At 48.2% G+C, this 113,318-nt stretch overlaps 1 protein-coding gene across 1 annotated transcript; it reads right to left on the bottom strand.

The window, feature by feature from the left end:
* Positions 1 to 35,130: 35,130 nt before the first annotated feature.
* Positions 35,131 to 91,006, bottom strand: LOC119452589 (uncharacterized). The gene is made up of 9 exons (XM_037714638.2): positions 90,950 to 91,006; positions 80,576 to 80,657; positions 68,268 to 68,323; positions 62,766 to 62,909; positions 59,178 to 59,209; positions 51,501 to 51,562; positions 50,700 to 50,789; positions 48,752 to 48,796; positions 35,131 to 35,346 (listed from the first exon to the last, which is right to left on the bottom strand). Exons 2-9 carry the CDS (start codon positions 80,637 to 80,639, stop codon positions 35,195 to 35,197), a joined length of 645 nt encoding a protein of 214 aa, XP_037570566.2. The 5' UTR covers positions 80,640 to 80,657; positions 90,950 to 91,006; the 3' UTR covers positions 35,131 to 35,194.
* Between the last annotated feature and the right edge of the window lie 22,312 nt (positions 91,007 to 113,318).

Consider the following 113,318-nt stretch of genomic DNA (forward strand, 5'->3'; position numbering starts at 1 on the left):
TGCGCAGGCGACGTTTTTGTTAGCTGTGCTTTTACTTTATTTCCTTAAAAAACAAGTTGGAGGAGTATTACACAAGTTATTCGCACTCGCACGACTGGTGCATCGATGCAAGGTGCTTCGTTGCACGTGCGAGAGAGGGCGCGTGCATCGCCCACCCTCGCTAGCGAAATACGGCAGCAACGCTCCCCGCTCCGCTTAGGCAGCTTGTAAGCGGAACGTGATTCTCGCTCCGCTAGCCCGCTTGCGGCTAAGCGGAGAGCTCATGCGCATTCGTGCTTCCGCTCCGCTCAGAAGCTAAGCGGAGCGTAACGCTAAACTAAAACTGTCGAATCTCAAAGGATACGAGCGTTATGCTCACCGGGATTACCCTCATGTGGCCACATTTGCAAAGGAGGATGTCGCGAATAGCCTACATTATATATATATATATATATATATATATATATATATATATGTGGGGGGGGCTATTCAGCGTCAGATAATAACGGTTTTGCCGTAGAAAAGAGGCAAACCAAAAACAAATATTGTCAATATTTGCAGTCTCCCAGAGAGAAACAGGTGGATTTCAAAACGTAGGGGCCTACGACATACGTCTCGCTCATCGTAGGGATACATTAATATTGATAGGAGACTTTAGCGCACAACACTCACACTGGGGCTACAGCACCGACAATCCCAAGGGCATCTTGTTAGCGGACGTCGTAGAGCGCTACGGATCTCCCAACGCGAATCGGGAACAGCGTGTCCAAGGGCACCTCCCCGAACCTCACGTTCACTAACAACAAAAGTGACACGCGATGAATGAACCTAGGTGAGAACCTAGAAAGCGATCACTCTTTTTAAACATATCAGTTAATGCAGCCAGGATTCGAAGAGCTATTGGCAAGTCAAGGATATCCGACTGGACCAAATTCCGTGAAAAACAAAAGACGATTGAAAACATAAACATAACAAACATAACAAACATGATAGAGTGTGCTGATTGGATCCTAGTTGTCCACGCTGGGGTCATGAAAACGATTGAAACGAAAACAGAGGCTCCAGCCGTGGATGGTCACCTCTTTTATTTATAGGACGCCCGGTAAGGCCTCACAAAAACTTGTAAAAGGCAGAAGCTTTATCAGAAACATAAAATTCGCATAGGCCAGCTAACACAAGAACTAACGAATACGAGCGTAAGTTAAGTGACAGAATTTGGCGTCAGTTTAGCAACTCGCTTAGAGGCCCGTTGATTACAAATAAAACATGGCACATTCTTAGATGTCCGAAAACGCAGGAGGGACAAGAACAGTCACGAACCGAACACCCAAGCTGCTGGAAAACGGCTGTTAAAGCGGGGAAGCCGACATGATAGAAACAATTAAACAGATATACGTACGAATGGCCCCGACCGTGTAATCCACTAAAACCATTTACGAAGGTCAGGATGAACCGGAACTGGACGCCCCCATAACCTTTGAGGAGGTTTACACAGCGGCTAATTCCTTTACAGAAAACACCTCTCCATTGGTAGATAAGGTTGGGAAAGCAATGATTCTTAATCGAAGTGAAAACGCGCTAAGGAGCTTGACCGAATTCTATAACAACACGGTCTGGACAGAGGAGGGCATCCTTCCCAAAAATGGAAGGAAGCCAAAGTTATCTTTATTCCGAAACCGGGTAAGCCCCGTAACATCAACAACCTTAGACCCATATCCCTAACGTCATGCGCAGGAAAACTATTTGAAAAGGTTGTGCAGATCCGGCTCTCGAACCACAAAGAATTGAACATGTTCCCCTCCAATATGTTCGGTTTCCCACCCCACGATCCGGCGCAGGACGTTTTTCTAGTACTAATGTACAAGGTACGGCACCGCAACAGAGTGTCGGACGATAAATTTGTATTGGCACTGCATATAAAAAGGCCTTCGAGACCGTCTCCCACCCCACTATTTTGGAGGGACTGGAAGCGGTAAACAACGGAGCACGAATTTATAACTACGTCCGCTCGATCCTCAACGACTGCACAGCTACAATTGTACTAGGCTCTCCGAGTTCCGACACATTCAGCTGTCCCGACAGAGGCGCCCCTCGGAAAGCTATACTATCTTTACTGCTATTTAATGTGGGGATGAGAAAGTAGCCCTAGAGCTAGATAAACACCCGAATCTCGGCTGTGTCATATATGCGATGACATCACGCTTTGAGCTCACCGATGGTCCTATGGGGACAAGCAAGATACTCTTCAAAAGGCTATATGCGCTGTCGTGGAATACACGAGGGTGGCGGACATGGCGTGCGCACTCCTCGCGCACAGCACGGCCTCTCATTGGTCGCCTACTCCGCCCACTCTGCGCCCTCTCATTCGTCGCCTCCTCCCTCAGCACGCCTCTCCTCCTCCTCTGGTCACGTGACCTGATGGTCACGTGACCAGATCTCTCCCGGCGCGGCTCTGATCCTCTCCTGATCATGTGACCTGCGTGACGCCGAACAGCTGGCGAAGGGCTCTCTAAGAACATCTCCGCTGTTTAAAAAATGCCTCTAAGGACTTTACAATATCGTACCATACACTTTACTCGATGCACATCTTTGTGGCGTTAGCAACTTTTTAAAAAGGCTTTCCAGTATTACGTCGCTGTCACCGTCTCTTTACTAGGCTATACTTGTTCTCCAAAATTTATCACGGTGTACTCAACCAGGCACCGTATATTTACTACCACCATAAATTCCATCCCCACTGCCATACATACCTTCTCGCAAGAGTGATTAAATAAACTTAGCTCAACTTCACACTGATATAATCGCGACCGGGTGACGTGGGTCGTCACCGCAGGAATCAGGAGACGACGATGAAGGCGGCCATCGTGATGATGAAAAATAGAAAAGATTCTATTCACTTCATCGGTACATGGTTTTGACTCTATCCGAGTCTTGAGCGGTTCTGATTAACACGGGGGCCAGGACGGCCTTAAATAACCCCTCGTGGTCTTGTGGTAGCCGATGTCTCCTTCGGGAAACTTGTGGAAGTGTCAGTCCTCTGTTGGGTGGTCAAGTTGACGACCTCCTCTCCCTCGAGTCCTCTTTCTTGGTAGCTCGCCTTTTTCGTCTGCTCAGGTCGTAGAGGTGTGACGCTTTCTCGGGGATTAAGGGGATTATCTCGTCACGGGAAAGGCGCTCGGGCATGTTTCCCACATTTGAGAGGTAGTTTCCAGGAAGATCACCACCGCCTCTTGGGGATGTAGATAATTGCCCCGACACGGGAACGTGCCCGGTACTGGTTTCCCCCATTGACCTGCCCAATTCCTTGCCGATCATAACAACACGCACACTTTCTTCGAACAGTGACTAGTATAACTACTTATCAGGTACCCCTGCGGAGGAACACAATGTAACAAAGACAAAAGCATAACAAAGGTATAACAAAGGCATAACACAATGACAGTTATGACTGTTAGCATAACACAATGACAGACAAAAGCAACTAATAATTTCATAATGTTAATTGCATCTTTTATCTAATAGAAACTCGATAGCCTTAATTTTTAAACTGAAAGCGAAAAGAAAACGATTTCAGCAGTGGCGTATTTTATTTTTATAATCGATTGCAGCAGTCAAACAGTGCACAATATTGAACTCCGTATTATTGCAGAAAATTACTGCAAGCTCTTAGCACGAAAATATAGACTATCTAAGTGACAATGGTAGATTACAAGAAGAGGACATAAAGAACACCTCTGAAAAAGATGTGGTCAATGTCTAGGACACGTGTAAGCAGGCCGCAAAAACTTGAGGCATTAAAGAGAACGCGAACATTCGTTTCGAAGCACTGCACAATACTCAGAAACGCACAACTCTCGTTCTGTCTAATACTTGGGATAGTCAAATTGTCCAAACATAAAAAAAAGTTTTTATTACCACTGCACTTTGATCGGCTTCATGACACCGTAACCTTTTTGCGACCAGACCTCCGTAATTTCAACGCATTTTATTCTAGGCGACGTTTGGCCTATGAAGTTTAGGAAAAGTTACACCATTTCGATTATCCATTTATACGCTTTACCCTATGGATGAAGCTCAGACAACTTGGTAACATGACTTCTAGCCTACAAACTCCGGCGTAACATAATGCAGCTTATTAAACAACCATTGAATCAAGGTCAGAACATTTTGTAATGTGCCATTGGTGATGCATAGATAGGTCACTTAGTTGGCTAACATAAAACTCTTGCAGTGATCCCTGTGACATTATCTCGAAGCCAGTTCGCTGTCCGAATGATTTCGCTTATTTAGGGAAGAAATGCAACTTGTTATTGAGATCTGACTGTCACTTAGGCAGTGTGCAGAGAATGCCTAAAGAAAATAAGTTCTTCGTCGTTCCTAGCGCAACGATCCAAGATGACCTATGGAGCAATGTATATGGCACCTGGAATGGCTTGCTTCCGGACATTTTCAATTATTGCTTGGTAGTGATAAACATAAATATTGCTAAGCTGCTCATATTTGATATATAAGCTGGAACAAAATCATTCCAGCTTGCATTGATATAAGGTCAGCTTTCATAATAGTCTTCTTTCCGGCTGCGCAGCGTAAAGGTGAACGATGGTGAAAAAGAAAGGGCAGGCGTGCAGAGAATGACCTGCAGATTCCCGGCTTCAGCTGGAGAAGTGCCCTATCTAGGATAACGTTGTACCCTCTTCCTGGTAACAACGGCAAAGTATGACTTGTGCTGCTCTGTGCTAAGTAATATACCGAGCCTGAAACTATGACTGTATCCCAAGAGTTGATTTGCGCTCTGCTTCTATAACCGCGATCTGCATCTTACGTGTTGGCGCCATGAAGCCTGTCAAGTGCCATGACTCTTCTGACACCCTTTTCCTTATAGTCCTCATAGTTATCGTTCACTTGGAATAGCGAATGGCAATGTTCAGAACATTTGAAACGCTCTTAAGTCATCTTCAGGGCGTTACTGATGCCTGATGTTGGTTTTAGGAGACGGATGCAACCCGAAGGCGACATTACAGGATGCTGGACTAGCAAGTAAACCTTTATTCACACACCTGTCTCAGTAAAAATTATTGCGAAAGCGTGGAACGACCCATTCCGCTAAAACGCGGGCGTCTGTCGTCTGGAGCAGGGAAATGGCACCTCAATTACCATTGGCTGCGACGCCACGTCACGAGCGCGCTTCGACGGAATAGAGCGGGCGAAAGGGAACACCTGCTCCAGCGATAGCGCTGCATGTGTTGCGTGAGCGGAGACGGCATCGATGCGACATCACTTCACCCTCGCTCGCGGAAGGCTGTCTTATCCTCACTTTCGTTGTCCAGTCAAACTCGCGCCTGCGTTCTAAGTGCACCTCGGTAAGGCCAAATCAAAACGTTCCAGGCCGCTCCACGCGCTCGCTTGCCCGCGAGGAGTTCATAACTTGAAGGATCGCTCGGCGTCATTCAAGTGGACACTAATGACTTCATATTCAGAACCCATAAGAAGTGCGTAGGTGTCCTCGGATTTTCTAGCGGCAGCTACATTACGCCAGTTTTTCACCTCTTCGCCGTCGCCGCACTTTGATCCGTGGCCGCACTGTGACGTCACACCACGGCCCTCGATTCTCCAGCACCTTCGGCTCGTCACGGTCATCGCGCGACCACCGCTCCTACCATTGGTAGGAGCGGTGGCCGCGGGATGACCGCGACGAGTCCCTTAATAAATTCCAAAGTATCGGCAGGCTTTCATGAAGCCGATTGTGCCGGCGACAGACTGATCTGTGACATGTGACATGTGACCTAGCCCCGCCCCCTTTCCGCCGTGAAAGTTCCCGTGGCCCGGGAGGAGAGCGCTCGCTTCGCCTGTTCCGCTATGCACCCTACTACGGTGATTTCGTTCCGGAAGGTCCGATATGCCTTGTTGCTGTGCGGTTGGGTGCCGAAACCGGACGGAGGACGGCATGAAGTTATTTTGCATCCCCCGGGGCAAACAAAACCTAACCAGAAGAAAAGTGCGGTTGCACAGAATTGGACGGAAAGACTTTGAACCGTCTGCGACTGCACGACTATGCGAGGTAAGTAACGCGACACAAAGGCGCAAGAAAAAGCATCCGCGTGCAGGTGCCGAGCTGCGATAGTATTTCGTTCGTGCGCGCTGGTTTTGATAGCCCACATTTGTAAAGATTTATTCATTTAGTCCGTTATGAACCCGCTGACGTAGGTCATGCAGTACGAGCCTAGCATGCAAGTAAACAGAGCGACGGAAGCGCATTAACTCGCTGACAAATATCCGCATTGTGTTGCATGCGTGTGTCCGCCGCCGTGTTATGGTAGTTACTGTGGTTACGGTGCTCGGCTGCTGACCGGTTGCGTTTGCAACACGAACAAATTCGAGAATCGGCGATGACACGATCAATAACGCCGCTTTGGAATGTCACGACAGTGGCGCTGCCTCGTAGCACAGAATAGCAAAACACACGCAAGTGGTCGGGAAATCGCCGCACGCAGTGACAAGAAGACTATTGGTGCACTCGTTTTCACTAAATTTAATTTCCACACACGTGCGCAGGATGTTTACTTTCAGAGGGGATGTTTACTTTCAGTCGGTCCGGATGGTTGTTTTTCGGTCCGGATGGTTGTCAGCTTTCTTTTTTTATGCATTCTTCGACCGAAGTAACTGTTATATGCACGCAGTACACTTACGAGCAAGAAAGCCACATAGCAAACGGCTTAGGCGCACGCAGTCCCAAGGTACGGCCAGTACAGCGACCAAGTCTAGCTCGAATAAACTCGCCTCGCGTTGCCTTCGGTTCCGGCTTGTTTACCTTCAAGGGCTTTCAGTATCTTGTGAAATGAAAGCGAATCAACACGCCTCCCTTTTTATTAATTATATGCAGCTAATTTAGGTTTCAAAATGCAATGTAATCCGAGCGCGAACGAACGAGATGTAAACATGCCGAAACGAGACGATCAAACATTCTTTCAGCTCTCTTGTGCGCTTTTCGTTCCTTGCTCATTTGAAATTAAAGGCACAGTTTTAGCATTTTGCGCCCTTCTTTCGGTCTTCTTTACAGTCAGGCATCAGTAGCTTTTATTTCCTAGCATGTGCAGATATTTTTCCACCTGCTGAATGCCGCGCTTTAACCTGGGCGTCGTCTGCTACAGGGATTTTTTAGGTGGCGCGCGCGAACCGTTGGGCGCTAGCCGCGCCCTCTGTGTGACGTCACACCAGGGGCCTCGATTCTCCGGCGACTCGGCTCGTCGCGGTCGCCATGCGGCTACTGCTCCTACAGGCGCGCGGCCGCCGTTGCCTGGCAACCGCCACAGCTGGCGCGCTCGCCGCGCCCTCTGTGTGACGTCATACCACGGGCCTTGATTCTCCGGCAACTCGCCTCGTCGCGGTCGCCGCGCGGCCACCGTTACTGCCGTTGGTTAGCCGTTGGGAACTCGCTGCGCCCTCTCTATGACGTCACACCCCACGCTGCGCAGCTGTGATAATCGGGAACATAGAAGGGGAGAGCTCGCGTCGCTGCAGCCATAGTTGAGGCCGCAGTATGGATGGCCGGAAGTTGGTCAGCCTGAAGGAGGCCAGGGATCGCCGTAGAAATTAAGTGAAGAGGAGACAGCGTGCTGAAGAGATTCAAGAGGAGCGTGCGGAACGGTTGGCCAAACGCCGTGAAAGCAATGCCGCTAGCCCGGCTCGCTTAGCCATGTCTTCACTACAAGCGAAGCCTAAGCGCACCCGGGGGTCTGTAGCTATCGTTACTCGACTAGGTTTAACCAGAGCAAAACCACAGCCAATTTCTTGACAACGCTACCCAAATAAAAATATTGCCGCGGTTGAACGCGGTTAAACCAAGTTTGTCGAGCGATCGCACGGTTTTTCTTGCTTTGGCAAAGGACACAGACACTGCTCGGCGCCATCAGCAACTACTGCATCTACAATTGCACAACAAGACAACACACAGACGCTGCTCGGCTTGGCAGCAGCAGCGAGCGAATTGACCCTCATGCTGCGTCTCGCTTCAACGCGAACTAATCGTCGAAAGCACAGTGGATACGAAGCTACCAGCACTCGGCGCACTTTGTACACATCGCAGATTGCTTTCAAAATATGGGCGCCCACGCGGCGTACGCAAAAGCCACTGGTGGGGGCAGGCTAATTCGCAATTTGACCTTGGCTGAAATTGAAGGTCACATTTACGGAACTAGGCGATCTCTGGCTTTGTAGCTGGAGTAGTAGAGCAATCGCTCTAATGTAAAAAACAAGTTTGAGAAAATATTACATGGCACTACAATTTAGCACGTGGAGATTTATATGTGTGCAATGCATGGAGTTCTCAAAGTATTAGAGAAGCTTCTCTTACCATTCCTTTTCAATTTCGCATCCTTTTGTGTCGCTGTCGTCTCGTTTCCATATCCCATAGCGCTGTTATCGGTTCCTCGCAAACTAATAAGTCCAACGTGATGTACTCATCATCATCATCATCATCCTCATGGTGAGTCTGTATTTATGCCCACTGCAGGCCGAAGGCCTCTCCCTGCGATCTGCAATTACCCCTGTTTTGCGCTAGCTGATTCCAATTTGCGCCTGAAAAAATTCCTAACTTCATCACCCCGCCTAGTTTTATGCCGTCGTCGACTGCGCTTCCGTTCTCTTGGTATCCATTCTGTAACTCTAATGGTCCACCGGTTATCCAACCTACGCATTAAATGGCCTGCCCAGCTTCATTTTTTCCTCTTAATGTCAACAAGAATATCGGCTATCCCCTACTATGTGCTAGCAGAACCTAATAGAATATTAGAATATCGGCAAACATTCACAACGGAGCATTGGGGGAACCGGCCCGCCTGCGTGGAGAACTAGGCCCAAGTGGCGCTCCTCGAACAAGGACAGTGGACTGCTGAGGTTAATGGAACCTTGGACTAAGGGCCCCACCCACCGTCTTCCCCAACCTCTCCTTTTACAATGAACGCTCTTCAGATGAACTTATTATTAGGCCATACACAATTGCGCATACCTAAAGACCCAGATTGTCAGGAAAGAGGTTCATTGGAGACAGGCACACATCCATTGAGCCAAGTTAGTCCGAAGGCTGGTTTCTAATGCTGTTCTTTCAGCAGCAGCACCGGTGCTGTAACCTTTAGGCTGTAAACGACTGATATTGGCGGCAAAAAGGTTAGAGCCTAAGCTAGAGAGTCGGACGGTCCTCTTAACGTGCGTGGAATTTCCGAAGAATGCCAATCACATTAAAGAGTGTGGTAGTTTCGCCCGAAAGGTGCAGCATCAATTACGATAGAAAATTAGTTGACAACTATACGAACTAAGCATAGTAGTCTTATCGACCGTAAAAGCTTGTAAACATCTGCCTACTAACTAAATTACCAAGCACGATATCACGCGTGCGCAGGTAAACATGAACACAGCTCGCTCGATAAGTGCGGAAACTTGCACTCAAAACGCTGGATTGAGGAGCCGCAGCAGCAACAGCGAGCGAATCGACCTTCGTGCCGCCTCTCGCTTCAACGCGAGCTTCGAAGGCACAGCGCATACGAAGCTACCGGCACTAGTTGAACTTTTTCGACGTCGCAAATGGCTTTGAAGATATCCCGCCCGCGCGGCTGCAGCCGGAGTAACCCTCTTCCCCTCCCCTTTCTCTCCCCCGTGCATCGAGCGCGACAGAAGCGCGCTTCCGCCCCGCCTTTCTCCTGTGTGCGCGCCATGGAGCCGCAACCGCCGGTTGACGCTCGCAACCTTTCACTCGCGCATGCATCGTACGGTGCGCGGCGACGATGTTACCGTGCTTGGAATTCATACGAACCCCATAGCGACGCCCACGGCCACGACGACAGCAGAAATGCGCTTTGTGTCTCCATCTAATTGCTGTTATAATAAAATTCAGCTAGAACCTTCCAAGCGACAAGCACATTAGAGATTAACAGTTATCTGTATCTCATGGCTGTAGTTATCATCTCATGGCTGTAAGTTTTTAAACAATGATGTCAAAGTAGCATTTGAAAAAAACGATGGCCGATACTTGAAACGCACAGCATAGCCGTCTTTAAAGCAATTTTTGTTGCCCGCACCGTGCTTCAAGATCTTTATTTAAAAAAAAAAAGCGCACTGTTTACAAATAACAAATTCGCGCTCTTTAAATGGCCGCAACACATTTGGTGCCATTTGCTTCAATTCAAGAAGAAACCTTCGTTACAAAGACTTCTGAAACAGACAGTCTCGGAGAGTTTAGAAACCTCGAAAAAATATACAACAAATAGAAATACAATTTTCAAGTTGAGCACACGACGACGATGGAAATGTTTTTACCGTGGAACGTCTTTTTTTAAAGCATTACATTTGGGTTCTTTTCTTTCTCGGTTTGAAATTTTTTTCAAATTTGGGGGGTAGCAATTGGGTCGGACTTTTAAAGCGGCCATCAGGGGAAAAATGGGATGCTCTGTGTCGCGCACGAAAAAAGCGAGCGACAAACCTATTTTGTAGCGTGAGCTACACTGGCCGAGGTTGAGCAGTTTCGCGTGGCTCCTGGAGAGCCGTGCTTGACATGTGCGAGGAGCAGTGACGTCACTTGGCGCACAGCTGGCGCTCCGGGCTTTTGCCCGGCGTTTGCGCTGGGCGTTTGATCGTTTGCGCTGGGCGTTTGCCAGTGTGGTATAGCCATGGAGAAGGAGAGCGAAATTGCTGCTCAGCGGCGCAGAAGGGCGGAGCTTAACTCATCGGATCCCGAAGCAGTTACCTGGCAATTAGCGGTTGAACGTAGGAGCAACGAACAGAAGAAGGCTAAACGTGCTGCGGAGACACCGGAGCAAAGCGGCGTCGCCGAGAGGCTGAGCAACGTGCCCGGCCATCTCAGCAGCAGCAACTACAAGACGCCGTCGATGACGTCAAGGCTCGCCGATTGACTGACTATACGGTGAAACTTAGCGAAAGCGCCAGTGTGACTCGGACCTTCGAGGCGGACTTCGTAAACAATTCGTTTGAATATGTGTGCGACGTGTGTGAAAGACTGTGGCACATGAAAGGCTTGACGTCGGTAAGTATTGCCATGCTTGAAACGTTGAGTTTAGCGGCGCCGCCTGAATGGGGTGAAACCGTGGCGCTGGTTTGTAAAACGTGCAAGAACTTTCTCGTTGAGCACAAGATTTCACTCTTTAGCGTTACCAATGGGTATCGTTACCGCCCATGCCACCAGGTCTACCGGTTCTGAAAGATGTGGCCGACTTAGCTCACGCTACGTGTATCCTGGCATAGCCGAGCTAAGCCACTGCTATTTTCTTTTATACATGGCCCTTTGGCAATCAAAGAAAAAACCTAAACTTTTAGCAGAGGATAAATCACAATTTTATGCGGACTAGTTTCGATTTTAGTATGTTGTTTGTTCATCGTACAGGAAAACTCCATGTCACACACCTCGTGAACAAGGCGCCAACGCCGGTGCAAATTCCAAAGCCGGCTTATCAGCTTCCGAAAATAACCCCACGAAAGCAAGGCCAATTAATAAGGTGCCCTCTGGGGCGCCAGCGAACGCCGGTTGTGGTCCAAAGACCGAGTCACAGCCCAGAGTTGTTAAAACACGAGAAAAATATATTATGCAAATAAAGCAGTTACATACACACATGTACACTTCGGTTAGGCACATCACAATACAGTTCAGATGAATGTTAACGAAACGCGGGCAAATAATTAACGACACGCACTAAGAATTCAACACGTACAGTACAGAACGAATAGGAACACAAAGTGTCCACTCGTATTCACCCATGTTGGTCTTGAGCCGGACGATCATGGCGTAGCTCGAGGCAAAGCTCGAAGAAGGAACTTCTTCCGGAAATACACAGATGCTCCACGAACTCGTCGACTAGCTTGCCGGGGAATCCCCGTCTTCCGCAGACGCTCGGTCTTCACATCACATCTCTCCACCGGCACGGTCTGACCCCCCCCCCCCCCCCCCCTTTACTGGTCCCCGCACGGCGCTTCATTGCCTTCGTCGGTGTTTCGCGAACCTTCTGACGGAGTCGTGCTCCCATAAAATGAACAACGCCTGGGAATCTTCTAGACATTTCTGGCGTTTTCGGCCGCGGCCGCCGAAGTCTTCGAGGAGGATGGCAACTACTCCGTTCGCGCACGCTCGGGGTTTCGCCCTCTTCCTCTCTCTCTCTGCTGGCCGTGTGTCGGGGTCTGAGAGGGTGTTTCGGCGCGCGCCCTCTCTCTGCGTTGACAACTTCTACTCAGAGTCTCCCTAACAACTCAGTCTCCCTAACAACAAGGAATGGCATAATTTAATTTTTTAATACAAGTTCTGTGTGTTCGGCAAATCCAGATAAGGAAATAATTTGGAGCGCTCTTTTCTGCAGCTGGATCACCGGATCTAGCTAAAACGAATACGCATGCCCCCATGTCTCAATACCGATAGGCAAATGACTATAAAAATACTAAAGTAAATCATTGGTAGTTTACATGCGGGGAAATGCTGACGCGCCTGATATCAAGTAACACATGCATCACTGAGCCGGCTGCAAACATTTGATATTTGAGCCCTGTAATAAAAGTTTGATCTAGATTGTACCAAAATATTGATATTCTTGAGCTTCTGTAATTGTTGTCGGCGGCATCTTCAAAGTTATTGGTGGTATTTCAACTCTATTGGATGAAAATGTAATGTACTTTGTTTTAGATGTACTTACTGTTAATTTGTTGTCCATAAAGCAGTTTCTTATTTTTTCTAGTTCGCTATTATCAGTATTTTTAAAGTGACAGATTTATTTTCCTGAGATGAATTATAGGTATCATTATGGTATCATCAGCATGCATTATTGCATCACCGTTATCAAGCCTTTTGGGCAGATCGTTCATGTATATTGAAAATAGTATCGGAGCCAAAACTGACCCCTGCGATACGCACGTGTGTAATAGGTAGAAAGTCAGATGGGACACTACGTGTACGCTCTGGGGAGGTATTCTAACTGTCCACCTAGTGTAAATGTCCATTTCGTCTGCTGCTGAAGTGCTGATTGGCTGTGGCGCCTGGCACTGGCGGCCGCCCACCCAGCCCAGCCAACTAGAACTTCAACAGCAGACGAAATGGACATGTCCACTAGGTGGACCCTCACAGACACCTCCAACTGGTATCTTTCGTCTAGGTAATTCTAAAGTAATATAAACGCTCGCCTCGAAATCCATGAGATTGCAACTTTTTACGAGAATGTGATGGTCGACGGTGTTCAACGTCTGATGTCCAGGAATATGCCAATTACTATTTCGTTCTTATTCAGACAGGTGTTTATATAGCTTGGTACATAAGTAACTGGTGCTGGTTGACTTGTTTGGGCAAAATCCGTGGTAAATGCGGTGTTATTATATGTATTTTAACAAAAGCTCATTCACTTGATTATAAGCTTCTCGAACACTGTTAACGGTCAAGAGTATTGAAATGGGACAGTAGTTTTCGAGCGCTAGGTCATACAGCATACAGCGCGCGGCGGCAATGTTGTCGCCCTTGGACTTTATACGGAACATCACGGCGACTGCGACGCCGATGGCAGAAGTGCGCGTGGAGTGGCCATATAATTGATATCGCAATAAAATCGAGCATATAGTGGGCAAGCAGAGCGAAAATCAAGCGCTGTTTGCTCATTAATTTAGCCGCACTCCCTCCGAATCAGACGGGTCAGTGTTAGTCTGAGTGAGTCTCAGTGATCTCAGTGAATCTTAGCTTGGCCACTACCAATCATAAAAAATCACAGCATATCCACGGGGTGAATGATGATGAGTGGGCGAAGCTCCGGAGGGAATCATCGGATCTCCCGCTTAAGGGGACGCTAGCACAAACGCGTTAGAAACGTGCAGTACTCTCTAGTAAGGGGGAACGGCCACAGCGTCTTACGCAGCCATTTACACATGCCGGAACGTGCACCGCGTTTGCCGACGCCATCACATGACTGCCGAGAGAGTATACCCCCCGTATTCATAAACGCTCCTGGACTTGAACTTGACTTGCCACCGCTTTGGGCAGCGCGTTCGAAACGCGTTGAAGGTAAGGCGGAGAGGCCACAGCGTCTTACACCAGCTTCTTACACGGGCCGTAACGCGCTAGCACAAACGCGTTAGAAACGCGCTAGAAACGCGGCCTTTCGTTAATGTTGGGTATTTATTGCCATCGTGGTGCGTGTGTCCATGTCCGCTTCGTGGCGTAGTGGGCTAACGCCGCGCGCTCGGAAGCGAGGGGTCCCTGGTTCGATTCCGCGCTACGGACAGAACTTCGGAATTTTTTTTCTCATTTTTCTCAGACTGGTTACACACTACTACTACGACGACGACGACGGGGACGAACGGGTGCCGCTATAAGGAGCTTCGCCCCTAAAAAGTGTCCTGAGCTACCACGCTAGATTGCTAGAATGCTATTGGAATTAACAACGACGGTTCTCGAGAAGTCAGGTATGCCGAAGCTTTGGAGTTTTTTAGCTTTTTTTGCCGCATCGTTTCTCGCTCACAGTTAGGCATATGGCTTATGGCATTTAAGAATTTTGTCTTTTTGGATAATGTATTTTTCAAGTAAAGATGGCAATCAAGTTGAAACACTTTGTTTGACGCACCTGCATGAGTGGACAAGAATTACTTCGTAAGTGCCATCAACGTGCCTAAGTAACCCATAGAAACAAGCCTTCGCTGTGTGTCATCCATACCGTTACCTCCGTTAATTTAGTACCTCAATTCGTTCGCCCAGGACACGGTGTTCTCGCTGCATGTTTATCATAGCGAATTTGTACAGGGAAGTCTGGATTGTAAATAGTTTTTTTTATTTTTTATTTAGCGCTTAACTAAGCCATACATTTTCATCACTGCCCACGCATCATCACCAGCTGCCCCCCTTAATTCCTTAATTACGGAAATTAAGGGGCATAAGCTGGTGATTTGAGTGGTCGAGTAATTACACTCGGTACGGTATAAAGACTTCCCAGGAATCATTAAACGGATGCCTAAAACGTCTTTGAGTGCTTGTAATGATACGAACAGCTTCACTGTAATATCCAGCTGCACCAGCTCCGTTGACCACTGAGTGCAGTATACATTGACGATCGCCTTTAAATGTGCGTTGGTTCAATAAATTAAAATAGCCTAGCTACATCCAAACATGGCTAACCATTCATGGAGCCAGCGCCCTTCAACTTGAGGTAGATATTGCCACTTGCATGGGACGTTGGAACATATTACTTTGTCAGCTAGTGCCTCATAAGCGCAATAAAATTGGAGGACGCTTAAGCTTCGCCTTTAAGAGTGGAACGCGATAGCGTTATCGAGCCCCGTTCGAATCGCATTTTCTTTTATGAGTAGGCTTCACTGCAACACAGAACGTGAGGAAGCCAACTTACAAAGACCACGCTTACAGCGGTCCCCTTAATGTCGGCTTCACTTTTAAACAGAAATGCATTGCTGGGACGACGTTTTTCCAGGGCAATATAAGTCGTCTTATATTAAACTGTAAAGGCCTTAGCACCTTTTCTTATTTTATTAATTGTTTGCTATTGTCCCGACGCGCGCGCGTGTTCAAAACGCATTAGGCAGGTCCCAATTTGACCTAAAGCCCCTTGATCTTGAAAGTAGCGACACTCTCCTCCGCGCGCGCGCTTTCCTCCTCGATTCTCCTCGCCCGCCGGCTGCGCGCGCTGCGCACGGCACGCTATTGCGCCTGGGCTCCCGCGGACGGGCCGAAGAATTCGATGGAGGCGCATTATTTTGGGCCAGTTGCGCGCCCCATTGGCGTAGAATATTTTGAAAAATGGTGATAACAGCATGGAGAATGCTGAAGGCAACGTTTATGATGAGGTTGGTTTCATCTTAAAGCCGTATGAATGACACACACTGATGTAAAAGGAGCTTTGAGGCGAGTTCTATACTCCAGTTATTTTTTCTGCCACATGATACGCTGCTTTACTTTTTGCATCTGATCTAGTATTGCTTGTGGCAGATCGCTCTTTGTTTGGCAGTTTTTTCTTGTATGTGCACGCATGTGCACCGCAGGTATTATATTCAGTGTGCCTTCTTATAATGAATTACTGGCGAGAGCATCGTCCGTCCATGTGTTTGTCTCAATGTCAAAGTAGCTTTTGCGCTGTGGTCTGCATTAATTAGGACCGTTGCACAATTTCAGTGCGATGAAGCGGTGCCGGCAGCCACTCATCACCCACAATAACAGAATCTGAGGAAAGGTATTTACAGATTATTCTTTAGGCGTCGGTGTCAATGAAGCTTAAAAAAATACTCGGTATACCTATGGGAGAAGGCACTCTATATTTCTAGGCCAAAGAAACGCCTCTGGAAAAGGTATTTTGATAGTTCACACCAACATAACGTTAAATTATGTATATAGGATAGTTAAAATTGTGATTTTGGTTAGCGGGGGGCCCTATTGCCGACGTATTGTAGATTGCGGGCAAGCATGCGGTGGCGACAGGCTCTGCATAAAGGATCATAGTTTCGTTGGCTGCGTCGTTAAGCGACCGAGATCAATATTGCTGAAGTTATTAGAGGTGGGACAAGGAGCAAGCAGCAGCAATCACTTACTACTGTCAGTTCGAGGTTCATGCCGCTGTCGAGGGGGCTTTCTGTGCTTCGCAACAGGTCGGTGGGAAAAAATTGTTGGAACTGCGTTGGGCTTCAGCTTTTTTTTTCCAAGTTCTTGTAGTATGCGTGGCTCAAATTGGTCTTCAGTGAAATGTAGCTAGAACATTTATCGAAGAGTTAATCACTCAGGCAGGATGAATAAAACGCCCTTTATACAAGTACAAGTGCCTAATACACTGCAGTGGTAACCATTATTGCCTACATATTTCCTGCATTGCTACATCATAACCATAATCATTAGTTATTGCTCAACTTCGTAATCAAAGCGCATTGATACAATGACATCGGCTCGAGTTACATGGATGGAAAAGGTTTACCCACAGAACAAAACCGAAGAAAGGTGATTTAACGCATTCGCTATTAAAGCAAAGATTCCCGGCCTCCGCCTAGAAGTCGATATCAACAGCAAGGGTGCGCGATCATGTGAACACCTCCTGCACATTGCCTGTATCCGTGAGACAACCAGATAATAATCTTCACCCACTGACGCATGCATGGCAGCCCAGTTCAAAGCAAATTCAAGAACTGAAAAAGATCACCAGGTGTCCTTAGCTATCGCCTAAGAGACTCGAATGCGAGTCTTGTAAAATCTACTGTAATTCACCTCAATCCACACTAATCCACCTTCACGCACCTCATTCGACCTTAACCCACTCTAACCCTCCTTAATACACCTGGATAGAACTTAATCCACCTCAATGCACCCTAATCATCCTTAATCCACATTATTCAACCTTAAACCACCCTAATCCTCCTTAATACACTTTAATTGACCTTAATCCATCTTAATCTTCTTTCATGCACGTTAATCGGCGTTAATTCACCCTAATCCTCCTTATTATATCTTGATCCACCCTAAACCACCCTAATCCAGCTTAATCCTCCTTAATCGACCCTAGCCCTCCTTATTTAAGCTTAATCCCCCTTAATCAACTTTAAACACCTTAATACAATCGTTAATCAGTCATGAATTTACTTTGCTAATCATTAATAATTTATTATACACGGCTGGACATGAGTTGACTCGCTTCTGGCCTTCTTAGGTCACGTTACTTTCTGTACCTCAAACGCTCACCTTGAAACATGTCCAACTAAGGGTCTCGTCTTAAAATGTGGACTAGCTGGCGCTCATCACCTGCAATACCACGGGTATACTTGCCACTATTTTTTTGGGGCCCTGCATTCATTGCAGGGTACACACATCGAAGTAAGCTGTAAATAGCTCCTCTACAAGCTGCTATTTCGATTTTCAGTAAAACAGGCAACGGATCCTAACAATCACGAAAAGTGCGATCGAGAGGCTGTATCTTCGGGTATATCTGTTCAATGGAAAGCGGAATCTATAGTGCTGCATTTCCGATTGAATAAGAGTTGACGACGTGCGAGGTGATGGAGTCCCAGCAAAATATTCAGCACTCTGAGGAGAACCCCATTTTTATGCAACGTACAAATTGCCGCAGCAAAAACGCGAATGAGCAGGCCGGAAGAATTGAAAGAATGCAGCATTAGGGGATGCTTTGATACGAGCAATAAGAAAGGCGCCTTACCTCGCAAACAACACTGTTCCTTGTCGGGACAAAGTTCTTCCGGCCAATGTTGTGCAGCCACTGCTTCTTGCGCAAGCCATCACGCTTTCCTTGCGGTATCGTAAAAACTGCATAGCCATCATCACGCTTCTTGCTGCAGTTATATGCGCAGCAGCACGGCATAGCGCCAGCAGGCAGTGCTCGAAACAGAGTGCAATGTTAGCGCACGACGTTCTCTATACGCCGAGCCAGCCGACCTGAGGCGCAAAATGGCGCGAACGAAAAAGCAAAACACAAGCAAAACGCAAGCTCCGCTCGTTTCCAAGCGCAACGGCAGGGAGACCAATCATCGTGCAGGAAAACGCGCCCAAGGCCGTCTGTCGCGGAGTGGACTCGCGAAGGGCGCGGAGGAGGCGAGGAGGTCGCGCGCCAGCGGCAAAGTACAAAGAGTGGCGGTACTTTCCTACATCAAGGGACTTTAACCTGCTCCGGATGCGAACGCCATCTGTATGTGATTTTCGCAAGTACCCTACCCGAGCGCGCCCATGTTGGTATGGTGGAAATGCTGAAATGGGGGTTTGTGTTGAGTTTCCTCGTAACAGAATTGTTTCCTCGTAGATTCAAATTGCATTCCGACGCCACCATGTCTGTAGGTTGTGGTTAAGTCGCACTTTACCATTTTATTGCGATAGCAATTATATGGACACTCCAACGCAGATTTCTGCCGTCGGCGTCGCCGTCGCCGTGAGGTTCCGTATGACGTCAATGGAGATGAAATCGTCGCCGCGCGCCGCCGAACGCTGTATGTGCGAGTGAAAGGGCGCGAGGGAGGCGCGCTTTCACGGGGAGTGAACCCACGGCGGAGAACAAACGCGCGTTCTGCGCCGCGCTCCCTTAAGGGCTGCAGAAGTAGGCGTCTCTTTCCTCCATTGCAATCACCATATATGTAGAGCAAACGCGCCTTCTTCCGACGGGCGAAAGGCCGTGGGGTTGGGGCGAGGGGGAGGGAAGGGAGGCGACGTTTAGCTGCGGCACCAAGTGCCTATTTAGATCAGAGGCTCCGGCAACAGTCACCAACGCCGCACGCATTTTGTGCGAACGCGGGCAAAACGCTGACGGCGTCGACAAGTTCTGCGTGTGGCCGGTGCTGCTGCATGTCCAAGTTGATACAGCTGATAAAGCTACTATCATTACTCCGTATAGCTCTCTGCAAATTTGGTATCGAAATTTATGCTTCGCCTTTCAGGTGAAACTGGACAACTTTTTGATGACATTTCACTGTGAGTAATTTCATTTTTGTTCCCTAACACCTTGCGCCACGCGGAGTGCCAGCGTCGTCGGGGTGGTTGGGGATTATTTTCTCCGCCATGGACGTGGAAATCTACGCCGACACCGACGCCGACGCCGGATTGGGTGTGACATGGGGCCCTTAACGCTGTCGCGTTAATATTTCGGCACCGGTGATACCAATAAGCCCGGTCAGCCGTCGTCGAATTCGATGATGGGGCAATTTTGCTCTCTCTAGGCGGTAGAGGCAATAAAGCCGTCGCCGTACAATTTGCACGTGTGCGCAAAACTTGCAACATCGGGGCGTTCGTGCGTTTCGAGTATTTTATATCTTTAAAAAAAGAAACCAAGCATTTCTGTGATCGAGACTTAAAGCACTTGAACCGCACGAACACCCTAATATTACGGGCGACTGAACGAAAAATCGTTATGCGTAACTGTAAGAAACAGGAACACAGTGGCCTGGATCAGAGAGCAAAAGGTTGTACGCGATATTCTAACGACTATGACGAAAATTATTCCTTCCAGCTGCACTTTAACCTTCGCATGGCCTTAATATTGTGCCATCGCCCGCCGCTGAGATCTCAGACCACCACATTTCAGTTACTGCAGTTCAACATTGAAAAAGTTGAGTTAGTGTAAGTTTTTGTGACACCCACTGGGATTGCCCAGTCTCTATGACCTTGCGCTGCTGGGCTCGCGGTCGCGCAATGAATGCCAGCTTCGGTGGCCGCATTCCAATGCGGGCGGCATGCAAATACGTTAGTGTACCGTTCATTAGATGCAGGTTACAGAACTCCAGATTCCAAGCGAGCTTTATCGTAGTGCTCTCCTCTTCGGAGGGACTCATGCATAATCAGATCGTGATTTCCTAACGCAAAGCACCAGAATTACTCCACAGAACAGAGCTCCGTTCAAGTTGCAAGAACACAGAACACAAAAAGAGAGAAGCCGCAGCTTGAACAATACCTACTTCAAGGAGTATACACAGGCGCGCTGGAGGTTCCAGTATCACAATGCATTATGAGGCAGACACTCGTACAGCGCCTATTCTACTGTGAAAACACAAAGCGAAAGAACAGGAAAGAACAGGTGCATGATGACCTCCGAGGATACATGGACACGATTGTTGCAGAATAGCACGCTGCTTTATGGTGAGATGCTTTTAGACTAGAACAGCAGTGGTTTAAAAAGAATAGTTGTTTGCACTTTTATTTTACCGTCTGTCTATTTAAAAGGTGTAATTTAGCATATAATTCTACCTATTGATTGCAATGTTTTTCTGCTCGATAATTAGCGTAGTTGAGTAATATTGTAACCTCTGGTAAAATTTATAACAGAAGCGAGGCTAAATGCTGAGACACAGTGTTTATACCTATTTAAAAATAATCGCACCGCAGCAATCACCTAATCAAGTGATGTCGTCCTTTCTCACCTGAGGATAAGACCTGCAAACGGTACTAAATCTTACCTGTTGACTGGTAGTGAGCCTCATATTTGTGCTAGATGCGACGAGAGACGTACTGCTCTCAATGTGTATTAGAAAGCCGTGTAGGAACAATTCAGAGAAAAAACTCACTTGCCATTAACACACTAACAACAGATCGATTTCCACCCTCCGCTACATCTCACCGCACAAAAGCCCAATGACAGCAGGTTTGTCGTACACTTATCCACTCAGGTGATTCGTAGAAAGGCTTTCCATTCGACGGTATTGCTTCGACAACGTCACTATTAGTCCAAGCCTTGATCAACACCGTGAACATCGGTAGCAGAAGTAAATTACTGAAAGATTCTTATGTTCTTATATAATATTGCTACGCGAGAGACATTCATCCTAGGGCAGACGACGAAGAAGACGGTTCTCTCTGGTGCTGGTGGCTGTCCACTATCTTGGCTACTGTGTCTCTCTTATACTGTAAATACAGTGTAAATAGTCCCGCCTTGTGCCGTTTTACGTAACATCTTTTTGGTGGAAGTGCTGGGTAGTTCCCTGTTTCGATCACGGAGCTCCGCAACGGCCGCCTCATCACGCTTGCGACCATGTCAGTCGGTGCGGGCACATCGTCTTCACCCCCTGCCCCTCCCGTCGCTCCGACCTACATCGTTCTGCCTCCTGCTCGTGATCCTGGCGTATTTTCCGGCCAGGATGGGGTTGACGTCGACAAATGGCTCAACCTTTACGAACGGATCAGCGCCGGCTACAGGTGGGACCCGACCCTTATGCTCGCCAACGTGCTTTTTTACCTCGATGGCCCACCGCGGGTGTGGTTCGAGACGCACGAGGCGGAAATTACCAGCTGGGACTCTTTCAAAGAGAAGATCCGTGACCTTTTCGGTGACAGCACTGGTCGGCAGCTTGCTGCGCGGAATGAACTTGCAACTCGTGCACAAACATCCTCCGAGTCATACGTCTCGTACATTCAGGACGTTATTGCTCTTTGCCGCCAGGTTTACGAGCACATGTCTGAGTCCGAGAGGGTTTCTCATGTGCTCAAAGGTATCGCCGACGATGCTTTTAACCTGCTCGTCTATACCAACGTTGATACCGTCGACACAATCATCAAATAGTGCCGGCGGTTTGAACACGCGAAGAGCCGCCGTATTACCCAGAAATTCACCCGGCTGCCCAATACGGCTGCAACTTCATCGTGTGATGCCGTTCGCCTGCCGCCCACCTGTGACCACGTTACTCGCATTGTTCGTTGCGAGATTGAAGCCGCCTGTCCTGCACCTATTCAACCCCCTGTGTTTACAACCCACGCCAGTGACCCATCGCAGCCATCGGTGTCCCTCATCCAAGCTGTCGTCAGGCAGGAGTTTGCTAATCTTGGCCTTCCATCAGCGTGCCCACTGACTCGTCCTGACGCTCGGCCTTATTCCTCTGGACCCACTCGACGCTCCTACACGTCTCCCGGCTCCTTCTGCAATCCTGCGGAATGGAGAACGCCCGACGATCAGCCCATCTGCTTCTCCTGCCATCAGGCCGGGCACATTGCTCGTTATTGCCGTCGCCGTTGGACCTACGTATCTCGCCAGACCTCCATGTACCCTACTCCTTTCAGACGTCCAGCCGCTGGTTCCCCTACTTACTACTCGTAGTTCTCCCACGAGCCTCTTCCATCTGACGCCACCGCTCCTGTTCGCCGCTTCTCCCGCTCCCCGTCGCCGCAACGCCGCCAATCCCGCTCTCCGCAGCCTCGCCGCTTTTCCTCGCCGTCCTTCACTGGACGATCGCCGCAGGAAAACTAGATAGTGCAGCTTATGGAGGTGAAGCTGCAATGCCATCGTCCACTGCAAATGCTCTACTGACGCTCCCCACTCACCATAGCCTTCTTGAAGTCAAAGTCGACAATGTTCCTGTGACCGCCCTCATCGACACTGGCGCACACTTGTCTATTATGAGCGCCCCTTTACGCCGCCGCCTGCAGAAGATTATGACGCCGTCTACGACACAGACAATACGTGTTGCCGATGGTGGTGCTGTTCAAGTGATCGGAATGTGCACCGCCCGTGTCAGCATTGCCGGTCGTCACACTGTTGTCCTTTTTGCCGTCCTTGCTCACTGCCCCCATGCCCTTATCCTTGGCCTTGACTTCCTTTCGGCACACTCGGCCTTAATTGATTGTTCTTCTGAAACGCTCTGCCTCGATCTTCCTCTTGTATCAGATGCCTGCGATACGCCCGTCAGCCGCTTAAGCCCCACCGATTTTGTTCGCCTACCACCGCGAGCCGTCACGTACGTGTGTTTGTCATCGACCCCTCCCGTTCCTGACGGCGACTATATCGTCTCTCCGATTACAGACGTCCGCCTGGCGCGCAATATTACTGTGCCACATACCATCGCCACATTAGTTGATAACTGTGTGTTCCTCCCGCTACTAAACTTTGGTCTGACCCCCCAAGTGTTGCCCCAGAAGATGTCGCTTGCCCACCTCACCGCGGTAACAGACTATGACGTCGAGGTTGTCGCCATAACTGCACCTGCGGAAGCTGCAGTTTCCCCGTCACCAAGTTCCGACGACAGCATTTTTCGCAACATGATTGGATCAGACCTTTCGCCTGACCAAGCCGCCGCTCTTTGCCGGGTTTTGGCCTCATACGACATTTTCGACATTCGTGATCGACCCCTGAGCCAGACTAAGATTGTCGCCCACCGTATCAACACTGGCGACTCTTTGCCCATTCGCCGTCGACCTTACCGTGTGTCCGCATCAGAGCGCGAAGTGATTCAAAAAGAAGTGGCTGAAATGCTTGCGAAGGACATCATCGAACCATCTTCTAGTCCTTGGGCCTCTCCCGTCGTATTAGTAAAGAAGAAAGACGGTTCCTGGCGTTTCTGCATTGATTATCGGCACCTCAACAAAATCACCAAGAAGGACGTGTACCCTCTTCCACGTATTGACGACGCCCTCGACTGTCTCCATGGTGCCACCTTCTTTTCATCCCTGGACCTTCGATCTGGCTACTGGCAAATTGCTGTAGACGACCTGGATCGCGAGAAGACCGCCTTCGTGACCCCTGACGGCCTTTACCAATTCAAGGTCATGCCTTTCGGTCTCTGCAACGCACCAGCCACGTTTGAGAGAATGATGGGCACACTGCTTCAAGGATTTAAATGGTCGACCTGTTTATGTTACCTGGACGACGTGATAATTTTCTCCCCCACTTTCGCAACACACCTTGAGCGGCTTTCGACCATTCTAGCAATCTTCCGACGAGCTGGCCTCCAGCTAAATTCCTCGAAGTGCCACTTCGCCCTTCGTCAAATTACTGTCCTGGGCCACCTCGTTGACGCTTCCGGTGTCCGACCGGACCCAGCAAAGATACGCGCTGTCACGAACTTCCCCGTTCCACGGTCTGTCCATGACGTTCGTAGCTTCGTGGGGCTTTGTTCCTACTTTCGCCGTTTTGTGAAAAACTTTGCGGCGCTCGCACGTCCACTCACTGACCTACTCAAACAAGACGTCCCGTTTTGTTGGGGTCCTCTACAAGCTGACGCCTTCTCTGAGCTCATCGCCGCCCTGACGACTCCACCTATTCTTGCCTATTTTGACCCAGCTGCTCCCACGGAAGTGCGCACAGATGCTAGTGGTCACGGCATCGGTGCAGTTTTAGCCCAAAACCAACAAGGCGTTGACCGTGTTATTGCGTACGCAAGTCGTCTCCTAACGAAATCTGAACGCAATTACTCTATTACGGAACGGGAATGTCTTGCCCTTGTCTGGGCGGTTTCGAAATTCCGTCCTTACTTGTATGGCCACCCTTTCCGTGTTGTCACCGATCATCACGCTCTCTGTTGGCTTTCTTCACTGAAGGACCCTACTGGACGACTTGGTCGTTGGGCGCTGCGCCTTCAGGAGTACTCTTACTCAGTTACCTACAAGTCTGGCCGCCTCCATTTGGACGCGGACTGCTTGTCCCGCTACCCTGTTGACCAACCAGAGGGACCGGACATCGAACCTAACCCCTGCGTTATGTCTATGTCTCAGTTTCTCCAGATTGGTGAAGAACAACGCCGTGATGATGCTTTGCGATCGCTCATTGATCGGCTGGAATCCGCACCTAACGACGCCTCACTGCGCATGTTCGCCCTCGTGAATGGCACACTTTACCGTCGTAACTTCCAATCAGATGGCCCTGAGCTGCTTCTCGTTGTGCCTAAACAGCTGCGTTCAACGGTACTGCGTGAGCTTCACGACGAACCAACTGCTGGTCACCTTGGTGTGTCCTGCACGTACGATCGTGTCCGGCGCCGCTTCTTTTGGAGCGGTCTCGCCCGGTCTGTTCGACGTTACGTGACCTCCTGCGACAAATGCCAACGTCGGAAACGTCCTGCCGCACCCTCGGCTGGACTGCTTCAGCCGCTCTCCATCCCGACCGAACCATTCTTCCGGGTTGGTTTGGACCTTCTCGGTCCTTTTCCTGAGTCACGATCCGGCAACAAGTGGGTCGCCGTTGCTATCGATTATGCGACCAGGTATGCAATCACTCGAGCGCTCCCCACCAGCACTGCTACTGACGTTGCCGATTTCTTGCTCCACGATGTTATTCTGCACCATGGCGCCCCTAGCCAATTGCTCACAGATCGAGGCCGCGCATTCTTATCACGAGTAATCGACGATCTCTTGCGCTCCTCCTCAACGCAGCACAAGTTGACCACTGCCTACCATCCCCAAACAAATGGCCTTACCGAGAGACTAAATCGCACCCTCACGGACATGCTCTCAATGTATGTTTCATCTGACCACCGTGACTGGGACCTGGCGTTACCTTACGTGACTTTCGCGTACAATTCCTCGCGTCACGATACCGCCGGTTATTCACCCTTTTATATGCTCTTTGGCCGTGAACCAACGTTACCGATGGACACCATACTACCGGTTGCTGCCGCGCCGCCTAGCGAATATGCACGTGATGCCATCGCTCGTGCCGATCACGCTCGTCAGATCGCCCGCTCTAGGCTGTTGGCCTCGCAAGCGACCCAGAAGCGCCTCTATGACAGCCGGCATCGCGGCGTTCGCTTCTCACCCGGTGCCTTAGTTCTCCTGTGGTGTCCATTCCGCCGTGTTGGCTTATCCGAAAAGTTGCTATCTCGATACACGGGTCCTTACCGAATCGTCCGCCAGGTCACGGACGTCACCTACGAGATTGTTCCCGTCTCTCCGACTTTACCGCCGGCGATCGCTCCCAGTGACATAGTTCACGTTAGCAGACTGAAAGCCTACCGCCTTCCTCCTAACGACAATGTGTGAAGTGCGCCGAGACGGCGCTTGCACCGCCGGGGGTAATGCTACGCGAGAGACATTCATCCTGGGGCAGACGACGAAGAAGACGGTTCTCTCTGGTGCTGGTGGCTGTCCACCATCTTGGCTACTGTGTCTCTCTTATACTGTAAATACAGTGTAAATAGTCCCGCCTTGGGCCGTTTTACGTAACAATATGGTCCCTCGGGAAGTGCTTATGAGAGACATATTTGCTTTCTCAAATTGCACCCCCTTAAAAAATCGATTCGCCATTTCGCGGAAGACCACGTTTAAATAAAATTTTATTACATGGACGATGGTTGAATCCAACATTGGTCCCACAGCACAAGGCCCGATTATTTAACTATTGTGCCGTAGCATTGTTTTCTATATTGTCATTAAGCCACAGCCACAAGAATACTTCTGTAGTGCCAACGCCAACTAGCTCTCTCAGATGTTCGCCTCGTGTGTCATATTGTGTAGCACGGGCGCGCGACAGCATAAGCGCGTGCGCCAGTTTCCTTTACGCTAAATGTTACATATAATAAGTTACAATGACATTTCACTTCGTGAACGCAGGTAGCGCGCAAGCGTATGGGTGTTTAGCACACAAGAAGCTATCGGCCCGCGGTGCGCATCTACGCCTAGAGTGTCCGCATCGCAGATCGCTTTCAAAATAGGGCTCGCGCAGCCGCGCCATAAGCAGCAGCCGCTGGAGCTACGCCTCCCCCCCCCCCCAAATGGTGGGAAAACGGCACGGTTTCTGCCAGCTTTCCTCCCTTTGGCGCTCGAAATTGAGCCGTCATCGTTGGCTCCCCACCGTCGCACGCTTTCACTCGCAAATACAGCATACCGCGCGATCGCGAGACGCAACCGGTACGTCCATTCCGCGCACTGCACCCGTAGCACCTGTCAGAGGAGGTCAACCCAGCGTGCCTCCGGCTGTCCTCCTTCTCGACGAAGCTTGGCCTCTTTTCTCCTTCCCCGCTTCACTCAACGCCACCTAGATTTCCTCTAGGTTGCGGTGCTTTGCCGCGCGCTGAGCGCGCTCCTTCGTCCTTTCCCCGGCGCGCGATTCTTTTCTCCACGTCCAGTCGCCTTCCACCCCCGCTTCCTTTGCAGCTTCACACTACTCATCGCCGACAGAGGGCAGCAGCGGAGGCCGCCCTCGAGCTACAGCAGCAGAACTACGACGAACAGTTCCCACCTGCTTGCCGCTCCCGTTCTCGAGGACGGACGCGTTCTCGCTCGGCAGAGGGGACTGGATCCCGCCCGCAGAACCGATCCCGGAGCCGGGAGCGCAGGAAAACTCCCGGACTGAGCGGTGGTCGTTCGATCTCGCGGCGTCCAGAGCAAGCCGGCCGCCTGGACCTGGACCTACCTGCAGAGGCGTACCAACTATTCTCGAGTGGGAGGGGGGGGGGGGGGAGGGGCAAACCGCAGATCCGACTCTCTCTCTCTCTCTCCATATATATATTGATTTACTAGTATAATAAGTGAAAAAGCCTGGAAATGCACCTGTCAGGTATTTTTATTTGTAACAATAGACCTATTTCTCAATAACACATGGTGAACCATCGAGGCCCGAAAAATTATTTGAATTTCCATTTATTTCTGGTCGCTATAAAATCTATATGTGATGCAGGGACAAATGGCATTGAGTGCCCAGAGGTCCCTGATCCAACCCAGTAGCAGCAGTGCAGCTCACAAAAAAATGAGCATTTGTTGCATCAATTTTACTAATTAAAAATTTTACTTGGTGTCTACAGCATAAATGTATCGCTAGTTAGGGTAATAGTACTGTCGAAGTTATACAGAACGAAGTACAATCAACATAAATTACTCTCAATACTAAAAAGAAAAAGACGGCACAGGTGTGCGAACTTGGTGAATTACAACCCGATTTTTAGTGAAGCTGTTTTTTTTTTCGAACAGTTGCACTACATGTTTCAGTTTCCTGTAATTACATCGCATACATTGAAAAGTTACCCGTATATTAGTGTTCCCTTTTAAACCTTATCCTCGTGTAATGCTTTGAAGCACTTCTTGCTGAAAACTTTAAAAAACTGTAATTCATCAATACACATCTTACTTGGTCAGAAAATTTCATTATCCCCAGATATAAACAAGATGCCTTGTTTAGCTCACCGAGGACACCGGAGAAACAATCTATGCGCATCACGTATGGTGCACGGGAACAAATGGAAAAACAAGGGTTTAGTAATTATCTGCAACACTTGCATTTAAACCAGAAAAGTGGCATTTTCGCAACGCATTGCGCTTAAAATTCTCCCTATTTTCATGGAAATTCAAGTCCATATCTCATGCAATTGTTTTAATAGTCGGGGAAAGCGGCGGTATGGCACCCTGGAACACTTCAATATGTAACTTTCTACAAAGGCTTGCAATAAACCAATGAACAGAAAAAACATTTATCGCTCGTCACTCGGGATATTGTTTCGTACTTCGAATAAATATTAGCACCGTGTCCCGCATAGTTTACTGGGGATACCGGGATCACAACTAAATGCCATGTATAAAGCATAAAAAAAGAGCGAAGAGGCACGGCCTCTCTGATCCGACATGGGACTAGCCAACGGCTAGCAGGCCGCCCTGCCTAGCTTCTCAGGACCTAAATAAAGTGTTTACTACTACTACTACTGGGGGAAAGCGAGTATTGAGTAGCGGTTTTTCGAGTACGTAAGCAACCACCGCCGTTCAAATTTTCGGAACACGTCACAATAAGGTGGTCATCATTTCTTCAAAATATAAAATATCTGCTGTTCTTGCTCCTGCCGGGAAACAAGCAGTAGGGTAGCCCTTATTCAGAAACCGCCTGAAAATGAAATCGATAAAAGCAGAAGCGATACAGGCCTTTAGAAAAAAATTAGTTAATCTATTGCCACTGAAATGGCTCTGCACGTTCGACCGAGGTCACTTTCACGAACATATCACCTCGCAGACCCTCATGTAATGTCCAGTTCTTGGACCTTTGAGGTATCATGAATAAATGAACTTGCATATAAAACCCTAATCCCTCCTAAACTAGAACCACCAGGTTAATATGATTAATTCCCGTGAATAGGTTCAGAACCGTGCTGCCAGGTTCATTCTTTCTGACTACTCCTATAATACAAGTGTCTCAGGCTTAAAATCCCGGTTGTGACTTCCCTCGCTCACCTCCCGCCGCAAAAGCGCTCGTCTTTTCTTTTAATTTTTAGGTTCTCTTATTCGCTGCCCACGGGAAACCAAATCATCATTCCAGCGTAACGTTTCGCCCGCCATACGCACCTCAATGCTGTGTATCTACCACGCGCCCAATCCACCACCTATCAGCGTTCTTTCTTTTTGCACACAGCCCGAGAATGGAATACCCTTCCTTCTGGCATCGCCCTCATCACCGACATTTCCCGTTTAAAAACTGATATTGAAGGCCATCTTTCAAGTCACGCCACCTAACCTGTCCCGTCATTTTTCTACGCGCCCACCCCGCATGTAATGTCCCGTTCTGGGACCTTTGAGGTATCATGAATAAATTAATGAATAAATAAATAAATAAGTATACGGTAAGTCGTGATTACACAAAGAAATTCGGCAGTTACACCTGTAAGTGGTTTGATTAGATTTTTGATGGTGATAAGATGTATGTTTATACTGCAACGCCACGTAGACTATTTCTGGACGGAGATTCAATGGTTCCAGCATTTGATAATCCAACTATTTCATGCAGTAAGGCACATCCATCGTTGGGCGCGGCTGAATAAAATACTTTATCCGGACCTCTCCCCTCGCACGAAGGTTAAATATATTGAGCCGATTGTTTTGTTTTTTCAAGTATGCTTAGGCGGTAATGTGTAACTGCAGTAACTGTCCAGTGCCAGGACTTCTGCAAGCGTGTATGGCGAATCTCGCGCGTCGCCCGCTACAGCGCATCACGAGGAGGCACAATACTCGCTGCCGAAACCGGGGATACGTAGTAAAAAAAGCAGTATTAACGTGGTGACTGTTTTCAGAAATAAAATTTAGCTTCAGCTGTAGTTTTGTTGGACTTTCCAGTGTGTAGCCGAAAGTGCCCGCTCCCGCTTTCAAAAGTGTGGGGGGGGGGGGGCAGATGGCAAGCTTTGCCCCCCCACGTTTGACAGTGAAGGGGCAAGTGCTCCCCTGCCCCCCCCCCCCCCCGGTAGATACGCCTATGCCTACCTGACAAGATGATCTGGGCAGATGCGGTTGAGGGCTCGCTGAGACGTGGGGCTCAGGGAGCTACTGCCTTAGAGCCTAGCAATAAGAGGGACCCTAGAGATGTGGCATTAGAAGCAGTACAGCGCGAAAATGCCCAGTTATGCACAAACATGCAACAGTTAACCCAAGAAATCCGTGAGATTAAACAGTCGATGGCGCAGCCATCTATACCTAAACCAACTTCAGTCCCCACTGCCGTCACGAACTGTAACGACAGTGTGGCGCCGCCCGCAAGGAAACGCGCTGCGGCCAGCTCCGAGTCTCAACAGCTCGACAAGCTCGAATCCACAGTAAGTGATTGACGCAAAGAACAAGAATAAATGAGGAAGCTGCTCGCTGAAGTTAAAACCGCGATCCGCAACATCGCGTTGCGGTCACTAACCTCACTTCTCGCACAGACAGGGTTAAAACCCATATAGACAGAATCGAGACTCACATAGGCCTTCGCCAAGGCAGGCCAGTGATGCCCACCATGGGACCTACAGTCATTCACACTATCCCTATCTCAGGTAATGCACACGTACAGCACCACGATGGCCAGCCCAACTAACGAGCTCTTGATGTGTCAGTAGAAGTATCGGGGTTTCACCAAAGAGCAACCACTGCTGCAACAATACGTTCGACACGCGCAATCCAAGCCCGACGTCATAATGATACAGGAAACAGTAGGCACCACACCAAAGCTTCCAGGTTACAATGTACATGCCTCACCAATTCCCGTTCATCAAGGACTCGCAATTTTAATACGGAAAGGGATCGTAATACATGAACACCATACGCGGCACACATGCAGAACACATACTCGTAGATCTCCTTCCTAATAGAACACGTAAACAGTGCATTTCTCATCAACGTATGTAGTAATCCAGCTCACTAGCAGCGTTGTTTCCTCTCTCTGTTTCGGGGGACGCTTGCCTTAGCGGGCGCTCACCCGTTTCTCGTGGGGGGTGACTTTAACGCCCCGAATGAGGCCTGGGGATATGGCTACACTAAAGCCAAATGCTGACGCCTGTGGCAGGACCTGCATGATGCAGAACTCTCATTACCGATTGATTCCACGGCGCCAACTCGCACGGGCATGTCAACGGCACGGGACACGACGCCGGACCTGACGGCGGTGCGAAACAGGCTTCAAGCAACGTGATGCAATACCTTTGAAGGTCGCGGTGGTGACCACATGATCATAGAAACACGAATTCCTCAGGCGGGTACACTTCCTCCCCCTAAGCTATTCAAATGGACGGACTGAGACACGTTCCGAAAGCAGCGAGTCGAACAGAGAAGTGAGAGGACCATCGATGCCATCGAGGCATGGATGGAGACACTCAATGGCGACATGTACAGGGTGACACAGCCGGTGGCACCCGAAGTCCAGGTTGATAAGATCGAAAGCCGACTAGCCCACATCTCGGAAGCCAAAACATCACTATACGCAAGATGGAAGAAGCAACGGTGCAACCGAAAGCTTCGTAAGAAGATCGCACAGATCAATCGCCAGCTAGAAGAACATCGCCGGACCTTAAGCCGCCAGCAGTGATACGACATCTGCAATGCAGTCGACGATCAGCTGCGCAATGACAGCAGGTGGCGTCTCCTCCGTCACCTGTTGGGGGAAACGCAGGGCAAGTCTGCTCAACGTGCCAACCTGCAGCGCCTTTTGCACAATGAACGGGCTACCAAGACTGATCAACAGATGGTGACACGCCTGCTAGACAACTACTTCCCTCAACGACCCGATGTCCAACACGGAGATTACACCGGCGATCGAAACGCGACGCTCGATGAAGAATTTCACGAGTCAGAGATCTGAGGAGCTCTCCAATGGCAAATCAGCACCTGGTCACGAGAATGTTACGAACAAGACTCTACGAAACCTCGATGATGTCTCGATCACCGCTCTTACGGCATACGTCAACAAATGCTGGCGAGCGGGTCGCATCCCAGAGGCTTGGAAATGCTCTAAGGCAGTCCTGATACCGAAGCCAGGCAAGCCGTCCAGCCCGGATCACTTGCGGCCCATTTCCCTCACATCCTGCGTTGGGAAGGTTATAGAGCATGCGTTCCTCACCCGTATCAACCGCCACATCGATGACACTGGAGCCTACCCACCCACTATGATGGGCTTCCGGTAACACCTCTCCACTCAAGACGTTATGCTCCAGCTCTACCACCAGATCATGAACGACCCAACTAGCGGCACCCGGGCCATCCTTGGCCTGGATCTGGAAAAGGCATTCGACAATGTAGCACATGCAGCAATCCTGAGCCGAATTAACAAGCTCAACATGGGCGAGCGAAGCTACAACTACATCAGAGACTTCCTGTCGCGCCGCACAGACCCTCGAGGTCGACAGCATGACATCCGATGGACATGCACTAGGAAGCGCTGGCACTCCTCAAGGGTCGGTCATATCCCCGCTCTTTTTAATATCGTGATGCTGGGTATCTCGGCCTACCTCGACGAGATTGACGGCCTCCATCACACCATGTATGCAGACACCCTGTGGGTCGACAAGGGCAGTGACTGTCAGATAGAAGGCACCTTACAGGCAGCGGTCTCTGCAGTAGAAACCTACCTCCATGTCACGGGTCTCCGACTATCTCCACTCAAATCGGAGCTGGTCCTGCACCGCCCGCGCCGTCGGCCCAAGCCTACCGGCGAATCGCGTCAATGTTAGAAAATACTCCTGTATACGCGAGACGGCTCCTGTATTTCCCGAGTCCCGAAGATGCGCATCCTCGGCATGCATATAGCAGCCAACGGGTCAAACGCAGAAGCCATCCGCAAGATCAAAGGCAAGGTTACAGCGGCTACCCGCATGATCGAACGCATTACAACAAGCGCAAGGGCGTGAAGGAGGACAGCGTCATGCACCTCATACACTCCTTTGCAATCAGTCACATAACTTATGTGGCTGCCTTCCACAACTGGAATGTCGCCGAAAGGGAGAAACTCAACACCCTTATACGCAAAACTTACAAGATCACCCATGGCCTACCGGAGTCCACGAGCACTTCTCGTCTGCTACAGCTAAGGGTATACACGCTTGAGAAAATCGTGGATGCGCAAAGAGCCTCGCAACTCGAACGCATGTCCCTGACAGCCACGGGTTGGAACATCCTGCAGAAACTCGGCTTCAGTTACCATGTCCAACACAGTCAGAAACAGGTCATTCCACCCGACATCAGCGACACGCTGATTGTCGCCCCTAGCCCTCGAAACATGCACCCCGAACATAATGGGGGCCGTCGCCAGGCCAGTGCCGAGGCACTGGTGCACTCCTTTGGTGGGAAGATGACTACGCGCTTCGTGGACGCGGCAGAGTACACACAAGAACACCATTTCACGGCGGTGGTCGTAGACGTTAACTCTCGGCTTACGCACGCTTGTAGTGTCAACACGGAATAACCAGAAGCAGCGGAAGAGGTTGTGATTGCGCTTGCGCTTACCGACCCCCTCTGCGAGGTAGTTCTTAGCGACTCACAATACACAGTTCGTAACTACACGCGGGGGCGTATTTCCTCCGAAGCTCTTCAGATCCTAAGGAAGGCTGGTCGACAGCACTTCGATAGCACCGCGATCATATGGTTCCCAGCGCACGTCGCTATCCCCACCGACGAGGGCCCCCCTAACTTGAATGAGATGGCACACCGCTTTGCGCAAGAAATGATCCGCCGCACCGAGTCAGAGACACCCACTTCGAGTTCGGACCTCCTGGTGCGAAACACGCAAGAACGCTTAGTCAAATATAACGATATCACCAAGCACTACCAGTTAAGAAGGAGGATACTGGCCCTACCTCATCCCAAACTGAAACGTCGCCAGGCAGTCGTCTGGCGCCAACTGCAGACACACATCTTCCCCAGTCCGGTGCGATTGCGGCACATTTTCCCCGTGCAATACCCGAGTGCTCTTTGCAAGTTATGCCAGGCAACTAGAGCGACACTCTCACAGATGTTGCGGGGGTGTCCTGTTATAGCAGCGAAAATGGCAGTAGCTCTGGAGGCTCTTGCGTCGAAGTGGGCCGCCGCTCTGCGCACCTCCAACCTCAATACACAAATCCAGGGGCCCGGGAGGCGGCGACGAGGTAAGGCCTCGAAGTCCGTCATGGGAGACCTGAGCCCGGGTCGTTAAACTTCGCTGGATTTTAATAAAGTTGTTTACATCCATCCATACATCTCTGCAAATGCCAAAGTCTCAGCGACGGGCATAAATGCACTGATACAAATTGCTTGCTGCGCTTACATAGGGAAGTGTCCGCTACAGGGGCTCGAGGGACAGAGTGGTTACCAAAATTTCATGTGATTTGTTATCCTCGGTGCGCCGGCACATGTTCACTAAAACATCGAAGTCTATCCAAATTTAGAGGAAGACTAGTCTGTGCTATGCTCTGTGATTTGTCTCGCATTGGCCTGCTCTTTCTGTGGTCTATATTCGATCGCGGCTTAGCAGTTAATAGACAAACATTTTACTAGCATTTAGTATGTGCATTGAGCGAGATTTCGATCCAATGGAAGATAAAGATAGGCTTTTCTGAAAATCGATACGAGCAAATATACTTAGTTCTTTTGTTCTCTAATAGAGAATGGTTATACTTAAGTGCTGCACCGGTAGCAAATTATTTACTTACTAAATTTGTTTAATTTTTTAAGCAAAAATAAGACTACCACTCAAGAACGTTCCGGGACCACTGAAATTTTATTTAGTCTATCCTACACATTCATATCTTACATTTGCTTCAAGTAACGTAAACGAACAACATCCTGCAATAGTAAATACGTATGGAGGAACGGCCTTTATATGTCGTTGTTCGGGGTGCATCTTTCCTTTGTGTAAACAAATTTATGTCCCTTATATTGGGTGCACAGCTTTCTGAATGCGTTCCTGCATGGAGTACGCTGTGGTTCTATAGCGGCTGCTCGCCTCCAGAGTAAGCATTGCGAAAATGCTGAAAGAAATAGAAAAAAATACACTTGTACCGCAATACAATTTAACGTCGATGCAATAATTCGTGCACTTTTTGATTTCATTGTTGTTTAGACTAAATAGTTAGTATTGAAATCCTTCACCCAGCTGTATTTATTTGAAGCGAATCTGCCACGCCTACATATAAGTTTATGTTTTGTCAGCATTAGGAATTTAAGCCAAACCTCCACACCGCTTATTAGATGAAAGAGATCGTTCTGGTAATATGTTTGAAAGTAAGAAAGCATGTGCAACTTCGCCAGTTTCACTATATCGTACTTTTTATAAAGCAAGAAATTATAATGTGGAAAAAAGCTAAAAATATTTCACTCAAGGAACCTAATCTCCCAAATCAAAACTAGTGTTTGTTGACAGGCACCGCAGTAGACTGTCCCTGATAATTTTCACCACCTTGAATTCTTTCATGCACGCCCAAATCTAAGTAGATGATCCTTTTTGCATTTAGCCCTTATCAAACTAAGGCCACCGTGTCCGAGAATCGAATCGTCGACTTCCAATACAGTAGCAGAATGCCACAGTCAATAAGCCTCTGCAGTGGATGAAAAAAAGTGCTGCTAAGAAGTCGTCACCTAACTGCCATCTGTATAAAAAGTTCTACGCGTGCGCGTACAGTCCTGGAATGAACAAATCGCCTGTGATTGGACAAGCTGGTGGCAAGGATCACATGGTACTCGTTTTAAGAATCGTCCGAATGACGGAAAGGTTTGCTTGGAATTCCTCGCACTGACTCACGAAAAGGGGAAATTTGAAAGCAAGAATTCCATCAACGCCGTGGCCTCGTGGTTCTGTGTTCGCATTTGTTACGGAAGGACGTGATTTTTAAAAACCATTCCGCCGACAGTTACCGGATGATTACCCAAACGGCCACAGGCATCGCCCGGTCCGACACTCTGCTGTCTTTAAAGGCAAGCTGGCCTGGGGAAAGCGAACTTACCATGTCAATCTCGTATGGAGCACTATTTGGCACGACAAAACCATGCAGCATGCGTCTGGGCAACTCCCATTGCGGCCATTACCAATGTGGCGTCTCAAAACACCTAAAAGGTGGGGTGTAGTCGGCTTTGGCAAGTACACATTTGGTACAAAAGTCCAACTCCGATAATGGCCAGGAATGTGGCCCCGAGCGCGCTTGCACTTGTTTTGCTGGTAAGTACTCGGCAGCGGCTCTAGCTTGCCTCCCACAGGTGCGCACGAAGCGGTGCAACGCTCTTTGTGTTTTGACAAGCGGTGGCAAGTGGTGACAAGTCACACCAAAAACCTGGTGGGTTTCCGGCCGCCAGGAAGTCGAACCCCATGTCTCCAGGAAACCAGGTGGATGCGCAACCACTAGGCCGTTGTTGTGGTTAAGACGTATAATGTTTTGAAACGCTTTATCCGAGATTTACACGGCTATACGACGCTGATTACCTTTCCCAGAACCCCTACCTGGGCGGGCCACTAGCCGGAGCTGCAAACGATTCATGTACCCATTTACGTTGGGCCATCGTCAGACAGAAGCTCTCGCGGCACTGTAACGACCCAACTTATGACTGTCACCTTCTTCGTCTTGTTCTGGCTCGAATCCACGCATGCCGAGTACATGGGGACATAATCCACTTTTTGCATGTCCGGAGTGCGCATGCGCTACACCCTAGCGGCGAGCGCCGAAAACGTTTTGTACGGCGTCGGTGGTTCGTGCAACTGACGGCGCGCGCGTATGCAGCATAGTCGTCGAGGACGCGAACTCTTTTATTGTCGGCGCTGTGCCGGTCGACGACGCGGTATTTGCGCTGTGTTTCGGTAGAAACTTCAGCTGTTCGCAGTGATATTCGGTTAACGTCCGGTACATCACAATTTATGCCGACACGACACCGATGTCGGTCAGAAGTAGACCTGACGCCGGCGCCAACGCTCGGCCGGCTGTAGTTGTCATATTGTGCCAGTGGGGTACCTATATTTTCGTACAAGTATGACGAAGAAGCGACCGACGACACGACCGACGACAGCGAGTGATCGTACTGTGATAAGCATTCTTGCCGACGACGTAGACAAAACCAGTGTGATCAACGCCGTGCGAGCGGCCGCCGAGTGAGAACATCGCACCGACAACGTGAATATCGCAGTAAATGCGCTCGTGTATGTATTTATTGACGCTCACATTGAGTCGAAACGTGCTTCCGACGCTGATATGCACGATTTCAAGCCCTTTACAGCCCTGCACATTAAGTTTGAGGCGTTGTCAATCTCGTTTAGGCAGCTTCATTAGGCCTAACACAGCCTACGAGTTCGTCCGCTACCGGCGGACCTGAAATATAGGATAAGCAAGTACGACGACGGAAACTGCTTATATAGTTCGGTCCTGACCTTACCGACTTGAAGTGAACCAATCTTAGCATAGTACGATGCACCCACAGAGAGTGGGAAGCGGCGACACGGCGCAGTGCTAATACCGCGGTACAAGCACCGTTCTTGAACGAAGGCTGTCAGTCGCAGTCGCCGGCGCTTCCGTGAACGAAGTGCAATTACGGAGAGTGTACTTTTATGCTGCCAGATTTAGTAGCTACCGAAAACCCAGTTTGTCTTTTATGCTAAACAGGCAACAAGTGATGGCCCTTTCGATACTGCATCGTAAGCAACCACACCGCTCGTTGCCACGCGACTACAGCAGGCAGCGGTATTTTCGCGTGCCAGTGTGGCTAGGTGGTCGTTGTCGCCGCTTACGATGTGCCTGGGACGTTCATGCCTTCTCGTCTCCGTGCGATCGCTTGTGATAAGTGCATGATAAGTGTTCATATATATTTTGAACATCTCTATTTTTTCGTGTAAGCGGTGCACGGTTTCTGCTGTACTTGAAGCTAACAGTGAGCGGTGGCCGTACGCGTGCCGTTGTAAACAAATGCGCCGTTCTCGCGTTGCATAAATACTCTGGGCGCAGTGTCGCCCCTTCAAAGGGCTATGGCCACTGTGGTCAAGACTCAGCTATAAAAGCAGTTTTTAACATCCTATTAGCGTACGTTCAGTGCAGGTCTAACAGTGGCAAATTCATGAACTCGGCTGTTATATATATATATATATATATATATATATATATATATATATATATATATATATATATATATGATACGGCTAACCTCCGCTGAGCGGAATCGACCCCAGCTTATACTTGATGTGGGCGGCTGGCGAGTGCTCACGTTTGTGCATTTCAAATTCTGAAGCATGTTTGGACTCATATTCGGTACGATCGAATAAATAAGAATAACAGGAATAGAAGCGTAGGCACTGTGTCAATCGCGTTACGGTGCGATGTATTCGTTCAGAGGCATATTGCAGGGTGACTTGTTTTGTCGGCGTAGCTGCACGAAATCCCATGATCGTATTTCGACGACTTGCGGTTGTAAGTCGCACCAGAGTCGTTGCCGGCCTAGGCATCCTGTCCAACAAGCGGCCACTCACACAAAACGAAAATTACAACGACTGACAAATGCACAAACTCATTTCAGCTGGCTTCTTGCAGCCTGCCTCTGCGTCCTGCGGGGCCCCGACGCCGTACATATTGTTTCTCGCGGAGCCCGCTAAGGTGGCGCCACAGCCCAATGCAAAAGGCGGATTCTCTCAATTTATTGCACTGCGTGAACGAAACCTCCACTGGGTGCTGTGGCATCTTAGAGATTGGTTATTCTTTGTTATAGCAGGCTGACATTGGCCTCCTCACGGCCCTCGCCAAGAACCTCCAAATATGTTTTTCTTTCTGTTTTTTTTTGTGTGTGTTTGCGCAGCCTCAACTGCCAAGAATATACGGGAACGCAACATTCCGCAGCCTTAGCCCACCTATTCTGCTACATCAACAGTTGGCCAATTTTCACGGCATCCTATTGGCTGCATTATATAGGGCCGCAACACATTTCAGCATCTGCACACGGCTCATGCCACACACCACGTGGCCCATCAGGGAACGAGCCCTAGGGGGCGGAAATCCACCTGTGTCGGCCTCAACCACCCGGGCTCCACTCGTATTACAGGAACACGATACTCCCACACGTAACGTGAACTCACAAGAATTGCTGCGAGTCCTATGTCGGCAATTTGCACATGCAGCGTTTCTTGGAGCCCCCGCTGCGCCTGTGGAAGGTGCTCTGAAACGGAGACAGCGTGCGGCACTTACCCGCAAGTAGATAGTGCAAGCGCGCGCCCCAGTCTGGTGTTCGGCCACTTCATGGGGCCTTTAACGTTTGGGAGGGGCACCCACCTGAAGGCCAATTGCCGGCATGAGACCGGGAGTCACCCTTTTGGCCGCAGCGGTGGCTTAGTCGTTGAAAATCCGCCGCGTATGCGGGAACTAGTGGTAACAAATCATGCTTCAACCAGAAACTAAAGGCTTGGAGAGCAACGTCCCCTCGCTTGGGTATTGGTAACTAATGGGTGTTATCATCTCCAAAGGTAGTGTTATAGAGATTTCCCGGAATGGTCTCGGTCCTCCCGATGTCCAACCACTGGCAGTGTAATTGTACATCATCTGCGGCTGTGGTAGGCTATCGCCAGGTACGGCAGAATATGTACAAGCGTGCGCAAGGCTCGTGGCATCCTATACGGGACCTCTATGATAGGAAATGGGAATATGTACCCAAATCGAAGGCATCCGTGCCGAAGAGGTGCATATGAATGCCACATGAAAACTGTCACAATGAGAGTACCCCAAATTCGCCGGGTGCGGCCGCAGTCACCTCTTCAAACATTGTTCCCGCCTTCTTCGTACGAAAAAAAACCCCGTCTAACCATTTAGAGCGTATCAAGCTAGTTCAACCGGCGCACATTTGCACAACCTAATATACATCGGCAACACTTCGGTGAAATCCACTGCTATTGTCATGGGAGAGTACTGGCTCTCAAGAAGCAATTACTGGTCGGCGTCCATGCTGTATGTACGAGATGTGCCTCAAGTGTCGGAAGTATGAGCCTTTTCTAAAAACGCTGCAGCTCATGCGGCACCATCAAGTAAATATGTGCCCCAGATTTCACTCATCTCAAAATTTAAATTCTGCTCATACGCCCTATCCTCGCGAGTCATCCAATCAAGCTTGGAACATTTAGTCGCGTTTTTATCAGAAAATACGGCTTCCTATGCGTTAGCATGTCTGGTGCACGTCTTTGTTTCCTGTGGATACAAAAATGTAGGTTTAAGTAGTCGGTCCTCCAGATATTAATTGCCCGAGGTATGTCAGCACCTGTTAAAAATGTTACGGGGAAAAGAAATAAGAAATGTATTTACAGCGTATTTACATGACTGGCAGTGGCTGGCAAGATCATAGTAAGCAGGCGAAGTCCCGAGCTTCGTCTTCTTCAAGTGCTCGCAAAACGTCTTCTTCATCGCTCTGTCACATGACCCCCGGCGGCTGAAGCACCGACCCGGTGCTGGTTAGGAGGCGGTCGAGTGATACGGCTTAAGACGCGCGACGTGGACTACGTCGGAACAAGGCTGAGCCACGGTGGGGTCAAGAGGGGCGACTTCGTAGGTGACGTCGGTTACTTGACGCAAGACGCGGTAAGGACCAGAGTAGCGTGAAAGCAACTTCTCCGAGAGGCCAACGCGTCGCGACGGAGACCAAAGGAGAACCAGGGCGCCCGGTGTGTAGTGGGCGTCACGATGGCGAGTGTCATATAAGCGCCGCTGATTTTCCTGCGAGTCCACAAGTCGACGTCGGGCAATATGGCGTGCCTCTTGTGCCTCGATTGTGGCGTCCCGGGCGTACTCTGATGTGAAATGCAGGCTATCAGGCAGGAGGGTGTCGAAAGGTAGTGTAGGGTCGCGGCCAAATAAGAGGAAGAATGGAGAGAAGCCTGCGGTATCGTGGCGAGAAGAATTGTAGGCAAAGGTAACGAATGGTAATGCAACGTCCCAGTCGCGATGGTCAGCGGAGACATACATGGATAGCATCTCAGTGAGGGTCCGGTTGAGACGCTCGGTTAGACCATTCGTTTGTGGATGGTAAGCAGTAGCAAGTTTGTGTTTAGTCGCGCGCGAGTGTAGAATGTCATTAACAACTTTAGAAAGAAAGTAGCGGCCTCGGTCGGTAAGGAGCTGTCGAGGGGCACCGTGGTGAAGGATGACGTTTTCTAGTAGGAAATCGGCGACATCGGTTGCACAGCTTGTCGGAAGAGCCCGTGTGATTGCGTATCGGGTGGCGTAATCTGTTGCTACAGCAATCCACTTATTTCCCGAAACAGACGTAGGAAAAGGGCCTAAAAGATCAACGCCTACACGAAAGAATGGTTCTGATGGCACGTCAAGTGGTTGAAGGCGGCCAGCAGGGAGTGTGGTCGGCTTTTTTCGTCGTTGACAAAGGTCACACGCAGCGACATAACGGCAGACGACACGGTAAAGACCAGGCCAAAAAAAGCGCCGACGAATGCGGTCGTAAGTCCGTGACACGCCAAGGTGACCGGCAGTCGGCACATCATGAAGCTGGGCGAGAACAGTCCGGCGCAGATGCGAAGGGACAACTAAGAGTCGGTCAGGGCCGTCAGGGCGCATGTTACAGCGGTACAAGATGCCATCGTGGAGTTCAAACATTCGAAGGGAAGGGTCGGGCGTCGTTGAAGTCAGCCGTTGAATAAGGTCTTTTAAGAAGTCGTCCCGGCGTTGTTCCGCTCCGATATCTTCAAAAGCACTCAAAGAGAGAACGGTGACAGGAATGCCGGCCATACAAACGTCAGGTGGGTCGACAGGATGGCGCGACAAGCAGTCCGCAGCTTGGTGTAACCAGCCTGTCTTGTATACAACTGAGTAGTTGTATTCTTGAAGGCGCAGAGCCCATCGGCCAAAGCGCCCAGAAGGATCTTTCAGAGATGAAAGCTTACACAGAGCATGGTGGTCAGTGATGACTGTGAATTGCCAGCCGTACAAATAGGGGCGGAATTTTCCCACTGCCCAAACGAGAGCCAGACACTCGCGCTCAGTGATGGAATATTTGCGCTCAGCAGGGGAAAGAAGGCGGCTGGCGTAAGCACGGTGTAAGAGTAAGGAGAGGTGCTGACACTCTCCCCCCAACGCGCGCGAAAGCGCCGCTGGCTCGCGTCCAGATTATGTTCGGCTTGGTTGCAGCTGGTTCGGCGCCGTCGTAGAGGGCGCTGCGGTATGCGGTCCCAGCCTCGGCGGCAAGGCGCGTGCTGCCGCTGCTTCGTCTTCCTGCTTGCATGTGCGGTTGCGCTGTTTGCGAAGGCACGATTTTTGTTCGCGTTCGTTTCATGAGCTTGTGCTTGGGTATTGTCGCCACGGGCCCTCGACGAAGGTGGCAGCGGCCTTCTGAGGGGCGTTTGAAATGGCTAGAAAGTGCTTCGTTCCGAACTGCAATTCTGGATACCTGACTTGTGCGGAGCGTGTGCCTTTATTCAAAGCGCCGTCCGACAGCGGTCTAGAGCAGTGGCGCCGTGCAAATCTGAGGGCAGACCGAACTCTAACGCCTACCGACCATGTGTGCACAGCCATTTTTCAGAGGATACGATATCGATGGCATAATGTCACGACATCGAAAGCTCGAGGGGCAAACGAAACGCATTTGTCGGCAGAGGCAGTAGCAAGAACGGACGGTTTTAAAATAGTGCGCGCTAGTCACTGCTTCTTCTTCTTCTTGCTATGTTTTTCATAAGTGCCGATGTGTCTTATGCCGTCGTCATCGCCGCGCTAGACACGAGGCAATATTACGCGGAGCGCTCGATAGAAGGATTCCCACCTTATTGCCAAACTGTCCAAAGAACCTCACACGGTCAAATAAACCTCGAAAGCCGCTGCGGAAGAGAGAACCTCCTGTGTGCCGGAGTAGTTTGTGCAAATTTTGCTGCATGTAAAAGACATATACTGGGTGTCCTAACTACCATGCACCAAGATTTAGAAATATTAAAATGTCACGTAGCAGGACAGAACCAAGATAATGTTGTCTGCCGTCGCTTGGAGATACTCAGATTATTTTTATATTCCGTTTAATTACATAATTATTTTCATAATTGATTAATCAACTCTTTTCATGCTATAATTGGATAAAAAGTATGAACAAGAGAATTGTACAGCAGCATGGAAAACTCCCAGTATAACTTTCTGTTGCTCAATACGTGATACATAAAAGTGTTTTCCGAGAGTGAACGAAACCCGCGAATACAGCAATATTGCCGCGCGACTGGCCGCTCGAGGCACTTTGCGTGCATTCGTGAGCTTCTTTCATGCTCGGAAAAACACTTCTACGTAGCGCGTATTGAGCAATACAAAGCTGTATCGGGAGTCTTTGATGTTGCTCTACAATTTTCTCATTGACACTTTTACTCTAATTATAATAATTGAGAAGTTGATGAATAAATACGACTAATTATCTAATTAGGCGAAATGTAAAAAATAGCCGAGTATCTCCAAGGGACGGCAACAACATTGCTATGGTTCTGTCCAGCTACGTGACATTTGCATATTTTGAAATATTTGTGCACCCTGTAAAATACTACTGTTTTCTGTGCAGATGTGTGCCTGATTTTCACATTTGTTCCATCCTGGCTACTGAATTTTTTTTCAATGCGCGTGCGGTGTATATTACACGCTTGCATGTTTTTATACATTTTTCCATTGTGGGAGTGTATGAGACCGCAAGCTTCTGGGATGGTTATCACCTATTAAAATTATCGAGCTGCTTCATGCACAAGTTTTTTCGTATTGTGTCTATGCAAAAAAAAACGGTCTATGGGATTATTGTGTGGTGGGTGTAAGTGTATTTGTGGACAGGCTGTAGCATGCATTGTCAAACACGCTTACATTGGCACATTCTCATGTGCAATTTATTAAAAAAGAAAGTCACCTCTTTTTTTTTTAGATCATGCAAGAGCCACTCAGTCCTCAATGGACGAAAGCCCAATGAATAATATACATGGTCTATGTTAAGTGGAATTGGAATAAAAAAGGCATTTGCTCAGGTTTTCATCAGTAAACTGTGGTAGTGATGCTCTAATTCAAGATAGACACCTGCCTTCGTCCCGCCTAATAAATTCCCATTTGAAAGAGTTTTTACATAGCTGATGTGCATTCTCATCTTAAGTTCTAGCTATGAACAGCCACTTTGCTCTAGTGCGCTGCATATCGGAAGCTTGCGCCGTTTCATTTCTTAATTTATATCGCGGCCACATTGAATTCGCGCAACCATGATTGAACGGTTTTCTGAGTGTGAATGGAAGCAGCGATAAGCATGAAATACATTTTCTGGTCCACTCACTATTTTATTCTGATCGAGGGGTAGCACGTGGGCTAACATTTTCATTTTTTTTGTGCTTGGATGAACGCCTAGACCGGACGAAACAAATTGCGCGAGCGAGGGTAACTTCAGTGGGCTGTGAGTGCTGCCCGATTGATCCGTGTTTACGTCATCCACGCCCTGCACAAGGAACCTTCATGTTAGCGAAGCCTGGTACACTTATCACTTTAATGAGAAATAACGATTTTTTTTCGCGCTTTGAGATTTACTCGCTCCATTACGAACGAAAATTTAGCGGAGGCAGGGGAATGCCAAGCCACCGGCGCCGCTAAGCTGGGACCGCTGGCCGCGGCGCCCTCTATATGCTCGCAGCAGAGCTACTCGGTGCGCTCGCGCGCGGCCGAACATAATCTGGACGCTCGCTCGCGCGCGGTGTCAACACCTAAATATTCTTCCACCGTGGGCGTAAGCAATAACACGGTCTTGTCCTTGTTGTTTCTGGACCAGGATAGCTCCAATACCATGGCCGCTGGCATCGGTACGGACTTCTGTTGGAGCTGACCCGTCAAAGTGAGCGAGAATGGGAGGGGAAGTAAGCAGCCGGATCAGCTCAGTGAAAGCACGAGCTGGCTCACGGCCCCAAATTAAGGCAGCGTCTTTCTTGAGGAGCTGAGTAAGAGGGCGTGCAACGTCCGCAAAATTGCGGACAAACCGACGAAAGTAGGAGCAGAGCTGCGAACGTCCTTGGCGCACGTTGGCACGGGAAAGTCTTTCACTGCCCGGATTTTATCTTGATCAGGACGGACACCAGAAGAATCGACGAGATGTCCGAGCACAGAAATTTCACGACGACCGAAGTGGCATTTGGACGAATTGAGTTGTAGCCCCGCCCGACGAAAAACAGATAGGACCGTCGATAGGCGTTCGAGGTGCGTCGCAAAAGTCGGAGAAAAAACTATCACATCGTCCAAGTAACAGAGGCAGATGGACCACTTGAAACCATGTAGGAGGGCGTCCATCATTCGTTCAAATGTGGCTGGGGCATTACATAACCCGAAAGGCATCACTTTGAACTGATAGAGGCCGTCGGGAGTAATGAAAGCCGTTTTCTCACGGTCCATGTCATCGACGGCAATTTGCCAGTACCCGGAGCGAAGGTCTATGGACGAAAAATATTGTGCTCCATGGAGGCAATCAAGGGCATCGTCAATGCGTGGTAGCGGATAGACGTCCTTCTTGGTTACCTTGTTTAGGTGCCGATAATCTACGCAATATCACCAACTGTTGTCCTTTTTCTTAACTAGGACAACAGGGGATGCCCATGGGCTACAAGAAGGTTCAATGATGTTACGAGAAAGCATCTTATCAACTTCGTGTTGGATGATTTCTCGCTCGGTAGGAGAGACGCGGTAGGGTCGCCGATGGATTGGGCTCGCATCCCCGGTGTTAATGCGATGTTTGACAACAGATGTTTGTCCGAGAGGACGGTCTCCAAGGTCGAATAAGTCCCAGTATACGAGGCAAGGAGGCAACGTAGTTCATTGGCACACTGGGGCGGAAGGTCGGGCGCGATCATTTTATTAGGGCATTCAAGTCTGAAGGGGCAGGAGGCACAGCAAGAGTTGCACACGAGGAGTCGTCAGCATTTAAAACCGAAATCTGGTAGTCTTCGGCCGGCGTGATTTGCGCAAGTGATATGCCGCGCGGGAGAACTTGTGCACTAAGTCCAAAGTTCGCTAGCGGAAGACAGGACGTGTTGTCCGTAATGGTAATGACGGTGTGAGGAAATGCGACGTTATGCGAGAGCAGGACATCCGGATTAGGAGATACGATGTAGTCACCGTCTGGAATGGGCGGAACGGGTGAAACACCTATGTAGGTAACAGCAAGGTGAGGGAGGCGAATATGCTCTGTGGAACATAGCTGAATCGGAGCACTATCGGGGGGATCAATAGTAACAGCTAGAGCGAGTTGCACAACACCAGCAGAACAGTCTATCAAGGCGGATTGGGCTGAGACAAAGTCAAGTCCCAGGATTAGGTCGAGAGGGCAGTGTTCTAGGACATAGAATAAAACAGAAGTATGATGATCGGCGACACTCACACGAGCTGGACACATGCCAATAACGGCCGGCGTGCCCCCGTCGGCGACTCGGAGCACAGGCGACGGGGCAGGAGTGAGGACTTTCTTGAGACGATGGCGAAGCTGAGCACCCATGACAGATACTTGCGCGCCAGTGTCAATCAGAGCCGTAACAGGTACACCATCCACGTTCACTTTGATGAGGTTCCGATGTGTGGGCAGGGTCAGAAGAGGATTTTGGCGTCGGGGCGGTATAGCAGCATCACCTCTAGGTGCTGCACCCGTTAGTTTTCCGAAAGCGTGCGCCGGAAGGAGCTGGGCGACGGTGACCGACGCGATGGGGGCGAGCGGGAGGAGCGGCGATGTGGCGAAGGAGAGCGGCTAGAGCGGGCGGGCCGAGAAGTGTCGCCAGGAGTTACTGGTTGCATGCGCGGTGGGAAGCGAGAAGCAGCATGAGGCGGGCGGTCGGATGGCAGGTAGGGTCAAGGGGTCGAATTCCACGAAGAGTGGCAGTGACGTGAAATGGGACCGATACGGCCACAAGTGAATCATATTGGCCTGTCGTCGGGAGTGCGCCATTCAGCCGGGTTGCGATACCGCGGAGGGGCATTCATGTTGCGAGGGCGCATGGCAGAGGTGGACGAAGCGTAGTCAGGCTGATTAACGGAGCAGACATTGGTCAAGCCAACGTTGGCCAATTCCTGGCGTACGACGGTCTGGATCAGGGAAACGGTGGACTGGCAATTGTCGGAGCCAAGGCTTGGCGTTTGGATAGGAGATGCGGCCTCGATTTCACGCCGGATGATGTGGACGATGTCATCAGAGCGATTGGGCGTGGGCAGACTGCGGAGGTCTTCGCAGGTGGACGTAGCAGCCGTGTTGGGGAGGCGGGGAAACGGGTGGGCAATGCGGCGGCTCTTGGCTTCTTCAAACCGCCTGCATTCGGTAATGATGGCTTGTACAGTCGAAGAATTCTTAAAGACGAGGAGGTGAAAGGCGTCATCTGCTATGCCCTTAATGACATGTGCGACCTTATCAGCTTCGGACATTCTCGGATCCACTTTGCGGCACAGAGCGAGCACGTCCTGGATGTATGTGAGGTAGGACTCAGTGCACGTCTGGACACGCGAAGCGAGGTCTTTTTGAGCGGCGCGCTGACGTCCAACAGGCTTGCCAAACAAATCCGTGAGCTTCTGTTTACAAATGTCCCAGGTGGTAAGTTCCTCTTCGTGGGTCTGAAACCAGACGGGGGCTTGGCGGCTATGCTGTCGCTCTGCAAAGCAACAAGGCCCGGGATCAAAGCCCGGTCGCGGCAGCCGCACTTCGATGGGAGAGAAATGCTAAAGCGCCCGTGTTCCACGCATTGGGGTTCCATTAAAGATCCTGTGGTGGTCAAATGTATTCCGGATATAACCACTACGGCGCGCCCCATAATCAAATCCTGCTTTTGGCGCGTAAAACCCCAGAATTCAATTCATGGATCTTTAAATGCGATTATCATTTTGGCGATGCTTCCCGTAATTCGCTGGCGCTAACTTGGTATCTATCTATCTATCTATCTATCTATCTATCTATCTATCTATCTATCTATATATCTCGATTCGTTACTATGTAGCAACAACTAGTCTCAACACGTTGATCTCATATCAGCGATGTGAAAGAAGAAACTCTTGTGAATGGCGGTTCTGCATATCTGCGCAAATCTGCAGAATCTAAAACTACAGAGATAAGACACTGGGCTAAAATTTATCTACGACTAAGTAGTATTAAAATGACAAAAAACCTGCCGCGGTAGTTTAGACGGTATGGCATTGCACTGCTGAGCTCTCGGTCCCCGGTTTGATCCTTGCCACGGCGGCCTCATATAATTGGGTACGGCATCCAAGAAGGCTCATGCACCTTGGTTTAGGTGCATCTTAACAAACACATGGTCAAAATTATAGCGGTGTTTTTACTACCTCAAACCTACAAACTATATGATTTTATCATGTAAAACACTACAATATAATTTATTTTATTAAAGTTCACAAGCAGAACTCATCTTATATTAGCCATAATGTCAATATATCTGGTTGTACATATCACCTGTTGGCATTAAAGCAGTGTTGTTGCTCCATTCCAGTGTGTTATCTGCAGAAAAAACAATAACTCTTAAGGTTTGTTTAGGATATTTATGTGCTGCATTTCAGAATACAGCAACAAGGCGGCAGCGACAGGGAACATGTTGAGGCACAAGCGTGTATCATGCATTTCATTCCTACTGTTTTTTATTGGAATATCAATGATATGGATGCTCGAGACCCGTTTTTGGCGTCGCCACCAGCACCGCCCTGATGTCAGTGCATAGAGGCCCGATTCGTGGCTCGCACGGGTAGGGTCCGAAGGCCTCATCAAACGTGACCGCCGCGCCGTGCATTTTGCACCCAAAGCGAAGAAACCAAGTCAACATTAAACTATGTTCAATCGGCTCGACAGCAGAAGCCATTGTGTTCACAGTGCGGCAGCAGGCAAATGACAGCCACACACGATGGAGACAAGCATTGACGGCCAACTAAACATTATTTTTGTGAAATCGTGAAGCACACACATACACACATATCTGTGTGTGTGGATATTAGCACCCGATTGCGCACTGCAGTCTTGTGTAGAAGATGAACTTATTCAGGCAGAATATGGATGGAGTAGACTGTAATTCATAAGTCCGGCATGCAGATATTTGCAAGCAATGTAACCAACATCTCTGCTCAGGCACGGTTGTTTTCCATAGGTGACTTAATTAATTCATGTCCTCTCACCACCAATACCAATGAGGTTACCAAAAATATCCGTTTAATATCCATTATCTGTATTATCTTTCTATATTTAACGTGCAGGATTCAGCACGATACAGGACTATATAAACTAGTGACTGCTCCAGCCATCCGCTTATGACGCCGGTGATTGGCAGGGCACATGATGATCTATGCACTCAAGAGAATAGCATTGTATTGCACTGGCTAGCCGAAACTGCGACTTGCCACTTGAAATAGGCTACGGTGGCCGTCTGCAATGATGCGGAAATTATACACCATAAACCACCTGCCGAAGCCGTATGCATTGTAGGAGAAGTGAGAAATGCCGACAAGAAAGTTTCCTGTAATGCCAACAGGAAGTTGTTTGGCGCACTGACACGAACGACAGATACAAACAAAATGTTCGGATAGTATTTTATATATTCCGAGGGGCAGGTAGAACTAGAAAGAGAAACTGAAATAAGTCAAGAATTTTCATGAAACAAAACAAGTATACTGAAACGTTATCTTCTGCGGACGACCTATCGACCATCATCACAACCTTCGCTCCATTTTACGAGCCGCTGCATGGCACGCGAGCAGCGTTCGAGTTCCGTGAAATATTTTTCACCACCAGAAGTGCTTGTATGGATCTGTCGTGGCCTAGGGCAAAAAGGAAGACCTCCCAGAGGTGCACCACTACCATTATACTTCTTTGTAAACGTGTGCCGATGTTGAAGCTGAATTTTCATGACTAGAACATTTTGTGCATGCACACATTGCTTATTTGCAATAGCATTATGCACTGATATTAATCAAACCGCGATCCTCAACAGCACAAGCTCTGCACTGGGCGTTGTTCTTCGCGTGGCATTCCGTCGCTTTGAAATTTACAAGGGCAAACATGTAGAACGGAAACTTAAAGTCTAATTACCGCCTCATAACGTCACTTCCAATCAAGCTAAAAAGATTTCATGCTCAGTGTCAGTATGATGGAAAGACATCGAGAATGAGAGCTAGTGCAACACAATCTGCATAGCACAATATGGCTCTGATACGTTTGTTTCTGAGTTACGAACGCTGTATAGCAATACAGGTAGCGAATATTTGCATTCGAATCCCAGTCCCCTCACTGATCCTTTCTTGAGAGCAATTTTAAGAATTGTTCGCTTATTATATTGGAGTTTAATTGAACAGATATATTGTTTAGGTTATTATTGGAGAGATATAATTGTCCCATTTATTTCAATTTTTATACTTACCTTCTCGCTGTGCAGCGACAATAAAGCAAGTATTGTCAGCATAGAGGATATTATAGCTTCCAGATATTCTATGGTCCACGTAACCGCCACCTGGGAGTGTTATAAATCCTTGTATACAATTAAGGCAAACCAACGTGCATTTCGGTTGGCCATGTGACTAGCTTTAACGCTTATCACAAACTTATGCATATGAATAGTTGAAAACAAGTCATTTATCGACATTTTGAGAGTATTTAAAGTACGTGGTGCTTTAGGGAAGTGATGCTATAGAGCAACACTTGTTGTCAAGCATTCTGTGTAGATCTGGTTGCCACTCCTTTCGCGACAGAGTTATTTTATTGTTGACAGATAAATTAAAGGACAAATGTTGTTAATTGAAATTATAAGCATTAGCTACACCACTGGTGTATGAGTATAACGTCAGAGTTGTTCTTTACATGTGTATTTTTTGTTCGTTCATTGCAGAAAGATTTCTCGATACCCAATAAGTTGCATTTTTTAGTTATCCAAAACATACTACAAGTATTATTTTAAATAAATTGATATCAGAGCAGGCACTGTCTCAATGTTATGATGCGATGCATTGGTAATTTATGCCTCTTTTCTCCCTTATGGATGTTTCGCTTGTAATAAGGACTGGTGCTTTTGCAGAAATTTAGTTGCCATTTACCGCCTAACTAAACATCTTTATATGACGTTTACTCCAAATACTCATACAACCAATATCATGACAGTACAATTATATGCACGATGTCAATTTTCTTTAAACTACAACGTGCGAAGACGTGAGCCATTATTTACTCAGATAAACCGTGACGAGGAGGCCCTGTGCGGCTTGTGGTCTGACTTCAAAGAAGGCTCTTCTGCAAATAAATTCAAGAAAAATGAGCATCACTCACACAATAATAATATTTGCTATTATATACATGGGCATCTATAACAACAGCGCGAGCATATAATACATACAAGGTGTTTCAGCAAACTCAGGCCAAACCTTAAAAAAATGCATGTGTGCAATACGAGAATGCAATCATTGTCCACTATGCACTATCTGCTACCACTTTGCTCACTATACCCTTGATAAACCAGGACCATTCTTTTAGTTACCAAAATATTTCCTTAACTTTTAAAGTATTATAAGTATTATAAAGTATTATATATTTAAAGTATTATAAGTACAAAATATTTCACGGAAATGTTAAAGCCTATTGTAGCGCCTAGTACTATATATAATAGCGTACTGATTCAAATCTCAAACGACTTTCTTGCAGTCAGGAAAAATAAAACCACACCAGCAATTATTGCACAAGGAAATGATGTCGATTTTTCTCAAAAGGCTCTACACCTTCTTTATGGACAGTGTTGTCATGAAAAAGTATTTTCGAAGTTGGTTATATAAACATTTTTAAATATTTACCTAAGCCTATAGTAGAAAAACATTTTGAGTAGCTGAAGAAGACAGTGAAAAATACTAAGTTAGTTACATTCGTGTAACACACACATGGATGTTTCAAAGCTCTGCTCTAGTTAGCTGAAACACCCTGTAAAAGGAAAAGAAAGACCACACTGAACTGTTGGCTTGCGGTCACACTTTAAATATATATATATATATATATATATATATATATATATATATTAAATATATTTAAAATTAAATATATATTTAAATTCTTATATGCGCGACAAAAGAACACATCATAAACGCGCACGAACGTCACCACATACAGCATGTAGAATTCAAAGCCCTGGAAAGAACTCCAATGCAAAAAGTCGAAATAGTGAATGTACATCCTATGTACTGTAATGTCAACACTAACATTGGTGCCACTACTGCAGCTGCGGAAATTCGTCTTTAATTATATCCTGCTTTGCTGAGAAAAATGCGAGCTATACGAAGCCAGGATAGGTCCCCATAAAACAACGTGTGTACGGGCAAGGGAACGAGATAGATGCGACCCGGCTGAAAGCAAGGGCAAAATAGCGTAGCGCGTTCAATTTGAAATGCAGTCGACGAAGACGGCAATCGCCGCTAGGGCGCAGCTCCCTCGCCCTCCCCTTCGCCCCTGTTGGCCAGAATGGCTGTTCTGCACAGGGGAACAAGATAATGTCTAGGGTTCCAAGCGGGCAGGTAGAAGCGCAGTTTCATGGCAGGTGTGAGAGGGCCGTCAGCGATGGTGGATTGCCGTAGTGACATCGTTGGGTAGGTGGGATTGGTCCTGTTGGTCACCCCGACGTGTTCACGTCCGTTGACGGAAACCGTAAAAAAGTTGTGTCCTGTTCCAAGCCATTGAATGCGTCATCATGCAGGGGCGTAAGGCAGCGGGATATGCATTCACGGCATACGAACACGTGCTTCGCTTTACGTAGTGTTGGGTTTGGCGTTTGCCGCAGGTTCCATCCCACCGGTGTACACCACCTGTGGTTGCGACTCGCGTCCGAGCGGTCACTACGAGTTTACGTGGCTGGTGATGTGCCAGGTGCTGGGCTATCAAGAGGACCGGGGCGACGTTCAAGAGACGCAAAAAAGGGTTTATTTACAACATTTACATTTCGAAAGTTTCAATGTACGACCACACAAGCGAGCACGAACGAGCATACCTTTACAGCACTGAAGGTTCGTTTTAACGCACATCATTTTCCCCCATTCTCTCGTCGGGGGAATTCTATGTCCGTCTTCTTGTCCAATCATAATCGTCAGACCGCTTGCAAAAACCCGCCCCTGGTGACGCACCACACCGCCGGTCTCCGCCTTTGGTGTCCAAGCTTCGACCTACCCTCTATGCAATGCCATTTCACGGGAAGCTTGGGTTCCCACCAAGTCGAAGTCGTCAGCGTAGGATTTTTGGAGCAATTCGCCGGTGATACAATGCCAAAGACCGCTTCAGTTTGGGGTCCTTCACAGAACATGACTCGTTCATCAACTCAGACGAACACGCGACATAGAATCCTTTGTAAATCATCGTGACGTGACGTATGCTGACTCGCCAGCTCTTTGGCGTTGAAAAGGCGATGCTGCATGAATGTCCTTTGTTAGCTGCACGCTTGCCGGTATGCATACTTCGCCCAGAAGGATCGGCAGGTTCAACAACGTTCCGTGACTACAGGTTTGCCGGTGAAGCATTCTTTGTCGAGAAGAGCCGCCGGGGACAAGAGTGTTAAAGGCCAATCGTATCTGTAGGCCTTTGCTGACGAAAACTTACACGGAGACTAGTAGGAAATGACGCCTGATAGTACTGGAATGAAACTAGTTTAACATGAATCAATGGTCAGTAGGTCAAATCATGACCTACTGGTCATGGCTGTCGGGACCTGCCGTGACGACAGTATTCGCGGTGAAAAGCTAACCGGGCAAGTGCAACGTTGGGCCATAGGCAACATGGCGCTTGACCAGCTGCCTCCTACCATGCTCACCCACGACGTGACATCTGCTGATCAAAGGGCGTTCCACCTCCGCAACTTTGCCCATGAACGGCGGTGGATAACACTCCGTTACGTGTGCATGCGTGATTCTGTGCTTGTTATTTTTAATTCGATTAGCATTCTTTGACTACTTCAGGCAGTTTGAAACTATCTACCTATCTGTATATCTATGCATCTATCTTTCCATCCGCTTGCTCCAACCCAGTGGCCCGTGTTGTGTGCCAGCTTGAACCCCTATAGATACGTGCTCGTGGTTGTGATGCCACTGTGGCCGATCTATCGTCCTCATTACAGCATCGTCGTCTGGCTCTCCTCATCATGTCGTCGTCAGGCCTTGTTCACCGAGTTAGTAGCCAAATTGTTCAGCAGTTTGACCCACTAAGTATGTGCTCGTGAACATTATATGGTCGCGGTCATTGCATCGTCGTCATTCAGGCTTTTTCCTCCGACTCTCGTGATGCTGCCGTTGTCACGGCATTGTCACACAGTCGTCATGCATTCATTTTCATACCTTCGTCACGAGGCCGTCGTGGTCGTTTCACTGTTGTCATTCCAGTTTCGTCATTTTACTTTTACCATGCCATCAACGTCACTCCATCGTCGTCATACAAACCTGGTGGTACAGTCGTCCTTACCTCATCGACGTAATACGCTTGTCGTCATCATACTTTACTCACACCTTTGCCATGTCATCGTTGTTACACGGTCGTCGTCATGCATTCGGTTTCTTACCGTCATCATGATAGCGTCATGGTTGAAGTTGAAGTTGACGTTTATTTCTTTCTTTGTTACAGAAAGAGGAACAAGAGCTAAAGGCCATGTGGCCTGACATGGGGCCTGACGTGACATTTTATATGCCGTCATTGCCTCGTCGTCAGTATTGGTCATCCGACTATGTCCATCCCATCGTCTTCACACCATCGTTGTCACACAGCCGTCATCATACCATTGTCTCCATGCAATCGTAGTCACGCTGTAGTTTTACCTTCATCATAACTTCAGAAATGTCATCCTATTATCGCCATAACGCCGTCGTCAAACCGCCTTCGGAGTTCCATCGACGTCACTCCTACTTTGTCATTCAATAATGATAATGCCGCCGTTTTCATGGGATCGCTGTCGTTTGGTCATCGCGAAACACTAGCTGTTCTTATTCATGCATCCGTTCATATTCCATCGTCTTCATGTCATCGTGGTCGTGTCATGGTCGGCAGCCCTCCTTCGTCATTTGGTTCTCGTCATACCATATTCATCACGCCATCATTGTCACAGGCTTTTCGTCATCCTATGGTTCTAGTCCCGTCATCTTCAGGCTGTTGTCGTTATATCTCCGTCATCATAATTTCAAAATTCGCATCCCATAGTCGTCATGCCGTTGTTGTCAGGCTATATTCGTTATATCGTCGTCATTGTTTCATAATTGTCATTTCATTTTTGTCACGCTGTCGTCGTCATAACTACTTTGTCGTTCCAACGACGTCACTTCTTCATCTTCATCCCATCGTCGTTACTGCGTTGTCGCACAGTCGTCGTCATGGCGTCATACTTATAGGTCACCTTGGCAAGCGAGTGCCAAGCAAACTCGGCCGATACTGAGACAGTGTATGTCGTATCTGGCCGAAGCAATGTAAGTTCAAGGAAGATCACTACAGATTTTATATTATCGTGACTTCAGCATGAGAGTTGCTACACCGCTTGAATACTAATCACGTTACCCTGAACAGTCATCGTGAGATATGTTCTGCCGTTATTTTTAGTCAACAAATGTGTACTGCAATTATACGGACGATAAAACTACAACCCTTATTTCGCACCGCCATCTTGCTCAAGCATTACATTGAGGCTTGTTCAGAAGCTAGAAATGTCAATATCAGTTTCCATATTCGATTTTAATATTCCTCAAACATTAGTATTCGACTTGGAAACTTTGATGTTCGAACACCCCAAGTAAGAGTTCAAAACGCCAACAAACTTACAAACTTCTTTAGAAATTCGGTTTTGTGGTGCCTATGTCGCAATTTGGATAAAATGAATTCAGGAAGGTTTCTCACATTATTCAGGTAATAAGCACTGTATGTGTGGAAATTGGGCCTAAAATCAGTCATTTAGATGAACGACGCATCAGTTAAATTGCACTTATGTGCATAAATTTGTTGAGATCAAAATAAAGTTAGATGCAGGTATATTCTTTCTTTTTCATAGTTTGGGTCAGGGAGTGCTGTTATAACACTTCCAAATCTGACACTAATACGTGCTCAACACACCAACCGCTACACTTTCGCCTGACTCTGAATAACATATCAGGGATAAAAGTAGTCTGAGTCTCATTGAGTCCTAAAAAATTGATTGTACGCTTCCGAATACGCGAGTCTGGATGAATTCATGAGTCTGAGTACGCCTCAGTGAGTTCAATACTACGAGTTTGTGAGAGCTAATGAGCCTGCATGAGCCTCAGTCTAGTAAGCCTCAACCTCTATGAGTCCGGTTGGGCCTGCTGTTGTTGAGCATAAGTCCGAGTGAGTCTGGCTAGGTCCATTTCTTGGTGAGTCTTAGCCCATGTAAACCCTGCCGAGTTTGGTCTTAGCTAGTCTTGATTCCGAGTTAGTCATGATGAAACTGTGCTCTGGTGAGTGTGAGTAGGACTAGCGGTGCCCGATTGTGCCTAATTTCTTTGAGTGTGAGGAGAAGTGAGCCGTAAGTAAAATACCCATTTTGTGATTGGGCCTCGGTGAACACTGCTTACTTAGGCGGACGTATGACTGCAACTACTACAAATGTATTATCAAAGTGCAACCCCTGAACTTGTGTAGTTGTTGTAGGAAGCACTACTACAGAGGCGTGTGGCATATCAGTCGTTCTATTTCGCCGATTACGAACTGTATTAATTTTCTGTCACAAGCTTTGTACACCCCTTCTTTGTTCGGTTGGACGCATAAATTTCTCCACCTAAATACTAATGTGGAGCCTATATCACGATGGTTATTGACTTATGTGCAATTAGCACAAACGTGAAAAAAAGTAGTGACATGCCATATTGCCAGAGCCGAAACGTTTGTGCACCCAATCTTATCTCTCGCGCGTCCCACTCTACACTCTTCGCCAGAGAGCGGCGCCACCGTTTGGACCGCGTATTGGTGCGGGTGTATTTCCGTTGTGCATCGGATAAATAACGAGCTTTATATTGTCATCGTACAGCAGCAGAGACCAGGCTGCAGATGCATAGTGACCCAAGTTAGTATCACAGTATCATTGAAGATCAGTACCGACCGAATGACACATACCAGTGACCCAAGTCGGCGTCATATAGGATTGTTGAAGAGCGGAACATACCGAGTACCAAATAACCAGTACCGTATCCCAAGTGACTAATGTTGGCGTCAAAGTCAGGTATCCGCAACTTCCCCCGGAAATTAAATTTGTTACCGGAAGTACCGAATATGTCGTGGAGGGGGCCAGCATCTGGCATTTATTAGCTCCAAAGTTCTCCGAAATCTGTATCTGGATGCTCCAAACTGCTCCAAAATTAAGATTTGCTGCTCCAAAAATTGCTCCAAATCTCAGTTCTTCAGTGGCAGCACTGCTTTTATTACAGCTGGAAAACATAGCAGATTACGGGGCGTCTTTATACTAATCGACGAGGAGATTAAGCAAAGGCTACTTGAAATAGACGTTGGCTACAGCGAGGCTTGAAAAATTAGGCTTGAAAAAGGCCATTAGGCTTGAAAAAGGCAAAACTGTGTGTGTGTGTGTGTGTGTGTGTGTGTGTGTGTGTGTGTGTGTGTGTGTTCGTTTTACCACCCACCACGTAGTGCATGAGCTGAGTGATGCAATTGAGACTGCGCAAAAGGAGTACATGATAATGCTGTGGCCGTGTAACAGTGGAAATGCGGCGTATTCACCACTTTACTTAAACCGTAAACCGTCTTCACAGTGACACCATAGGCAGTTACAGATATTTACAGATATAGGGCAGTATATTTTATAATAAGCCGGGTGTCAATCGGGGGCATTCTCCGTGCAATCCTGACTACATATCACTGTGTCTTGATCACGCCCTAAAATTGAGAAGATGCGAAACGAACTTCTTCAAGATGGCATTTTTTTACCCCAAAGAATTCACGATTAAAACAAACTGTCACATGGTGTTGCCACCCACTACCTCCCCGGATATATTATTTTCTTCCTATTTACGAGATGCGTACTTTAATTAAGCCCTTCTTTCTTCAACGGTTGTAAGAGGTGTTGCTTCCTTTTTGGCTATGTCCTTGTTATTCGGTTGTTTGCTGCCTTGCTTTTTTGTTATACCTTCTTTTATCAATTGTGTTAGCGTTGTCTTGCCCCCCGCCCCTGCTGTAATGTCGCAAGGTGCTGTAAGTATTGTAATCAATTATTAAATAAATAGGTTCGTTGAGGAACGGCACATATATAGGTACACAGTGCAACATACCCAATGACCCAAATTGGTCCGACAGTTGGTGGAACCCTTTTTCTTCAGCACAGCAACCAAAAGCGTCACCCTTTTAACCATGCGTATACACGTGACCCAGGTTCGCGGGAAATATACACGTGACCAAGTTGGCGGGAAAACGGTTAGAGACATAAATAGAGGTGCAGTCAGCACCCGAAAATTGCACGAAGTGCCCTAAGAATGATAATCGCAATAATACTTTAGGTTTGTATGCATAAACAATGTCGCATCAAGCTTTTAATTTAAGTTGACGATGTGTTATAGAACCTCAGCACAGGAGATATGGTGACAGGCTCACAAACTGATCGATATGCTAAGGTGTTCAATTTCTAAATTCACTCCATTCTCACCAAGTTTATTTACCTCAAAAATTATCACTAGTGTAAATTAGTCCGTTGTGCGGTTGATAAAGCTCGATAAAAATTCGGAATAATAGATTACATTGAAGGTAACCCTTATTGATGGTAATATTGTATCACAGAGAAGATCGAACTGAGCACATTTTATTTATCACGTCCTTAGCAGCTGTACAACTTTGTGTAGAAAAAAGGAAGTGTAATTGAGTTTTCTTAAAACTCTGCGTCACTCACAATGTATGGCGCTTTCCTAGTACACCGGAACGCTGCAAATAAGGCAGAATAAAATTCATATAATTCTGAAGAGCCATAAAACACAAGGCTGTCACAAATGACGTAAATATTCATACTAGTTCAATTGGCCTGGCGATTGTAGCTCTAGCGATAATAATAATCAAGTTGAGGAATAAAATTCAGATATTTGTGCTGTTTGAGCTCACCTAGCTAGTTTTATTTGGTCACGCACGTAAAGAAACCCGTGTAAATAGTGGAAAAAACACAGCCCAGAAAAGACAGGGACACGAGAGAGTGACACGCCACGTGTCCCTGTTTTTTTTTTTTTTTTGCACTGTGTTTCTTCCGTTGAATCATCAACGGAAGCCCAAGCTTTCACGCTAAACCGTGTAAATAACTTCCTTATGTGCGACCCCGTGCCGCCAAAATTAACAGCTAAATTCAGTTTACTTAAAGGTAAGAGCGGGCTTGTGTCATTCTGTCCGATAAGAATGACGTTATTGTGAGCCATAATTCATAACCTCATTTGTTGAACTTTCGAGCTTTGTCGTTGCACCTTGTTATTAATTTTTCCCATAATAGCTTCAGCCCTTTGTGTACTGTAATTTCGATAGTATAGTTCCTCCTGGTAGAAGCTCATAGCCGACCCCTCACCTTATGGCTTCCTTATAATCGTTGTACTGGAATAGCGTGGTACCTGACATCACTGTCACAGCCGCTTGTCCAAGCCCGTTGCTTTTAAAAACCGAAGTAGTCCCTTCGTCGCCTTCAGCTGCGATGTCAGGTACCACGCAAGAGTGCCGGACTGTGACTGACGATGTGTGTGCTGTGCTGTGTGCTCTATCTCTCTCCTCCCCATCTTTCATTCCCCCTCATCCCGCTACCATGTGTAGGGTAGCAAACTGGTTGTGCTGAACTGGTTAACCTCCCTGCCTTTCCTTCTCAACTTTTTCCTTCCTTCCTTCCTTGTACTGCAATACAAATTAGAGCTGCGAAATATTTGTCTCGCGATTTCGCATATACAAATGAAGAAATTATCAAAACATAAAGGAAACAAAGTAAAATTTCTAGTGAAATGTTTTCGCAATACGCTTAAATCGTGGACAGATGCTCACCAATTACAGCCTTAGAGTACTTAGCTGCATGTCGCCTGTTTGATCTGGAGCACATCCTCCGCATTCCGAGACGGAATTCAAAAGCGCGTTGTGTACCGTGCACTCGGTTACAACACCATGTAGTCAACATTACTGCCTAGTGCCTCCATTACGGCGTGCCTCATATTCAGATCTAGTTTTTCGCATGTCAAACCAATGCACATGATTTTTATTGCACAAGGTACAAAAGTATGTATGACAAACTTCAGAAGCTAAATCGTAATGCGGTACAAGTGGGAATGTCAAAGCAGATAAGCTTGCTGCGGGTGCGTTGAATCCGACACTCATGGTAGATGCAAATTTGAGTCTATTACTGCTAAGCAAATGATTCACACAAAAGCGTTTGATAAAACATTCTAGGGTTAGGCTTCCGTGCCGTTATGGCCCAAATATATTATACCCTAGTGCATACCGGCGCTCGCAGGGTGTGGCTATACTAATTCAATGATTCTGACTGGATATTGCATGAACAATCAGCTTCCGCTATTAGATACATCATGGAGTACGTTGAGTAGGTTTTTATGCATTACTCCAAGTATGAGTTTCAAAGTACTGCTTTCGCACCAATGGAGAGCGGTCCCAACAACCGTCCTTTTAGTGTAGAAAAAAGTTCAGTTTTGAAAAATCTTGCTATGCAGACTAAGTTGTTATAGTTTTAATGGAACGTGGGGATGGTACGTAATTATCCGCTCATGTTTGTTTTATTCATTCAAATACTTCCGAGGTCCAAGGCACTAAAAAAAGGTGTGGGTCGTAATAACCGATATGTGCAGCAATAATCTTTAACAAAATGTGTTCCGCACGGCTGCTTTGCAATATGTTCTGCACTGTTCGGAATGATAGGGATAAAATCAAGGCAGGCGGTTCCAATATAGACTTATTGATGGAATAAACAACCCCAAAAATATGGAAAATTAGTCCTCAGCATAACGCAATGTGCGGTAATGTCGTGAAATTGACTTTTCATCCGCCTCACTGTGGTGCGCAACTACAAATCTCATATGGCCTTCTTAAAAAGAAAGCTCCGCCGTTGAGAAAAAATTCGTCCTGGCCCAACATTTGAAAGGGAACGAACACCTTTCAGCGGTGGTAGCTCCACCATGTAAGCTAATCATGAGGCTAGCATGTGGCAGCACGAGGGCGCCTCCATTATGTGATTATTTTGGAGCTTCCTGCTACATTATGGCGGGTAGCAATTTCTCCCCTGAAACGAACCCTTTTTTGGCACTGTTCGACAAGGCGACACACCAACTTTTAGAATATGCTGAAAATGGCATGCTGAAATATGCTGAAAACGGCTACTACTCGCTGACAGAGTAGTAGAGCGGAAGCACAAAGAAGAAAGGAAATGGCAAGGATGGCTTTCTACTGATCTGCTTTGAACTTGATCAGATCAAACCAACATCAGATTGATAGTGCACAGGCGTGCTCACTTTGCCTCGAGCCCATCCCATGTCACTAGGCATTGCGGGATGTCGGGGTTGACCTAATTTATTTTACATTACCATTTTACCTCGTCATGGTTAGAAGCTCCACAATGACGCTGTTGAAGCATTTCAAATTAACAGGAAAAGAGACATTTGTGTCAGTCAAGTGTCTATAACTCCAGTAATGGGAATTCCCTTTGAGATAGGTAATCTCGAAGTTCTACCGTCAATTTCGCGTCTACGTGAAACCGACCTTTCGACGCATTAGGCTAACAGCTGTCTTACATGTTGGACAACTGTAGCAGACCGACGTGGTGTTCTTGGGCACATTTCTGACATAGCAAACTTTTCTTCCGCAGTAGACGCAGCTACTCAACGATCTTGAGAGCAGTACAGCCAGGGCCAGTCCCCAGCTCAATGGCGCTGTCATCGCATGTAGAAGGTATTTTTTTCAAGTTTGAACATGTACATCATGTCAATGCTAATATAGGTTTGTGCGCCAAGAACCATTGCGGTTGACCCCTTACCACCCCATAGGCATAAATGACATGTATGGTGTGGCAACTGTGAAGGCGTGCTGAGAAGGCGATGGCAACGTATGGCCAGGCAGCGGCAAGCTATGGCGTCGATTTGCAGGACTCCAGCGAGGTGCCGAAGCTACAGTTGCGCTTGTGCAAATTAGTCCAAATTTTTGAACGTACGCTCAAAATGAGGCACGGTGGTTGCATGCTTGAAAAGTCATTGCACATGGGGAATATCAATATATTGGTCTCATGAACTTAATTTATCCTGCACGCGTGTGGCAGCCTGTTTAAATTCAGGAACTATTCCAGTTTGTAATTCCTCAGCACATAGTCTGGAACGTTCTGTTTTCCTTTCGAATAACTTCAAACGTGTGTAACAAAAATAATAAACCTGAGAGGAAAAATGGGGCTGTGCCAGTAAGAGACATACTGGCTATTCACCAAATGCTAGACAAGCCTTATGATATTTAGAATATTGCTTACCTTTTCCTTCTGTTCGTAGTAAGTTAGCTTGTGAAAATATCCAGACAATGCGCGATCTTCGAAACGTGATCGCACGCATATGGGGTAATCTAATTGTGAGTACCTTCCACGGCTTATTGCGAGGTAACCCTTTTGTTGCAGTAACTGCGGCCAGAGAAGAAAAATAGTACTACAGTTGTTCACATGGAGCTCGATATAAAAGAAATTAGGCTTGGCTTTGCTATTTCAAGGACCAATGACCTGCGTAGCTGAGGGGAAGCCTCTGCAAAGTTGTGCAAAGCTAGGCGAAGAAGAGCGTGGTTTAAGCAAAGCAGGGTCAAAGCTAAGCAAGGAAGGAACGCAGAAGGAAAGACAGAAAGAAGGAAGGAAGGACAGAAATAAGGAGCAGGTGCGGGAAAACTTTCGCCGGCACCGGATGACGCGACGCGCGCGACCAATCAGGGTCGTTTGGTGTGTCGTGGGGAGGGTAAGGTAAGAAAAAGGTGTTGACGCATTGTCCGCCGGGCTTCCCTCGTCTCAGATAAGTTTCGGCGTCCGCTTGTGAAGGCGCCTTGTGGTGTGTTCCGCCGAGGAGCAGGCTACGTTTGAGCAACGGCGCCTTGAACTCGCTTCGAAAAAGGCTCGTCGTCGACGTGCAGATTTTAGCGTGAGGGCTTCCGAAGCCCAGGAGAAACCCTGAGATGCAGACCCCAAGTTGCGGTAGCGCGATGTTGAGGCCAAACGTCAGCGAAGAGCCACCTACCCTGAGTTTAGGCCAAATGAAGCGGAACGCCTGCGACAGCATAGTCTTGCCAGAAGCTTCGCTTACCCTCATTTCCTCCACAAGAAAAGGACTCTGAATTTTTTATATCCCAGCTGGTTAATTATTTTAGTACTCCAAGTACGTCATGTACTGTATTGCGTGCGAACGCGCCAGCTGTGGACGAAAACGGCGACGCTCGAACGCAATCAGATGACTCGCATAAATGCATGTTATGCAAGCGTGGCTGTATAGCCTAGTGGTTACGACGCTCCCCTTGGGAACGTGGGTGCGCGGGCTCGAATCCCGCCTCAGCAAGAAAGTTTTTTCTTGATGCGAACCAAAAATTACGGCTGGCCTAAACAACTTCACTGTTTAAAAAATTGTCAGCGCGAGCGTGGCCATGGATGAGAGCGAGGCGTTCTCTGAGGGTTGCGCGGGAGCGGAAGGCGTTGAGCCATCGTCGGCAAGCGGCGTCTGACCACCCCGCGGATATCGCCCGGCGAGCAGCTTAACTGGAGAGGGTCCGGAATGCCAACCAAGCACGCGAAGCTAGCGTCGGAAACTGAAGAAGAGTAAGCCGTTGGCCGCGCGAAACGCCGGAAGCGGGACCACAACCATAGACAAAGGCAGGCTTTGGACGAAAAAAAAACAAGCTTTCGCTTTGCACATCAAGGGTTACCTGAGCGAAGCCGCAGAGAGACAGACAGATAAAGAACTTTAATGAAGGTCCTGAGAAGCTCTGTTGCTCCCTCTCAGGGAGGCGACGAAGCCGCGGGCCGCACCCACGTCGTGACGGGGAGACCAAGCTCCAGCGCCGCATCGTGGGCTCTCTGGACATCCCAAAATTGGCGTGAGTGGTCGGAACTCCGAAGAGCAGAGCTCCACTCCTCTGCAGTGCATCGATGCGGGCCCCTCTGTAACCGATGCGAAGCCGCAGAAAATGTTCTTTGTAGATAGGTTTAGTGGCACTGTCACAAACGGCTGTGCAGGGTGAGTAGGAATGTTGACGCGGCACACCGCTCAAGGCTACTAGTGTTGGGCAGGAGGAACAGTGCCCAGACAGCTACCACGCGTCTCCACGTTGCCAGTGCCGTTGAAGGCGTCACGCACGATGGCTCAGAAGATGATGCAAACGGGAAACCATTAGTGGTAGTCAGTGCCCAGTGAGATATTAGGTTTCGTTAGCTTAGTATTTCGTATGCACACCGATGCAGAGGCACAGCAGCATGCTTTAACGTTCATACCAGCAGCGAAAAACAGAGCGCTGCTTTAGCTGCCCCAGCAAGTAGATGCACCGTAGCATTTCTGATGTGTGCAGTTTGCTTCGTCGTTCTTGCTGTCAAATGCGCTTCGCGTTTTTGAAGACCCTCTAACGTATACGATGCGCGAGCTATGCATACGCCGTCGGCGAGACAGCACAACAGCGGCGGCACTGACGGCGTTATTGTGCTTCGAACATACGCATAATAGCTATCGTATTAAAAGCTGTTGTCGCAATAAAATGTTTCAAATGAAGCAGCGACAAAGCATTACGTCAGAGTACTTGATGGCCCCGTCTCGATACCATTTCTCTGGGCAACCATTGATGTGCAAATCTCTTTTTGTGATCGCATTGCCATCACTTGCCATAATGCTCCCACATGTGGAGTACCATTTACGGTAACGCTATGAATACCCGTTAGGGCATCCTTCTCATCCAAAGTATTCAAAGGTAGGTTGCAAGAGCTATCATAAAATTATGTGAGTGTCCTCTTTTGGTTGAAATACAACATGTGAAAACTAGTGCCACAATAAAAATACAGCTGCGATATCTTCAACTGGTGCTTTAAGGACGTACGGAAAGAATCGACAGCGTCTAAAATTATTGCTCACGGTCTGCTCATTAACAATATAAATATGTTATTGAATGAATGAATAAATGGTTTTTATTTCTTTTCACATTGAAAAAGAGGAGACAGGACTAAGAGCTTGACGAGGGTCCCGCCCCCTTATACGTTTGACAGTGGAGCACTGCAGAAACATTACGAGAAATGCAACACTTGCAACAAAGTAATATTCCAAACAAAATGCACTTTCAACAAAAATAAAAATCTAGTATAAATATTACAGAAATACATACATACGTATAGACAAATACAATTTCGCATTTATACATATAAACACATGAAGATACTTACTTTATGCACAAGCAATGCACACAGATCTATATACACGTATGTACAGGTGTGCTAACGCGCACTCATGAGCGTAATCTACGAAGAAAACTTTAATGAGACACTAGTCTATTTGGCATAACTGACAGAATAGTCTTATTTCATTATTGGAGTTGCATAAAGGACCAAAGTCTTCCTGTGCGAGTTGATCAAGTAGAATGGGTACTGTATGTGTTAATGATTGTTTATCGTGATTGGTCCGAGGTGTGCTGACGAGCCATTCCTCTTTATGCCTAGTATCACGGATGCTACGGTTTGCTTTTGAATCCGTCAGAGAATACACAATAGATTTATTATACTTCAAATATGACCTGTACCTCAAAATTAAACTATAGTTGTATAAAGAGAATACAGGCAAGATTTCAAACTTATAGAAAATTTTTGTTGTAGAAAATAAACGAGGGACTTTGGCGATGTATCGCACTGCTCTTTTCTGGAGCAAATACAATTTCATAAGGTTTACCTCGCTAGTAGTGCCCCAAACGAGGTTACAGTATTGCAGAACTGACAATACTAAAGTATTATAAAGTAAAATTTTAATTTTAACAGGAAGAAAGGATTTCAATCGTCCTTTGTCCCTACAGCAGATTATAGCTTTTTACTTACATGTTCCACGTGATCATTCCAACTTAAGTTTTTAGCGAATGTTACGCCTAAGACAGAGACCGTGTTAACAATTTCTAATTGATCCGTATCTATTTTTATGTTTATTGAACTTCCTAATTTTTTGCCTCTTTGCATATAGACAACAACTTTTCTCTTGCTGGCATTTATTCGCAGACAGCTTGCATAAGCCCAATCTTTAAATTCGCTTAACGCTCTGTTCCCCTGAAACTGTAGTTCAGTTTCTGAGGTAGCAGTAACAAACATTGCTGTATCATCAGCATAAGAAATAAATTTTGCCCGTTCGGAACTTGCTGGCATATCGTTTACAAAGATTATGAACAGGAATGGTCCAAGGATGCTTCCCTGCGGCACTCAAACTTTTACAGCCTGACGACTGGACTTTTCCCTTTCAACTCTACATATTGTGCTCGATGCGATAGGGCATCGATGCGTAGGGCATCTTTTGCTAAGCACGAAAAAATGTATAGTAAATTGTTTTAAGGCATGTGAGTGTGGACCCTATTGTTGGAAAATGATATCAACTACAGGGATCACCATATTACCGCGACACCGTTAAGAGCCCCGTGTCGCAGAAAATCTGGCGTCAGTGTCGGCGTGGGCTCGCCTGCGTCGTTGGCGGTGTTATGAATGCACGGCGCGTTATCGCGAACGCACTGCACGTTGCTGTGAACGAACTGCGCGGTGTTGCCTTCACAACAACGCGCTGCGCGGTATTAACTGCCGCGGTGACTCAGTCAGCCAAGACGTTGCGCTGCTGAGCACGAGGTCGGCGGATCAAATCCCGGCCGTGGCGGAGAGCCTGGTACCTCGCTTAGAAGCGGAAATAGTCATCCCGAATCACCCCGACCGGACAGGCCCTTCGCATGGCGCAAGGCGTTTAAACACAATCTACAAGCATCATAGCGTCGGATCTTAATTTGCATATACGAGAAAAAAGCCTGATAAGGAGCCAAGGATCTTTGAATGCTATCGCGTTCCACTCTTAAAGGCGAAGCTTAAGCGTCCTCCAAAGTTTTTTATAAGCTTTGTGACACTGACACTGCGTACAAATCTGTTACGTTGTTCTTTTTTGTTTTTGTTTTTATAATCAAGCGCGTATATTTACCAAACTACCAGTTATAGAACGGTATCACTCTCATTCCGATAAGGAGGTCCCGATACAGTCTTTGACTATGGGACCTCCTTCTGTATACTAAATACTTGTAATATGTCCCAACCTTTATTAATAAATTCTGCTTCTGATTTAACAGTAAAAATTGTTTTTCAAGACATAATAATGCCAAATCGTGAAAGTCGAAGGAGCCGAAACTCTCGAACATTATTTACAGTTATGAATTACACGTACCTACTAGTAGTGATAATTCAGGGAATTGTATACTGTGAATAAATGATGAGGCATAACAACGTTTTTTTTTGCTTATTTAGGTGTTATGCTTTAGCAACACGTAAAATGTGCAGCTTCCGCTTTTGATGGAGAGCCTAAAGGCTACGATGCAATTGATTTCGCAGTCATGGCCTATTGACAACGAGCCACCAATTCGCGAGCATAGTCAACGATATCACTAAACACGTGATGCTGGAAGTTCCATAATGCCATAGACATTTTTGCAGACATATTTTCAACACGTTCGCGAACCATTGGCTAACACATTTTGGCACTTCACTCATGACCTCCTGTTTGTGTAACGTCGACATACCCGGCTAGAGATTCGGCAATAACCGTTCGCGTGCTGGGCTGAAATTTAGGAATAACGTTGATCAGCTATCGAGTCTTCCAAATTCCACATGTTGCTACCCTACAGCTTACACGAATCTTTAAACATAAATGTAGAGCCTTCTTCGTAAACTTTGATGTCTTCAGCTTAAAAAGCTCATTTGAGACTTGATCCAAAATGTAGGATTGCAATCGCAGAAGCTTACCTTTCTTACCATCTTCACTAGGTCTTCATACTTATTGTTGGGTTTATAGTTAGGTGCTGGAAAACCATTCAGGAAAAGTATAATTGGAAACACAGAAAGGAAACGCGGAGAAAAAGTACTACGAAACGATGCTGCATAGCCACGAATTCAACAAAAAATGTTTTTGCAAGAATAAATGCAGCATCCCCTCAACTATATACAATAACAGATTTCACAGTCAAACAATGGCGCCAATTTATTTAAACAAGAATTTGCTTTCTCTTTATGAGAATGAAAGCAATTCTTTGAACATCGCGAAATGCTTCAGTGCCTGCAGTATATAAAACACAGATATCTGAACCTGCGACAAGAGTGCGGGCACATAGGAGCGCTCGAGTAACCCCCCCCCCCCCAAAAAAAAAAAAAAAAAAGCAAGCACCCTCATTGATGTCCGATACATAAGACACACCCATTGCGCATTATACTTTCGTGAGCTACAAGTGTGGCTCTCTAGGCATCGGCTAAATCCATACACTCACCAATGTAAACCGCCAGCCACCTCGTTTCAAAATGGTGACATTATAAACGTCTCGCTCTTCCCTGACTTTTCAAATTTTCTCACCGCTGTCATATTCAAGCGCATTCATGGCTGACCTGGACGTAATTTTGCTCCACCTTGTATTGCACGCTGGGCCTTTCGGAGATGGCTTAATCGTGTTGCGGTCGAAAATTTATAGCCGCAGCGAAAGAAAATACGCTTGGTTACTCCAATTTTAGCTCTTCGTTTGTCTAGTTGAGCTCTGCGCCACCAGGTGGCTGCACCATGCAGGCCTATCCCAGTTGCGCCTCCGCTCTTCAGGTAAAACACCCAGTCTACTTGCGTTTACGGGAATACCGGACATGCTCAAGCTCTGTAATAACTAGGCTGTACTGACAAGAGCAAACACAGTCGGCCTCCATCGAGCTATTGAAACCGTACTTGCTGGTTCGTAAATCTTACACACGGCCATCGGCGACCTTTCTCGACGCCGCGCTGGCGGCCAAGTGCTTTCTAAAAATTGCTATATTCGTACCTGAGGACGCATGCAAACTGATACGATGGCTCCAGCTTTTCCAGAAAGAGCGAGAACGTTTGAATAGAAGAATTACCCCCCAGCACGCCGTTGCATGAAAAATGAAAAGCGATAACAAAGTGGTATTGCCATAGCGCGCGATCAAAACATGAAATAAATTTACGTGCCAATGTTCACAATATGAGATTAGTGTTGGCAATCGCTCTGTGTTTATGCTTGCTATTTTGTTTTTAGCTGTGCTGCATTGTAAGAAGGCTTCGGGATATAGAATTCAGCGTCGAAGATGTTTCCTGTTTCTGACGAAGAAAGGTCAAACAAGAGAAGCCTCTTTCAACAGAGTTAGCGAATTCCCATTGTCTGAACATTGGTTCCTGGCCAATGCATCCCTTGTTTGGTCGTTGATTACTTTAAGTCACCACTGCCCTGTGAATCCTTTGCCGCCATTTCGCCTTTGTATTTCGAATGATGTAACATATTGGATGTGTTGCTGCTGGCCTCGGTTTTGTGTGTAGTTCTGTATTGGTTAGCCACTTTATTGCTCTATTTTTTAATTAGGACTGTCGCATTAAGTATTTAAATACCTCTAATGTGAACACAGGACAAGAGAGAAGCAGGCAGCGTTCGCAACGTGTCTCAACCAGAGCAGCTCAGCCAATCTCGAGATCGCGTCTCCCGGACGACTGGCGATGGGGCTGCAACGCCGGGCATTCCTCTTCACTACAATCGCCCCCCATCATAAAAGGAGCCATCCTGGCGGCTCATGGTGAACATAAAATCATTGGGTCGTAATACGGCTTCAGGCGTTGTACGTGGATGGTTTCATGACCACGACAGCGTTGGTCTGTAGGTGGCGTGACAGGCTCGACAATATAGTTCACAGGCGATGTCTGCGCTACAACACGGTAGGGTCCTTGATATTTGGAGACAAGCTTGTATGAGAGGCCAGCAGGAATGGCAGAAACCCAAAGCCACACAAGCACGTCCGGAAGAAAGTGACAATGCGGGTGATCATGTCGAGATTTTTTTGCCATTGGTCGACGGCTGTAAGGGAACGGGCTAGCTGACGGCATTCCTCGGCGCGGCGGGCAGCTTCAGAGAGAGGCGTACATTCGGATGAGTTGGGTCTGTACGGAAGAGTGGTGTCGAAGGGAGTCAAAGGTTCACGGAAATACAAGAGGAAGAATGGGGAGAAGTTCGTGGTCGCCTGTGGTGCAGTGTTGTGGGCGAACGTGATGAATGGCGAAATAAGGTCCCAATCAGTGTGATCAAAGGCGATGTAATTGGAGAGCGTGTCGCCAAGGGTGCGGTTAAATATTTCCATCAGACCACTAGTTTGAGGATGGTAGGCGGTGGTGGTGTGATGAACGATGCGACATTCAGGAAGGAGCACGTTTACAACTTCGGCGAGGAGAACACACGTCCTCTATCACTCAAAAGTTCGCGAGGTGCACCCTGATGGAGAATAAAGTTTTTCAGGAGGAAGGATGCTATATCACGAGTGGTGGCAGCAGGCAGAGCGGCTGTTTCTGCGTATCGCGTCAAATGGCCGATGGTGACGACTATCCAGCGGTTTCAGGAATCCGTGCTCGGAAGGTCAATACAGGGCAATGCCAATGCGATGGAAGGGCCGGGCAGGACACGGGATTGGCTGTAGTAGACTAGACATGTTGTGCAGGAACCTTGCGGTCTTGGCACTGAGGTCACGACCTAATGTACTTGCACACAAAGGTGTACATGCCACGCCAATAAAACCTGGAGTGAAGCCGGGTGTACGTCTTGAAGACACCCGCATGTGCACACTTCGGGTTAGTGTGTAAGGCAGAACATATTTCACAACGAAGGTGTTGAGGTATAACCAGCAACCACCTGCGGACGTCCAAGACGTAATTCCGGAGACAGAGAAGTCCATTCCACATTTACAAGCCCTAATCCTGGCATCCTTGCATTGCTGGTTCCGACATGGCTCGGAGGCCATGTCGCAGCTTGCTGGGAACGAAAGAACTTGGTCAACGGCGGAGAGGCAGGCATCGCTTTCTGTTGACACGGGCGAACGGGAAAGGGCGTCGGTGTGGCGGCGGCCAGACCGGTAGACACCACGCACGTAGAAATCTTGCAATTGCAAAGCCCAGCGAGCTAGTCGACCTAAGAGGTCCTTCAAGGTGGACAGCCAACAAAGTGCATGATCTGTAAATACATTGAAGGGGCGGCCATAGAGCTAGGATCTAAATTTACCAAGTGCCCAGATGAATGGATGGATGGAATAAACTATATTTAGTCCTCCAGATCGTGACTCATCACGAAGCGGGCCGCTTCTACGTAGGTATCGCCAGGCCAAGCCTCTCGGCTGCATCGCGGGCCTCCTGGACAGCCCTGAGTTGGTCAGCTAGAAGCGGACTGCGGAGGGCACATCCCGCCTGGCTTCGTCGTTCCTGTTGATAAGGCGTGATCGGGCACACTGCCAGAGCATCCGTTCTAACGTGGCTATCACGCCACACTCGCCGCATAAAAGCATCAGTATAAATATTGGTGTAGATCTTATGTAAAAGGACGGAATTAGAATAAGTGCACGTCTGCACGAGGCGTAGTGTTAAAGCTTGTGCCTTGTTAAGTTTCGGGTGTTGGGTGGCATAAGTCCTACGTCCAAGATAAAAGTGCTTCGTAAGCTCGTTGTAAGTGGAGGGGGTGTCCCCATACTCAACGGAGTCGTCTATAGAGTGTGTCGAAGGGGCGCGGTAGGCAAGTTCTCGCGCAGCCCCGTGAGCCAACTCGGTGAGATTGGGGGGAGGAGCCTCAATCTGACCCAAATGTGCAGGAAACCGGTAGATAAAGTGATGCGTAATCGTTTTGCCCTCAAGTACTTTGAGGACCTGCTTCGAGATGGTGCCCTTTTCAAGTGTCCTGACCGCAGAACAGGAGGCGCTATAAATAGCGTCTCTCGAGTCATTTAATAAAGCTAAGGCAATTGCCATTTGCTCAGCCAGCTCAGAATTTTCCGCCCGAACCGAGGCAGCATTACAACCCTTTTGTTTGTAGGCAGCGGCATCCACAAAGCTGTGTAGGCATCCACAAAGCTGTAGGCAGCGGCATCCACAAAGCTGACCTGTCGTTGCTCACGATGCATCTGCTTGAGCAGGTTGGCTCCTCTCGCCCTACGCCGACTCCGATTATGCTCGGGGTGCATATTCCTAGGAATAGGTGCAACAGTAATGTTCTCCCGTATAGAGTGGGGAAGATTTGAGTATAGCTGCGTAAGCACGTCGCGCTGGTAACCGACTTCCTGAATGATACACCTGCCCGCCTTGGACGCGGAGAGACGAGCCAATTGCGCGCGTTCCTGAGCCTCCGCAATCTCCTCTAGGCTATTATATAGTCCAAGTTGCAATAAGCGATCCGTGCACGCATACACCGCTATACCCAGAGCTCGCTTGGCAATATTCCCGAGTTGTGTGTTCAATTTGTCCCTTTCCGCCCTTTCTCACTGGTGCATAGCCGCCACATACGTGAAATGGCACAAGACGACAGCGTGCATCAACCGCTCCCTTGAATTGCCTTCTACGGAGCGACTTGAACAATGACGCCAGGTCGTCCGCTTGTGACGATTCCTTCCAAGAGCTCCAAGAGTTAGGTGGTGTAGGGTCCCTAGTCCATGGGCCAGATTCGACACTCTCCGAACCAACCGAAAGACATTATCCGTCATAGCAATTAGTTTACATAAGGTGATATCCCTAGTCTCTAATGGTACCAAGTCGTTGAGTTTCGGGCCTCGCTTTTTAGGACTATATAAGAGGAGCGCCGACTTAGATGGGGAACGCCTCAGACCAGTAGGTTCCAAATAAGCCTCTATGGTATCTATGGCCTCCAGAAGGGCTCCCTCCACATATCCGTCACTACATCTCGTGCGCCAAATGGTGACGTCATCAGCATACATGGTATGCTTAATTCCATCAATTTCCAGAAGCCGTCTGCGAAGTCCTAGCATGGCTATGTTGAACAAAGAAGGGGAAATGACAGCGCCCTGTGGCGTGCCTTTGCCACCAAGTTTTGTACGTACCTTTGTACGTATGCCAAACGTTCCTTCTCCGTAACGGAATAATTTGTCTCTGCTTTGGTGAGGCTGCGGCTTGAGTGCGCAACGACGTACTCATCAAATCGAGATTTGTGCTGTGCGAGCACAGCGCCGAGTCTAACACCGCTGGCGTTGGTGTGTACTTCGGTCGGAGCTGTCGGGTCGAAGTGACGTATTATAGGTGGCGATGTTAGTAAACGACACAACTCTTGGAAGGCATCGTCACAAGCGGACGACCAGGCCTAATTATTCAAGTCGCTCCGTAGAAGCTGATTCAACGGAGCGGGGATGAACGCAATATTCAGAATGAAGCAGAGAAAGAAAGAACAGAGTCCAACGAAGCTGCGAACCCTTACGGAGGAAGGTTTGGGAAAATCAGCGACTGCATGGAACTTGGCGGCGTCAGGAAGATTACAGTGTTTAGATACCACATGGCCAAGGATGGTGAGCTGACTTGCGCCAAAGTGGCATTTCTTCAGGTTGAGCTGAAGGCCGACGGCAGATAGGCACTATAACACTTCCTCCAGCCAACAGAGATGGGTGGGAAAATTGGGCAAAAAATAACTACATCATTCAAGCACGTTTTAAGCACCAGGCACGTTTACTACTTGAGACAACGCAAAAGGTTGTCATCACAAGCTTAAATGTTGCGGGGCCGTTGCAAAGCCCGCAAGGTATGACACGAAATTCACATAGGCCATCTGGTGTTACAAAGCCGTATTAGGTTGGTCTTCGGGTGTGATGGGGACTTGCCAATAGCCGCTACGTAATTCAATGGAATTGTAATCTCTTCAGCAATAAATACTTTATTTTCAGGTTTACGAGCGTCAAGGAGCGGGGCGTCGCACAGCGTTTGAAATTCCACTGCAGCACAAGAACAGTCGATGACGGCCTTATTAGCGGAAAGGAAGTCCCTGTCCAAAATAATATCGTGGGAACAAGAACACAGCATCAAAAATTCGACGATGTCGAGGAGGCCATTGGTCACAATGCGAGCAGTACAAGCAGCTGCAGGCGTAATGCGGTCTGCGCTGACAGTACGAAATGATACGTTTGACAGTGGCGTCGTAACGTTTCCGAGCAAACGGCAAATTGTGGCACTAATAACTGAAACTGCGGCACCAGTGTCAATGAGGGCGAGTGCAGTGATGCCGTCCACAATCATCAATGACATTAGTCCGACAAGGCAGAGAGGCCTTGGTATGTTCGTGGGTGACTAAGTTCTTGCCTCTGGAACTGCGGCGATTAGTTTTCCCGTTCCGGTGTAGAAGGACGACGACGCATCGGTGAAAGCGAGCGGCGTCGAGGCGATGGTGAACGGCGGTCAACAATAGGGCGGTGCTCCGAGTTTGAACACATCTGGCCAGGGTTCCGAGATGCGGAGGACCACGGGTATGGTGAAACATATGGCGCGGTGTCGAAGTTACGGCGGTAGGATGTTTCGCGGCGACGGCAAAATCGTGTAACGTGGCCAGGTAGACCACACGCAAAACATATTGGCCCAGTGTTGGGCATACGCCATTGTCCACTGCTGCGTGGGTACCGCTGCTGAACGAAGTAAGGAGATGGACGCAGTGGCACGGCTGACGGGAATGGTGAAAAGGTCTGAGGTGGTGGCCGTGTGAGAGCAACGGCATAGCGGAGAGGCAGGTGCAGTCACCTCGGCAAAAGCAACGGGAGTCGGCACCACCGGAGTTTCGAGGGCAGAAGGTAGAGATGCGCAAACTTGCTCTTGTATGACTTGGCGAAGGTTGGCAGGCAAAGGCCAGTGTGGTGGCGTGCTGAGGGCAGTAGCGAAAGCTGACGAGCGACCTTAGCACGGACAAACTCTTTTATCTGGCAAAGCAGGGAGTCCATGTCAGGAGCGGTGGCCAGGCTCGCGAGGGTTCCGTCGGTCACAGGTGGGCACCGCGAGAGAAGACGCTGCCTGCAGAGCTCGTCGAAACTTTGACAAAGCCCAATGACCTGAGACACAGGGCCAGGGTTTTTCGACAGCAGAATATGAAAGGCATCGTGGGAAATGCCCCTCATGATGTGGCGTACCTTGTCCGCCCCCGCCATCGTCGGGTTGACACGCCGGCAGAGGTCGACGATGTCCTCTATGTATCTGGTGAACGTTTCACCAGCTTGCTGGAATTCACTAGGCGTCGTTCAGCGCGAAGTTTGCGCACGCCAGGGCGGCCGAAAGCTTCTGCGATGCCGGTTTTGAAACTAGCCCCCGTGCGGAGATCGGCTTCGTGGTTTTTAAATCACAGCTTGGCGATGGCCGATAAATAGGAGATTGCGTTGTTGAGCTTGAGCGGATTGTCCCATTTGTTGGTGTTATTGGCTCGTTCATACGACTCCAGGCAATCTTCAACGTTTTTCTCATCGCTGCGGCGGAATATACCAGGATACCGCTGACGATGGGCACCAGCACATACGATGGCTGATGTAACTGGTGGGGATGTCGGGCTGCGGTCGTCAGGCATGACAGACGGTACAGTTCGGGTGCGTAATTCCAGGTTGGGGGAAAACCGCAACACCTCCACCAGAATCTAATGTGAACAGAGGACGAGAGTGCAGCAGGCAGTGTTGGCAGCCTGTCTCAGCCACAGCAACTCAGGCAATCTCAAATTCGCGCCTCCCGGACAACTGGCCCATGTGGCTGCAGCGCCGGGCATTCCTCTTCATTATCATCATCATCATCAGCCTATATTTTATGTCCACTGCAGGATGAAGGCCTCTCCCTGCGATCGCCAATTACCCCTGTCTTGCGCTAGCGTATTCCAACTTGCGCCTGCAAATTTCCTGACTTCATCACCCCATCTGGTTTTCTGCCGACTTCGACTGCGCTTCCCTTCTCTTGGTATCCATTCTGTAACCCTAATGGTCCACCGGTTATCCATCCTACGCATTACATGGCCTGCCCAGCTCCATTTCTTCCGCCTAATGTCAACTAGAATATCGGCTATCCCCGTTTGTTCTCTGATCCACACCACTCCCTTCCTTTCTCTTAACGTTAGTCCTAAGATTTTTCGTTCCATCGCTCTTTGTGCGGTCTTTAACTTGTTCTCGAGCTTCTCTGTTAACCTCCAAGTTTCTGCCCCATATATTAGCACCGGTAGAATGCAATGATTGCACACTTTTCTTTTCAACGACAGTCATAAGCTCTCAATCAGGATTGGGCAATGCCGGCCGTATGCATACCAACCCAATTTTATTCTTCTGTAAATTTCTTTATCGTGATCAGGGTCCCCTGTGAGTAATTAACTTACATAAACGTACTCCTTTACAGACTCTAGAGGCTTACTGGCGATGCTGAATTTTTGTTCCCTTGCCAGGCTATTGAACCTATTGAACATTATCTTTGTCTTCTGCATATTCATCTTCAACCCAATTCTTACACTTTCTCGATTAAGGTCCTGAATAATTTGCTGTAATTTGTCTCCATTCTTGCTTAATATGACAATGTCATCTGCAAACCGAAGGTTGCTGAGATATTCGCCGTTGATCCTCACTCCTAAGCCTTCCCAGTCTAAGAATTTCAATACTTCTTCTAAGCATGCAGTGAATAGCATGGGAGAAATTGTGTCTCCTTGCCTAACCCCTTTCTTGATAGGTAACTTTCTACTTTTCCTGTGGAGAACCAAGGTAGCTGTGTATTCTTGTAGATGTTTGCCTAGATATTCACGTATGCCTCCTGTACTCCTTGATTATGCAATGCCTCTATGACTGCTGGTATTTCTACTGAATCAAATGCCTTTTCATAATCTATGAAAGCCATATAGACAGGTCGATTGTACTCCGCAGTTTTCTCGATTACCTGATTGATGACATGGATATGATCCATCGTAGAATATCCCGTCCTGAAGCCAACATGTTTTCTTGGTTGGCTGAAGTCAAGTGTTTCCCTGATTTTATTGGGAATTATCTTGGTGAATATTTATACAATACTGAAAGCAAGCTAATGGGTCTATAATTCTTCAATTCTTTAACGTCTCCCTTCTTATGGATTAGTATAATGTTGGCGTTCTTCCAGCTCTCTGGTACACTTGAAGTTGTGAGGCATTGCGTATGAAGGGCCGCAAGCTTTTCAACCGTGATATTTCCTCCATCTTTGATTAAGTCTGTTATTCCATCTTCTCCAGCAGCTTTCTCCCTGGTCATGTCTTTCAATGCCTTTCTAACTTCATCGCTAGTTATAGAATTAGCCTCTGCATCCGGTTCATCACTATTTCGAATGAAAGTAGCTTGGCTGTTTTGGGCACTGTACAGCTCAGTATAGAATTCATCCGCTGCTTTTACTATGTCATCCAAATTGCTATTGATATTACCATGTTTATCTTTCAGTGCATACATCTTGCCTTGGCCTATGCCAAGCTTTCTGTTTACTGATTTAATGCTGCGTCCATATTTTACGGCTTCCTCAATATTTCCCACGTTATAATTTCGAATATCCCTTACTTTCATCTTGTTGATCAGTTTTGACAGTTCAGCGAATTCTATCTGATCTCTTGAGTTGGACATTTTCATGTTTTGTCGTTTCTTTATTAGGTCCTTTGTTTCTTGGGAGAACTTACCTACTGTTTGCCTTGGTGCCTCACCTCCAACTTCAATTGCTGCTTCTGAGACCAACCTCGTTACGGCTTCATTCATTACCTCTATTTTGTCTTTATCTTCCTTTTCTAAAGCTGCATATTTGTTTGCGAGCACCAGCCTGAATTGGTCTGCTCTAGGTTGGCCTGTTTCCTCTTGACTAATTTCACTCTTTCTCTCTTCAAATTGAGAGAAATCCTGGACCTCACTAACCTATGGTCACTGCACTTTACCTTACGTAACACTTCTACATCCTGCACTATGCTTGGATCGGCAGAGAGTAGGAAATCTATTTCATTCCTTGTTTCTCCATTATGGCTTTTCCAGGTCCACTTCCTGTTGCTGCGCTTCCTGAAGAAGGTATTCATTATTCGGAGCCTATTCCTTTCCGCGAATTCTACTGACATCTCCCCTCTTGCATTCCTTGAATCGATGCCGTAGTTGCCAATTGCTTGCTCACGAACCTGCTTTCCCCCCACTTTTGCATTGACGTCGCCCATGACTACAGTATACTGAGTTTTCACCTTTCTCATCGCTAATTCAACATCTTCATAAAACTGTTCTATTTCTTCATCATCATGACAAGAGAGGTGAGGGCGTAGGCTTGTACTACCTTCATTTTGTACCTCCTATTCAGCTTTATTACGACGACTGCTACCCTCTCATTAATGCTGTAGAATTCATCAATGTTGCTCGCTATGTTGTTATGGACTAGAAATCATACCCCGGATTCTCGCTTATCTGGAAGACCTCTGTAGCACAGGACGTGGCCGTTAGTCAGCACTGTGTAAGCCTCACCAGTTCTTCTAACCTCACTAAGGCCAATAATATCTCGGATAATTCTTCTGATAATTCTTCAAATGGTTCTGCTAAGCTAGCCTCACTCGAGAGGGTGCGCGTGTTGAACGTTACCAGGTTCCGTTTCCATTGGCGGCCTGTCTGGACCCACAGATTCTTAGCACCCTCTGCCGCGTAGCAGGTCTGACCGCTGCCGTGGTCAGGTGCTCCGCAGCCACTGGGGACTGAGGGCCATGGGCTAATTGTCGGAGTCATAAGGGAGGTAGTGGCCGAATACTGCACCAGGGAGGCCAATTCCTGTTCTGGTGAGGGAGTGACTTTGATGAAGCTTAGTGAGCCTTCCTAGTTTGGTTGCACCTGAACTAGTATAGCCCCACTAGCTCTCAGCAATATATTTTTTTCTTGCCGGTGTCAGGCACCACTCCATGCCTAAATGTAGTGAAGTGGAGTAGGATTCGAACTTACGACCTTCAGATTTGAGGCACGGTATTCTACCTCTGCTCCACGCCACCACCCTCTTCATTCCTCTTCATTACATACCAAATAATTTTTAGCGAGAACGGCCCTAGCTTCCAGAAGCAGTTGCAACAGCTTAGCCTTTTGCGTGATCTTCCACTGTACTAACTCTTAAGGTAAAAAACGTATAGATTTGACTATCTTGCGTTTTTATACATTAAATTAATGTTCAAATTCCATGCCGAGATAACTTCTATTTTTGTATCATATCAGTTAAATATAGTTTCCAGGATTCGTCGACTTCTAAAGTAAACAGCACGATGCACAGGGGTATCTTAAAGAACACTATACGGAGCCATTACGCGCCTCAAATATATGCATATAAATATAGTTTTCGAGGTTTTACGCGATAAAAAGACTGATTGTGGTGGAGGACTCCAGAGTATTTTGACCACCTGGGGTTCTTTTGTTTGCGTCTATATCTGAGTAGACGAGCGTACTCGCGTTTCGCCCGAATAGAAATGCTACCATCGCGGCCACCATTGAACTCGCTACCTTTAGCCGAGCAGCGCAACGCCATAGCTACTTTTACATTGTGTCGATGCTTGCTACTCTATGTATAATTGGTGCTTCTTGTCATGACAGTTTATTAGTAATGTCAGATATTACTTACATGTGATGTGACATAGATTAGTTTGATGCTCTGAACGCAAGCTTTCTTAACACAATATAATACATATTTCTCTGCTGGTTGGTTAGTGAAATAGTACACTGTGTCATGGAGGGCTGCATGTTGTGCCACCGTTCATGTGGCAATGTTTGAGTCCTAGAATTTTCATGAGGTTCTTTTTTATGGAATAACAACAGATGCAGCTGAGCTGCAGCTCACTGTCCTTGTTGACAAATATCTCCATATTTTAATCGCCTCCTCGCAATTGTTATTGATGTATATTGATGATCAATCACGAAAGAGAGATAACCTTCTGGAAATATAAAGAAATTTTTAAGTTAGATGTGGTGCTGCCAAGGGGATTCACGCGTGAGCTGATTACTGATGTACATCCTTGCTTTCCTGTGTAAAGTGACTGACGTCAGAGCTCACACATGTTTCTTTGATAATCTTAGAGCAACACATGCAGGTTGGCGGGTAGTAGTAGCCTTCAACTACCAATGTTATAATTACTAAACTAGGTCTTATTTTTTGCTTAATAAACACGTGCCGTTCTCCATAATTTATTACTCACTAGTTTGTGCGGTTTCAATAATGTGGACACTTTCAAAAAGAATTGTAGGTGGTCTCATGCTTTCTTTACGTTAATTACCAGTAGAGTACAGATTTTTAGAGGGAAAACACTCACCTTGGCCGTTGGAAAACATTGGTGACACAAACACCGCCAGAATGAAAACATAGAGTCTTTTCATAATTAGTTCTTCGCACGTCTTCTTGAGAAAAGATATAAGCATGACAGTTAAATGTGTAGCAATAAAAGTGTGTAGTTTAACCGATCCCAAGCCCATGCCATACTTAAATGTTACAGTATACCCCCAGCAAAATGTTCTTGTTTTATTATTAGATTCAAGTAACGTTGACACCGTGCTGGGAAGGTATAAACTGTTATAGCAGAACCTTGGTCTAGCGAAGTAATCGGTACTGGGAAAATCCTCACTACTTTAGCGTCACCCTTATAGCTGTAGCTCACCAATTTGTGATTTGGCAACTACGATAATGTATTTTTAAGTACAGTAGGTTAATTCTCGTTCAAATAGGCGAACCATTGCACTTTATTAAAACACAGATTCGCAGGCTGGTGTATGTGCACGTGGGGAAGCCGCCATGACGTTTCTGATAAGAAGGCATCAACCTTGATAAAACTTTAAGGCATCCAGTGCACATACAACTGTCCTAGTTACTAAAACGGTGCACAAAAGATACGTTGACTGCAGTCATTTTTACTCTCTCATGATCAGGGCATCAAAGCGTTTTGTGCCTTCTGTTTTTCCCCGCGGAACAACAGCTCCCGTCGTTTCAAATATATTAAAGCAATGTATTTATTTATTTTAGCCATTTGTTTCTTAACTATGACCATCTTCTATATGCCCATGAAAAAAAATATATGGACGTCAATGGAAGTGTAATAAAGACCGCAGCTTTTCGGCGCATTAGTGGTTATATTACAATGTGTGGGCTTTTCTGTATGCATAGACAGTTTAAAGGGAGTCCTGTGAATGTAGTGTATGAATTGAACTAGTGTACTTACTCTAGAGGACTCAACACTTTTTTAGCCATGTCCTTCAGCATTCTATACTTCAGGTCGTATGGTTCCAGTGACGACTTAATTTGATGCAATTGATAGCATATATGTAAAACAACTCACACGTAACTTTACTATCGTATAAGTTGTGTTGCAAGGAATTAGGAATGGGTTTATTCACCCAGATATTCTATTAGGAGAAACAGAACGCCACTGTTATTCTCTTTACATTACGGAAGAACGTATTCGATAGTTGAAATAAACACGACAATTTTGATATTGCCGCTCGCTATTCGGATAGTATAGAAATGTTTACTGGTGACTATGCATAACTTTAGCAACCGTAAAATGTTATATCATCTAAAAATATGGCTTTTCATCTGGTTGACGTAAAATACGTGGCTTTCAGACAATTTTGTCGATTGTGTATGGCACTTTATCGTAATGAGGTAGTATCTCCACCTTTTCTACGCGCAAATAAGGCTACTGATTCAGCATATATTCATCTCCTTTTATGAAAAATAAGAAATTTTCAAATTTTGAGCCAGGTACAGTGCTTCGATAACAGTACTTCAATAATCGTGCTTAACATATTGACGCGAAGTAAACTGCCCACTACAGGCACCGATCGTCACAAGTCAGCTGCCCACTACAGCCACAAGATCGCCAGAGAGAAGACGACGAAGGGCGCAGATGTGCGCGCGTTTTCTTGAGTGTCGGCCATCATTAAAGAAGGCTGTTCTCTTTCGGCAAATTCGTATGAATTATCTTCGTGAAATTTTACTGGCGGAGGTGCGGGGTATATGATACCATTGCCGGAGACGCAGCGTACCCCTGACTCATCCCCAGTGAGTAGTCCGGGATAGATTACTCCTGTGCACGTACGCACGAGCCGCGGTCTTCAAGGGCTCCAACCTGAGCACGGTCTGTTGCCCGATCGTATCCGGACGATGAACCTGAGCCCACAGCCTCCTGCTGCTGCGGCTGTTTCGCCGGCGCAGATCATCTTCAACCAGCCACAGACGCCGATTGCTTTCCACGGAGAAGCTACTGAAGACGTGGAAGATTGGCTAGACCATTTCGAGCGGGTCGCCGAATGCAGCGGATGGAACGAAGACCGCAAGTTGCCCAACGTGTACTTCGCGCTCCAAGACTCCGCGAGGACGTGGTTCCATAACCATGAAACGACATTGACTTCGTGGCACGAATTTCGACAGCAGCTGGTCGCCACATACTCCAACATGGACAGGAAGGAGCGAGCGGAGGTGGCACTACAGGCAAGATTCCAAGCCCCGAACGAGAGCGTCACCACGTATACTGAAGACATGGCTCAGCTGTTCAGGCGTGCGGATGCCTCAATGGCCGAAGACAAGAAGGTGCGACATTTGATGGGAGGTGTGAAGCAAGAGATCTTTGCTGGACTTAATCGGAATCCGCCCACAACACTTGCAGACTTCCTTGCTGAAGCGACAGCAATGGAAAGGGCCCTTCGACAGCGTGCCAGACAATACAACCGCAACGTGGTGGAACTTTCACACAGCCCCTCTAGCATGACCTCGGAAAACCACCTCGAGGACTTACGCGAATTGATCAGGGCTGTGGTAAGAGAAGAGCTCCACAAAATGCAGGTAACCGACGCGCCGACAGCCCGAATTTCTGTGGCGGAGATAGTGCGCGACGAGATTAGGCAAGCCGTCGAAGCTCCTGAACGCTACGAGGTACCACAACAGCGGGAGCCAGTCCGAATGACTTATGCGGACGCCGTACGACGACCGTCGCTGTACGGCCCCTCAAACGTCATGCGCCCCTCTGAACAGACTGAAGTAGTCTTCAGGCGTCGCAGTTCACCGTCCATCGAGGAGTCGAGGCCCAGAAAAAGCGACGTTTGGCGGGACCCTGACCTCAGGCTCCCATGTTTAAATTGCGGAGAGGCTGGCCAAGTCTACAGGATGTGCCCCTATCGACGAGTGGGCCTCCGCGGGTTCCCTCCAGGTGCACCTCGCCCACGACCTGGTCAGCGCCGGATGGAGATAGAGAACTTCATCGCGAGTCGCGACAGTTCATTCGAGCAGCGAAGGCACGAGCCCCGTTCTGCATCGCCTGCTCGATACCGATCGCCAAGTCCCTCATTTCATCGAGACGCTCGTAGGCGTCGTTCACCCAGCCCTGCAAACCTGGAAAACTGAGTCCAGCGACCTCCGGAGGTGAGGCCACTGACGCCGAGCTCTTCGAATATCCTCCATCACGACGACAGCGACGACAAACCAGCGACGTTCCGTCACACTCCAGTGCCCAAAGGCAATTGGTAACATCAGACATACTGGTTACCATAGACGACGAAGAAGTTACCGCTTTAATTGACACTGGTGCGGACAGCTCCATTATGAGCAGAGAGCTTGCGTCAAAGTTAAAGAAAGTTTTTACGCAGTCAACTGGGCCGCATGTCCGTACTGCTGGAGGGCATGTATTGATTCCCGTGGGCAGATGCACCGCTCGGGTAAATATTCGTGGATTTACGTACGTCGGGGTCTTCATTATTCTGCCCAGCTGCTCGATGGAATTGATACTCGGCATGGACTTTCTACAGGCGAATGGAGCCATAATTAACCTGGAAAAAGTCGAGCGTGACGTTCTCTACGGCAAAAGCCATAGTAAGCAACGCTGGCGACGAGAATCCCACCGAAAACGCCTTGAGCATCGTCGAAGACAGCATAACGGTACCGCCAAGAAGCAGCCTACTGACCCTGGTAACGTGCGACGCATTCGACGGCTATGAGGGAATCGCCGAGGCAAACATTTCGTTAATGCTTGAGCGGAACATCTGCATTGCACGGGGCCTCGTTCAGCTTCAGCACAGACCCTCATTAGTCCTGCTGACAAACTTCAGGAACGAATATCAGCACTTACCGCAAGGCACAGCTGTCGCCTTCCTCCATGAAATTGCTGCCTTCACTGATGTCGCCTCGCTAGAAACTGCTTCACCTAATTCATCGATAGAGGCCAACCTGAGCGATCGCATTCAGATTAACCCAGGCTTATCGGAACGACAGAAACAGCAGCTACTGGACCTTAACAACGACTTCTCTGGCTGTTTCTCTACCGAGTCTAAAGTACGGCGCACCTCCGTTACGAAGCATCGCATTCCTACGGACGACTCAGCACGCCCCGTTCGTCAGCATCCTTACCGCGTTGCGCCTACGGAAAGGGAGGCGATAAAGCGCCAGGTTCAAGAAATGTTAGATGATGACGTGATTCAGCCGTCTATAAGTCCATGGGCGTGTCACCCTTCGTTTTAGTTAAAAAGAAGGACAACACACTACGCTTCTTCGTAGACTACAGACGGCTTAATAGTGTCACCAAACGCGTTTATCCTCTGCCACGGATCGATGACGCTCTGGACCGTCTACGCCACGCCCAATTTTTCACCTCGTTGGATCTTAAGTCTGGGTACTGGCAGACCGAAGTAGATGAGCGTGACCGCGAAAAAACGGCATTTGTGACTCCTGATGGATTAAAGTCCTCCCGTTCGGCCTGTGTTCCGCACCTGCCACATTTCAGCGGATGATGGACACTGTTCTCTCTGGACTGAAATGGCAGACGTGCTTAGACTACTTAAACGACGTTGTGGTGTTTTCCAGAACGTTTGATGAACATCTCGGACGACTCAAGAATGTACTTCTCGCAATCAGCACAGCAAATCTGACTATCAAGCCCGAGAAATGTCATTTTGGCTTTCAGGAGCTAAAGTTTCTCGGACACGTAGTCAGCCCCCGCGGTGTTAGGCCAGACCCCGAGAAGCTAGCTGCCGTCGCTGAGTTCCCGCGTCCAACAGACAAGAAGGCACTTCAGCGATTCTTAGGTCTCTGCGCCTACTACCGTCGTTTTGTCGAGGGGTTTTCAAGGATCGCCGAACCATTAACGAGACTCACACGCCAAGATGCACCCTTCGAGTGGGCGGAAAAACAACAGGAAGCCTTTACAGAATTGCGGAAGCGACTGCAAGCAGCCCCCGTACTCGCGCATTTCGACGACAAGGCTGACACAGAAATCCACACAGACGCCAGCAACGTGGTGCTCGGTGCTATACTCGTTCAGTGGCAAGACGGCGCCGAACGAGTACTAGCCTACGTGAGCCGCAGTCTCACAAAGGCGGAGGTCAACTATTCCACGATTGAAAAGGAGTGTCTAGCTGTCGTTTGGGCCATCGGCAAGTTCCGACCCTACCTTTACGACCGCCCTTTTCGCGTAGTAAGTGACCACCACTCACTGTGTTGGCTTGCGAGTCTTAGGGACCCTTCAGGCCGCCTCGCTCGTTGGAGCCTCCGCCTTCAGGAGTACGACGTCACAGTGGTATATCGATCCGGACAGAAGCACGGCGACGCTGACTGCCTCTCACGTGCACCTATACCTTGGAAGCCCTGTGACGTAGAGCAAGATTTCCCGTTTCTTGGTGTAGTGGACACTATCGAGATGGCTGAACTCCAACGTGCAGACAGTACATTGCTTCCCCTCATTAGATACAATCAGGGAGCCGACGTTGTCCCACGACCGATGTCACGAGGTCTGACTTCTTACTGCCTCCGGAACGACGTGCTCTACAAAAATAATTCCGAAAACAGCCAAGAAACGTTCCTTCTTGTCGTCCCGGTTTCGCTGCGCGAAGAAGTACTGCAGGCGTGTCATGACGACCCATGTGCCGGACACTTAGGCTTCGCCAGGACGTTAGCGCGCATACACCAGAAGTATTACTGGCCACAACTATTCTCGTTCGTTCAGCGCTACGTGAGAAGCTGCCGTGATTGTCAACGGCGCAAGGTTCCACCTTTGAAACCTGCTGGTCTGCTGCAACCCCTGGACCCTCCTCCAGCACCGTTTCAACAGGTGGGAATGGACCTCCTCGGTCCGTTCCCTACGTCGTCCACAGGAAACAAATGGATAGTCGTCGCAACGGACTACCTAACGAGGTACGCAGAAACCAAAGCTGTGCCCCGCGGAACCGCTACAGAAGTCGCGATGTTTATTGTCCATGAAATCGTACTACGTCATGGAGCCCCTTCCATCTTAATAACCGATCGAGGAACTGCATTTACTGCTGACTTAATGCAAGAGATCGTCACGCTGACCCACACCAATCATCGGAAAACCACGGCCTATCACCGACAAACTAATGGACTAACCAAGCGCCTCAACAGAACTATGGCCGATATGATCTCCATGTACGTTGACGTAGAGCACAAGTCATGGGACCAAATTTTACCATACGTGACATTCGCATACAATACGGCTGTGCAGGAAACCACCCGATTCACACCATTTGAACTGGTTTATGGGCGCTGCGTAACAACGCCTTTAGACGCCATGCTGCCGGTAGACAACGGAACAACAAGAAGTGACAACGCCGACGACATCATCCAGAAAGCCGAAGAAGCTCGACAGCTTGCTCGCAACCGCATCCGCAACCAGCAGAGTACCGACGCCCGCCATTACAACAGTGGCCGAAGGCACATCCAGTACGAACCCGGCGACTATGTTTGGGTGTGGACACCCGTCCGTCATCAGGGGCTGTCAGAAAAATTACTGTGCCGATACTTTGGCCCGTACAAGATCGTCAGGCGACTCAGCGACGTGAACTACGAGATCGTCCCTCAGAGTACTACTATGAGCTCGAGCCGACGGCGAGCACGAGCCGAGATTGTGCACGTAGTACGTATGAAGCCGTACTACGCCCGCGAAGAAGTGCCCCTCTGATCAACTCTCTCCCACGCCCTCTGTCGCCCTTTACCCTCTCCAACCGGCGACCGAGACGGTGGCTTTTCACGTGGGGAGTAATGACGCGAAGTAAGCTGCCCACTACAGGCTCCGATCGTCATAAGTCAGCTGCCCACTACAGGCACAAGATCGGCAGAGAGGAGACGACGAAGGGCGCAGATGTGCGCGCGTTCTCTTGAGTGTCGGCCATCATTAAAGAAGGCTGTTCTCTTTCGGCATGTTCGTATGAATTATCTTCGTGACAATATTCATTGAACATGGGCCCTTGGTAGATATGCGATGTGCTGTTCCACACCATTGGACAATTCATGCGTTATGTGTGCACAAAATTAAATGTTTGTGGATGCGTTGTGGACAACGATCAAGTCACCTTTTATGGCGAAGCTGTATATGCCTACGCGAAACGCTCGCGGTCCGTCCGCAGAAACCCTCCAACGGAAGGTGCGGCCCGCCATAGGCTACGTTGATAGTGACGTCGTTTCTCTCTCTCAGCAAAGGTATGGCGCACGATTGGCAACGCGGATAGTTACACCGTTTCTGTCTCGCAGGCGAGAGTGCACGCAACAGTCTATCTCCGACTTCGCAATGGCACGGCCACACATCGTTCCTTCTCCCGGAGAGAATCTGGCCTACGAGCAACAGGAGCAACAGCGTCGAGAGCAGGAGCGGGAGAGATCTCGTCGGCGCCTCGCCAGCGCCTCGGCAGAAGATCGGGCCCGCGATATGGAGCGCAAGGGGCAATGCGCGGCTTGCGACGTCGGACCGAGGATCCGGCGGCTCGGGCCCGCGAGGCAGAGCAGCGACAACGTCGACGTCAACGTCGCAGCGTCGGGGGCGACTTTGCCGAGGCCAACACCCGCTTTCGACGCGAGTTCCTGGAATGCAACTTTGGGTCCAGCTGCCGCGTGTGTGACTGGTTGTGGTTCGACGTAACCAACCTTTCAGAAAGAGTTTAATGAACCGTCGTAATTAACCCAATGATAAACACCGGAGCCACACGTTTCAACTTCGCTGGTTTACCATCTGTACAGGGTGCAGGGGTGGTGTTTTTGTAAGTGCTCCAAAGTGTTGTAAGTAATGTCCCCGTTTAAAACTTTTGCCCGCTACCATCACTGGATTTGCGGGAGCACCAAGTTGGTGTTTCGTGAAAATAACTATCGCGTTTTACCAGGTGGTGGTGGTGGAGGCGATTGGCGAAACTTTATTTCCGAAAAGGGTCCCCCGTCCCGACGTGGGAGGTGCTCTCTGCACCTTGACGAACAGTCGGGTGTCCTTCAGTCAGATAGGAGGCCCTAGGCTCTCCGCCTCTTCGCGGGCCTTCTGCACAGCCCAGAGTTGGTTTTGGAGCTCGCTGCTACTAAGAGCGCCGTCACACTTGTTCTTGTCCTCCAGATAGGAGGCCTGCGTCGCGCATCCCCACAACATGTGTCCCAAGTTCACATGTCCACCACACTGTGCACAATTGAAAGTTCCGTCGTAGTCTGGGTGCGATTCGGCTCAGACGCCAAGGATTGGGGTACGAGTTCGTCTGTAGCATTTTACCAGGTGGAGGGGCCGAATTTAAAGAACGGTGTTTATTTGAGCATTGGTTGTACATTTCCCATTGCACCATTTGAAAGCGTTATAAAAGCGTTACAAGTGTTCATGGTATCCTAGTAGAACGCCAAAAAAGTAACACGAAATAGAAAGTTTCGCCAATCATTCAGGATACCCTGAAACTCAGCCACGCAGGATACCTTGAAATGATGCGCGGACAATCTTTGAGTGCTTTTAAACGCAAAAAGAGCTCAGCTATAATATCCAGCTACACTATATACTTTAAACAATGCCTGTCGAAGCGCATGAGTACTAGGAATGCAAAATAGCTTAGCTATGTCAGAAACACAACTTATCATGCATTTGAACTAGAGCGCCTAATCCTCACGTATATATGGTCACATACTAGTAACGATGCGCCGTAAGCCGGAACAGTTTATTTTATAATCCTATGTCCCGTAAAGTAACATATATTTCGGTGTCGATGCCAGGGAGAAGCCTGCTCAGCCGTGGTCGATGTCAAAGACGAGGATATTGTCACGTTGTAGTGACGTTGAAGAACGCGGTAGCGATTCTTTAATCAAAAAACTGTCAGCCCTTCCACTGGGGTGGAGATGGAAGACCAGCGAAGCTGTACTATGGTGGGAATTATGTATTTCCAAATATGACTATTAAGATATGATGTTATAATTCGTTATTTGAGCTAATAAAGAATGAGAAATATATATGATCCGGTTGTTTTCATTTATTTAGTGACCAGAGGGATCATAGCCTTATGGTCGCTATGGTACACCGCCATAGGGTGTACGGCAAAGGTTGGCATGTTCTTCATAAACACGTCACCAACGCCGCGCGCGTTCTGTGCGAACGCGGGCAAAACGCCGCTGCCGTCGACAACCATGCGAGCGTTGTTTGTGTGACCGCACACAACCATTGTCAAAACGGTGGCTTAATGGAACGGCTAACCGCGGTTTTTGACACTTTCACTCGCACTTTTTCACACAGCATACGGCCAATGAGAGTTTTTTTTCTGTTAGGGCGAAAGCCTTTAATGGCTCATACTCGCGGCGTCCAACCGTCCGTCCGTCCCTGCCCTGTAACGGTGCCAGCTGTGGCTTCTCCCCCTTACACTCTCTCAGCAATCTCAAAAAGACATGGAATAGTCAGCAGAATGGCCACAGGCTTTCGCCGAACACACTTTGGAATTTACAAAGTGTCTTTCACATTTTTTTGCCGGACGCGACCATCGAAGAGTGAGCCCTTAGCAGCTTCGCTGTAAAAACTAGCTTTTTAATGGGCGAACTTGTGCGCACAAAAGCAAGTGACATTCGAAGCGCAACGACAGCGGCGAGTACAGTATGTGATCGTCGAAATCAGATCAGAGGGTCAAGCACGTCGGCTTTTGTACGTGTTTCAAGTAGCACCGTTTTCGCTGGTGCCCGCGTGTCTTCCAGAGAGTACTTAAAACTTCGCGTCGCTCATGCAATCTTATTCTACAAGATTCGGGGACAGCGGACAGAACCATCGATAATGTTCAAGAAACTTCCGATTCATGCAGGCGCGTCCTGCGCCGAGCAATAATGTTTATTTTTTGTTAGAGGGCGAAAAAATGCCCCTCTTCTTTCGATGGCGAAAAGTGGTTAATAGCAGCTGCCCGCGTGTGTGGGCGGAGATTCTTATACTTTCACGGTGCTTGGTTCTCTTTTTCCTGTCGTAGTGACCTCGACAGCAATTCATAATGATTACCATCCTTTTCCTATTCCTGGCCTAATGAAGTTAAACATGTAAAATAAACCTAACTTAATCTTCCTTTCAGGAGCATCAGCATCCCTACGGCACTAAACATCTATGGTCAGCAAGCGTTGGCGGTTTCCGGACACGAATTTTGTAGAGTGAGTTACCGGGCGTCCCGGAGGAAGCATTCTAATCTGCAGGAATCCTACACCTTCTACAATTATTCTGTCAAGCTGCGCTGCCATCCATAGATGGTCATATAGGTTGTGCTAACGCCCGTCGCTAAAACGTCTGACCACCCGGCATTAAATACGGCAATTCTTAGTCAAAAATATGACTTAGTGTAAGGTTTGAACAGCTTTAAGCAACGCAACAAAGATCACGTTCAAGGAACGTCGCACATCAACAGAGAAGAGCAGCAGCTTCAAGAAAAATACTCACGCGAACCCACACGCTCACTGGAGGCGACAGCAGCACAATGACTTCGGATGCAGACGCTTATATCAAACTGCATGCGTTCTAAAAACGCAAAACGAAACAAAAGAATGGAACACCTGTACTATGACGTCCACGGCCATTGGAATATTGATGTTGCTTACTTCTTGCTGAGTATCACGTGGCGTCGTGGTGAGATGCTTCCAGACTAACTGTAGCAGTGTTAAAAAAAAACTGCAGGTTTATTGTAGCCCGAGCGCACCGGCAAGGTGTCATTTCGGCTTTACTCCTACATTGTGATAGTATTGTTTATATGCCTGGGAATAACGGCATTTTGTAATATTATAAACCCCAGTACTAGTTATAACGTACGTAGAAATGTCAGGCTTGTACGGAACGTTCACGGCTGGACATAAATAGTGTACGTTTTTGAGAAAGTTTACCGTGTGTGTCTGATTTTTTAAGTGTGTCATGTCTATTTCTATTTATATAGTTATCTTTTTCATTTCTACACACTGGGGCACTATAGGAAAGGAGTGTGCGATAGTGGGAGTGGCAGGAGTGTGCAATAAATATATCTTTTTGTTTTTCATTTTTCCATTTGCTGATAATTTTTATATTATTTAATAGTTTATGCATTAGTTTCTTCTCTGCAATTTATGTTTACTTTATCTTTTATTCTAAGCCTCTGGAGGACCACCTCAAAGTATTTGTCGCACCTCGGCCTCAAAATAAGAAGACGAAGTGGAAGACGTGATATTGCTTTTAGGTGTAGCTTAATGAATGCTCTTGAGTGACGCACACGTGTGTAAATAAATCACGGTCCCTTCGCTTTGGCATACAATTTTGAGTACCCGTGACTAGAACGTCGGCGCATAACATAGCCAGAATTGTGTACGAAGTACATTATCTATGCTTTTGGCAGTGAGGAATAGTTACAAGACATCACTACAACATAATCGATGTTAACAAGAACAAGAGTTGCTTGTAGATGTACAAATATATTGGCTGTTTTATGAAAAGCAATCTTGGCTAATGCATCGGTGGCATTCTTCTTGTAATAATTACCTTTCTTCATTGAGTGCAATTAGTTGGCTGTCGCTGCCAATATGAAAGCTGAAGGGCTCCTGAAACTGTATGCGCAGCTATTTTTGACTTCCTCAACTGGGCAGTGAGCAATACATTCTTCAACACCATTTCCTATATTCATGTTCTCACTGACTGCTTGGCCACACAAACGAAAGTGTTCATAGTTGCGCTGTCGCTCTCAGCTGACAAAAAGCAGAAACGACTAACAGCGGTATTCCTTTGCACTGTGTTACCCCCCCCCCCCCGAACACATTAGGCGCTCGGAACAGTCTTATCCCACTTCAAAACAAAAAGGCTGCCAAAGTCGAGACCCTCCCGATGCAATGAGCGAGAAGCCCAATTGCCATGAAGCAGCATACGAGGCATGTTGGCCTGCTGCCGTCTCCTGTGCCCCCGTACAGTGTCATGCCTGCGGCTGAAAACATGTTCTGTATCCGCAGCTTTGTTTGGCGTGGTGGCGCAGGCTGACACTCTCACCGATAGATGTAGTACACGTACACTAATACCCATGCAACGGCGCCAGGGTAGCTTAGTTGGAAAAGCATCGCATACGTATTGCGAAAGACACGCGTTCGGTTCAAATCTGGAGCAGCTTTTCCACCACAAATTGCTTTCTCTGGCTGTGTCGCTCGTTGTCATAGTCGTTGGTTGCTTCGAGGATGCATTTCCCTGGAGATACAAAGGGCCCGATGCAAAAAGCGCGGGCTGTCGGGTAATATTGTGCTGGGCACGTTCGTCGCCGAATGCGAATTATTATAGCTGTCTGAGACGCAAGTGAGTTCCACCCATATGCGGCTGCATATTTGCTAGTTAAAGGCTCTTCTTTGCGGCATTACCAAATAAAAAATCAAGGCTATCAAAGTATCATAAATACAACAGATGCGCGCGTTCAGGCGTGTGCAATCATATTACAATTGAATACTTGCTGAATTACTTGTGTGAGACACTAAATAGTCACTGCAATTTAGTATTTATAGAAGCAATTGTAGTTGTTTACGCTTTTTTCTTTAACTTGTACTCGTACAGCATCAGTTGCGTAAATATTATGATGCGGGTTTGGCCACCAACCGAGACAAGAGTTTTCTTTTTTCTTCTTGTTTTTTTAGTCTCGCCAGTTTTCTTTATTTTCTTACTCTTACATTTCAGTACAAAAAATTGCGTCAGAACACATATCATGGGGACTCTATGACAGTAAACCAATTAGCCTTCGAGCAATGCAGCGCCACGCCGTATTTATGAAGTCCCGTTTATTTAAAATATGTAGTTATTAATGTAAGACTTCATTGTTTCAACTAGTGACAACTCCTTTATCGTCCAACTTTACTACGGCACTGGCTTGCCAAGGTTACCCATTAGCTTGGCGATTGGGCGACAATTGTATGACGCTGACGCAGCAACGACGATGAAATGGCGTGGACAGAATGAGGTTGGTAGAAAGACAAAGGCCGTAGGACATCAATGGCACAACGACAATGAGATAACAATTGTAAAATGAGGGCGATGATATAATGGCCACAGCGTTATGACGACGACACAATGAGCGCAATCGGTTGACAGAGAATATGCAACCGCGTTGGCGTGACGAAGACGTTATGATGACAACCGCGTGACGAAGCTAAAGTGACGATGATGGCATAACCACGACGGTATTACAACGGATGTATGATATTGCTTGTCCAAAGACGGGGATATCAATCACGGGGATATCATAACAAAGGCTATATAAACACGACTACAAGATGATAGCAAGATTACGATTTAATGACAAAGAAGGTTTGAAGTTTATAGAACGACGAGAGCATGCAATGTGATGACGTTACTGGAGTGATGATGATAAAACGACAGCGGTACGACGACGACAAGACAATATCATGACAACGCCTTCGGGGCGACGATGGCATGACGAGAGTCACATTAGGAAGTTATAACGACAACGATGGCACGACCATGACTCATCACGACGACAGTATTACGAGAAACGCATGCCGACGTCTGCATGGCGGCGACACAACGACGTCAATGGTATGCCGTTCATTCTCGGAGTTCTGTTGCTTCTGTTATAGCATGTCGGCATGTTGCTTTGGCTATAGCATGGCTGCGGTATGTTTAATTCGCGTACCCGACATGCGCTGCCTTCAATATAAGTCCATTTGACGATGACCCTCACCTGTCATAAGTTGAAGGCACGCAAATAACTCTATCACGGCGAAGCAGTGACGACGACGGAATTACAAAAAGAAACCGGATGATGTCATTGGAACGACGAAGGCGGTATGAGGACGAGGCCTGAGGACAATGGCATAAGAAAGGCACGAAGGCGCTCTCGCACTGAACGTGAACCCAAACCGAAAACCCAACTCCATGCTACAGCAGTGAGTAGACGACAGGAGAGATGGAAAGCGGGAGACAAAGAAGAAAATCAGAGAGGAGGTTTGGAAAAGGCAACTGCCGATTTCCCATGGAGGAAGGAAAATACTAGGAGGGAGCGTCACGTGATTCCGCTAGCCTCGGCCAGCCAGCCTCCTCTGAAGCCGATCCTCCCTCTCTCCAGGGCCTTGTGCGTGGTGCCATTTGGGTAGGAATAGGCCCACAAGGTTGCCGGACAATTCGCGATTGTTTGGTACGTCGTAACCCTTAGTGGCGCCTGCCGTCACAAGCTAGGAGGCATGAATTCGGGTGCTTTTCTGCTACTGCGCGCGTCGATGTTCGCTTCGAATGCGATGCCATGAAACCTGATAACGCACTCTACAAGAGAAACTTTCAAAACAACAATGAAACGTTTTTACTTGTCATGCCGTTAGTCATGTGGCTGAAATATTAGAAGCGTCCCATGATGACCCGTCATCAGGCCACTTGGGTGTGCAGCGAACATTCGCCAGAATCCATGCAAAATATCATTGGCCCAATTTATTAGCGTCAGTGGAGCAACAACGTGAAGACATGTCGCGAATGTCAAAGGCGCAAAATACCACCAATAAAGCCAGCTGGCCTTTTCCAACCCATAGACCCACCTATAAGTCCATTTTAACAAGTTGGGATGGATCTTCTTCGACCGTTTTCCACATCATCATCAGGGAAGAGGTGGATCGTTATCGCGACAGAATACTTGACACGATATACTGAAACTGGCTGCCTTGAGCGGGCAACCGCGGTCCAAGTTGCCAAGTTTTTTGTTCACAACACAGTGCTTCGACATGGTGCCCCAATGGCTCTCATAACAAATCGAGATGCAGTATTTACAGCTGAGTTGATGCAGTTCTTGATGGCGGTGACTTACACGTGTCAGAGAAAAGGCACTGCATACAACCCCTTAACAAACGGGTTGACGGAGCGCCTGAAGCGCGCATTAGTCACATGTTGTCAATGTATGTTGACCTGGAACATAAGGCTTGGGACGAGATCCTACTTTACGCTACATTCGCTTACATCACGGCCCTACATGAGTCCACTCGTGTTATTCCGTTTGAACTTGTCTGTGGACGCACCGTCACAACAACGCTGGAAGCCATGCTGCCAGCAGATAATGACGACGGCAACCTGTGTGACGTTGACGAGTTCCTACAAAGAGCCAAAGAAGCCCGCCAGTTAGCACGGTGCCGATTACGCCATCAACAATGCAAGGACACACGTTCTTACAACAGGCACCGCCGAATAGTTCAGTAAAAGCCGGGTGACAAGGTATGGGTATGGATACCAGTGCGACGTCGAGGACTCTCAGAAAAGCTACCTTGACCGTACAGTGGCCCGTATGAGGTTATCCGCCGACTAAGCGACCTGACTTACAAAGTCATCCCTCGTGGAGTCCAGTGCACCAAACGCCCCAACATTGCTGAAATTGTCCACATCATCCGCATGAAGCCCTATTACGAGCGACAATGAAAAGCCCCCCCCCCCCCCCCCCACAGACACACTTAACTCCCCTCCTTCCTGCATCAGGCCTATGCTTATTGGGAGAGCGAGTAATGCCGCAAGTCTGCACTATACGCATGTCTTCTACGACGGTAGCCAGCGAGCCACTCTGTCAGAAGAGCGTCTGCTACATCTCACGCGCCTGCTTGGTTTCGTGGGGTGGCCCAACGTGTGCCACTCGTGCACGTGCACGAGACAATGGCGCGGGCCATCAATTGGAGAAGACGGAGAAGTACGTTCAGCACACAGACGCTCTTGTGGAACGTTCTTTTAAAACTCTTCGTGTACATAGCTAGTTTCAGGGCTCAGGTTCGCCCTTAATAAACCGGTTATTTCATTTTACCCCTCGCAATACCGTTACAATATTTACGTATTTATACAGCCGATAAACCTACCATACTTACGTTGTATAGCTGTCTAATAATTTGCGACTTTTCTCAGTTTTGTGATTTTTCTGCAGCTGTATAAGAATACACTGTTTCTGAATTGTTTTGAAATACAAGCGCCTGAAGAAGCATCGAAAGATAATGTCGAAAAAGGAAATTCCTATGAAGCACCATCTTTGAAAAAAATTCACAGCATACCCACGGGGTTAATGATGATGAGTGGGCGAAGCTCCGGAGGGAATCATCGGATCTCCCGCTTAAGGGGACGATAGCACAAACGCGTTAGAAACGTGCAGTACTCTCTAGTAAGGGGGAGCGGCCACAGCGTCTTACGCAGCCATTTACACATGCCGGAACGTGCACCGCGTTTGCCGACGCCATCACATGACTGCCGAGAGAGTATACCCCCCGTATTCATAAACGCTCCTCGACTTGAACTTGACTTGCCACCGCTTTGGGCAGCGCGTTCGAAACGCGTTGAAGGTAAGGCGGAGAGGCCACAGCGTCTTACACCAGCTTCTTACACGGGCCGTAACGCGCTAGCACAAACGCGTTAGAAACGCGCTAGAAACGCGGCCTTTCGTTAATGTTGGGCATTTATTGCCATCGTGGTGCGTGTGTCCATGTCCGCTTCGTGGCGTAGTGGGCTAACGCCGCGCGCTCGGAAGCGAGGGGTCCCTGGTTCGATTCCGCGCTACGGACACAACATCGGAATTTTTTTTCTCATTTTTCTCAGACTGGTTACACACTACTACTACGACGACGACGACGGGGACGAACGGGTGCCGCTATAAGGAGCTTCGCCCCTAAAAGTAAAATCGTATTGTCGCAAGTACTATGGAAAGTCAGAATGAGTCCTGCTTTAACATAAGTCTTTATCATATGTTGTGTCATTGTCATGGCTTCCTACAATACCTATAGAGCATAACAATGCTACAGGAAAATCATTGCATTTACCACGCTTGACCTTTTACATGTTATTGTTCTCCGAACACTCAGTGAGAGACAGCCAACGTTGCTAGCGACGATGCTTACCAGCATACATTTCAACATAAAAACCTAATGCATTATCATGGGCAGGTCCCGCGTGGTTCCGTTTTAACCAACATTGTTCGCAGCTACATCTTAGTGTGTTACGCACTGCACCTTAGTGAATTAAATATTTCCCTTGAAAATCCATGCTGCGTCTCGCAAAACGTAGGTTTATTTCTTTCTGCCGAGCCATTTGCCCACTTGATACTGTAACGCCTTGGTTTAAGGCGAAATGAAGAAGAGGAGGACGACGGATCTTTCGGTGCCGTGCGCACAACAAAACTGGTGATGTTTTCCTATACTCTCATTCATCACCTGTATATAAACACGCCTGATACGTAACAGTTTTGTGGTGGAAGGGGCTGGGTCCTCAACCACGCAACACGGTTCTGCAACCACCTGATCTCCGCCGAAGCCACCACCTTGCTGGACTGCCGCCGTTGCCGCTGGTGGTCGAGTTGTCTCGCGGCTAACACGGAACCCGGACTGTACCAGTTCCTGCAGCTGTAGCCCCTGCCCTGGTTACAGCGGCCCCTTCGGTACCTGCTTCTGCCGCGGCTGGCCCCTGGCAGCGTCAGCACCTGATAGAACCTCGCACGTGGATGAGTGGCTCACTCACTACGAATGGGTGAGCAACTATTACCGTTGAGATGCGGCAACTCAGCTGTCCAACGTCAGGTTTTTCTTAACGGACACGACACTTGTGTAGTTTGAAAACCATGAGGATGCCCTCACGACCTGGGATTGGTTCGTGTATGAAATAATGGAGTTTTTAGGACTCAGTCGCGAAGAGGAAGCAGGCTGAACAAACGCCGCTGCAAAGAGTCCATGTGCAAGGCGAGACGTGCACGACGTATATTGAGGCTATATTGAAGCTCTGCAAGACCATCAACCCTCGCATGTCAGAGGAGGACAGCGTCGGCCACTTCTTAAAAAGAATTGCCGAGGATGTACATCACTTCCTCATCGGGAAAGAGACCCTTGGTACGGTAGCTGAGGACATACGGCATTGTGGTACATTCTAGACCCTGAAGATGCGGCATATCACACCTAAATTCGGTCGGTTACCGAATGGGGCTACCGTTTCAAGTGTTACACTACACGTCATTTGAACTCGCATCTACAATACAAAAGATAGTATGAAAAGAGCTCACCCGACACGCGCACTTGACCCCTTATTGTGATGCACCAATCCTGGTCAGCTCTCATCACGTTTATATCGCTGCTACTGGCGTCGAGGACTACAAGTACAGTTCTCGCTCGCCACTGAGGCCACAACGCAATCACTACGCAGAGTCGATGTACGAAGATGGCTTCAGCTATCCTCCTCAGCCGGCCGCTACCCACCAGGAGCCGGATGAAGATGCATTTCCCACAGCGCTGCGACAATGCTTTTCAGGAGTACAACGCATATCGCCAACCTCTAGTGTATCATTGTTGTGGTGCTACCGGAAACATGGCTATGTTCTGTCGTCGGTGCAGGGAAACATAACGATACGAGCCGCCATCAACATTTCATCGCGCCGGCAATGGTCACAACAACGATCCCAGGTCTGCCTATTCCAGGAGCACCTCACGACAACAACATCGGCGCAATAGTCCTCCCTCTACTTACCGTAGTTTGACACCTCAGTCCACCCGAATACACCGCTCGCCTTCACTGCGACGGCGGCTCTCAACACCGCCGCCGCCGGGAAACCAGCCGGCGCGACCAATGGAGGTGACGTCGCAGGTCATGATTTACCTCAGATGCATCCACCAGTTACGATGCTCAAAAACAAAATACACGTTTTAATAGATGGAGTACGTGCAACGGCTTTAGTGGACACTGGTGCAACCATTTCTGTTATGAATCGTTCGTTCAAAGATCGCATTGGCCGCAAAGTTATGTTTTCTTGGCAGGAATGGACAAGATTTCGTGGTTTCGGCGGGGAAATACTTCTTCCAATGGGAGTTTGCGTTAAGATCTTGTTGGTCGGAAATGTGTTCCAACCTGAGTTCCTGGTTTTGCAGCGGCGCACACACGACGTTAATCTCGGTATGGACTTTCTCCAAGAGTGTGGTGCTTTCGTCGACTGTGGGGCCGATGAACTTTCAGTCAGCAGTGAAGTTTTTCCTGCCTCGGTGACGAGCTGCCACCCGCGGAAGACAGACTGGCTGTTTCCGATGAACTGACAGTGCCACCATGGTCCATGCGGTCAGCTGCCGTGTAGGTCCGTCTCTGCCATATCTCCCATTGATGCCGTCGTTCAGCCTCTCACCGGTCAGTGTGCTAAGAAAGACATCTTAGTGTCCCGCTGCATTGTTTCGATTAGCAACCGAGCCACATTTTTGTGGGCACTTTACTGTTCGCCAGGGCCTGTTATTCTTCCTCGAGGAATGAAGATCGCCGTCTTTGATGATGCCATCGGAAATTATGTCGCTGCCGTTAACGACGAAGGTCAAAAACGCTTGGCCGTTTGCGAATGCAGTTGCTCCTACGAGTCGCAGATTTTGAGTCTGGTTAGTGCGAACCTACGGTCATACGAGCGACAAAGATTGGTCGAGCTATTGGAAAGACATGCTTCTGTGTTTGGATTCTGCGAGAAGGACAAGCGACTATCTTTACACTGTTCCCGAGCTCAGCACAGGATCGATGCAAGCTCTGCTCATTAGGTCCGGCCAAAACCTTACCAAGTATCGTCATCGGAGCGGAAAGTTATTGCCAAACAAGTTCACGATGCGCTGCAGAAGGGCGTTATTGAAGAGTCTTGCAGCCCTTGGGCGGCACCTGTCATTTTGGTTAAGAAGAAAGACGGCTCTTTGAGGTTTTGCTTTGATTATAGACAATAATACGCCATATACATTAAATATGTATATCCACTGCCTCGGATAGATGATGTCATTGGCTTCCTACTTTTCTTGACTAGATTCACTAGGTATTGGCAGGTCCCTGTGCACCTTGCTGACAAGAAGAAAGCAGCATTCATGATGCCCGAAGGACTGCATCAATTTAATGTTACGCCGTTTGGGCTTTGCAATGATCCCGCTACTTTCGAAAAGTTTGTGGACTGGATTCTTCGTGGTCTGAAATGGGAGCTATGTTTGTGCTATCAGGTGACGTCGTAATTTTCAGACGTACTTTTTCAGAGCACAACTCCCGTTTATACCTCATTTTAGACTGCATCGAAAAGGCCGGCTTGGTTTTGAATTCTGAGAACTGCCGGTTTGGCGAATTACAAGCACTAGTCCTTTCTTCACCTGGTTAGCAAAGATGGCGTCAGGGCAGACCGCCGAAAATAGAAGCAGCCGGTGCCTTTAAGCCACCTCAGTCATTAAAATAACTCCGCAGCTTCCAGGGTTTATGCTTCTATACTTTCGACGGTTTCGTGCCTAGATTCGCGGACATTGTTTATCCTTTGACAATCCCCGCAGGGGCGTCTGCGTGAGCAGGCGTTTGGTGTGCTGCGACACCACGGACCCGAGCACAAGAGGGTTGGACCCTCCCGCGTGTCGCCGTGCGCGGCTTAGCCGTGTCTGGGGAAAGGGGGATCCTGGAGGTTGAGCCGATGCCGGGTGTTTGGACCTTTAATGCCCCCCGGCAGAGGCAACACACCTCTTCGGCCTCTGCTTCACATAGACGGCACCTCCAGACTGACCCACCTGGAGGAAATCGGCAGTCGCCTTTTCCTGTCCCCCTCTTCAATCTTTTGTCTTTCTCTCTCACTTTTCCATCTGTCCTGTCTTCTAGTCACTTCTTCTCACTTCCGAATTTCTGGGCGGCAAGGGTTAACCTGGTGTAGCTATCCAACCTTGGGTATTTTATATTAGGTTATAGCGGCGATGCATGGCTGGCGTCTGCAAGCATTCCATCCTTGTAGCGTCCCCTTGTTGGGCTCGGTGGTGGGTGGCTACCATCGCCGCCGAATTTAGCAATTTCATATGGCAAATCCTTTTCCCCCACTTCCTGATCGCTCCCTGAAAAGGGGGCGCACCGATGACACTTTCAACTTTTTCATGAAACCCAAAGAAATATTTCCCAAGTACCATGTCATTCATAGCCAACACGAAACGAAGACAGTCTGTACTATATCTCCATTTGTCGTAGCAAAATGCCTGACAGAAGCAATCGGCCCAGGTTACAAGGTAACTAAGATGGGAAGCGGAGACCTGCTTCTGGAAGTGCGTGATAAACCCCAGTATAACAAATTGTCTAAACTTGTTGCATTTGGTGACATCCCCGTCTCAGTGGGCCCTCACAGGTCAATGAACACTGTACGTGGTGTCATCTCGGATGACGACCTTCTAGAACTCAGCGAAAGCGAGCTGTTGGATGGATGGCAAGACCAAAACGTAGTAAAGGTTCAAAGAATTAAGTTAAGGCGTGACGACAAGGAAATTCCCACAAAGCATGTAATTATCACGTTTGGAACAAGTGACCTTCCAGATTCAATCGAGACGGGATATTATAAGCTCCGTGTACGACCGTACATACCCAATCCGCGCCGATGCTTCAAGTGTCAGCGTTTTGGGCATGGGTCTCAGAGCTGCCGAGGGCGCGCTACTTGTGCAAAATGTGCTTCTAAAGAACACGCCTCAGATAACTGCACTTCCACAACCCATTGTGCCAACTGTGACGGAGACCACCCCGCCTATTCGCGATCGTGCCCGTCATGGAAGAAAGAAAAAGAAATATTACAGCTCAAAGTCAAGCTAAACATTTCCTTTCCAGAGGCGCGCAAGCGTTTTTCTGCCCACAACCAGTCCAGTCCTTCCTACACCGATGTGGCGCGCCGGGGGGCAGCGTCACATCCTGCGGCGGCTGTCCGAGTCACACAGAGTGTGACAGCGGTGACACCATCAGCCCCCCTGGCAGGAGCAGCCAGTGCTGTTCCGCCCCCTACATCGCAGGGCCAGCAGTCCTCCGGGCCTGCCGGTCGCAGGGCCACTGCTCGTGCAGACCGGCCCCAAAAACCCCCTAGTGTGCCCGCGGAGCGGGCAGCAGCCAGCGCCTCTGACGAGGCAATGGATGCAATCATCACTACTCCGGCGTCCCAGGCGCCGAAGGAACGGCGTAGCTCCATGGAGCGCGTCGGGAGAAAAGAAAAATCCCGTATTACGGGGCCTGGAAAGGTCTCGTGAACTAACTTCTATCTTTCTGTACACACATCACTAACTTCTTTTCCATTATGGATACCCAAGTATTACAATGGAACGTGAGAGGACTTCTACGTAATCTTGACGATGTTAAAGAACTCCTCCGCAAATTCAGTCCAAAGGTGATGTGTGTACGAGAAACACACCTAAAATTAACACAGACGAACTTTTTAAGGCAATATGTCACTTTCCGCAAAGACCGCGACGACGCTCTCGCCTCGTCAGGGGGTGTGGCCGTAATGGTCGATAAGGGCGTTGCATGTCAGCAATTAACCCTCCGAACGTCCCTTGAAGCAGTTGCTGTCCGAGCATTGTTGTTTGGTAAACTAGTCACAATTAGCTCCATCTACATTCCCCCTTCCCATCAGCTTTCCAGAACAGAATTTCAGAGCTTCATCGATGAACTTCCTCCGCCATACATAGTCGCTGGTGACCTTAACGCTCATAGCCCCCTGTGGGGCGACTCTCGTTGCGATGCGCGAGGGCGCCTTATAGAAAATTTTCTGTTTTCTTCAGGTGAATGTGTATTGAAGAAGAAAGAACCTACGTACTACAGTATTACACATAACACATACTCGTCCATAGACTTAAGCATAGTGTCGAGCACTCTAATGCCATACCTGGAGTGGTCCGTCCTCAAGAACCCCTATGGAAGTGACCACTTCCCAATTATGTTGAACTCAACGAAACGAGATGGATGCTTGTCACCACCTCCTCGATGGAACATGGACTCGGCGAACTGGGAATTGTTCCGAGAGCTAACACACTTAGGCCGTGATGACATTGTTGCTCTTAACGTGGACGACGCCGTAGCATATCTAACTGGTTTTATTATTGACGCTGCTACAAAATGTATTAAACAAACTAGTGGACTGGCTCAGAAGCGCCGCATTCCTTGGTGGAACGAAGAATGTCGTAAAGCCCGCAAAAATCAAAACAAAGCTTGGGGATTGCTTCGCGATTCTCCTACTGCCGAAAATCTTATTAATTTCAAAACAGGTTAAATCGCAATGCAGAAGGACACGTCGACGTGCAAAGAGAGAGAGTTGGGAAAGGTACATTTCTGGAATAAATTCCTACACAGACGAGGCAAAAGTATGGAACAGGGTGAATAAATTAAAGGGCCGTGAGACGAACCCGCTGCCCTTAGTGAGTACCCAAGGAGATGGCCTGGAGAATCAGGCAAACTGTCTGGGCGAACACTTTGAATGTCTCCAGTGCATCTCATTATACACAAACATTCCTGAGGTTCAAAGAACGCGCAGAGCGACAGCCCCTCGATCGGAAATGTGCCCGAAATGAACATTACAACTGCCCGTTCAGTTTAGCTGAACTTAAAGCTTCTCTTGCTTGTTGCAACGGTTCGGCACCAGGTGCTGACCGTATCATGTATGAAATGATCAAGCACCTACACCCTGAAACACAAAAGACACTTCTCTCTCTTTTTAATGTCATGTGGGCTGCTGGTTCCATTCCATCTTCTTGGAAAGAGGCTATAGTAATCCCCATACTTAAACAGGGCAAGGACCCGTCCTTACCTAGTAGCTACAGACCCATTGCTTTGACAAGCTGTCTGTGCAAGCTCTTCGAAAAGATGATTAACCGGCGCCTAATCTGTGTCCTAGAAAGCAACGGAATACTAGATCCTTACCAATGTGGCTTCCGGGAAGGTAGGTCGACTACAGACCACCTTGTCCGCATCGAGGCAATCATAAGGGATGCCTTTATACACAAACAGTTTTTTCTCTCCGTATTTCTTGATTTAGAGAAGGCATATGACACCACATGGCGCTTCGGCATTATCCGAGACCTTTCCGCTATGGGTGTCCGCGGCAACATGTTGAGTACTCTGCAAAGCTACCTTTCTAACCGTACCTTTCGTGTAAGGGTGGGCCAGGCCTTGTCTAGGTCTTTCACCCAGGAAACTGGTGTCCCGCAGGGCGGTGTGCTTAGCTGTACACTGTTTATTGTGAAAATGAATTCTCTACGCGCGGCTATTCCACGAACGATGTTCTACTCTGTATATGTAGATGATGTCCAGATTGGTTTTAAATCGTGCAACTTTGCTGTCTGCGAACGACATGTCCATCATGGCTTAAATAAAGTGGCTAAATGGGCTGATGAAAACGGTTTTAGGTTGAGCCCACAGAAAAGCACATGCGTCCTTTTCACTAATAAGAGAGGAATAGTACCAGACCCTGCTATTGAGCTGTCTGGTACCACATTACCTGTAAGCAAAGAGCACATGTTTCTAGGCATCATATTGGACTCAAAACTCACATTCGTTCCGCACATGAAATATTTGAAGGCTAAGTGCCTGAAAACAATGAACTTATTGAAGCTGCTGTCGCGTACAACATGGGGCAGTGACAGGAAATGCATTTTGAACTTGTACAGGTGCCTTGTCGGCTCACGACTTGACTACGGGGCGATAGTTTACCAGTCTGCTGCACCCAGCGCTTTAAAAATGTTGGATCCTGTTCAACATTTAGGAATCCGCCTCGCGACTGGGGCCTTCAGGACAAGCCCCGTACAAAGCCTTTATGTGGAAGCGAACGTGTGGTCGCTCCACCTTCAGAGGACTTATGCCAGCTTTACATATTTCCTTAAAATAAATTCAAACCGTACACATCCTACCTATTTTACCATAAACGATACCACATCTGCCACACTATTTAATAATCGACCAACAGCGAAGCAGCCCTTCTCGCTACGCGTGAGAAAGCTCAGTGAAGAAATGGGTGCTGCACTACTTGAACATTGCCTAATGCCTCCAGCGAAGCTGCTACCGCCTTGGCAGTGGCAGCTGGTTGAATGTGACACATCGTTTATTGAAGTCACAAAACACGCGCCAGATGCACACATTCAAATGCACTTTTTAGAACTAAAGTCAAAATACTCTTGCCCTGAATTTTACACAGACGCATCAAAGTCACATGCTGGCGTTTCCTATGCGGCAGTCGGTCCGTCCTTCTTGGAATCCGATGTACTTTATCCCCACACAAGCATCTTTACGGCAGAGGCCTATGCAGTACTATCGGCGGTGAAACACATTGATAGATTGAAACTCCAAAAGGCTGTAATATTTACCGACTCTTTAAGCGTTGTTAAAGCGTTAATGATGCCGCAAAAACATAAACACCCTGTAATTATGAACCTCTACTCAGTGATCTGCTCTGTTTATGCATCTAAACAACAAATCATAATATGCTGGGTGCCTGGGCATAGAGACATCGAGGGTAATGTTCTTGCCGATCAAATGGCCACATCAATAACATCGCACGATATTAATCCTACCGCTGCTGTCCTTGTAACAGATTTGAAACCTTTCTTGCGGAAGAAACTGCGAAGCTACTGGCAACGTTTGTGGGATGCGCAAACAAATAATAAGCTTCACTTGATTAAGCCACAGTTAGGTTTCTGGCCCTCTGCATCAAAAACACGGCGAACTGATGTCCTATTCTGTCGCCTCAGAATAGGACACACATATGGTACCCACAATTTTCTATTGAATGGTAATGATCCTCCAACCTGTGGTAGATGTGGCGAGAGGCTCACCGTTCTTCACGTCCTCCTGGAATGTAGGGAAGCCGAGAGAGAGAGGAAGAAACATTTTCCTCTGGCATACCGCTGTTCTATCCCTCTTCATCCTGCTATGTTTCTTGGCAAAGAACCGCTTTTCACTACCAAACCAGTCCTCGCTTTTTTGAATGATGTTGTCTTGCATGTTATCAGCCCAAGAAATACGTAATGCATCCTCTCTCAAGAGGATGCCACTGTGATAATAGTTCAGTTTAGCCTCTGACATATCTTAGTATATCATCAATCTTTTACAATGCATCCCTCGTATCCATAGCACACTTCATTAGTCATTGCCATATTCTTAGTCTCTATAGATTTTACGCAATTTACAGCGACTATTTTAGGCCTCTTTACAGCCATGCCACATCTGTTTTATCCACACCTTCTAATTCACCATTCATATACCACTGACACGTCATTATCATCGCCTTGGCGCTCTTTGGCCGCATCTGGCCCTTGCGCCAAAAAACTCCAAGAATCAAATCAATCCTTTGACAAGTCCCTTGCTAAAAGACAGCCCATACGAGTTGACACCTGAATGCGACGGGGCATTCTCTGAACTCAAGCTTCTGCTGACATCAGAAGCGTGAGAAGCTTTCCTCTGTCCACAACGGAGGATAACGCGGGCAATCTCGAGACTGTTTTGCTGCCGTCTTCCAGCAGGAACAGCGCAATGTTTTAAGTTTGGACCCCCTGTTCGCCGAGGCCTGCAGTCCCAACGCCAGTGGTCGCTTTTTTCTTCGCGATGGATTGTTATACAAAACAAATTATTCAGCAAAGGGCACGCGGTATTTTCTGGTTGTTACCGAAAGCCTGCAATGTGACGTTCTCCGTGTCATGAATGATGATCCGACGTCAGGCCATCTTGGATTCCTTCGCACCTTACATCGAATAGAGAAGCGATTTTACTGGCCTAAGATGCGACATTCCACTAAACAATGTATGTCGAGCTGCGATAAGCGCCAGCGTCACAAGCCAACTACAAGCGCTCCGCAAGGCCTTCTTCATCCTGTAGTGCCGCCTACTACACCTTTGTAGCATGTTTTTATTGACCAGCTAGGACTGTTTCCACGATCTTCGAACAACAACCGCTGGGTCATCGTCTGAGTCGATCACCTAACTAGATACGTGGAAACTGCTGCGATATCTTCGTCCACACATACTTGCATCGCTGCTTTCTTGTTACACAACGCGATTATTTGTCAAAGTACACCTCGCGTAATTATCAGCGACCGTGGTTGCCAATTCGTCGCTGACGCTGTGGAAGGATTGCTTAGGCTCTGCACTTCGCAGTTCCGCCACTCAACACCATATCGTCCCCAGACGAATGGCCTTGTCGAACGTACCAACTGAACCCTGACCAACATGCTGGCTATATGTCTATCATCTAATCACAGGAACTGGGATGACATCCTACCGTTTATTACCTATGTCTAAAATACAGCGAAGGACGAAACTACGGACTAAACACCTTTCTACCTGCTCTACTCTCGGGCACCGCGTAGCTGCCTCGATACCATTTCCCGTTTACACTGCATACAGAGGACTCGGTTGACAAAACTGTGCCGTGCTGAAGAAGCCCGACAAACTGCTCGCGTGCGTACACTGGCATCACAAGATCGCTCCAAGGAGCGGTATGACCGCCGCCACGACTCAGTTTCATTCCAAAAAGGTGACTTGGTGCAGCTGTGGGCACCTCAGTGCAGACGCAGGTTATGCCAAAAGTTCTTGGCTCAGTATACCGTTCCCTTCACAGTCATTGACCGCATTAGGGATTTAACATATGTGGTCTCCCTTGTAAGATCACCAGGGGTGCTATGCAGGATGCCCCGAGTTTGGCGAAACTCGGGATCTTCACGAGCTCTGGCGACGCCCCAAGATGAAAGAACTAATGGTAACGAGACAAAGTTTGTCCGTCGGCACACCTCCAGTTTCATTGGTCTATCTAGATTCACTCTGGGTGGCCATCATCCCTTGGGCGTGGCCATATGGGCGGTCGACAAACTGGGGCTCACGTGATCGGTCGGTGCATGGTCGTGCATTCTTTCACTTGTTTGTCGTTCCACCGAGTGCATTAGAGGCACAAGCAAGTTATCAAATAAATGCATTTAGTACAATGATATTAGGCACATTACCGTAGGGTATAGGTGTTTTAAAGTTTACAAATTGTACACTGAATGTGTATTAGACTAATTTGTAGTTTAATCGTTTCGCGTTATACCACGAGGGCACGCTCGCCCTCCTCTTTCTTCCTATGGATTGGATTGGCGCGGCTCGCTACGTGCTTGCGCTAGCATTTCCGAGTACAGATTGGTGTGCGCTTGGTTTTCGCACTGGGCTTTGAAGAGATCGCTGATTGCTCTTTCTCTTTCCTCTAGATTTAATTCGCGCGGCTCCCTACGTGCTTGCGCTCCCATTTCCGAGCACAGATTGGTGTGCGCCTGATTTTTACACTGGGCTTTGAACAGATCGCTCGTTGCTCGCGCTAAAGTAAGGCTTCGAGACGAAGGGAGCGTCGGCTAGCGCAGAAGTGGTTTGCCGCGCGCTTACCGTGTAAGCACTCAGGAATGTCGGAAAACACTCATGCAAGGATAAAAAAACTACGCTTTATTTTCTTTTACATTGTGACGCACCTTCATACTGGCTAGCGCCGAGCGATGGCTTCTAACAACCGCAGGAAAGAGTCTTTATACTGGGTAGCCCCAGCGATCCGTGGCTTCTAACAAATGCAAGAAAGGGTCTTTGCAGCGCACGTGGCCGTTGAGTGCCACCACAGTCATCCCAGGCGGGACTCCAGCATCAGTGCAGTTACTCTGTACCCACTGCTGACGAGGTGGCGCTTCACTTTTTGACAATAACTTTATATTTTTCGCGTGTGAACGCCCGTGTTGGTTTCCACAAAGTGCACGCTGTGGTTAACTGTCTCCCAATGCAGATTAAGGCATAGCCCCGTTAGCATCCACTGAATTTGGACACAGTTGTATGCGGCCAATTCGTCACTATGAATAATGGTCCCCGGTTGAACATTGGCTGCAATAATGGCGCCTAGCGTCGCCGCCTTTCGTCGGTCGACCTTGAAAAGTAGCAGCACCCCTCAGGTCGCGCAGACCATGCCGAAGACCCATGGGCCACCATCTTTAACACCACCGTAGTTTTGGCGGCTCGGCGGAACGTTGTCGCCCGTCATTAGGCGGCCTCGATTGCATTTTTGCTCGCCGCGAAGAAGGCACTCGTCAATTTGCGCTGTCTTCCTGGGGCCACCGAGTGGAGCTCGCGCCAGCAGCTCGTCCTTTTGCGACCTTACGGGGGTAGCTCCTCCAGTCGGCGATGGCGTGCTCCGATAGAGGAAACAAGTCTACGGTCTCTTTCAACATCCATATGTCTACGCTTTTGCTCACGCAGTACGTGAGTGAAATCATTTGGCGCCTGGAGAGGTGGTCGTTCGGACGGCCGAGGCGGTCCGTGTTGGCGCAGTAACTTCCTTCGCCTCTCTGCCCGTGCCGTGCAGCGGTACCGTGTACCTGCCAAAACTGATTTCGGCACCAAAACTGATTTCGGCACCGGAAGGCAGCCCGGCGTCCATTCTGAGTCTTCCAATATAATGTGACTACTTCGTCTGCGCAGGTTGGTTGGTCCGGGTTGAACCCCAGGCGCTCGCAGGTGCTCCAGTACTCCGATGACGACGCCGGACCTGGCCTGGGGCTGGGGCGCGGTGGACGAGCTTGCTTGAAACAGGAGAGAGCCGAAGCGATCGCACGAACTATTCCTCCGCAGCCTAGTCACACCAGCCTACGCTGGGAAAGCATAATTTGCCCGCCACCCTATCTCCGCAAACGACGGCCTTCGCCTAACTCGTCACACAGCCAGCGCACTCACGTTTTGGAAAGGCAAAAATGACGCTGAAACTCTACGTTGGACATGTAGGTGAACGGGTCCAGATGGTCATATTGACGCTTGCTGCCGCTGGATGCGATTACACAGGCTGCTGCTGCCGCCACCATGTTCCCGAGTTCAACTCGAGGGGGGTTTCGCGATGTACGAGTTTGGCCCGAGTTCGCGTGTCAATCAAAACCATACGTCACGCCCCGCGCGAGGCATGTAACTCTTGTGCGCGCGCCCGCCACAGTTGGGCCACGCCCGACTTTCCGGCGACAGCGACGTGGTGCGGAACTGAGAGGCATCAACAATCTTGACCGCCGACAGAAAATACGCACAGCACACTGTCATCGGTGATGCACTGTAACTGAGAACCACTATCAAAAACAAAGCGGGGACTTTCGCTGGCTCATGCATCTATCTTCTTAGGCTGTGATGGCCCCACAACATGGTTCATTGTCTGCATTGTAGCGACGTAGCGCACAGCAAATCATTATCGGAACGACACTGTAGCTGCTTGCAAGGTGTCGATGCGCCGTGGTGGATGACGATGCTGAGCAGTGCGTAGTGTTTTCCAACGTAAAGGTAGCGCAGCTGTTGTTTGAGATGGCTGCTCTGTCATCGGTGGTGTATCGGATCTGCAGTGTCGCAAACACGGTCAGCGCTGAGAAACGCTCGCTTTTTTAAACCCAGTGCGATGGCATTTCTTCATCACAAGCACGGCACACTAAATAGTTGCAACCCCTTCCTGCGTTCGAAGTTTAATTTCATAACTGCACACAGGCGCCATCACCCGCCAAAATGCGATTGCTGCGCTGTCGTTACTATATCCATCTGCGATCGCTGTTAGCTCAGCAGCAGAGGCAAACGGCAAGCACATTGGAGAGAACAACACACTCAAATTCTGCGTATACATGCGAATGGAGGCACCTTCACTGCGCAAGCGATGACAAGCGATGAATTGTGTCACTGGGCAGCGCGCTCTTGTTTGCAATGCATCGCGGGGGCTTCGCGCACGCAGATAAACGGGCGCATTTTCACTGTGCTGCGTCACTATGGACCCTAGAATACCGCACAGACATTTTGCAGTGACAACCGTGGCTCCCGTCGTTTCAGTTGGTAAAGCGGCGGCCTTAATAGCAGCCTCAGTGAAGCACCTGCGCTGAACAACCATGCCGCAGCGCTGCGTGGCCATTACCCTAATAGTCAGGAAATGGAAAGATCACTGTCATGACTGACTTTATCAATGATTAGAGTGCCTCGATGCGCGCGGGCATCAAGGCACCCTATCAAGGATAGCACTGCAGTGCCCCTGGCGACTGCTCACCGTATGAACTCCCTCGTGCCTGCGACGCTCTAAAATGTATCCGCTTGTAAGCTTTCGCCTCACTGTCGCCACTCGCGGCAAAAAAGTGCAAAATTTAATAATTCGCTCGATCTCTGTTTGTCATCAAACATTTATGGCATTCCAAACGAAAAACAGATACTTCAAGAAATAAAATGCTTCTTATTTTATTTGTTGTATTTGAACGTAATCGATTGAGGGAAAGTGTAGGCGCAAAAATGCACCGCATATGCCCTGTTCGCATTCGACGGAGGATAGAAAGATAATGCTCGAAAGAGGAGGCACGCCCTTTACGCGCCCTAGAAAGGCGTGGCAAGTGGCTCACGGCAAGTGTGCAGATAGACAGCGGTACAGTCACGGTATTGAGAAATGCTGATAATACGTTGATAACAATACGCGGCGCTGGCGCGTTTTGCTGCGCAGTCTTCTGTGCTTGAAGCACGGAATCACTGTGCAGCGCAGGGTGCGCTCATGTTGTCATACGCGGCTTTATCTCGACATTTCTTTTTGCCTGCTGTTCTTGCACGTTCCTTGCTATCTCCTTTCACTGACTGTCATCGAGCAAACTCGGGTGAAACTCGTACGAACGAGAAACTCGGCGCATCCTGCATAGCACCCCAGGATACCGCTCTAACGCTACTCAACTTGCGCATGTTACGCGCCTCAAGCGATATCACTTTATAACTCGGCCCTAACTCCCATGGTGGGCATCATCTGCGAAACGGGGAATGTAATGCCTTCGTTGGGGTGAAAGGAAGAAGAGGAGGACGACGGATCTTTTGGTGCGGATCGCAGAGCAAAACCGGTGCTGGACTGTTTTCCTAAACACTCATTCACCTGTAAATAAACACACATCACCCGTGACAATATAATTCTTTGTCTGAAAACAAAAATAGTAAAGGGTTGTTTGTTCTTATCTGAAGACACCTTGCGGTAGGTTTCACAGAGCTTTCTTCAAAATTGCAAGTACCATGTTTTTGTTTTGTTTTTTACAGAAGAAACACGAAAATTGAGTCGTGTTAGGAGACCTTTCTCATGCTTAGCACCAAATTCATAGCTAGATGAGCGCTCTTTTTAAGATTATGTGATGTTCATCTTTCCGGATTTCTTAACAAATGTTGTGAACTTTATTGTCGCGTTCAGTGAGTGTTAGCAGTAACGTCGTTAATAACGATACCAATGGTTCAACACACGCCCTTGACGGACACGCGAAGCGACAATTAAAAATTTGGAAGGAATGCTATGAAGAATGAATTATTGCATTTGGTGCCGTAAAAGGTCCTTCAGCTGTGCAATAATGTAGCCATCCCCAATCGTAGATCCTAACAATTAAATGTCGAAAGGAATAAACTTTATTGAAAGGGCCGGCAGTTTGGTTTTGGTGGCCTTAGATGGCGGCTCGAAGTCCTTGGACTAGGGCAGCACCTTCGGCTTGCTGGACGGCCCAGAGCTGGTCAGCCAGCTCCGAAATTTTCAGGGCCACCTCCCAGCGGCGTCGACGCCGATGGAGAAGGTCCCCGGCGGCTCCTGCAGCTGGGCTGACGGCGGGAAGGAGCGAGCTCGAGGCTTCCTGTATTCTGGTAACGTCTGCCATTATGGGCGCGTCGCTAACGGCGGCAGCTTCGGTACCGTTGTTGCCGGCACATTCCCAGAGCATGTGTGGCAGCGTTGCTCTGTGTCCGCACGCTTTACACGCATCAGTCGATTATAAGCTGGGGTAACAGTATCGTAAGACGGCCGGGCTAGGGTAACTGTGTGTTTGCAGTAAGCGTAAGGTTAACGCCTCGTTACTGAATAATTTAACATGCGGTGGCGGGAATTTGCGTCTTTCGAGTCTGTAGCATTGGGCTAGGTCTATGAACGTGGTCAGGCGATCGCCTCACTGCCATTGTAATTGTTGTTGTTGCTGCGTATCTGTCGTAGTGTCTCAATCCAGCAGATCTGACGCCCCGCACTCGGGGGAGGAGGCGCCGGACACGTAATCTGCCACGGCTCGGCGAGTGAGACCTCGAGCCCCGAC

Source organism: Dermacentor silvarum, chromosome 5 (genome assembly GCF_013339745.2).
Source record: "Dermacentor silvarum isolate Dsil-2018 chromosome 5, BIME_Dsil_1.4, whole genome shotgun sequence".
Classification (NCBI taxonomy): domain Eukaryota; kingdom Metazoa; phylum Arthropoda; class Arachnida; order Ixodida; family Ixodidae; genus Dermacentor; species Dermacentor silvarum.

Bases quoted from the DNA above. Each gene is read 5' to 3' on its own strand.
- LOC119452589 (XM_037714638.2), bottom strand. From the start codon at position 80,639: ATGAAAAGACTCTATGTTTTCATTCTGGCGGTGTTTGTGTCACCAATG. The intron at 62,910-68,267 runs GTAAGCTTCTGC...CTCTGGCCGCAG, and splicing joins TAGTGAAGATGGTAAGAAAG to TTACTGCAACAAAAGGGTTA. The intron at 48,797-50,699 runs GTAAGTATAAAA...TTTTTTCTGCAG, and splicing joins TGTCGCTGCACAGCGAGAAG to ATAACACACTGGAATGGAGC.